Genomic DNA, 142,595 nt, shown 5'->3' on the forward strand with positions numbered 1-142,595 from the left:
GAGGATGGAAGTCTCCATGGAGCAGCCGGGCAAGCAGAGTGGCCAGCGCTAATGACCGAGAGTAAATATAAACAACAGGAGTAAGGGAAGATGCTAACTGAAGAGGAAGCAGGGGAGAATATTTTATTTCTGACAAGTAGTCAGTATTTACTAAATAAAAAGCAAACAGCAGAATAAACAGTTCTTCTTTAAGGCTTTGTTTTGCTACTAAAATGCGTTCGGGGTTATTTTAAGGACACCTGTTGCACGCGAAGTAAAAACACAGAGAAGATAAGACATATTGGTCTTAAAACACCACAGTTTCCTTGGAGCTTACCTTCCTGAAAAGCTCAGATTTCTGTGTTTCTGCTTCAGCACAATCCATACACATTATTTTTCCTGAAGTAAAAATCTGTGTCCTTATGACAGTGAAAACAAGTGATCTGAAAGAACAGGTTCGAGAGCTGAATATTAGGTGACTGCGTCAGTACCAATGGACAGACAACCTGACTGACCATAAAATATTTGGTAGCTGTGTAGCTGCTGTCCGATTTCATTAAAATGGTTCCTTTGCTCATAACAAACATAGCCTTTCTTTAGAAGGCGCAGAACCTGAAGACATGCTAGCCAAGAGAAAAAATGTTCTGCAGTGACGAGACGGACTGTGCCTCCTGCCAAGCTGTTCACTCGTGACTCCTGCACCGGTATGAAGTCCCTCGCTTCCTAATAAAGACAACTAAATTTCACCTATATGCAAATCATGGGAGGAAGAGCCTGGAACTGTTTTAGTGTAAGAAAAGGAAGAATTAACATAAGAAAGTGAGCCTGCTAAAGGTCAGCTTGTGCCAGCTCTCACTATTTCACTAGCCAAGCGAAACAGCCAACTGGCCAAATGAAGAGTTGACCCCGCTTGATAGGGTTTTGGTACAGCTTCCAGCAGTACACCATGGGAGGTGAGTGCAACCTGGAGCTGACTTACTCCTTGTCCATGACATGTGTCCCATGTTTGGCTGTGAGGGTCTGGAGCTTATTTCTCACCATGTTATTAAGAATGCTCTGATTTTGATAACTAAGTTTGGGGACTAAATCCTCCCTTTGAGGGAAAGGCGGAAAGATGTTTGACTAAGGTCTTGTTGAGAAGGTTGTGTTAGTGCTACTTTTACTACACTGTGTTATTGATGACTACATGGCAGTTTGGGACTTCATTTTCATGATTTCAAATCTCTGTAAAGTATTTGCAAAGTTATTTGTATCTGTAATTAGCATTAACTGAATTCTAAACCCTAACCACAGAGGGAAATTTGTTTCTTTGTGACCATTTTTATTCCCCTGGGCTTGCTGCTTTGATTTATCTGAGAACAGCAAAGATGTCCTCAATTCCTACGCTTTGCAAACTGAACAGAACTCATCTGAAGCATGATTCAAAATTATAGATGATTAAGATAGTGAGAGCACACAATAACTTGTCAGACACCTGGTATGAAAAAATTGATCTTGTAAAAGAGAATGACTGTTATCTTGTTGTATAGTAAACAGCTTTAAATGAAAGGCGGATCACGTGCTTTTGGTTTGGCACATTGGTGTTTCATTGCTCAGTTTCCAGTCGCCATTGTGACTGGACATGAGAACATAAAGTGCAATGGAGCACCCTGGACTGAAGCATACTTAGTATGTCATGTATTCAAGAAGCCAAGGGTATTTTTCCTCCTATTATTCTCTGCTACAGTCTGATTGCTCTGAGAGCCTGCTGCTAATTTCCAGGCGTGGTTCATTCATGTCCAGCCTACACTCTTTGTGCTTGTGCCAACCATATATTTTGGATTAAATAGTTCCAAAAACCAGCCCAGAAGCAGGAACTGGAAATCAGGATTGCCTTTGCAATGTGTGGAGCTGTCCTAGGCTAATTCATACCTTTCAAATATAGGTGGACAATATTTGCCCTACGCCAAGTACCAGTACCCATCTAATTATTTAAGAGCTGTTCAATACACCTCAGACTTGCTGCTGCACAGGGATGTATATTACCCGTCTTTACAAATGAATCATTTTAGCTGCTACATTTTCCCCCTACACACTCATTTCCTTGACTCAAATTGCATAAGTAAGTGCACTTTGAATACTTTAAACGAATGAAGAGTGGTATCATGGTGCTGTGCTATCAATAAATCCTATTTTTTGTCTGTCAGGACTGCTGAGGGGAGCGCTCAGTCCCTGCAAGAGCCCAGAGCTGAGTAAGCAGGGGACCAGCCAGCAGGCAAGCAGAGAGGCAGGAGAGCCCCACAGCTCTGGGCCACCTCCTGCCCTCCTCCTGACGGTGAAGTGCCTTTTGCCGGCCCAACCCAACAGCCGTGGCCTTGGGGAGGGTTCCCAGCCCTGCCCGTGTCCTGGGAAGGACCTGACACCGCTCTGCTGCTGGCCACGCCAGGGACAGAGAGAGCAAGGTAGGCACACGTGCTGAAAATTATTAACTGGTCATTAGCAATTGTACTGAGGGAATGGAGAAGTGGAGAGAGACAACCTGGAACTCAGGAGGGAGCTGGAACCTCTCATCTCCAGCAGCTGGTGAAAAAAGCCTCAAGCAAAATCCCATTTTCTAACTGTGGTAGCTGGGGACACGCACAAGCACACGGAGGGTCCCCCAAGCCCACGACTTTGTAGTGAAAACAAACCTGGTGACTGTGGGCATACATTGTCATGTATCTCCCAGAAGCCATGCATTTCTGTTTGGGAAGAAGAGAGAGAGAGGGGAAAGGAAGCGGGATGATTCATAAGTGCTGAACTTTTGAGGAAAGCACAGCTGTTATCCCAGATCGGGGAGACTGCTCTGAGCAGTACTTACCTATGGTGTGCTTTTCCCTTCAGCCTCCTCCACCTCAAAAAAATCAGTCAGTTTTGCTACACACAAAGCAAAACATAAAAGATTTCCCGGAACAAAATTGATGGTTTAAGCAAGAGGAGTCATCAGTGCATTACTATACATGTTACAAAGGGTAAGATCTTGTGTGGAACAGAAGCGGATGAAGAGGTAAGATACTTTGGAAGATGACTCTGTGGTTGATGTAGGAACCTGGTTATTTCATTTTGTGTGATCTCTTCTAGATCTCCCATCTCAGATCAAACCCTGCGTGTTATAGGACTTGTGTTTGGTTTTCCTTGTGAAAAAAGCCCTGCTAAAATCCATTTGTGCAGTTTTACCAGAAGTGGCAAACTGCTGTTTCTTCTGTGATTATGGTTAGCTAAAGGATTGTATACTTGTATCTCCTATAAATCGTACCTTTGTGATGATATGAGGACGTGATTTGTCTGGGACCTGTACATGGAAAAGAACCAGAAAGAATTCTGTGCCTAAGCTACCTTTTCCAAACCATGTTCTAAAATACTGGGGTTTATTATCACCAGGAAAATTGTGCACAGATGAAAGCATTGCGAAAACTCCGCTGACTGGGTGCTGGATGAAGACAACTCTCTCTGCTCTGATATCTTTCAGTTCTGCTGCAGCTTCGACTTCAGGCTCTGTTGTGGCAGCTCTGGTTCATGCAGGAGATGCCAAACACATGTGAATGATGCTACTACAGAGCACGCGTGGGGGCTTTCTCATGGGCTTGTGCACAGCTCAGCTCCTCATCCCTCCTCCTTGCAAAATCCAGGAAAATATACCAGGATTATTCTTCTGTAACTTCGTTTGGTTGTACTGAGCTCTCTGGCTGTATCATCCTGTCTTTAGCACCATTTTCACTTCACTATGGCCGATCGTGGTGGTCTCGGTGACTGTCGCGGGGAGAAAAGCCCGTGTGTGGGGTGAGGTGCTCTGCATGTGTGCTTTCTGTGGGGAGAAAAAAAAAGGAATAAACTTTTTTTCATGTTCTTCGTCAATACAACTAAACAAGCAAGATTAAATTGGAGCAATGGTGGTTCAGACTTAAACAGTAGGAGAAACTTTCAAACAGCAACTATAGTTAAACACCAGGATAGATTGCCGAGGGATGTTTGGAATCTCCATGACTGGAGATTTATAAAAACAGGTTAGACAAACATCCGTCAGGAATGATTTTGGTATAGTTGATCTTGCCTTGGGGTAGGGGGCTGAACTAGATGACCTCTAAAGGTTCCTTTCAGCCCTCTTTCCTATGATTTTATTAAAAATACACGAAATGATTGCATGTAGAATCGAGCGCGTCACCGTGGGAATCGCGGGGGGAATAAAATTACACGTAGAAAAGCAAAGCTCCCGATTTAGTTAAAACGCACCTGCAGACGCCAAGTCGCGGGTTTGTCCCCGCGCAGCCCCGCTGCCCGTGGGGGCGGCCGGGGGGTGACCGGGGCGGCCCGGGGATGTGAGGCCGGCAGCGGCCGGGGCGGAGCGGGGCCGCGGGGGGGGCAGCGGCCGGGGCGGAGCGGGGCCGCCAGCCCGGCCCACCCGCCTTATAGCGCGGGGCGCTGGGCGGCAGCACCGCCCCGAACCCGGCCCTGCCCGCAGCGGCTGCTGCGCCCGTCCTGCCCTGCCCGAGGTGAGCGGGGGGCGCCGAGGTGGGGGGCCCTGGGCTGCTTTCGTCGTGGGTTTTCTCGAGTGAAGAGCGGGACGGGGGCGATGTCGGGAGGGTCCCGGTCGCTCAGCGCCCGGAGTGCGGAGCGGCCGGGGCTGAAACGCCGCCCGGGGGGGAAACCGGGGCGGGTGCGCCTGCTGGGACCTGCGGCGTGCGCTGCTCCGCTCTCCTCTCGGTGCATTCATTTCACTTACGATATTAGGGCTGATTGGCTTCCCCCCTTTCCTTTCCTTTTCTTTTTTTAACGCTTATTTGCGCCTTTTTTTTTTTAACTTAGGAACTGGGGATGTGTCATTGTTACACCCAGAACTGCTTATTGTACAAACCATGAGAAAGACAAAGCATGCTAAATAAGAGCTTTCTCGCACCAGGAAGGAAGAGGTCAAACAGCACTGGTTGCTTAAAGGGATACTTCAAAACTTCTTAGAGAGTCTTGCTAGAGAGTCTGTTGCCGAGGCATAAACAGTTCGCTTTTACAGTCAGCACCTCTGCTCGTTAAATCTGGGGAAAACAACCCTTATTTTGTGTTCTCTTTGCGTGTTGGATGTGTATGCATGTCACTTCTTGCCTTTGTAGAGAAGCCTCTGAGCTTAATCTTTGGATCTGTGCCTCCCTTTGGCTTTTAGGGAGGGGATTTGAAGTTCTTTTCTGACACTCTTTTTTTTCTGGAACTGCAGAGCTACTTCTGAGAAATGTTTGCAAAACCTTCTGTGGTGCCAGATTTGATTCTTGGAGAGCCTGAGAAAATTTTAAGGCTGTTTTGGTGTGAGATTGAGAAGGGGTTTTTTGACTGCTTTTCTCAACTTTCACCTTCTGATTATTGTATTATGTTTGGCAAACATATTTTGTTTCCTTCTGTTGATTATTAATGGAAGATAGCAAGTCCTACGGATGTAGCTGCAGAGGGCTTGCAGTTTCACAAATGCAGCTTAGAATCTTGTTAAATCTAAAGAGACTTAACTAACATGTAGTAAGGGTAATATTTTTTAAAAGTATGCATATATGAAGACTTTCTGTGTTTACAGAAAAAAATTGCGTGTGCCAAAGGAACCATGGGGAAGATGTGACTGTTCTCTGGCAATGAGTATATTCTAACATGCTATGTGGGGGTGTAAAAGGAGAGAAAACACGTCTCTTATGAGTGGCCCTATGCAGGGGCAGAACTGAGGCTGGTGCTCATCCCACAGCCCCATGTGCATCATGACACCCACGTGTGACATCACCGACGGCAGTTGTGCCGCCCATCTGTCCCCCCCGTGTCCTGTGCACCTGGCCACAGGTGCCCCCTCTGCTGCCCTGAGCTTCTGTCGCTGTGGTTTGCCCGTGGTTCTAAACGCTTTGACCAGCATCATCCTCGCCTTTACTTGCGTGCATGTGTGCACAGAACTATTTGCGTACAAGTAATTTGAAAGTAGCCAGATAGGTCAGGTAATGGTGACTTCTGTTTTCTCGTAGGGCTGTTGCTTTTTGAGTAGTGGTGCACTTTGGGTGAATCCAGTGCTCATATACACTTTCACGATGAATATGAATGTATCCACTGCTAGAAAAGTTCCCTTACAGCAAACTGCCAGACGATGTTGGTGTTACACTACATGAAATGTATTTTTTTTGGTGAAATGTGGTGTGGGAGGTTATTTCTAGGCGACAGGACCAGCAGGCAATGGCCAGGGATGTTCTTGGTGCTAGTCCTGGAAGCGGCAGAAGAAATCCCTCACCTGTTTCCATACCATGAGCGATCTGTGGGGTGCAGAAGCAGACGGGACCTGCTGGTTGTGGCTGGGGGGCTTCAGGGTGAAAGCTGTTACTTTTCATCTATATTTGTCTCAAGTTTCCATCTGGAACAATTTTTGGATCACTGCTGGTGGAGTAGACTCAGCAGGGATTAATATTAATTGCCTGAAACTTAGAAGAAAGCAAAACCGAACGAGATTGTAACTGTTCAAGTCTGTGTTGATAAACATTCTGCCTGTTGGTGGCCAGAGTTGATGGTTAATCTGTCCTTCATCTGGAAGGTTTCTGACAGAGACTGAGGAGACGAATTGAGTTTGAAAAGTGCAGAACGCATCAACTTCTGTCTCGGAGCAGGGGAGGGCAGCGAGTCGGTGGGAGCCCCTTCCCTGGGGCTGGGAACAGCGTTCTGCACAGCAGAGGAGCGGCAGTCTTTGAAGAGGAGCAAAGGAATTAAATGGCATGGTTTTGTTTTGTTTTTCTGCACTACAGTTTTTCAAAAACACGCAAACAAAACCCTTGCTTTTTGCAACAGGTTGATGTAGAGAACCAAACAAAAAGAAACAGCTGAAACACTGTGTAGAGAAATGAGCGATGCAGAGCAATGATTTGGGTTTGCTTGCGTCACTCCCCACTGCAGTTCAAATAAAATGAAAAATTGAAAGCATTCGTCGGACTAACTGCTTTCTCTTTTCTCTCAGGGCAGGGGAGAGACGGTTGTTTTGCTTCCTTCTGTCAGTCTAATATTGTGTGTTCCTCCTGCCGAGGCAGCCCCCTGGCCGGATCAGCGATCTCCATTTCCGCTGGTGTCTGCTCGTTCCATCCATCGCTGCGGGTTGGTCGGTCTCTGGGTCTCGCAGGGGGAAACTCAGCGCCTGGGGAAGCAGCCGGAGCCTTGCGCTGCTCTTTCAGTTCTGTAATTTTGTTCCTCTGAGCCGGCCTCTGCTAGCTAGGTAGCGGTTTCAGGGCTTTTCTGTGTGTCTGTTCTCCTTTTCCATGACGTATGTGTGGATATAGCTTGTGTGATATAACCCACGTTCTCAGGAAGAGCACTGAATGAGGCAGTGAATGGTGTTTGTGCAGCTAACAAAGACAGTGCTGCATACATGGCATTGAACTCTCACTGTTGCTGCATTGCTTCTTGCACAGTCTCTCCTTTCTGAGAATAAACAGCTGCCTTTTGGTTTTTGTAAACAGGCACAAGCGAGATCACTTTGGAGGAAGACTTTGCCTTTTTCCCCTCAGGTAGTTACTAAGAAAAAAATACATTAAGGAAGAGAAGATGCAGAGATGGGAACCACTCTTTGTCTGTGTGTGGTACAGGAAGACACTTAGCTTTCATTTCTGTCATTTTTGGGGGCATGTGGAGTGCATTAAAGTGGCGCTTCTGTCGTTTGCTCTCCCCCAGGGAAGCTGTAAAATACCACGCGAGTCACGTTGCATCTTCTCAGGCTTGGCCGTAGGGCTTAGGGGTAGATGTGGTGTGGGCTCTGCCCTGGGAGCCTGACCTGCGCTAATGGACAGAGCTTGTAGACCCTGGAAAACCCCTCCCGCCTCCCTTAAATCACGTTTGCTTTGAGTGGTTCCTCTGCTGCAGTCTCACCCTCTGGTTTCACAGGCGAGCGGATTCTTTATTTGCCATTGGTTTGAGGCTGTTGCACAGCTCCTTTTTTCACTGGGTCGATTTAAAATATAGATAAATAATGAAGTAACCTAAGAAGTCCTTTTAAAATAACGATTGAGTATCTTGGGGCTAATGACACTTGCATTAAGAGGTTGCTGCATTATTAATACGATTTGGAAACTGAATAGTAGTCTAAAGGAAATGAACATTAAATTTTTGACCCATTATCTATGATGTGAGTGTTATGCTCTGCTGGCTAATCTGACACTTGTCTTGAGTTCTGCGTTTCTCCAGGGAAGAGCTGGAGATAGGGTGAAGGTCTTGACAGATGTTTAAATACTAAGGCGTTTCAAGGGCAGCAAATGTGAATTTGGCCTTTGGATTCTTGCCGGGCTGTTGGGTAATAATTCTGTTCGGTGGCCTGTGACCACACGTTTCACCTAGCAACGGGGCCTGGGGAGGGAAACTTGGGGTTGAGCCGCAGCCTCCCCTTTGGAAGGTGATCAGATAGTGGAGTGATAAAAGCACCGAGAAAACAGAATAAACCGTAGTTAAATCCCTGGATGACTTTCCACCGAGAGCGGCGCTGTGGGAAGGGCTCCATTACAGTTTTCTGGAAAAAACATGTAAGTGTGCGTGCACCGTGTTCCTCACCCCGATGGCTCTGTGCCCGATCTGATCACAGACCGCTTTGTGCGGGACGAAGGGAAACGGAGAACCTTGACCTAACCGTTTCTCTTGAATATTAAACGATGCTGCTCTTTTGCCATGCCTCCTGAGCCGCACGTAACTTTGGAAGCGGCAGAGCAGTAAGAGCTAAGGCTGATTCCAGGACGAAAAGCAAGGTCCGTGTTGGTGCTGCTTGGAGTGGGAGCTGCTGAGGTGACGTGCTGGGGACTGGGGTGGGAGGCCAGGCCGGGTCCAGCGCTCGTGGAGCTGCGCTTGAGAGACACAGTGGGACGTGGGCAGCGTGACGGGCGCTGCCTTTTGTGCCCTGGGGCAGCGGGTCTCCCTCTTGCTCAGCCACGTGCCGCGTGCCGCATGTCACATCAGCGGCGTGTGTGTCCCGTGGTGAGGACAGGCTGCCGGTGGGTGTGGAGACACAGCTGCCTGCTGCGATTGCAGCTTTTGGATGACTAACAGTAAATGTGTGTGTGTATATATATATATATATATGTATTTCTGAGAATCGAAGTGTGAGCCTCTGCTTCCAAAAGGGTGTTTGCACAGCTGGCTGTGAGCAGCGAGGTTTGTAGCCAGCCCAGCATCTGATGTTCACCTTGCCTTCCTGGGCTGGTGCGGGCAGGGATGGTGTGTTCTGTGGTGACAGCTCTGCCATGGGCAGTCACACTGCTTTCCTTCAGACAGCTCTGCATCTTAACAGCTTTTCCAGGAATGCTCCTTTTCCCGAGCTTTCAAATTCTTTGCCACTTGCTGTTTAAGAGACTGTCCAGACAAAGAGTAGTCTGTGTCCATTTAATCTCACCTGTCCAGTTGGGGAGGAGTTTTGTTTTTATGTTAATACTCATTTAAAATTTGGTTTGTTTACATTGGGCAGCCAGTCAGGTTGACCAAGGCACGCTAGCGATATGGACTATATTGTTTTATGACCTCCTGCGTTCTCAGTGATTATCGTTTGATGGTGTTCTCTTGGCGAGATGATTTCAGAAGGCCGGTCAAAGGCACTGCTTGTTTTCAGTTAAGTCAGTTACTTGATTAAAGTAAAGCACAGTCGTGGTTGCAACTTCTTGACAATTACTTAAAAGGGTAAATGAAACTGCCAAACAGCAACCTAAAAGAATTTCCTGTTTACAAAACTTACACCTGCTACTGGGGTGTAAAGAAATGGTTTTGATTTTTTCACCCAGCTGAGCAAGGCAGTGCCTGTCGCTGTGGTGGCATGTCCAGACCTGGAGCTCTGCCGACAACAGCCAGGAAAGGCAGAATTTACTCAGCTGTGTGGGCTGTGAGTCTATTTCCTCTAATATTTGGAGAAAAATCTATCAGTGGGGATTATGAAACGTGGCGATAGCCTGTTCATAGAGCCTCTTTGTGATGGAGACTGGTAGGAGGAGTTCTCAAAGTATTTCTAAGTATTTTGCATGGTGAGTGTTTCATTTTACTGGTAGGGGAGAGAGTAAATAGAGTGAATATTTGTATTCGCTTTCTGCTTTATGGTCTTACAAAAAGTGTGTCTGAAAAATGATCTTACGCAAGGCTCAGTCTCTGAATAAACGTGCGGTTTGTCTCCGTGCAGAAAGGCTGCTTTTCCCTGTCCCAGGAACTCTGGCAGAGTCCTAAAAATTCTTCTCACTGATGTTTAAAACGCAGGTTGTAGAGGAGAAAATGCATCTGTACGTGTATCTGTGCAGCTCTACTGCCTTCTGATACATTATTTTTTAAAATTTTAGTTTTACTTTTTCCCAGTACCAGGTTTAAGCGAGAAAGGTCTCTCTCCCTGGGGATGCGAGATGCACTGCGGTGTCTTTTACCTACTGTAGTGGGGACTTGAGGAAGGAAACTCCGTGCTGGAGCCAGGCCAGGCTGCACCTGGCAGAACTGCTGCACGGGCACTGCCGGCAGCATCCCAGGGTCACGGTGTCATCGTGCCGCTGCTGCACTGTCAGTTTTTCACATGCTGACCTTTCCCACCCTTCCAGCCCTCAGGCTTTTCATGTAGATGAACCTCTCTTGAAAATCCTCACAGAGGAATCAAATGAGAAACAAATGTAGTGCAGAGCTGTCTTGGCATTTATCACAGCCCCACAGGGCTTTTTTGCTGAACACTCGCTAGGCTGGTGTAATTGGGATCCTAATCAAATTTGTTAAACATTTTAGTGTGGCTGTGCTGCAGTGCTGCCTCTTCCCTGGCACAGATCCTGAGGATGAACGCTCCCTCTGGTACCCCACCGATGTGGAGCCGCGCAGCCTGGGACCTCCTGCCCACCAAGACCAGGGTGAACCCACCAGATGTGCACACACCTGGTTTCCCAGTGCAGTGACATGACTTGTTCTGGACACGGGGCTTGCTCATGAGGCAGCCAGATGTGCAAGCTTACCTGAGGTTTCTTAGATGTGTAGCACCAGGTTTCAAGCAAAACATTAGTCTAGGTAAAAATAACAAAGGCACTATTATGCATTTCCTTGCATTCGTTTTCTCGCTGATGTGGAATCTCTCTCGGTTGTGGGTCTGTTCCAGCTGCCTGTCGCTCCTGTACAGACCCTTGTGCATGTGTTAAACCCTCCTGGGGATGACTGCATCCCAGTGCTGCGTGCACGGGGCTGCCGCAGCAAAGAGCACCCAGCAGCCCGTTCCTCCTGCCTGCGAGCCTGACTCCTGCCTCCTGCGGGTCCCAGCTCACAGCGTAGCGTGTTGGGCTGCAGATCTTGGATATATGAAACCAATGCATTGAAGGGGCATCTCCATCCTTGGCGTGTCCCGTGGTGTCTGTGTGGGAGCTGTTCCCAGCTGGGCAGCTCACCCTGCGCTCCAGGGGTTTATGGCAGGCAGAAGCCCAGCTTGTTTTTGGGTTTCATCCATACCCCTCGAGACTGCCAGCTGGCTGTCAGTGCCCCCTGGCTTGCCTGCAGCCTGCCTTTAGCAGATCTGGAAAACGTTAACTTCTTAAGGTCATGTAACTGTTAGCACGTGGCCAAACAGGTAAATTCTCCCAAGTAGCAAGTGACAGGACAAGAGGAAATGGCCTCAAGTTGTGCTAGGGGAGGTTTAGATTGGACAATAGGAAAAAATTATTCACGGAAAGGGTTGTCAGGCATTGGAACAGGCTGCCCAGGGAGGTGGTAGAGTCACCATCCCTGGAGGGGTTTAAAAAGCGTTTAGACAAGGTTCTCAGGGACATGGTTTAGTGCTAGAGTTAGGTTAGGTTATGGTTGGACTTAATGATCCTGAAGGTCTCTTCCAACTGAAATGATTCTGTGAATCAAAATAATATTACGTAAAGACACTCACTACCATTGCTGTGTGTAGTGTTTGCTCTGCTTGTGTGTCCCATTCCCTCTGTTTGCAATCGAAGTAGATACAGCTCTTTGGGGTGGTGACTGCTGTAATACAAAGCCAAGTACAATTTTCTATTAAACATGTGCTTCTGTATTGCTTTTTAGTTTTGTACCTGAAGAATATACATGCCTCAAGATTTGTCTGCTTTGTTTTCCAACTATAACAGTTGATTTTTACCTTCCCTGGGAAGCTTACGTTGCCTGTTCCCTTGCTTTGGCGTGTGTTGGCTTTCGAGCATTAATGCAGTAGACATAAATAATAGCGACAGCATCTGTGATTCTGGACAGCTCTGTCCTGTTCCGTGCCCTTCCAGCACATCACTGGAGCCACGGCTCTCGAAATCACAGCATGGTAGATAGTTTTGTTGATGTGTAAATAGGCACGAAATCCAGCCTCGCACACGTGCCTGTGCTGGCGCTGCGGTTTTGCAGGCAGTAAAACACAATACAACTGCTTTTGCCATTTAACTGGCTCTGAACACAGAGGGTGGATGTGCTGAGCAAGAAAGATGAGTCTGTGCGCACACAGTCATTGGGGAAAGCAATCAAACCCCCTGTAGGTCCATTTTCTCGATAGCTGGCTAAGAACGGTGCATTCCCTGCAGTAGACTTGCTGGACTATATTTTGGTATTGTAAGCTATTTCTGCGACTAAAAAGAATTTTTTTCCTGGATGTCTACAATGTATTATCAATGATCTTTTCCAAACTGGAAAACAGGCCAAGGGGATGTGATGGAGTGTTTGTATCATGTGTAGTTTCTGGCGGGTTCAGGGTGTTTTATCGCAGCGGCTCTGGAGGGTGAGCTGTGGGGGCGTGGGGTGTGTGCTTGGGTTGCGTTGCTGTTCACGCAGTCACAGATTTGATTGCACCACGTAGGGACTACCTGTTTGTCAGAGCAGCCCATCGGGTCTGTTTGGAGCAGTCTGCTTTCGGGTCTCGTTCCCCTCCAGGGGTGTGATCCATACTGCAGTGAGCCTGGCTGTGGATTTGAGCAGGGAACCAAGGGTGGCTGTCAGGGCTCGGTCGGGGTTTTGTATCCAAAGGTACGGACATAGCTCGTCCTCACCACGCTGCTGCGAAGGAGGTTGTTATCTCCGCTTTAGAGCTGTGGAAATGAGGACTTTGGGGGCGGTCTCAGGGTCACAAGCACAAGCGTGAGTACGGCATGCTGAGATGTACTGTAAATCGGGTTGAGAAATGTGGTGGAGGGAAGAAGAAAAACAGAAATGCAATCGTTAAATGGGCCAGGGATCTATAAGCATATATATGTATGAATTTCCTCCATTAAAATTGAGGTCTGTCATCCCATCTCCTGTATTAAGTGTGTGTAAAAATGTTCCTTTTGTTTGATTTTAATGGAATGTGCATTTCTACACCTCTGAGTGCTCTGTCAGCACAGGCTGAATATGCGTTTCACCAACCTGTCTTTGCTGGGGCGATGAAGCCAGTCGCTGACCTCTCATGCAGGTGGAATGTCGTTTTTAAATTTTGCTGTTGTAAAAATACCTATTGTAGGTGCAGCTGCTTGTGATGGGACCATTTGTGCTGATGGAGCCTGGGCAGTGGGATGCAGGTGGAAGCTGTGGGACAGGACAAGGGGAGGCTTTAATGGAAATTAAGAGCATCTCTTTGTTGCTCAACAGAAACCACTCTTGTGTCAGATACAGAGGACTTTTTGTTTCCTAAAGTATTTCGGTAAATTGTGTATCTGTTGGTCATTAATTGATATTGATGCAGATTCCTAATGACATCTCAATCACAAACCTTTTGTTTAATTGATTTCTGTGAAATCTAATGGAAATATACTCAGGTTATTGCACTAGGATGCTTTAAAGGAAATGTAGGAGGTGTCAGGCAGTGAGACTGGGAGATGGCCTGAGCATTGGGACAGCCAGAAAATAGAACCAGGCCTGGCAAAAAGGAGTCTGGGTCTGTGGGTGCCTCACGGTACCGATGTGAGGATCAAGTTATTTGTGAGTGGTTCCTGACTGCATCCTGCATCTGCCTCTCGCTATAATGCTGGCAGATGAAGTGGCCTCAGAGCATTATTTTTTTACTTTGCCGACGCTTGCATGCCTCATAAATTTCCATGGTTATAGATCTTTGTAATGTGAACTGTTTTCCTCTATTGAAAATGTTGATTAGGGAGGAAACACAGTGAACTAATTGTTCTGAGTAACACTTGAGCCACATAAATATTTCAGGGGATTTCAGTAGCCTTAAAAGGCTCAAAGTTGCACATGAACAAACTTACCCATAATCGTGGCTGAAGTTTTGTGATATGAGAGGAAGCTGAAGAAGGGAGAACTTTTCATAAGTGCCTAGGGATTTACATATGTATAACTATTCTTTATAATAATGTGACACTGTGTAAGTCCACTTGCCTTGTAGATGAGCCCTAAGATGCTTAGGCACAAGATACATGAGCTATTTCTCATGTTTTGGTATAAATGTTTTCTGCCAAAATGAAATAAATCTTGGAATGAATTCACATGGGCCGTGCCAGCGTGGAAATAATGGCAGAGGAAGAGATTCTGACTTGCAAAAGCACTGAGGGAAGGAAGAGCTGAGTTGCAGAGCTCGAGAGCAAGTGCTGGAAGAGACAGCTTGTTCCCTGTTCAGATGTACATCGTACTTTATCTGGGAAATACGTAAGCTTACTGCAATTGAGTCTGTTCAGAAAGAATAGGGCGAGATGTATTTATTGTTGCCTCTGCTATCCAAGAACAGAGTTCCCAGCCTTGGCTAGTGGAGATGTGATAAAGGAGCAGGAGTCTGGAGCGATCAGTACAATGGTTCTGTGCTGGAAACCATAAAACATTGAACAGATAATACCTGCTTTCTGGCCAAAACCAGCTAGCTTGTGACAAGCTAAATCTTTAGAAATATTTGGTGCTAGTAGGGTTTATTGTGAAAGAAAGAGTAATGGCAGCCATTCAAGTGACCAATCAGGGGGGTGATTTAGAAATACCAAGATGTGTTTTTGCTTTTGTACTTAGAAATTTAAAAGGGGAGGGCTGAACGCCAGAAAGAAGCTTGTAGCTCCTCTTGCTCTCTATCCCATTTATGTCACTTCTGGTGGAAAATTTAAGGTTTGATTTACAAATAAAGCTGCACCCTCCCCTGTGTGCTCCTCTGAGCTAATGCTTCTTTCCCGTTCGGCCCCTTGCATACTATGCCCTTCCCTTTCCTTTGCTTACCTTATTTGCTATGTTCTGTCTTTTGATCTCTCTGCACCTTCTTAATTTCTCTGTAAAAATGACTAGTCCTCACTGTCCACTAAAAGGAGATTTTTTTTTTTTCACATGACAGTTAAGCTGTGGGACTCTTTGCCACAGGATACTATGGGTGCTAAAAGATTATATGAGCTCAGGAAGGGCCTGAAAAAAGGTCACAGGAGGTTATCAAATACAAATATGCAACCTTTAGTTTGTCATTTATTTTAACTGTGCATCCGGGATGCCGGAAAGATGTTAAGGGTGAGCACCACAGAGTACTCACACTTATCTCTGACCTAGGCAGCCACATCTGGCTGCCAGCATCAGACTGAGTAAAGTCGTCTTGATTTTTTTTTTTTTTTTTTCCCCCCCCATTTCACTGCAAAAGTCCTTTTCTGGTCTCCCTTCACACTTCCCTGCCCTTTGATTACAGCCATTCTGGGACATATGAAGACTAATGTGTACCTGGGGAAACCAAGACTTGCTACGGGAGGTGCCGTGCCATGTACTTGGCTCCAGGGAAGAGCGCTTGGAGCAGGGCTTTGGGAGTTGGCGTAAATGCTCCTGCTTCTGCAGCGTGGGTGTTGTTGGCAGTGGTTTTGCAAGCAGCTGGGTAGTGCTGCGACACAGAGTCACTGTGCTGCTACAGAAACACCGGGGTTTGTAGACCGGCAGCCCGTGCAGAAAGCAGTTGGCAGACGGAAAGCAAGGCAAGATGCTGGGTGTTTCAGCCCAGGCTTGTGCCAGCTCAGCATTGCGGTCTTGCCAGCCCGGGAGGGCTGATTGACGGCCTGCCTGCAGCCGTGCCTGGACCTGCTGTTAGCTGCCCCAGCAGCATGTGGGTGGGTGTAAAAGCTCGTCCCCACCGCGGGGGCTCCCACCGTGCCTGGTTGGTGAGAGGCCCTTCTTCCTGCCGTCTCTGCCTTGTTGTGGGCTTTTTGGTTTGTACTGGAGATAACCAAAGCAAAGTGGACAGCATTGCAGGTGGCAGTCATTTAAATACTTGATGACATTAAATATATGTGCCAATAATACATGTGCACAGGAACTTAAGTTACTGGGTAACACTTGCACCTGGTTAGCATGAACTAATTATCACCATCATCTTCATCCTTGCTTGGGAAGAGCTCCTAGAGGAGGATATTTGCCTGGGACCTGTCGTTGCTTGTCCATGAGCTGGAGACAGTTTTCCATTTCTTTTAAACTGTTCTTTAAACAAAAAGAATTAGATAAATGAGATGTTGAAAGCAGGCTGATGGCTTGTGCTGTACGAGAGCGTGAGGGGCCGCGTGCTGGTCCTGGGACAGCTCTGTGCCAGCTCTGGGACTGCTGCCCAGCATCATCCCGAGAAAGTTATCTTCCTGCTGGGTGCTGTTGTCTTCTGCTCCCACTGAAATACTTTTTGACAAGCTGTAGGATGAAATATCATCCTCCTCGCATTACTGTGCACACTCGCCCTTTAGGCCAACCCTGATCAGCACTGTCATCTGTGGCAGCTGGGTACAACCTCCTGGGCTTGCAAGTGAAGGATCCTGGCCACTCTGTTCAGGGCAATTGGGAGCAAGAAGTTTATGCAGCATCAATCATAGCAAATACTTGATTTGCAGCAAGAAAGGATCTTGATTCCTCTTTATTTCTGATCAAATGAGCCACAGGGTACCACCGCGTATTCTTCAGTATAGCCATAAACCCATTGCAAAGTGTACCTAATGTAACTCTCCACTCTGCTCCTTAACCTAGATGCATTTTTAAGTGCATCTGGCAGCTTACATGAAAAGCGGAGAATACTGGACTGTTAGAAGTCCTTGTCTTTGTCACTGTACTGTATAGGCTGCCGATGGCTTTGCTCCAGCCCCATCCCTTTCAGTGGTCTCTGCTGTGCAGGGCTGGTTTGTGCTGCTCAGGCGGCGTTGCTGTCGCACAGCACACTGATCGTGAGAGGAGCAGAAGGGCAGACAGTGTTCAGGTAAAAGGTTCACCCCTGAGACTGCTTGGAAATACCTGTGATTGCTTAAACTCAGCCCTCTTTTAATCCAAATTAATTTGTATGCACAGACAAGCAATAGGGATTTTCCTTGTTTTATCTTGCTTTCTTTATAATTAGGTTTTTATTGGACATGGGGATGATTGGGCAACGTCCTGGTCTCCATTAACTGCCAAATCACTACAGTCTGTGGGCACTTCTCTGCAGCCTCTAACAGTGTAATGTTTATACTGTAATCCTGCGTGTTGGCACGTCACATGCATGTTGCAACTCCTCTGAGTTTCAGTGTTAATTGAAATACCAGTATTAATTGTGGAAAGTTAGTCATGCAAACTAAGCTGGAAGAGGAAGCTTTTTGAACCAGCTGTTTCATAATTGCTTGTGTTTTGCAAGTGCTTAATTCTGTGACGCAGGAGGATCCTGGCGTGCACTGGGGTCCAAGTGCCAGAAGGTGCTTTGGGCAGAAGCTGCAGGTGGGAGCAGCGCTGGGGTCTGGTGCTGGGGGGTGCGCAGGTGCCTCGGAGAGGAGCTGGGAGCTGCTTTAGAAGAACTGGGGGCACCCTTGGAGCCGAGGCCAATCACCCTCAGTTCCTGTCCTTCCCCAGGGCAAAGTATGCAAGGAGCAGAGGGTCCCGGTGCTGTCACTTGTTCAGGAGATGGCAGGAGCTGTTGGGAAAGGGTGCTCTGAACAATCGGTCTCTGCAGTGCCATCAAGCTGCGCTTTTCCTCTTGCTCAGAAGAGCTTGCAGCTGTCAGCAGAGGAGCGGGCGATGCTCAGGGGTTTATCTGCACGGCTTCCTTAGAGAAGGAAAGAAATGCAGCTCTGTAGAATAAATTTGGAAACCAGGACATTTAAGAGAGAGTCGCTTAAAAAAGAGCTCTTGACATTGTTTCTAAATCCAAGGAAAGGCCAGAAACCAAACATTTTCAGACATCCACATTCCTCTTAGAGGCTGAAACGAAAGAGCTGACTTCCAGCAAAACCCAGCTGAAAGCGGCTGCTTTTGGGGTGTGGAAACCCCTCATTCTTTGAGGAGACGCCAGGTTTTCCAGGCACACGCGGCCAGTGCTGTCCTCTTCACAAACCATTGTGATACCTTCTGAAAGCGGCTCCTCCAGACAGTGTCGTGTCCAGGCAAAGGAGCCTGCAAAGGGCTTTTTCTCGTTGCTGGAGCACGCAGAGCAATGTGTCCTGGGATGAGCTCTGTGCCCGCTGGAGTGACTGCAATGTCCCTTGTGTGAAAAAGAAACTGTTCATAGACGGCGAGGTTTCCTGGAGTCTGTCACCCTGCCCTATCCGGTTTGACTTTTTTCCAGGCATTTCCTTTAATTAAAAGTGAGACTAGATTTCCATGCTAGTGTTGTGCCGGTCAGAATGGATAACTTTTCCCAAACTGCTATTTTTAGGGTATTTTTAGAGGTTTGGGGTAGACTTAGAGAGGAATAGAAAAAGAAGAATAGAATAGAAAATAGAAAAAAAAATAGAGAATAATAGAAAAACAATGTATAGATATACAGACAAATGATAGTGACACTTACATAATACCCCCAACCTTATTTAGTTCAAATTATTTTCTTTGTAGCATTTTACGGAGAATTTCAGAAATTTCTCCAGCATGTATTGCACTCTGTGCTTTGTAGGTCACCTGTTACAGGTGATATTTTGGGGTCTCTTTGTGTACATGTTGGCCAATTGTTCTCAAAAAATGTAGTAAATATATATGTATATATATATTGGCCTTGAAATGTTGAATTAGTGTATTGTTTCCATGATGCTTCTGCGATTTATTTTACTTATATTTTAGTTCGGTGTGTGCCTACAGTCTAAAAAAAAGTATTAAAAAATCGTGTTGGTGAAAGAGAAATGATGCATGTTGATATGCGGACAGGCTTAAGGGTAAGGTTGGCATGTGGCTGGAGTTTCCTAAAGAGCCTGATAGTATCACCACCTTGCATCATGTTACCTTTGTCCTGTAAATACTCAAAGGCAAATATTTTACTGGCTCAAGCAGAAGGGCGATACTGTCTGTATTGTCCAGCCTCGTGGCTGGAATCTCGTGCCGCTGGTATTTTGTGGTGGTGATTTGCTGCGGTGGGGTCGGAGGCACAGCGGATGGGATGCTGTGGGCAGCTTGGGCAGGATGTCCCTTAGCCCTGGCTGGGGTCCGTGGGATGTTCTCCTTGCTCTGGGATTTGTGGAGAGGGGTGGCTGGGCTGGAGGGACAGTGGAAAACTGATGGAAACAGGGGTGGTGGGCTGGTGAGACATAAGCAAGCAGGTTTGTTCAGCTGGTCACACAGAGAGGAAGATATTCGCGGCTGGTAGGCAGCTGTCTGAGTCCCAGGGGTGATTCTAGATTTGCAGAGGGTCAGTTCAGAACCCAGGAGAGCATACGATAAGTGTCTTGAAGGCTGCCAGTAACTGCATTTGGAAGGCAAAACTTGTGTGAAGAGGAAGGCTGGGAGGGCTGGGGCATGGGGTTTGGGTTTGGGTGCTTGCTGTGGGCTTCGTGCCGAGCCCTGCCCAGCCCCGGCGCGCCTGGGGACGGCGCTTCTGCTCCATCGCGAGTGCTGCTGGTGGACATGAGTTAAAATCCCCGTATGAACAATGTCAAGACAGTGGCCACACCAGAACAAACCGAAACAGTTGAACTCTACCTTTGTATTTGAGAAGGTTCGGATGAAGTGATCCTCTGCCCTGAGCAAGCTGAGCGGAGGTGCGCAGGAGGCAGGAGCTGCTGTCGTCCCACCGTATGCAGAGCACACGGTAAAACCTGTTAATTCAGTGTCCAGTCCTTTTTCATTGCGTGCGATTTTTTACCATTGTCAGAGAAGCCCAAGAGGCAAGTGGATGTGCTGGTGCACTTGCGGTGATACAACGTACGTGCCAATACAGAATGTTGCTGAGCTGTAGTGTAGCCACAGCTTCCTATTGCTACTCATGTTCATCCCCTCCTCTTCTGAGCTGCACTTGCTGCAGCGGGTGTGAAGTTGAAGGAGCTGCTCCTGGTGGCCTCCAGCTGCCTGCATTTGTGCGTCAGCTCTCACCAAGCTCTGATCACAATTTAGGACTAGTGTAATAGAAATTATGAGAGTTGAGGCCATTCGTGGGTTGTGGGCAGAGAACAAAAAGAGCATTTGTGCAGTGAAATGGCATTGAATGTTCTGCATCACTGTTTTATTTTATGTTTACAGAGCAGAGGGCACAAAAATAACATAAATGGGAACAAAACATACGTTAGCACACTTATAACTCCATTTAGCCTTCTTCGTAAAGACTTTTGTGGTTCACCTATGTGTTAAAGAAAGGAAGGAAAATTCTCCTACCTCTTTACCCATGCTTGAGCAAGGGGACGGGCAGTGCTTTGTGGCTGGCTCCACTGTGTTGCTCTGGATGGATGAATAGCTCTGCATTTTGCCTGTCACCTGACAAGCTGGTTTATATTTAGATTAGGAGAGAAAGTGTTCAGTTCTGAAAGCTGCATTTTCACTTGTGCAAAGGCCAGACCATGTATGCTGAGTTATCAGAATGAGATTTTAGTTGTTTGCTCTTGTTTTTCCTGTGACTTGTTACAGCCCTGGTATGTCAAACATGCATTCCTTGAAAGCAAGGTGCCCAAAGGAGAGGTCTTTTGAAATCTGAGGAGACTTCCTCAGTACCAGCCAGCACGGTAGGTCTCTTGGAGGCGGATGTTTGGAAATTCCCATCCCTTTGGTGTTATCTTGGTCTCAGCTGAATGCTGTGCTGTGACACTGGGCAGGGCATTAGCTTGTAGGTGGCAAACGCCATCCGTAAAGCTGTGGTTTTGTTTTCAGCTGAGTTGTTGCTCTTGAGAGCAGTGTGGAAAGTTCAAGGTGGTACATGAGGGAATACGACTATCCACTTCTACCCTCTTGGCACCCTGAGCAGTTAAACACAAAAGCCTTTGTTCCCTGGTGACTTCATTCTTGAGAGGGCTTTTTAATTTTAGTCCTTAGTTTGAAGAAGAAATAATGGGAATTTGTCACTGACAAGAAGGCTGCATCTCTCAAATGTCATGTGAAGAATCCACTCCATAATTCATGGGCTGGGTAGTGTGGGTGTAGAAAGGAGAGTGCATAACAGATATGAGAGATTTCAGTTCAATTAAACTATTGGCCTTAAAGGCAGCTTTTCTTGCCTTCATGATATTTTCTTGACCTAGATCGCCAGCCTTTTTGCTGACTCATCCAGATAATTTTAGATTTCCTTAAGTACGAGTGTGGTGGGCTATTGGTTATTTTCATGCAGCTTTTCCTCCTTCCACTGCAGATGGAGACTGACACTGTAATACCAGAGCAGCGCTGATTGATTTATCTTCTTTCTGTTACTGCTGCGCATGTGAGCTGTGCATTTGTGTACATAGAAGTTCTGCTGTTTCTTATCAGTCCTCTTTCCATGGATTCTGTGAGTTCTGCTTGTTGTGTGATGAGACACGTGTTGCTGTTGTTGTGCTAAGAAAGGGACTTTCTCCCTCCTCTGCTGTAGGACGTGAATAAGAGCAAACCTGAGGTGGGCTGGGGGCCTGAATGCAAATGTGACCGTTGGCGTCCGAGTTGCTGGAAGGTTGTGGCAGAATTGGAGCTACCAAAGGGGACTGCTGGGACTGCTGCGGGGCTGGAGGGGTCGTCTCCTCGTGGTCAGTCACTGCCTCCCGGCTTTGTGTTCCTGTCCTTGGCAGAGAAAATAAAGGAGAAATAAAATAAATAATAAATAAAATAAAGAGAAAATAAAGCTTGTATGATTTTCTTCTTGCAGTGAAGCTGAAGGTGTTAGGAGCTCTGACAGAGCTGTGCTAATAGCTGAGCAGTAGCAATGAAGTTAGCATCAGCTCTGGAGGTGCAGCCTTTATTTCAGCACTTTTTCTTTCTCGTCGCGTGCGTTTGTGTGCAGATGCAGGAGGCTCCTCTGTGCTGTCTATGGTCAGACCCCACCTGTCTGGGATCTGTGTGGGGCACCCAGTCCCTGGTGCTGGGGCTGAGCTCTGCTTCAGGAGCCACTGCCTGCCAGTGAGGCAGGAACAGCAAATACGTGTTAGCCGTGGAGTAACTTGTTTTCAGTGGAGCTTCCTAGTACAACTTACAAAAGCCGTGAGGTTTAAAAATAAACTTTAAAAAAAATGAACTCGTGGGAGCTTTTGGTGCAACTGTGTCCGTGTGTACGTCTGCAGGAAGTGAGTCATATTCTTACAAAATCATCAGCTGAAGAATTTGTGGCTTTTATGACAATTCTCATTTTGGACTAAGTCCGATCCCTTCTCTCTCTAGGTTTTTCTCAGGCGTCAGGAATGTCTTCTGAGCCCGCTCCCTCCGCCTCGCAGCAGTCCTCCTCTCCACCCTCACCCGGTTCTCTCCATCTGCCTGAGAACCGCAGGGCCAGAGACCGCTCCCCGTCGCCCATGAGAGGCTACCTCATCCCCAGCCCGCTGCCCACCCGGCGGACCAGGACGTTTTCAGCGTGAGTACTGGGAAGCCTGCATTTCACGGACACAACCAAGCGGTTGCCTTTGGGCAGAATGGTCAGCCCTCTGCCGAGGTGAAGAGAGTCAGCTGCATCTGGAAGAGGCTTTGGTGTTTTACCTTTATCTCTCCTCCAATAAATTCTGATGCCACTGGACTTTTAGTCCAAATTGGTTGTAGTTTTTCAATGCTCCGTTTGTGTAAAGGATGATCAAAGTATTTTCCACTCTTTAAGATCTAAGTTTTACAGGCAGGAGAAAATACACTGAGATGTTTCAAAACAGAGTTCCGTGTCTGAAGCTTTGCTTCGCTTCAGACACCGGGTTATGGCTCTCAGGACCGGTTCCTGCTCATGTTTCTTCATCAGCTCCAGCTCCTCCTTCAGCATGATCTCTTTTCTAACCACCCTGAAGCACTGGAGCAGATCTCACCGTGGGTTTTAGTTCTGCCATCAGCCAGGTTATATTTTAGGGATGGCTCATGACCCTGTCACTTTTAGGGAGGCTTTTTCCCTTTCCCTATTCAACCTTCATGTCTCCATTTTAGGATTGCCTAGGTAGACCTGTAAAAGAATATGTCGTTTTTCAAGGTGTGAACCCTGATCTCTCTGTTTCTCTAAGATTATATGAGGTTTTTCATAAAATGAGACGAGGTTTGTTGCTGTTCGAGAGTTATCTGAGGTAGTGATCCTACAGCAGAGCTGGCTTTCCTGTGACCCCGTGGTGCCATGCAGGCTCCTGGGAGTCCCCTGCCCCACGGGGACTCCTCGCAGCGCAGCAGCAGAGCATGGTCTTGCAAGGTTTGGCCATTGCAAAAACGTCCCGGTGCCTGTGATGGGTCTCCCAGTGAGGTGCTGGCCTGCAGAAGGCAAGGTGGGCTGCGTTGTTAATCTCAGTGGCCTTTGAATTGGTATCTGAGGGTACGTCACGAAGCTGCGGCCAATCCATTGCTGGGGGTGTTCAGCCTGGAGAGCAGGAGGCTGAGGGGAGACCTCCTCACTGTCTACAACTACTTGAAAGGGGGTTGTAGCATGGAGGGGGTTGGTCTCTTCTCCCAGGTAACAAGAGATAGGACGAGAGGAAATGGCCTCAAGTTGCACCAGGGGAGGTTTAGATTGGATATTAGCAAAAAGTTCTTCCTGGAAAGGGTTGTCGGGCATTGGAACAGGCTGCCCAGGGCAGTGGTGGAGTCACCATCCCTGGAGGGGTTTAAAAGACGTGTAGATGAGGTTCTTAGGGACATGGTTTAGTGCCAGTGTTGGGTTAATGGTTGGACTTGATGATATTGAGGCTCTCTTCCAACCAAAATGATTCTATGAACTGACTTGGTAATTTGGATTGCCCTTGAAAAGGAATTCCAGGCCAGCTTTCCTCAGAGCACTGTTAATAACGAACTTTTGTAATTCTTCTCGGCTGTTAATCCTAGCCTGGTTCTTACAAAACTGAAGAATTTGTTATTTGGCTTCCACAGTTCATTACTCATTAATTAGTGTAGGAATCTTGCTGTTGTATTTGTTTGCCCTCAAAAATCAAAACAGCTCTAAATTTTTATTATTTTTTTAGTGTAGTCTTCAAACAAGGGAAGCTCTAGGTGAGTTCTGGGCCCACCGTTGTATAGAAAAGATGAATGTGACAGGCTGTGGCTTATTACTCAGTAGGATTGTTTAATTTTGGTTCATTGCAAGTGTGGGGCTTTATCTCCTTGAAAGATGCAGCTGAACTTTAATGGTTTATTTAGGGCAGTGAGTACATTTCTGCGTAACAAGCACTTGTGGGGTCAGGTGTGTCAACAGCTTTATAGGGCTAGAAAAAAAGGGATTTAATGAAGATTTCTTCTTTCTTTAGCACTTTCAGCTGTCTTTCTTTAGTGTTAGTCTGACTCAAGGAGCAGAGCTATTACCACATTTTTTTAGTGATTTTATTTGGACTTCAGTAAACTTTTAACATTTGGGAAAGTGATGTCATAATTGCCATGATGCATGTAACCAAATGGCAACACGATCACTTACCGAGTTTGAGGAATTGCTCCAAAATCCTCTTCTAGCACAGAAGCAACCTGCTGAATAGCCATGGCATTAGAAGGTCCTGATCTAGTAATGCCTCTGTGTAAACCCTGTTAAGATGTTGAAAACCTGCTGGGTCAGTGGGAGGTGAAATATTGGCTTCACTGGATCCTAGTCTGGCAGGATAACAATAAGCATGCATGCAGAAGGAATGTGTGTGTGTATATATACACACATGTATACACATTTATACCTGTCTATGCACTGCATTCTCTTGATACTACATGCACACATTTACTGTTAAATTTCTGAAAGCGCATACAACACCTTGGTGCACTCCTGAACTCACGGAAGGTTTAAGATGCTTACGTTTAGTAGAGCGTCTAACAGAAAATTTGGCAGGGTGATACAGCAGATGGATTCAAGATGGCAACTGATGGATTATAATGCTAGCAAACATCTTCATTATCTTTACCTCCCCTAAGAGGGCTACAGGCAAAACACATGCGGTGTATGAAACTGAGTAGTAAGCAGTTGCTCACTGGGAGTAAGCGTTTGGACCATTGTGCCCGTTTGCTGAATGTGCTCTGGCTGACACACCTGGTGGCATCCGTGCTCAGCAATGAACCGTTCTTCTTGTGCGCTCTTTTGCAGAACTGTGAGAGCATCGGAGGGTCCCATCTACAAAGGCGTCTGTAAATGCTTCTGTCGCTCCAAAGGCCATGGCTTCATTACCCCTGCGGATGGGGGACCCGACATCTTCGTACACATCTCTGAGTAAGTCGTCTGGGTGGCCAAGGAAGGCTGGAACTTTGGTTTGCCTTAATTACTGAATGCTTTTGACGTTTCACATGCAGGGATAGTTTATAATCTGCCACCCTTACTTCAGCAAAGAGGAGTTATGCAGATGTTACTGGCAGCGGTAGATTATGCTGTTCTTTTCCTGTATTACTATAAATCTGTTAAGTTAAAAACGAGAAGATCCCGTCAAATCTCTCAGACTAAGCTGTGCCATTTCACCCAGACCCAGAAACTTGCATTTACCTGAAGCCAGTCATCTATGCAGTATACAGTTTTAAAGATTTATCAGTGAAAATTCACTACTTTTACTTTGCACTGCTTGTACCATTGTTAAACAAAAGGTTAATTACCTTTACTGTTAAGAAAAGTCATACTTTATTACTTCCTTGAATTTATCTAGCTTCAGTTTTGAGCACTTTATAGCTAAAGCTTTCTCTGTTAAAGGGTTCGTTAGTACCTCTACTTTTTACCTTGAACACACTGAGAACCATCACCTCTGAATCTACTTCTTGATAAACCAAACAGATTAAGCTTTTTTCAAGTCTTGCACTGAGAATTTTTTTCTCTGGTCTCAAAGTCTTTCCAGTCTCTTTTCTAAGTGTGCTGTCGAATTTAAATATCATTTTAAAACAGTACACAGTACACATACTTTCAGTATATGGAGATAAAATCTCCTCCAGATTCCTGCTCCGTTTCCCTTTCTGTACATCCCATAATCGCATTAGCCCTCTTGTCCCTGGTCTTTTGCTGAGTTGCTTATCTGCTCTGCCCTCCGCATCCTCTGCAGGGCCAGCGTTGGGCGCAGTCCCAGACCCAGCCTGGCACCCCGGCACAGTTTGCGTTCCTTGCTGTGGGACTTCACCTTTGTTTGCAGCGCAGCACATCTGATTGCAGTGGGTCCCGCCTGCCGCGGGATCCAGCTCACGCTCCGTGCTGCGCTGTCTTGGTTATTTATTGCTTGGCTAATCTGCGGGGTTTAACAGACAGTTATGGATTTGAGATGTTGACCGGCCTGGGGGCTGAAACTGATCTCTGAGAGTGTGTATTAAGATTGCTCAATGTTTATTTTCCAATAACCTCTTTTACATCTATCACCGGCTTTTAGTCCGCCTGTTGTTTACAATATTAAAGCTGTGTAATCTTTATTTGTTGTTTGGAGTGGTTATCCAGTGATAAGTCAACACAAGCCTTACCAGAATTATTCATGTTGCCCCAGCTGTCTTTCCTGCTTTTGTGTATATAGCACATGTCCTTGGAGAAAGGAGCACACTGGTTGTCTTCCAGTTTTCTGAAATGTTACTGCATGATGGGTGTTGGCAAGTGAAAGCTTTTTAGGAGTTGTGGGTGCAAATGTGCTGAGTGGTCTGTCTTAGGTCTTCAACCCAAGAAAATGTTACTTAATATCTTCTTTTTCTTTCATCTAATACCAATGCACAACTTCTCCGTATTTCCTGAATAACTTAAAAATAACATTTCTTATATCACAATTAAAAAATGTAACTGTGAACATCTAGTCTGACCTATACAGTTACTGATCAACAAGGGTTTAGTTAAAACAGCCCTCTCATAGAAACATGAATTCTCAGCCTTCTAATGAGTTACTTCTAAAGAACTGTCTATTTTCAGCCCTGTTTTTTCTCTACATTTTCTCTTCCAATTAGTTCAGTAATATTTTCTTCAGTTATGCCCAGTTAACCCTTTTAAAACCCGAGAGATGACCTCCTCTGCTGGAGGTACACCTGTGCCTTTCTGGCAGATCCTTTATCCAACTCACTCTTAGCAATTTGAGTGCTGGGGTTCCACTGCTTCCCTGGGCAATCTCTTCCTGTAAGTAACAGACCTGGCTCTTAATTGTTTCTGATATTTAACTGACATCTCCCTTGCTTTCAATATAGCCCTCCACTCCTCCTTCCCCCTCCACAGCAGGTAAATGATGCCTTTTCTCTTAAAGCCTGTCATGTATGTGTTCAAAGACTGTTTTCCTTTCTCTTTCAGAAACATTTTAGCAAGCTTAGTTCATATTAATTTTGTAGGACTGAAGGATGTGCTTTATGCAACTTTTCTAGACTCAGTTCTGCTCCTTTGAAGCCAACAGGATTTTTTTTTTTTCCTATGGAACCAGGACCGGGCCACTGTTTTAAATGTTTCTTGCGTAGGTACTATCTCAGAACTTAAATTCAAAAATAGCTGATGTTTCTCCCTCAGCCTGTTAGTAAAAAGTGCTAGTATTGAAGTGCTGAAGGTTTCGGCACGTTGTGTTCTTTAATTACTCTGTGTGCATTTGAACTGTTGAAAACAGCTTTTACTGCTAGAGGATGATGGTATCACTGTCTTAATTCTGCTGCAAGGCAGTAATGGAAAGACAAATTAATAATGCCTATCATTTCAGTTTATTTCACCGTGAATTTGAAACATTGCTCTTTATTAATGGGAATTGCTTATTGCAGCAGCATTCTGTAACCATCACTGTGGCTCAGGGGACTCCAATGACTCTGGTTTGCGTTGTGTGAGTTTTGAGATGTTGCTTGTGTTTATCACGCGATTCTTTCCTACCTATTTTACTCAGTCAAACCTGAATGTGAGAGAGACATCAATCTGTTCACTGTCTTGGTGCCGTATAGGGATCCACATGCGAAATGAAGGGGATTGTTTCTCCTGAATCAGTTTTGCCTCGAGGCTTGGATTGCAGGAACACGGATGAAATGGTTCCCCAGTTTGGATTCAGTGAGATAGATTGTTCCTCTGTGTTCATCACTGAGCTGTGATGATCTGTGGAGGTTTGGAGCATTGGGACCAGCTGCCTATCTTGCAGATTAATATGATTTTAAACATAAAAATTTGAGGAATTAATTTTCTCTTCCCTAAGCTTTGGGGAGCTGTAAGGTTACACTTCAATGAAAATGTCTTCTGTAGAATGGGATGTCTGTTTCCCATAGCTTTCCATTTATTTTTGTAAGATAATACACTTAGCATGTGTTTCTATTTCCATAAGTGAGCATTAGCCTAAAAATAAGGTCAAATATATGTGGAATTCAAAAACTTCTTCATTTGGAATCTGCAAAATTTTAAATTTCAGTATCTGTGTAAGAGTTTAAGGTGAATCTGTGCATGGGGACATATTTTATGAGGGGAACTTGCAGCAAAACTGTGTTGCTGTGAAGCTGGACTTGTCAGATGTGGGTAGTGATACAGTATAAGAAATACCAGTTTGAAATGCACATTTTAAAGGTGTCTTTGTCTGTTTCAATGAGTGGCTCTGAAGACTGCAGAGAAGATTTCATAGAATCATAGAATGTCCTGAGTCGGAAGGGACCCACAAGGGTCATCAAGTCCAACTCCTGTCCCTGCGCAGGACAACTGATTTGGTTTGGGTTTTGGTAGCACCTGTGTGGAGCCAGTTCTCCTTTTTAACTGATTAGGTACAAATGTACAAGAAGGTACGGTTAACCAGGGCAGCCTGGAGTTCTCTGGAAACGCTGACACTGGTGGGTGGTCACATCTCCTTTTGAGCTGTCCTGACACGGCAGGTAGGGCCGTGGTGGCAGCTCTGGTGACAGTCACCGTGGGTGATGGCAGTGCCTTCTTGGGTCGGTCTGTGGGTGAAGCATCTGTGGCTGAAACCCTGAACCGCGACAGCGTTGCCACTGGAGACGGGCAGATTGGAGCCCTCTCACGCTCCGACCAAGTGGACGCTCCTGCTGGGAGACACGAGCCCAGCGCGGCAAGGACGTTGTCACACCCCTGCCAGCAGCCGAAGGTGACAGCCACGGGCTCACCGCTGTGTTCTGCACAGTGAGTCCTGCCTCCTCGTCTTTACAGCAAATGCTGCTTCTCAAGTGGGTGTGAACAATTGTGTTATATAGCTCATTGAATGTGGTGAGATTTTGTTTTTCTCAGTTTAATACTTTGCCCTTCTCCCAAACAGAAAACAAAATGTGCTTGCTAGTGGCAAGTGTAAAACCCTAGCTGGCAAGCGTGGAGATGGAGGAGTTGCTGAGATGCTAATTCCAGATAATAGCTCTGGAAAGCTGGAAGCAAAGGCAAATTCATTTGTCTGGAGTGAAATTTTTAAAAAGCCCCTAATTACTTTTTTTAGTAGTGACATGTACTGTTAGCGCTTTCATTTCCAGCAGCCTGTATCATGATCCACTCTCACCAAATTGATCATGTTAGTGTAGCATCAGCGCTGGGAGCTGTATCCTCGATATCTTACATCCTCTGCTGTTGTTCATAGTGGGAGTAAGTCAGCACTTACAAATAGGAGCTGGTTTGGAGTTACTGAGATGTGATGGCTCCGGTGGGTTTGGTTTCACTCTCCTGCCACTCTTCCTGCAGAGCTGGCAGGTTTCTGGGGAGAAGACGGGGGATCTCTGAGGGGTGAGGTCCCCCACCTTGTGCTGGGGGCGTTCTCATCAGCTTGCCTTGCAAAAGGGTCCGTGGGGGGAGATGGGCTGTAGGTGCCTGTAGTGGCAAAGCAAGCGCTGTGCTTTAGAGCACTGCGTAAGAATCCCACTCTTCTGCTTTCCCAGTGTGTTTGGGAGTGGGCACATGATGGAAACTCTCTGAGCTTTTGCGTTTGATCGGGATTTGGCCCAAAGCCTGCATAGCTGCAAGGGCAAGGCAAGGAGGTCGTTCGCTGGAGAGCGGTGACGAATGAATGACCACACTCTTCTTTTTTTAAAGATTTGATTTTGCAAAAGCAGCTAATTTAATGGAACAGAAAGAACGTGTGCAGTGCTTGTGGGTTTTCTGCAGTTTGCTTGTACTTGGCTCTGAAGGGGAAAATGCTGCATTGCAGAGGCCTCCGGGCTGCCCGTCAGGCTTGTTCCCGACCCTGTGCTCAGCGATGGCTTTGGAGAACTGATGCTGTGCTCCCCCTGGATGTCGACACGCGGCACCCTTGGGTCCCTGGAGAGATCCTGAGTTTGCTGTGCTTTGCTTGTGTGTTGTGTTGTGATCTTGGGGGAGGATGCTTATAGTGCCTGTGCCTCAGGGGTGCTGAGCAGAACAGAAGTGGTCTCTCAGTGAGCCCCCGGGTGGGATACGGTCTCATTCTGCTGTTGCATCCCAGTTTTTGGCCCTGCTGGAGATGTACTGTCGGCCACATCTTCCTGCAGGGAGGAACCCAGCTGCATCCCGCTGTGCTGAGGAGCTGGCTCTGAGCTTTTCATGTCCATGGAGAGATCATCTTTTCACGCTCCTTTCTTTCTCCTGATTTTCTGCCGGATCACTATGTTTACTGCAAAGCATTAATGCCACATCTCTTCTTCTGGCTATTCTGTGATGCTGTTCTGGTGGACTGTAACAATATGGTTGGAAATTAGCTCATAATTCTAAACAAACTGAGCTGAATCTGAGCTGAGAGAAAGAACCTTTCCGGCCTCTCTGCCTTTTCTGTGAACCAGCAGCAGAAGAGTTTCTGCTGTCCACAACTGACTGCTCTGAAGCCAAATCTGAGCGTTCTTATTTCCTTCAAAATACTTTAAACACTTGATGAGTTACCTGCTTTGGGCTGCACACTTCCTTCCTGATGTGCTCCCTTTCTGGTGCCTTGCTGCATCTGTTAAGTGTCTGAAATACGTAGATTATCCGGGGTAGAGAGGAGGAGAGGCAGCAGAACACTAGATCTTACTCGAGGGGGGTTGGAAGTGAATAGAACACAAATAGCCTTTTCGTAAGGGTTCCTCACAAGCCCCAGTTGGCTCAGAAGGCTCACATGTCACAGTGGTGCATGCAGGAGAGCCAGCTTGCTGCAGTCATGATTGTATTGTAGCAAAATCTGCCCAGAATCTTCACCTAAATGATATAAACTGTAACAGGTTAAAGGCAAGACTTACACTCTACCTGCATATCTACAGTGGGCATTGTAGATGACTGTGGCCACCTGGGGATGGAGGTTCTTTGTGGTTTGTGAGCACAGGACACAACTGGCTGGGCTTCAGTTTCCAGATGCAGACGGTAGGTGTTATTGTGACAGGATCCAGACTGGATGCTTGCACGAACATGCATCTTCCGTACCTCTGACTGAGTCCACATAGGCATCCTTAGGAAGCTCCGCTCTGGTGACCACTGGTGTCTTCCTCATGGTGCGTGGTGTGCTGCCTGGTGTCGAACTAGCTGCTGAAAATAGAGATAGAGCCATAGAGTTCATTACTCTGTCATGTTCTGCTGTTTAATAAAAATAGGGGTGTCCTGGGAGGTGTGTCGAGGTGTTAAATGAGCTTTAAGGAGCCCACAAGATACTACAGCCCGTTGATCCATTGCAGGCTTGTTGACCAGCAAGGCTCCGAATTCACTGCAAATTCTTGTTCAAAAATGTTTCCATGTGACTTAATCTGTGTCCCATGGGGTTTAACTAGAGTCCTGGTATATGAATAGCAGCTGTGAGAAGGAAGAACTACAACATTCCTTATTTAGGTAATTTCCTAATAACCTCCCAGTTCCCTAAAAATAGTACAGGATAAAATGCTCCACTGTACCAGACTGGTGCTGAGCTGGGAAATGGGAGTTGCTGGATAGTCTAAAGCTCACTCTATTGTGTCTCACTCTGACACTAACGTCAGGAGAGCATTCCCTATTTTTAGCTGAATTTGTTGAAGTGTCTTAAAGTTCCTGGATATATAGATACCCATGATACTGAATAGAACATGCATGCCAATCTCTTAAATAGCAGTGAAAATCTCTACCTTCCTCTAGATCAACATTTAATATATAGTTAGGGTAAAAGTAAAGAATACAGATCTAAAAATATTTAATCAATATATTACGTCAAAAAGCCCATGTTTAACTTCCTCTACCAAATTATCCAGGTAACTTGTATATCGAGTGGCTGTGGTAGGCTGAATCTGTTCCAAGATCTCCGTTCCCTTGCTCTGATCTTTCCCAGTTCATTCCTCTCCTTAGGCAATTGTTTCCTGCTGGAAGATCTTTCTGCAGCTTTGTGTTGAGCTCCGCCTCCAGTGCCACACCATCTCATCACCTTTCCAATGCCATTATATTGTTCTTTCTTGACACCACCAGCAGTGCCGCACAATCTGGATGTTGTTTGTTCCTGCTTCTAAGCATCACGTAGTGATAACAGTGCCGGAGTAAGTCTGCATCTGTCCCAGAGCAGCATTTGGTGGGCAAACACCATGCTGGGAGCACTGTTCACAAACAGGTTTACTCCAGCTGCAAACTAAGACCTTTGTCCTCTCACTTTTCATGTGCACTCGGGGCAATGGGTTAATAATCTCATAATCAGTAGGCACCAAGAGTAACTGGTAGTCAGAAAGCTGCAGGAAAGAAAAGAATATTTGATCTGTGGCAGAAACATTGGAAGGCCAGAAGCAGAAAATGGAATTTGACCCGTTTGCGCGGCCACCACCTTTCCAGACAGCCGTGCAAAGAACAGGCCTGGTCTTGATGAACTAAGGTCACCTCAGCCATCAAGGGAAGAAATAAGACAAACTAGGGATGAGAAGAAGCTGTATTGGGGTTGAATGAGGTTTTTATCACGAGCTTCAGTCTCTTGTAGTCTTAGTTTGGATAAGGAAAGAAACCAAGAAGGAATCTGACACTGTCAGCATAGTGCTCGGTCCTGTAAGAAATGCTTTCTGGGGGAGAAAAGTGCCTTTCTGGGTGTGCGCATTTGAGGGCTGATGTGATCTGCGTAGAAGAAGGAACAGGAGTAATTAACCTCATGATTCAAGCATAAGAAATTTGCATTAGCAAATGGTTTTTTTTGCTTTTTTTCCTGCGCAGAGCAGGGGCTGTAGACAGTAACTACTCCAACCAGTTGTCTAACGGGTGCTGAGGGCTGCCGTGGCTCTTGGTGACAGCTGAGAGTGTGTCCTCCAGCCTGGGGCAGACCCTTTGCATTTTCTCTCCTTGACTGCAGCCTGCCGTTCATTAGTCATATCGTGTCTGTGTGTGCAACGATTCACTTGTTCTTAATTTCTTGAAAAGCCAGGACCGCTTTGGTCACCAGTACACCTACAACTCCTTTCTTACCAGAACACATCCTGCTATATATTAATATTTAAACTTAAACCAAACTCACCCCAACAAAACTCCTGTCTTTTTTAACACTCAAGCTGTCCTTCCTCACTTGAATTTGAGTATTCAAGTGATAACTACTTTATCTCTGTTCTTCAGGAGCTTAAAACACTGCCTTGGTGTATTGGCATGTCTCTGGTGCTTCAGGAGATGGTGCGAAGCCACTTTCCTTGTGCATTAATCATACCTGCTGATATCTTTTGCAGATTTCAAATGTTTATTTTGCTAACTGCATCTCATCCTGTTTTACAGGAGCTTTTAAAGAACATGTAGGGTTCCTGTTCATTAAAAAAACCTTTCAGGCAAGCATGAGATCCCTTCCTGGGCAGGGCATCCGTTTCGTTTCATGCCTGCAAAGCGGTGCCTGAGCTCACCGCTCGCTGCGCGTGTTGCTCTGCTGTGCAGGAACCAGAGGCGATACCTGCGTGCTGGAGTGGGCAGCTGGGATGGCAAGAGGAGATGCTGCTTTAGTTCCAGCAGCTGAAACACCGTCCACAGCTGGTCCCAGTGCTCAGGGCCACATGAAGAAACGTTTCATTATGACTTGTTCCAGTGGCTCAGCTGTACCTGGAGACTTTCTGCTTCGGCTTGTATTGTCCATGTTCGTTACATCTGAGCTCCTGCTCTCTGTGTTTTGCGAGTCCCATATTCCTTTGCACAGATGGAATGTCTGTGCTGTATTGCCTTCCACTGAAAGATGCTACCTTGCTCAGGTGGGACTGACATCCTGCGTGGGTTGTGTTGTGAGTTACTGCTCATGGCAACGTGGTTTTAGCTCAATAGCAACATTTTTTTTAGCAACAAGGGGTTTGAGTGAGAAAGACTGTCACTTTTTTACATGACATTCCTGTTTTCACTCATGCTTTGACCCTCTCATGTCTCTTCTTGGGGCTTCGTGTCCACTTGTCAGGCGCTGAGACAGCACAAGTAGCATCTTCTCACCCTTGCTTGAAATCCTGTTTCAAAGTCAGGGTAAGCTGCACAGAATTTGCTGGCAAATTCTTTTGGCAGTAAAAAAGGCAAATTAATCTCTGCTCCAGAAAGGGCAGCAAGTGTTGGGTGTGCAACCCCTTCACACCTAAAGAAATCTTAAATCTGTTAGAAATGGGGAAGGTGGGGTGTAAATGAAGGGGACAGTCACAGCCAGAATCTGGATGTGGAGGCTTGAATATTCTGCCTAGTGTGGTGCAGGGCTGGGCTGACAGGTTGGCGTGGAGACTTTGGAGGTAAATAAAGGTCAGTTGGATCAGCCTGCATGGGGAGGAAAGGGCTGTCAGGTCTGATGAAGGAGGCTTTATCTTGACTTTTCTGTAAATGCTTTTCCTACCTTCAGTTTACCTTTTCCCAGACACTGCTCTGAAGAGTTCAGCTTAGGACGTGCCTTCTTGGGTCTGAGTGCCGCGGTTGGAGGCAGCTCTGGAGTGGGGGTTAACCCAGGGAAATAAGGTCTGAAGGACATATGTTTGAAGTCACAGGATTTGGGAACGCCTTTAACTCGTCGTAGCAGGTTTTAGATCCATATTTAGATACAGGAGCGTTTTCAGTATCATGTTGATACCATCAGTTAGCGAACAATGGACTTTTCTTCCAGATTTCCCGTGGGAGAAGTTATAATTTCTGGGTCAGTTTTAGCTTCCCTTGTACACGCCTGCTCACCCCGTTCTCATCCCTGAGCCCAGGCTGCTCCTGCCCAGCCACAGCCCCATGCGCCCGCTCCCGGAGCAGCAGCTGCCGTGCACAGGTCAGGGGGGAGCAGAAGCTGAGACAGCCCTTAGAGGGGGGCGAGGCTGTGCAGGAGGGGGGGCTGAAGCAGTTTTGCAGAACTGGGGGGAGAGGCAAAATCTGATGTGAAGTTGCAACCGGCAGTAAAGACCAGCGTGTTTAACTCCTGTTGGTCCTGCCGGTCTTTCCTGCAATAGAAAAGCCGTAGCAATGATGGTTCGCAAGACAAGAGGGGATATGAAGGGCACTGCTAAAATCTTAGGTCCCTGCAATAACAGAAACATTTGTGGGGTAAAATTCCTGGGTGGTGCGAGTATGGTCTCAGTATGTTCTCAGTGAAGCTAAGTAACAAACCCAATGTTCTTTATCTGTTCACAAATACAAATGCTGCTGAGAAACACTGAAAAAAACCTCAAACAACAAGAAGTCTAGAACCTAGGTTGGCAGAAAAGGGGAACTTGAGCGCGGGATTGAGTAGTTATATTTAAAGAAAAGTGAACTAGCATCCTTTCTGCTGCCAGGCAGTCATGGCAATGCAGGTTGGAAGGCATCTCTGCCTGTTTTCGTGGCACGTGCTGGGATTTTTATTAAACTTTCCTCCTGAACACAGCAGTAGAAGCAAGGAAGGCTGTTACCCTTTGCTGTTCTCTGTTTCATCAGTACCTAGTTGTGGACAGGAGGTGATGGCGCTTTTGCCATTCCCCACTGTTTCCAGGTAAGGACTCGCAGGCAGTAACAAACTTCATCGTGCTGGGAGGGGCTGGGCGGGAGCGGCTCTTGGAAATCTTCTGGCGGTGTGTGTGGTGTAATGCGTCAGGGTCACAGAACTCTCTTTTTTCACAGCAAGTAATTTTAAAAGGTTCAACACTGTGTCATACTTGGGCTCTTTTTTTTTTGGGGGGCTCTTTTCCATACCTCGGGTGAACTATGTTATGGTGGAGTAACCTAAAAGTAAGATCAATGACTGACGTGGTACAATTCTTTTTTTTTTTAAAAAAAAAAAAAAAAAAGGCGGGGGAAAAAAGCTTCAGAAGCTTGAGAGGAGGGAGCGGGGGGAGGGAAGGTGGGAAATCCACTTCCTATAGTTTAAAAACGCAACCCCCCCAAAAGAAGCACTGGAGAGTGTCAGCCCTGCCCTCTAGTGCTGCCAGAGAGTGTTGCCCAAGACCAGGCTCAACTGGGTATTTTTTAAGGCATATTAGAGTGTGGGGGTTTTGTGTTTATTTTTGTGTGTTAGTTTGGTTTTTTTAGGGGGGTGGGGATGTTTATAGTGTTTTCATAGGATTTTTCTGCAAGACAACCAAAATCAACCTCAAGCTTTGGTGGATCATGGGCTCTATAAAAAGAACCCAAAGTATCTTGAGCAGCCAAGATAATCATTATGATAAAAATGTAAACAAAAGGGTAAGAGCAATGCAAAAGGGTAAGAGTTTTTATGTCATTTATGATTAACTGCAGCTTCCTCTCCGCAGTATCGAGGGCGAGTACGTTCCTGTGGCGGGCGACGAGGTCACCTACAAGATGTGCACCATCCCTCCGAAGAACGAGAAGCTGCAGGCGGTGGAGGTGGTGATCACCCACCTGGCTCCGGGGACCAAGCACGAGACCTGGTCGGGGCACGTGGTCAGTTCCTGAGGTGTCCCCGCGGTGCCACCTGCGCCGTCACTGCTCAACAACCGCCTGCAGGGACCTGTCCTAAGAGTATTTTATGTGTTGTGCGGGGAGGAAGTACTGCATTGTCAATAAAGCAGAAGCAGGCTGAAATTACCATTTTTACAGCTGGCCTGAAAGGAGAAAAAAAAAAAAAAAAGGCAATTCAAATGCTAATGAAAAAAAAACTAGCGTAACGTGTTTACCAAAACCGTATTTTAAAGAGACCTTGTTTGTGTGCTTGGTGAAGCGGGGGGAAGGTTTGGTTTTTCTTTTATCTTGTGAACTGATTCCAGTAGCTGCCCAGGGGAGCTGGGAAGAGGTTGGAGGAGGGCGAGAGAGCTCTCCTAGCGCAGACAGCCGTGGCAGCCGCACGGCGCCCAGGCCCCGAGCTGCTCCCTGGAGCTGCTCTTCTGCAAGGGCTGGAGCACGTTATTGCTGATAACAGCGCCCGGATGCCGCGGCTTGCGAGAGAGCGGCTCGCTGCTGCCGTTTGTTTTCCTCGTGGAACGAAGTTCACAAACGGAGCAGCAGCCGCGGGGTGGAGAATCTCCATCTGGTGCTCACGCTCCGCTGGCTGCGCTGGGCGCCCTCCGTGTGCATGGTTTGCTAACGGCGTGTCTGCATATGGGTGGAGCATTGTGGTTTTAAAGCCTCAGTTGTTTGTGAATTTACTTAGGTGCCTTGATGGTTGATTAGCAACAGATTTTATAGGCCAGTATTAAAATAAGAAAAAAAAAAAAAAGGAAAACAACCCAAAATTAAAGAAAAAAAAAGCCTCAAGGTAAGTGGTAGAAAGCTGTAAAGTAGTAGATACTTCATAGCCTCTGACTGTGTCTGAATTTAGACAAAGCTGAAGCTTACCTTCTTGATTGCATATAGCTGAATGTCTGCCGTGGTGTTCCACTGGGCAGGCAGCGTAACTGTACTTCCGAAATGCACGTTTTATGCTGTTCAGATGAGCGTGTATAAAATACTGTGCGAGTTACTTAATAGGCTCAGCTGCCCGATTCTGCAGCTGTTTCCCTGGACAACTTGCTTGGTAGCATGTGATATGGCCACCCGTGCCCTGACTCTGCAAGATTTCTTGTAGCTGTAGTGTAACTGAATTAGTTCTGTACCTGTTTGCCTTTCACATTTTTTTTTTTTTAATGAAGCGGTCTTTTTTCCTCTGTTATGTTCCTAACAGTGGATTTTTATTGACTTTGCAAATAAAAAAAAATAAGGCATGATATGCTTCTGTTAATTGTGTGAAACAGTAGAACTTCAGTTGCCTATTTGCAGATTAAACAACAGGCACTCACTGTCATGATGTGTCTTAAGACATGGGGAAAGCACAGGTGGATAGAGGTCAGTAACAGCTGCCGTGGCTCGTTTTACCTGTATTACACTGTACTGCATGAGAATGACCAGCCTGTAGCCAGGTTTTGGTTTTTTATCAACTGTAAGGCTTAGTAGTGGTGGATTTAACACACTCCAGCTTCTTGGAGTATCACATGCTGCTTCCTTTGCAAGATGTGCGACCATTATAATGCCTTAATATTTGTCTTCAGTCTGAACTCTGGTGTTGGTGATGATTAGCATTGGAGAAGAATGCAGCCGCCTGAACATGCACACCTGTATGATGGGATTTTAAAGTTTGGGTTTTTTTTAAAGCATTGTAATATCAACTCACTGGCATTACCAGAACAATTAGGCAGCAATGTAGCAAGTTTTTTAGCTGCTTAATAGGTTAATGTATAGTATTACTACTAATGATTAATATTTAATATCAGTTGTTATTTATATGAACATAGAGGAGGAACAGAGAGGCATAGCATAGCCTGGTGATTTCAGCTGAAACCCAGGGAAGGCCAGAACGCTTCAGAAGGGGTTCCTGAGACAGAGCAGCCCGTGTTCGAAACTGCTGCAGCGAAGCTTTAGCCCGGCATCGGGGAGCAGGACCACGCGGGGCTGCTGGAAGCAGGAGGGATCGTACCAGCTCACACTGTGAGATGGCAGCAAGGCACCGGGCACTGTCGGTTGCTTTGCTGTCCCTTTTCTCCCCTCAGAGACAGACTGTTTGCTTCTCAATTGTTGGTATGTGAGGCAGAAGACAAACCTCAGCTGTTGGCGACGGCTGTGCAGGACCAGAAAGCTTTTAAAGGCTGAACATACCCAGGTACGTGCAAAGAGCTGGTTGTATTTGAGGCTGAAAACACATCAGGGTTTGGTCCTGCACAGGATGTTTTGCACAGGTAACTTTCTGCAAATACAGGAAACAATTGTGCATTAAGTAACCAAATAATCAGATATTTCACACACACGTGCAGCCAAAGCAGCAGCTATTAAAATCTGCCCATCTTTACAGAGCCTTCCTGTGCTGCAGGTGGTCCTGCTCCAGTTTGCTCCCATTACAATGGTTGAGGCTGAATTACTCTATGGAAGTTGGCACATGAGGAGGGTGTTACAAGATAGTTCTGATGCATCACAGCTACCCCGCCTTTTTTTTCTAAGCCCTTTTGGGGAGTTTGGTTTGTACACAAAGGTTGCATTCTCCCCTTTTTTACTGCATAAGTATCACAAAGTTGGAATTGGAAAGATTCAAGTCAATATTTTTTTTGTAAAGACAGGCAGCATATAACAGATCTGCTTTACATATTTTATTTGCCAAAATGACAAATTGAAATAGTAATTTTTCAAGATAAAAATAAGCTGTTCATACACAACATTACTTTCCTAATGCCAGATAAGAAAAGTAATATTAACTGTTACACTGATTATTGTGCTTCAACTTGAATTTTAATCAAAATGTTTTTCTTAGTACTAAAAATCTCATCTACCCTTAATGCCTTAACAGGAAAATCAGAAATGTAATTTTGCTACTATGCTCAAGTTGTTTTAACTGATTTTTTTCAATGATTTTTTAGATTTAGAAACAGTATGCAAAAAGTCTAGGTACCATGAACCGTCCTGTGCATTGGCATTACAGCGGTGCTGAGGTCACTTGAGCAGCTGTTGGTCCAGCCTTCCCAGGGGTGCTGGACTCAATGCACCTTCTGGAACATGTGTGAGGTCAGGGACTGCTGGCTCTGTTCTACCTTCCCACACCCAGGAAGAAATAAAACCTGCCTCTTTTACTCATCTTCCAGTTTTAAACAAGAAAAGTCCAACTGTCTTCCAATTCATGTCTCTATAGCATAAGGTAGTATTTTAAGAAAACCTCTAAAATGTTCATCTTTTCAATAGCAGCTTCCCATCTGTAATGACTGATCAATTATGGAAAACAATACAGAATGAAGGAAGAAGTTTTGAGTTAAGGTGTCTTAACCATTTCGTAAGTATGAATTCCCTAAGTATTTTATTTAAAAAATAGCTCTTCACAGATTCTTCTTGTATCCTGGGGCGATGTGACGCTGTGGCCTTCTGTCCTGGAGTCTGTGAAAATTTCATAGTCATTCCCTCCCTGAAAACAGAGAGGAAAAAAGCAGAAGAGGATTTAATGTTATTTAGCTTAACCTAGAGTCAAAGCCTTGGGGTGGAAAAGGGACACACAAAGGAAATTCTGAAGAGAAGGGAGATAACACAGTCATGTCTCAGATGTCTTCCAGTAAGCTAAACACTTGCAAACTACCATTTGGAGATTTTGCATAATGTGTTTGTAGCACACCTGTGCTGCAGCTGCTGCTGAACACCACAAATGCTTGTGAGAGATGTCTTGACCTGCATGTCAGCATTGGAAATGAGACAGCAGAGCTCTCAGTATAGGCTTAGCTATGTTTTCAGTGTGGTACAGCAATCCAGTATTGACTTTTCAAAATTTAAAGCTTGTATTTTTCATATAAAACTTGGCGGGTTTACATTTATAAAACTATAAAGTTCTTTGTCACTTACAGTATTTTCAGAAGGCTCTGAATCCGCCTCCAGAGCTGTTTAGCTCGCTCCAATGACTAGGGACAGGGATTCTATATAATTTCAGTTTCTCAGTGTGGAGACAGAGGGCTTGGCAAAGGAACAGTATTAAATTCAATGGAAAATAAATACATTTAATAATCACCAGCCAACAATAAGCATCTGTCTACAATAACCAAACGGAACAATGAGTTCTATATAGCCGTGTCACCTAGGTTATTAACATAATTACAGAAGTTCAATTTATAAATATATTCCAGTATTCAGTCTGTCAAGAACACTGTGTTCACTTCAGAGAATAGAGAAAAATCTGTGCTCAGGGCTATCTCCCGGCATTATGCTGACCAGTATTGCACAGCCAGTTAAACACTGACACATGTTCACATTTATATTCTGACTTCAATTTTTGTCAGGCACAAGGCAATTGGTTAGAACCCACAGTGCTCGTGGTTTAAAACAGAAATTCTGAAATGTATATACAAACCAATATACTCACTGGCATAGTCTTATCTCCAAAGAAATAAATAGTCTTGTACCCATCGTTGGCAACGATCCCTAAGCAGTACCTCTTATCCCAGCCGTCTGGGAACACATCGAAGCTTATCTGGCCTCCTAGGAAAGACGTGAACCAAGGAAACTTTGTTTTAGTGTAACAATACATTTCTGAGGGGAGAGTAAGTGTGTAAAAACTAAACTGGGTAAGATTTTTGGTCAAGGGAGCTTTGCAGAAGTCACAGAAATGTTATGAGACCCTGGAGTTAAGTCTTACAAATACAGAAAGTGGTTTATGGGGTATTAGTTATTACAGTTGTGGTTTACAGATTATTATTTACCCATTAAACAAATATAAAAGGCTTTGTATATTCCCAAACACCGCTCTCTAAAAACACTCAACCTTTTTAAAAAAAGTTACATTTAATCTCTTTATTCTAAGAAAGAAACTACATAAATGAATACAGCTGTTGGTGTATGTACAGCCATGAAGTCTTAGTCAAAATATTTTCTAAAACTTTCAGAATAGAAAAAGGAGGAAATCAGCCTTTTTAACACAGCCTAACAGGACAACTGTTCCAGTTCCAAATCCTTGGACTTTACCAATATGTAACAACATGATTCCCAGTTGAAGCGGGTGTCAAAAAGGTATTTACAACATGCTTTAGCTATATTGAAGTTCATTTCTGCCTTTGTGTTTCAATACCACAGCGCTAATGGCCACCACACTTTCTTATAATTCTGAAAAATAATAATGTGGTAATATACTGGGAGGGAGGAGAAAAAAAGGCATGGAAAATTAATTCCTTCTGATTATTTTTTAAACTTGCGCTTGCTTTTGGATTCTTCTTTCCTTCCTCCCACACAATGCAGCTACACAACTGAAGAACCAAGGGCTACTGGAACAGTACTGACATAGTATTTCTGATCAAAATTGATTCGCGGCAACAACTCTGACTAATCGGAAGCATATAATATGTTTCAAAATGAGCAGAATCAGTCACACAACTGACATTAAATGACAACGAACTGATGACAAGCCATGAAGTTCTCTTTGTTGATGGATTTCAATTAAAATGTACCAAATGAAAGCCTAAGAGGAAAAAGAGGCTTAGTCTTGCATGCAGTGCCTGCAACCACCCCCAGAGAAACAACTGTCACATAAATGAGATAGGATATGTCATGCCCATAAGAGGATATGATTTAAGAGAAATTTAAATGACATTATTTTAAAATGGAATTTTATAAATGTGATACCTATAGAAAATGTGAGGCCTTTTCCCGCAAATTCTCTTTGTAAATCAGCTACAAATTTCTCTCTTATATGTTCCTTCTGTTTAAAAAAAAAAACAAGAACAAACCAACAAACGAAAACCAAACATCAGTTACACACTGTGTTAATTCATCAATAAAAAGATAACCCCCCAAAAATACCACATGGAAAGGATTAAAATGAAAAAAATTGCACAAAGTATAAAAGCTTTTTAAAAATCATAACCTGGCCATAACTGCCTTTTCCAGAAGAGCTGGATAGGTTTCAAGAGTTGAAACTCACTTTATCAAGTTCATAGAACTCAATTCGTTCTTCCTGGCTGCAGCTTCTTCCAATGGGGGACACATTTAACATCCCGTTTCGGAACTCAATAAAAGTGCCCCTGAAAAAGAATTGATGAATGAGACACAGAATAGATGAAAAATTGCTCAAAATGCTGAATATCACAAAGAACTTTCATTTAATTCCGAAGACAATGGGAACCAGATGTCTCCTTCAGCCTCTCACCGTACACATAAAGAACAATGTGCAGGAACCAATACCTCTGGCATCAAGGAGTCTTTTGGACTTTTATTTGAATCTGGCAACATCATCATCCTTACTGACTTGTCCAAGTATGTTTGGTTTAAAAAGTGTTACTGGAGCATCCTGTCAACCCCGTTCTCAGACCCCAACAGGCTAATGTGTCAGGTTTGGGGTGAAGCAGCAACATTTAGAGCAATCTTGGCCGTGTTTCCAGCCAGGCTCACATGTGGTATGTATTAATGTCTTGAGCAGCTGCAGCCTCACATGTCACACAGCACTGATCTCCCTGCATGCTTCTCATCTCTGGAAAACATTATGCTGCTGAATTCCAAACATGTCAAGGAAATACTCCTACTTCAAAACTGAACTTCCTTCCCTCTTAAATAAAAATGCTCAATCAGTATTTCAAATGCTGTGCTCTGGTTGGGACCTTGTCTTTGTACGCATGGATTGAGCTCTGTTTCATGTATGCACTGTTCCTAAACCAGAAATTATTCATTTTGTGCTGAGCAGCCTGCTTTACATACTGATGCTCAACTCTAGCACAAAGAATATAGTGACACTGAGACGCATGTACGCACATACCTTTTCTTTGGTAGTTTAATCTTCGCAATATAACTCAGGCAGTAGTTAATTAGATCTTGAAGTATGTCCTCACCCAGGTGACCCTGAATGTTCTAACAAAATAAATACCATTCAACCAAGGGTCCAGAACTTGAGATTCTAAAAACAAGTCACGTGGAAAACACAGATAGTGCATAATCAGGCATGGTCAACACCACAAAGACATGTGCCTTCAGTAACTAACTCTTGGTGCACACATGGTACCAACTAACAGCTCTCATTTCTTTTCTTTTTTTTTTAACTGTATTACCAAACTGTCATTGAATATGCTCCCTGCTAGTACCTGCTTCAGAAGGAAACAGTGTGGGCCCAATAGAGCAGACCTAAACAAAAAAGTTGCAGTTAACGTCTACTGTAGCCAAGAAATGGAGATGGTTACTGGAGTAAGCTGGAAACCACTACTCAAGTCAGCAATTTCAGCCAGGTTCTCTTTAAAAGAGAATTTAAATTACAATTAAAAAATTAAACTTTTTAATCTCCATTACTTATGTTGAACTGATGAAGGGTATCTAGAATCAGTTGTACATTTATATTATTTATCTTCTAGCTTATGCAACATACCAGAATGCGCACTCTGAATTAACACTAAAAAGCAGCTACCAGAGATCTACGAGACACTTCCTGAACCCTAAGGCCCAATAGCCATCAGGTATGAAACACCGTATCCCATAGGACCTCCAGCAGGAGAGGGCTTGGCCACGTTTGCTATGGATAAGCTGAGGGAAAGGCTGTTCCAGGATTTTCACTACTCTTACTCAATCAGACACTCCAGGCTCCAATAGCTTTTGGTTTTGAGAACACTCCAAAGAATAAAGCTTAAGGTGAAGTTTGTCATTACATGAATCAGAGCACCAGGATGATCTGTTACAGAAGTAACACATGAAAATAGCAGCAATTCTGGCCTTAGAAAGGTGATTATAGAGGACTGCACTGTGGCAACAAAGCTAAACCTTGTTTAGAAAATTCCTCTTTACTGGAAATTTCACACTTACCTGCTTGCTCAAGAATTTCCCATCTTTGTATGCTACAAGACCATTTTCTGGAAAAACGTAGTCAAATTTTTCAACCACTGTAACCAAACAAAAAGACAGTGACTTTTAATTTCCCCCGTATGTTTAATGCAGAGTTGTATTATGCATAAGTTAACATACAGTAAACATTAGATCATAAAGCATGAAAGATTCAGCAGCATAACATCGAGCACAAGATCAAAACCACTCCCATTTCTCTCCAAGACTAACACACACCTCAAATCACACAGAAGTCTTTCAGTTAAGTTACCTGTATTTTTTGCTTAAAGGCTCTTCCTCTCCTGCAAATACATCTCTGCATTAAATATAAGGAATTGACTGAACACCTTAAATATTACAAAAACCTGGCACACAGCCTGGCTAGAGAGCAAATCAAATACTACTATTACAGGTTTGTTTTATCAGTGTCACTAATCTACAGCAAACGTCCAAGAGTTGTGAGAATCCTACTCCAATGCAAGATGATACAGCACTCTGGAGAGCGCTTGTAAGCCACACCAATTCTGAATTATCTCAGCATTACTGAAGGCTTCAGCTATGTAAAGAGCATTAAAGAGTCTTTTGTGCAGAAAAGGAAATGCCTCTCAAAGGACTAAAGCAAGAGTTCATCTCTGCATCGTAACCCCACAGTTAATGCAATCAGACCCTTCAGGGATGAGCTCGACAACTGGAGCAGCCGACACGTGCATATGTTACCTACATAACTCCATTTTAAAAAGACGTTAAAACGCTTTCCTAAGGTACAGTCAGGATTTCACAACTAGTAATCAGTAATGAGACACCGAGATATCTGTATAATGCGAACACAGGCTGCGGTTTCTAAATGCCTGTAAACAGCTTTTCACAGATTGAGCGCAACACAACCAAACCAGGAAACAGGTCAACGGCAAGGAAGGACAATGGACAGGGAGGGATTAACCTACACGCAACCACCGCAGCTTCCCCGTGAGCAGCTGATGCAGGGGGCTGCCCAGCCGCTGTCCCTGCCGTCCTTACCGTCCTCGCCCAGCTGCTCCTTGATCTTCTCAAAATCCGACCCACCCACGACCCCAACCTTCACCTTCTGCCGCAGCCGCTGCAGGAACGCGGCCATGTCCGCTGTGATCTTCTGCGTTCCGAAAGAAAAGAATCAGACCGTCAGCATCCTTACCATGAGACCAGCACCTCTAGCTCGCAATAATATTTAAAAACCAGCCGTATTGTGCGGAACTGTAAAAAAAAGGAGGATTTTTTTGCCTTTAACGGCAAAGCCAAGGCGCGCACCGAGCAGCACGGAGCAGCCCCCGATGTGCCTACACATCCTGAAACACACCCAGCGGCCCTCAAGCAAAACCGCGCCCGTTCGGTGCCGAAACGCTCTCCGCGCCCGAGCCGCGGCTGCCGGCACGAACCGACCGCTCGGGGCCGGCAATGCCGGGCGGGCACGCCCCGGCCCCGCCGCCCCGGGACTGGCCTGTCGCGGCGCGGTGAGGGTGCCGTCCACGTCGAACAGGCAAAGCGCGCCGGGCCGCGCCGCCATGGCCCCGCCGGGAACGCAGCCGGACGGGGGCCGCGCGCCCGCCGCGGGGCACGCCGGGAAGCGGGACGTGCCGGCCCCTCCCGCCGCGCGGCGGTTGGACGTGGCGGCGCAGCCATGGCGGCGGTAAGCGGGGCGGGCGGCGGCTCCGGGCGGGGAGGCTGTGCCGCGGGAGCCGGGACATGGCGACCCGCCGGGGGACGGGCCGTCCCTTCCACGGTGAGCGGTGCCGCCCGTGGGGCGCCGGCAGCGCGGCTGGGCCGCCAGCGGCCGCCTCAGCGTGGAGAGGGGCAGTCCGCGCGCGGCGCCTGACGGCCGAGTAACGGCCGTGGGGGTCACGCGCGGCGCCCACCGGCCGGTAACGGCCCGGGAGGGTCAGGCCGCTCCCCGCGGGAGCCGGAGCCGGGCTCGGGGCTGGGAGGGCGCCGGAGGAAGCGGCGCGTTCGTTCCTCTGCCGGCGCGGGGGCCGCAGTGGCGGCGTCCCCGGGCCCGAGTCGGTGGGCGCCGGCGCCCGCTGGGCTGCGCGGCCCGGTACAGGCGCGGCCGGCAGCGCGGGCGTGGGGCAGCGCAGCCGTTCCCTTTCTCCTCTCCCGGGCTCTGCACGTTCCTGATGTCCAGTCCCTCTCGGTGTTTCGCTCTCCTCCCTGGTATAGTGCTCCGTCGTCTTTTTTGTTTCCCTGAAACAGTTTTTTAAGTGGTTGTGTAAAGTTTCGCTATTTGACCGGCTGGCAGGCCCACGTTCTCTTACCCCCCTCCTTAGAAGCCACCTGTAGAGCTGGTGTGTTCACCTGGAGGTTGCTCAGAAAAAGAGGGCAGCATGGGGTGCCGTAGGGTTACACAGCTGACTGGCATCATGGTGTCATCAGAAGTATTTTCCCTCCTCATCTGTGGGGAGGGCTGCAAGCCAGTCCTCTAACATAGAACTAGTCTTAAGTATAAGGTTACAGCGAGCTGGGATGGGCAGGCTTACGCTGTCTTCAGGTGCCTAAGGAGCAGACGCTGAGCTGAATGCGATTAGGTTATGAAGACTCAAATGATGACCTGTGGGAATATTTCTTTGTAGGCCAGGCTCTGCAGGATTAGGACTAAAGTCTGCATGCCACCTTCTTTTGGGAGATGTCCACAAAACAAGCTCTGGACGAGGTCATGGAAAAAGGACGATGCTCGCCCACCATGTTTTTTTGGTACATGGGAGCGTTTGCAGTCACAAAACTGGCAAATTAATGCTGTTAATAATTATCTTGGGAGACAGCGAGTGCCGTGTGTGTGTTTGTGCCATTCGGACCCTGCTGCTGCAGTCCGCCCAAAGGCTGCGGATGAGAAGACAGAAGAGTTCAAACTGGTCTACAGGTTCCCGGGGATCAAGTACTGCAGGGTGCTCTCCAGGCTGAAGCTGTTGCAGACTGCCACCACTGCCCTCACGCTGCCGCCCATCTGCTACCTCTACCTGCACGACCAGGTTTCTCAGAATATCCTCTTTTATACAACTGGCCTTGCGCTCTTTGCTGGTGCAATGTTGTATGGTATGAGCTACTTTTTCAGGCGTATTATTGGATTAATCTACTTAAATGAGACTGGCTGTACTGTCAAAGTGGCCCACTTGACGTTTTGGGGAAGACGGAATGACATTTGCTGTCCCATAGAGACAGTGATGACTTTGGATGAAATTGGAGATAGCAAAGGCGAGCTCCTTCACCAGTTCAAACGGTATAATAGTAAAGAAGTTTTATATTTTACGATCAAGTTTGGCCAGATTATAGACAGACAGAAGTTTACTCAAATATTTGGAGACCTTGAGTGACACAGCAGCTAATTTCCAGTGATTTTCCTTGTTGGTTGCTCATTGTGCTTATTCTTTAGTGAAGTTTAATTCATTTACCAAACTGACATAGTACATACTTCTGCCACTTTCCTGCACAAAGCCTGCTGGTGAGTGCATGCAGTGTGTAAGTAGAAACGGTAAAGAACGATCTGCTGGATTCAGTGTCTTTGCAGCTTGTTAAAGGTGTGAGCAGCCTCTCGTCCCTGTCAGATGCAGTGATGTACATGGTGCGTTGTCACCAGCAGTTCTGGGTCTAAACTGCCCTACTCGGAAGGTCAGCTGGCCTCCTGGGTGGTTTTGGAACAGGAAAAACTCTGGAAGTGAAATGCAGTAACTCTGCCAGTGCATCCTCACTTTAAATTCATTGCTGCTTTTAGCAAATTTTAGGTTGGCCAGGAAGCTGACTCTTGAAATTAGAACTTGTTTCATGCATACATATGACCAATAATGCTGGATGTCAGAGATCACACTCGTGCATTAATGGAATGGAGGTAACTGGGAAGAGCGGTCTGTAGTGCTGAGTAAGGTGTGGGGGCTCTCCTGGCAGGGTCCTCCAGGATGTGAACATAACTGGGCAAAACAAGGGTGCACGTTGCAAGACACATTGACGGTTCAGCTGTAAGGGTAAGTCAGAGACTGGGCCAGCATTTCAGGAGCCTCTCCTAGAAATTGCCTCAACTACGGTGCTGTGAATGACAGGGACAATCTGTGATCCTTCGTTCAGTTTGGATCTTATTGCTCATCAGTTTGGAATTACTTGTCCTTCTTTGCATATATTAATATTTGGTTTGTATGTACGAATGCCATTTAATTAATGCTGTAACATTTGAGTTGCAAAAACTTCAGTAAATGTTACCAAAATTCTCTTAAACTGTGTGAATTAAGCAGTCTTCTGTGAAGATTACCTTATAGCCTGGGAAAGAAGTCATCTCTGTCCCTTGATGTGTGTACTAATTTGGGCATATTCTAACATCAAAAGTTCTGTTGCCAAATACTCTTTCCACTCCGTACTCCATCTGGGTTTACCTAAAATGAAAAAAAGGTAAGGCACCTAAAAGCTCTGGTGAATTAAGGCTGAAAATGTGTACTTTGTATTCTGTTGAACTTGGAGGGTTGATCACCTCAGCATCTGTGTCTGTGAGGGACAGTGGTCTTGTTTTGTGGTGTTAGTACGATTCCTCTTTTTCCAAACCCAAAACCTCAGCAGGATGAGGTGCAGGATTTAAACCCAAGAAAGAATGAAACCTGATCACTTGTAACAGCTAAAACTTTTTTTTGAATTGTCAGAAGCAAGTTAACTCTTTGCACTGCTCTTCTAGCTGTTATTTCATTTGAAACAATGGCAAAGCAACTGACCCTCACCAACAGAGAAACTTGGTGTGTTCTTTTCTCTGTTTCTTCCTCATGCGTATTGAAACCTCTGTCTCTTGGTGGATCTGCAGATGCAGGTAAGGAAAACTGCCATTTAAGTGCATGGATAACCCTGATTTACTGTTTATTCATGTTGAACTTTTCCTGATGGGGGCTGATAGCGTGTGGTACAGCAATAGCAAAAGGAAAAGAGAAATGTTCCTTGGCTTAAATGCTAAGGCAGCAAAATCCAGTGCACTCTATGCATACAGCATGTTTTCTGTAGGCTTGTCTTCATAAGAATATATTTAACATGCACTAATGATTCCATTTAGGTCTGTATTAGGTGTAAAGTAAGAAGTCCAGGGAAGTTCAATTATAAATATTTTATTTAAGAATACAGATTACACATGAGATGTCATTTTTTATGAATCTGTGTACAGTTACTAGTTACACCATGAAGTGTAGTTAAGTATTTGTTTAAACATTTATTTGGCACTGTCCACAGTATGCTGTAAACAATATTAACTTTATATGCTTCAGCTGCACTGCTTTCTATGTATTCTCTAACATGACTTCATCAACATGTTGTACACAATTATACAGTTACTGAGTGTCAGTAAAAATTATAAAAACACCTAGAGTATTCATAATAAAAGTGAAGATGTGGTAAGACTTCGAATTACTGGACCTTTGCTTCTGTAAAAGTGTACGAGACTTGCTAGAGACACTTACTACAACTACTGCACTGATATGTTGAACAAACTAATTCCCAAAATGCTGCCAAATACAGTTCTCAGTTTGACTTTCCTCTTGCTGACAACATGCTTACAAGGACAGCGATGACAATGAGGTTTTGTTGAACACCAATTCACCAGTCCCTCCCCCGGATTTCTACAACCTCTATTCAAAACCCTGCTCAAGTTCTGACCAGCTGGTACCAGAATTCTGGTTTCTGCAGAGAGGTTTACAGAAATCCCATAATTTTTAATCTAGCAGAAGTGAGAGTACTTGAGCAGCACTCAAAAAAAAAAAAAAAAAAGGGAAAACCATGATTAACACTTCTCAAAGCAGGTAAGAAATGTTTCACATGTTGGTAGCTGTATTAACCCTGTAAATCTTTTAACTGCTCTGTTTCTTATTATGTACTTTAATATTGTGCTCAGATCCTGATAGGGCAACTGCAAGGTCCATTGTGGTCCCTAGTTTTTTGGTGCACAACAGGAAGTTAAACTTAGCAAAATCCAGATGCTTGCTAGCCAACAAAAAGAAAAAAATAAAAGGCACCAGACCTAGTTCAGGTCAGCCTTAAGCAAACAGCAAAGAGAACATAGTAAAGAGACATCCAAAACAATTCTCTGAAGAGAAACAAATTAACAAACTGACACTTTCTGGTCCTGTGGCTTTCTGGATCTCTGAAGTATCAATGACTTCCAAGTCACTATCAGAACAAAAATAGAATTTGCATTATAAATGTGCAATCAGGACTAGGCCTTCACTGTAGTGGCTCTGATGTCAGGTTATGGCTAAGGTCAAGCAATTCTACTGTAGTTTTACAAAATACCTCAAGTATTCAGGTGGAACTTGTAATAGATAAATTAATGGCTATTGTGTGTTATGGGCAAACACATACCATTCTCTAAGCTTTGTCAAATTACATACTTCAGGGTATAGCTTTTCTCTGTACAAGTCTGACTGTAAGAGAAGTCAAAAGTTTTAAAATCCAAGATGAGGAAAAATTTTGAAGTATTTCAGTTCCACTCAGAGCGCTGCACGTGGCTGAGTGCGTAGTGCCTCTGACGCTGTATGTGTAGGCTCGTGGTATGGCAGATGTCTGTATTCCGCGGAATAAAGCTGGAAATTATTCTGTAAAATCCTGTACTTGGCAGTGGTGGAAAGCAGAGCTTTCCCTGAAACACCTATTTTATTCCAGCTACCATTAGAGAATGGCACATTCGGTATGGCCGGCATGAGGCTGGAAGCGTTATGCCATACGTGTTGATGGTTCTGCTACTGGGATCACCTGTGAAAAGAGATTTCATGGGTCACACTTAAACTGAATGGTCAGGGCCATGAATGTAGAGAGGACTCTGCAACCAGTACGACCCAAGCCAGAAGCCAGAGGGCCACAGTGTGGGACAGCTGCATGTGCCTGCTGGTGACCAGTACCAATGCTCTGCCTGGGGCCAATTTGTGTGGATTACAGACAGAACACAAACCTTAGGTGATGACTTTACACTTATCCTGTAAGTAGAGAAGACATGAATTAAAGCAAACTAATTTCATAATCAGCTGTTCAGTGCGAGGGAACTGCTTTTTACTTGAAGTTTGCCAAGATGTCACTGAAAATGTTCAGAAAGAGGTGTGCATGATGGTCCTTGAAGATCAGCGTTGGACGAAAACGAATCGATCTGTCGCCACAGCCTCCCAGCACAACACCTAAACGAGAATAGAAGAGTTGCTGTAGTCATTCCCATCTTCACCAAACACCCAGAAAATGCAGGTCTCGGGATGAGGTTCACCTCACTGTGGAGGGCCCAAACCGCTGCTGACCGCCCAGTGACCCAGCACATAGCCGCAAAAGGGGCCTCGAGCTTCCCGAACATGGGAACACTGCGGGTGCCTGCAGCTGTGCTGTGAAACACCCGGAATGGTGGGATGAACCCCAACATCAGAGGAACGACTCCATCCAGCACAGAGCTCAAACAGCCACTCTGCTGGTGAAGTACCTCATCCCAGAACAAGACACAGTACATTTCTTTGCAATTTTGGTTTTAAACCACTTTGGTTTTAACTACAAAAAGTTAAAATACCTCAGTGCTGGCCAACTTCTTCCTGCAGTACTTTAAATGCATAGTATTTTTTTATCCCCAAATCAATTAGTTCTTTGAAACATTTGTGGACAACACAAATCTGTACCATTGAGCTGAGCTTACCTTGCCTCTAAGCATAGCCTTGGTTTACCATGCAACAAACCACTCGCCTTCTGTCCCTGCTGGCTTAGTTTCCAGGAACAAAAAATATCAATGTCTTTTATGTTCTAAAATTTTGGTTTCGCAATAGTTTAGATGCATCAAACCTGCTTCTTTCAAAACATGAGTAACAGCAAAAACCAGTAGCAGCAAACCCAGGGCCCACAGACGGTTAAATTCAAAGAGAATGTTAGGCTTCACATCCTGAGGTTTCCTCCTGACACCTGGGCTTGTCTGCAGCTGGGTAAGAGCAGAAGAGGTGGTGCAAGAGGGATGGTGGTGTAGATTTGTGCCCATTTTAGGCAATTACTTATATTACATTATTAGGTGTTCCATAAAATCTGTAGTTTTTCTTCCTATGTTTTCCTGAGTGACAGTTACATTAACTTTCTTCTAATTTTCCTGACCTGTCCCCAGAAGTAAGCCATGCCTAGGTGCACCTAAGGTCACTGCAGATGAATATGGAAGTGATGTCACAAAACCTCATGCCCTACATAGGTCTCTTCCAGTAACATTAGACCTAAAGAGAAAGGTAAATGTACACACCATGCAATGGACTGGTCTAATGTATTTGAAAATACAAGTATTTCCAGAAAAGTCTAAATACAGCTTTGGTCATAATTTCACTTCTGTCCTCTGATATTGTAATACACATACACAGTTCGAAAAAGGAACATTTAAAGCATTACATATACTGTTTGTCATTTGAGGCTAATCCACACAAACTTTCTTACCTTTGTTTCTGGCTATTGTAATTAACTTGTTTCTAGTTGCATCATTTGGAGTGTCAAACGAACAGAACGTTCCTCTTCCTCTGACTCTGCTGATAAGGTGGGGGTACCGAGCCTGCAAGGAGAGGGGAGGGAGCTGCTGTGACCGAGGGCTGCTGCTCAGGAGCTCTGCTGTGCCAGGTTCTGCCGCACACAGACCCTCCTGCCTGCTCCGTGCCGGTCACAACCTTGTGTCCTCTTCAGCCCTTTCTGATGAGGCTGAACAGCCAGAGCGCGCAGAGCCTGGCAGCAGGCAGGTCCTCTCCTCACAAAGCAGGTAAACCTCTGAGCAGGAAGTGAGAATGAACCTGCACCCCTGAGCTGGGTCAAGTAGAATGTTACTTGGAGCTTCCTGAAGCAAGTGTACAACACCTTGCATCTGAAATGTGCTCCAGGAAAACCTGAGCAGAAATAATCTGGAATGGGGCTAGAAACCAGCTATTTCTTATGCTGCACTAAGATGCTAGTATGATTTGCTTCACTCACTTAGTTGCAATCCTCATCTTTTATAAGAATAACCTTTTTGGATAGCACTAGTTGTATTGTGGCCCTCCCAAGTATGAAGATTTTAATTTTTTGTGTTCTCCTGCTTGCTATGCTGTGGAGAGAGCAGAGATGGTATTTGGGCTTATTTTCCGGTACCAGCGCACGAAGTGCTGTTTGAGAGGTGAGCATCTGCAAGTCTACCCTTAACTGTCTGGCCGATCTTCCATCTCATATGGGGCTCCACAGTTGAAGCTGTAAAGGAACTGCCCTTAGTCAAGGCAGGGAGAGCTACAATTGTGTTAACAGCCCAATGGAATTGTAATAAAATATAAAGGCACTTTCCTTTAAAAATAACTTTTGAGACAATGAAATGCTAGCTGCTTGTGGTAACAGAGGCTTCTAGAAAAATGATTTAACTAGCTGCAGTTCATACCTTCAGATACTTTGGGGGTAATGCTTCATTTTGGAGTAAGCTATATAAAACAAGCATCCTTATGTCACTAAAAGAAAGTTGACTTCCATTCAAAATGAGAGACAGTTATTCAAGCTTGCATCAAAGTACCTAAACCAGCAAGTTACGATTATGGTCTAGTTCCCAGTTGGAGCTCCTCAGTTCAAGCGTTTACACTGGATTAGGTCAGGTCCTAACTGATCAGCAAATTTCTCCTTTAATCCCTCCAGGTGTTTACCTGTAAATCCAGCAGCCCAGTCAGCAGTGCTTTCCCAGCGTGGGTTGCATTGTTTAGAAGATCTTCTCTTTTAATAACCTTAATGACTTCAGCAAGCATAAGGTTCTTGGATGGATCTCCAAGCCAGGTATTAAAAATCCGATAGGGCTTGGGAAAGGGTGGAGAGAGAGTTGTGGAACAGGTTAACAGGCAAATCACTATAATAAAGAAAAGCAGGCCATCAAACTGGTAGTGCAAACATCTGGTGTATGAAAAAGCGTGCACTAATCTCACCAACCCCCCTTTTTTTGTTGTTGTATGAACAAAATACAGCTGCCCCGCTGAGCACAGACAAAGGACAATTACTTGATGCTACAAATTCAGTGCATTCTGTCTTGCTGCTATGACATCTCATTGAAACAGTTATAGAGACATGGAAGTCAGCATCATCTATGTGGGTTTTAAATTCAAGCTTTATGTTCTCCCCCCTCATTTTTAAAAATAATATTACATCTAAAATGCCATTAATGCAAAGAAGAAATCTTGCTGAAAATCTGTAATGCTGACATACAAGCTCTAAAGATACCACATGGCCCTACGGAAAACAGTATCAGTTTGTGACTGGGTTTTGTACCAAAGGTCAGTTCATGAGACTAAACTCAGTTCTCCACTCCCTCCCACCACCTTTATGACCTTTGTGACTGACAGCAACTGGAGTAAATGTGAAGAAGTGACAACAACTTTTGTGTAAGCACAAACAAGTATCTGTGAACTCGCAGCTCTGTCTCGCTGAGCACGCGTTACTGAAGGAAAGTTTGTCTCTTCCGTGGACATTGCAGTTACTCATGAACGGGCCACCACCTAGCACAGAGTCCAAGTTTCATTGGAAATCTTACAGCATTTGGCCTGAACTCCTCTTTGTGGAAAAATCCTCCTGTCATCATCTTCTTACTGAAGGTCAACACATCTGCTGGGTCGTCCAGGCCCCAGTGTTCGTGTGCCCAGAATTTTCCAGTGCAGCCACCTCCCGTCTGCACCTCATCCACCAGGAATGCACAGCCATGCTGCCGAGAGATGCAAGGAGCAGGGAATGGGAGTCCGCATTTCCAAAACGAAAACACCTCCCTTAGTGCGCAGACAAATACAAGCCAATTACATGCAGTGTCCATCCTCTCTCTCCCTTCACCGCTCCCGATCTCCCCTCCTCAATCCCCACACCACTGCCACTCACTGGGCATTGGATTTCACAATTAAAAATTCAGCTATATTTTTCAGAAAGGCACTAGAAACATATTTTCCTCCTAAATTCACGAAGTACATGTTTTTATACAATCTCTGCTTTTTTTGTGTAGTCTTGAGAATTTTTAGAGGATACTTGAAAGCAGCTGGGAGGAGTCTGGGTGGCATTTTCAAAGCCTCTGAGGGAAGCAGAACATCATTTCTAGTTTTGTTTAAGAAAGAAATCTCTGCCTCTAATCTAAGTTGGGCATTTGTGGCACAAAGGCAATACCAGCAGCACGATCTGTCCCATCTAAGGGCCTAAAACGATCCTTGGAAGAGCTGCCTTTTCAGAGGTGTCTGCTGGAAGAGCTACTCATTTTAGCTGGCAACATGGGGGTTTTTTATGCAAAGGGCTATTGTTGAAACTTTGGGACGCAAAGCTCAAGCTATATCATGATATTGTAATTAAAACAATTGGTAAGTACTTTTGGCAGTGTCTTGTTTTAGACAAGGCAAATCTTTTAATTTCACCTTATTTATCACCCTTGCTTGAGCAGCGGTTAACAATGGGAAAAGCTGTTTTTTCTCACGGCAGAACAAAATTTTCCAAATGTCACCTATGCTCTATAAGCACACAAATGTTTTGAGGGTGAAAAAAACATGGAGTAGTTCTTATTGAGGGTTGTCACTTCCAAACCAGTAACTTCACATTCAAATTATCAAGACATATGTCCTCCTCATTGTTTCATTGGAACATCAGCACTTATGATTGGACTCAATTTGTTTTTCAGCTCTTTTTGCACTTAACAACAAGTATGTCAACAAAAAATGACCTTTTACCAAACTTGCCTCTTCTGAAATTGTTTGAACTCCCTCAACAAATTTGCATTATCTTTAAAAGAGCACTACTGTGTAATCCCTAGTTAATGAATCCGAGTAACTTCTCTCTCACTTAGATGTGAGGAGAACGTTTACTGGACTGAGGAAACCACCAGGTGTGCATCAATTGCTGTTCAGACAAGGGTTGCTGGTATCTGAATACGTGTCCGTAACTCCCTCCATGCAGCTCTCGCAGTGCCAGGGCAGGGAGAGGCCTCTGGAGACACCAACAAGTATTTACGTGGTCAACACAGAGTAAACAGTGAAATATTTGAGTACCTTTCTGGCGATGTCTCGTAGCTTTCTGAAGAAGTCATCTGAAGCATGATTGTCCCCACCCTCTGACTGTATTGGTTCTACAATTATTCCAGCCACAATCTTCTTCTTTTTCCTGTACTTCACAATCAGATCTTCCACCTGTAAATCAAACATTGATGGTACATTCTCTTTTCAGACATTGATGAATTTCCTCCCAGAAAGATTAAATCTCAACAAGAGAACTTCAACTTTTCATAGACATTCCTGGCTATAAAGGTGTCAGGAAGCATAAGGAATTAACAAGTAGTTCCTCCAGGATTTAACACTGCCTTCTTGTTCCTGAATAATGCTGAAGTTTAAATCATATCCTAAACACACTGTACCTAGTTGCACATTTATCTACAATGGTGTGAAAGCTGTAGCAAATTTCAGTTGAAAGTATGGTGGAAACCACTGTCACTTGCTATGCTACTGCTGTCATTCCAACTAACAAATACAGATTTCATGTCAGAAAACAAAATTCAGCTCATGCATTAAAGGAGGCAATCTCGTAAGTTTACTTTTTCTAATCACCCACTTCAGATACTTTAATCAGATGAAATAGTGCAGAAATCCTGCTGCTGATAAGGAGCTTACAGAGAAGTTTTAATTAACCTTGTAGTGCCAGTTGCTGCAATTAGTCATGTCATTTGGTCTTGAAATCTCTCTTGCAGCTTTCAGAGCTTTGTGCCACACGGCTACCGCAGAAAAACTGAAAGACCTAAACTATTTTTACAGGTTCTCTTTGCAGACCATTAAACACGCTATGCTCCTCTCAGTCCAGGTCCCTTTGCAAGACCTGGCAGACAAGTTCACTGTGATATAACCAGTTTCCGCATATGAAATCTTACTCTGGTGTGATTCGTGTAGCCCTCTAATTCACAGCAACTGGCTGTTCTGGAGGGCAGGGACAAACTTCTGACTGTAAACAACCATGAATGCTGTTTTAATCACATGCTGTTCCAATCCCTGAAAACATTCTTCTAGTGAAGAGTGGCTAATCCTACCAACGCTATTCATTATTTCAAATCAAAACCAACAGAAAGCTGCCAATGAATTTTTCACCTCCTCTAAACAACGGGCTTCTTCCTGTTGATTCTCTTTCACGAAGTCTTCCAGAGGATACTTCAGCCTTGGAAATGGAGCAATAGGCCAGTCCAGTGAGGGAATGTCCAATTTGTGAATTGCTTTAGAGTGGGTTGTGGCTAAGCAACCTAAACCCAGAAAACCAAAAATTAAAATAATACCTGACACAAGGAATAATACAGGAAAAAAGCTACCAAGAGGTGAAAAATTGCCTGACACCAGGACTGTAGAATTCTCTTAATTGCTCTACATTTTTACTTTATTTTCTGAAATCCTGGGTAATTTGATTTAGCCAAGCTCAAGTGGATCACTCTAGCTTTTAAGCCTGGGTTTCCACACAGACTGTTCCAGAAGAACAGGAGAACCTCTGTAATCTGGACATGTTGCTCAGACAAGGTGGGTTTCACCTGTCCTAAGACAACTGGTTGCAAAGCTCAGACTTACAGCACTCTTGGGTAACACTTTTAGAACAGGGACTGAGCTGATGTAAAATGGTAAAAATGAGTTACATCTCATTTGTATATTGTGGTAATTTTACCCCAGGAGTTAGACCTTTTCTAGTATAGACAGGAAACCTTGCATTCAGAATGAAAATAAGGAACCTTCTGAAAAGAAATATTCAAAAAATATAAAATTAATTCCCACTGTCACTCAAATACTCTATTTCAGTAGTGGTGGGGCTTCCATGGCAAACCTTCAATAAACCTACAGCTTCTGCACTGGTCTAAGGAAAAAAGCACTTTTCAGAAGGTACAGTGCGATGACAGCTCAGTGCGCGGCGGAGAAGGCGGGGGGAAGGACGGGGGAGATGCTGCGGTGCTTCGCTTACCCAAGGTCCGTCCGTGGAAGCTGCCCATGAAGGAGAGCATGGCGTAGTCAGGGCAGCCGGGGGGCTGCAAGCAGAGCAGACGGGGGGTCAGCGGGGCCTGGTCCTGCCGCCCCCCAGCCCAGACAGACCCACGGCCGGATCCAAGCGGCTGCCCCTCACAGCACGCTGATCAACCCTCTTCAACCATCAGGCACCGCAAATGGCTATACTGACCCATTTAAACAAATACATCTGTCATCCCCTAAAAACTGCCTGACTTCCTAAAATGCATCACTAATACTAATGAATACTTGGCAATTTATACTGTATTGTAAAAGGGAACAAAAAATGCTTCTATAAATACATCAGCAACAAAAAGAGGGCTAAGGAGAATCTCCACCCTCTGGTGGATGCAACCCCATGCAACGCTACCAGTCTTCCCTCATAAACCCAAGGCAATGGTACATCTGCAGAAAGAACAATTGTTACCTGGTTAATCATGCAAGATTCCAGTTCCTCTTTAGTGACATTATTATGGCCCCTTTCCTTCTTCTGAAAACAAAACAAAAATAAACTAAAAAGAAAAATCAACAGGTAGTTTTCCTCTAGTTGTAACCGATGCATTTATGGTTGAACCACAAATGAGTACTGCTAGTATTCCAAACTAGAGCTAATGAAGACACTGACTGTGGCTCTTAGATACTGATTGCAATCTGCGTTTTCTTTACTTCCTTTTCTTCATAATTTCCAAAGTTGTGTCAATATAAAGTGAAAGCTTAGATGAAGACTTTTTAATAAAGATTTTATACTAAGTTGAATATAAATAACATCATGAACAAGACAACCTCCAAGCCTTTTCTTTACAGTAACTGTTCTGATGAGGAATAAATGCTCGTTTCTACATCTAAACGTACAAAAACCCACCCACTTAATGTTTTACTCACTCTGTACCACATAAATATTGCTTTAAAGGCATTTTCATTAGAGCAGGATCCACAAGCCATGGTGATCACCTGTGGCAGGCCCTTAGGAGCCACCTGTCAATGAAAAGAGAAGATTACTCCCAAATATTAAGCAGAAACGTAGTGCAAAGTGATAATACTACTGATCAGTCCTTAACATCAGGAGCTTCAGTTAATGGGAGACCAACCGTGCCTGTGATGGGGAAAGCACCAGTTTCAACTGCGGCTGAGAGGGCTCCACTCAGTTTCAGTCCCAAGGATCTCCAAATTTAAATCAAGACAAACAGAAACCACTTATTCCCCTTCTCTCTTATGACAGCAGGGTGAACAGAACTTAGAGAAAATGTGTTTTCTCTTCTTGAATCCAGAATGCAAGAGGCAGTGTCTGCGCAGAGCAGGCGTGTCACCTGTTCACATAGCTGTCAAGTCAGGGACAAAAGTTCCATCTCATCACTCGCAGTGGGAAGGCAGGTGGACAAACAGCCAACCTGTCACGTTCCCTGTTAAAATCCACAACATCCCTGGATATGCCCGTGTCCCTCAACACAGAACATGGCAACTCATCACTGCTATCTCAGACTTACTGATAACAAAGATTCCTTCAGTCTTTCTGCAAAGTTCTCTGGAGGTAAAATCCCTAGGGCAGGTCTGTTGATAAAAGTGCTCTACAAAGACAAAGGAAGAGAAATTATTAGGTTTTACTGTCACATTAAAAATATCATGTTGATATCAAGGCGGTTACATTTCATTCTAGTTACAAATACCAGCCAGAAATTTGTAGTCATGGCACAAGGAGTTTTAAAACCAGGGATAATATTCATGTCTTAGAATATGATCCTCTGTCACATCCTTGCAGGACACCTTAGAAAAGGTGCATGCTAACTGATACTGACATTTCCTCTTCAATACTGACATTTTAGTTGCTCAATCTCAATCTTCCTTATGCACAGGAAATGCACTTTAAAATCTTAATTACTTGCCTTCAATTTGAGCAGCTAAATCTGAATTCAATTAGGATAGTGGCACTTTCTTCCTTACTGAGCTTCAAGACAGACCATTTTGGAATGCTGTGGTTCTAAACATCCTCCAGTTACTATTGCAATGGGATCTGGGGGAACAAGGCAAAGGTACGCCTATAGGACAGGGGCGACATCTGAGAAAGGTAACACCCATGGAAGGATCAGCAACACAACACGACAATAAAACGGATTCCTGCCAACACGTGTGCACACGGGCGTCTGTCCTGGACTCTTCTGGTACGGACAGCACTGGGCAGTGCGGGGAGGAGATCGGCTGCAGCTGCCCAGCTCGTTATCACCTCACTGCTCAGCAACACCTGTTTCATCGACTCAAAAACATGGTCTGTGATACATCCAGACACGCTGGTGAAACTCCTTTTCAAATATGTACTGTTTTCATGAAGTTTGCTGATTTGCAGGTAAATATTTCCTGTTCTAGCGCCTTCACTTTGCACAGTCACCCTTCTCAGTGCCTCAGCCTTAATTACACATACATTCTTGATTGTGCATCACAACAGCAGGTTTCTGGCTTCCCAGATTTCTCCTTTCCATTTCCTGATTGAGGTCTGACATGGACCAGGAGCCACCATGCTGAAAGTCTCTGTGGATGCAGCGTCATCTCTCCTAACACGGAGGTACTGATTTGGGTATAAAGAAAAACTTTTTCACTGAGGGAACAGCGAAGCAGTGAACGGGTTGCCCAAAGAGGTTGTGCAGACTCTCTCCTTGGAGGTTTTCAAGACCCCAGATAAAGCCCTGAGCCTGGTCAGATCTCACAGCCGACCCTCTTTGAACAGCAGACCACCCGAGGCCCCTTCCAACGTGAACTGTCCTACTGGTCCTACCAACCTGCCGCACTGGGGTTCACATCTGTGAGAGGTAATCTCAGTGTCACTGAAGAGCAGCTGAGCCTGCTGCCCACACAGCTGTTTCTAAAGAGCAGCTCTAGAAAAAAAAAACCTCTCGGTCTCCCCAGTCCCCTAATAGAGGTGAATTTGTCATGTTTGTGCAATTCCTTTAAATTAAGTGTCATGGATTAAAATGGATTCACCACTGCTCTCAGTCTTTGTAGGTAATCTTATTCAATTCACAATGTGCTACTTTTTATTTTACATTAAATTTGTTCAGAAAAGGACAAGTTCAATATTTGTCAACTTCAAAGCAGCATTATTTCCCCTTGGTTTTGTTTGTTCTTTTTGTTGTAACAAGCCACCATTAAATTAAAGGCTGAGCTTCAATGACTTAGGTCTTTATTGGTCTCCAGAGGGGACAGATTGCCTTCCCCCTAAACATTCATATTTTTAGTGCAACCCAAGCTTGCACATTTATCAGCAACCTTCAATTTTTTTTCTCAACACAGGCACTCATTCATTCAGATGTGCAGACCACAGTAAGAGGCGTGAGTTGTCACACTGCACCTGTAAGAACACGCCATCAGAATTCTTAGGGAAAACCCAATATCACACAAGATATCACAGAGTACGAGCTGCGACTTCTTAACTTGTAGAAGTGTGTTACTTCCAAAATAATGCTTGTTTCAAGAGACTCAAGCTTAAAAAAAAAACCTAAGCAAGTATGTTACTGACAGATTAACACAAAGTTTTTGTTTAGTACTTATAAGAAATCGTACTTGAATTTTAATCTCAGTTTAGAAGTAAATTTTCATATAAAGTTAGAGGTACAAGACCATAGATTTGTTGTGAATTTGATTATGGGCTGTCACAGTCAGTTGACAATGTATGCCATTAAGGAGAAAAGTGCATTTTTCTTTTGTTTTTAATGAGATGCTCAGTACTGAGAAAAAACAGAAGATTGACATCAAGCTGCTGTGGTCTCAAATGAACAGATGCAATTCTGTTCTTTATAGCTGGCTATAAATCCCGAGTGCACAGTCAGGCACAGACAAACAGGTTTAGTGCCACCCACTGCATTAGTGCAGGTTTCAGAAATCGGAACAGGGCATCAACAGCATCTTTTATACGCATATGCGGGAAAGATGCATCCTGGTTGCACCATTCATGCTGGACTTTGGAGGCAGTTCCTTTTACTTTTACTAGCTGGCAGCCTCCCAACTGCCCTTTTCCAGGGGACAAATTAGCACCTGCCACCAGACAACAGGGGTTTTTTTGGTGTTTTTTTTGTTAGTGTTACGGTTTTGTTGCTGTTGTTTTAATCTGGCTTTGCCTACTGCTGCATTATAATGAGGGTGTTGTTATCTCAGAAATAATTTTTACGAGTAAATTTAAGTATTTAGAAAAAACAGTTGTTTAGTCAACTTGGTACTTATGAGATGGGAACCAACCACTATCCACCCCAACCCTCAAAAAAAAAACCCCAACCCAACCCACCCACGGCCTTCCAGATTTAGGGCACCATCTTCATATTTAAAATACTATACTATCTCTCAAGGACTTGTGGTTGCTTTCGGGCTCAAAAATCTTCACTCAAGAACATTGCTAAAATGATTAACTGCAAACACTATGCTATGATTTAAACCTGGCTGCAAACATCTCAAGTGCTTGCATCATCCAAACGTTTACTTCTTGTAAAGCTTCACAGAAGTTTTGGTGTCGTCTTAAACACTATCGAGCTCTTTTCATCTCGTGAGAAATAAAGAAAGCAGATCCCACCGTGCTTTAAGTATGAGTCATTAAGCATTCATTATCAGTTTAAGAAAAAATTAGATAGAATGCCACGAGGAGGGAGAAGACTCTTTCAGGTACTTAATCTTTCAATTCACTTACCAAGTTCTGTGGCTGCTGTAGAAGCTTTATCAGAGAGGGATGGCTGTAACCTAATTAAAAAGAACAAAGAGAGAAAACAGTTATTTCTATCTGATTTCAATAAACTAACGTAAAGAGTAACCTAGAGAATAACCTTATTCTGATGCTTAACTGTTTCTGTAACCTGTATGTTTTAACTATTTCTAATAGAACTTCTTTCAAAGTAGGGCAAACCTCTCCTTTTACAAAATATTCCTATCTGGAACTTTGGAACAAATGTGGTGTCAGGCAATAGCAAAATGTATTTTAGTACTGAAAGGTAAAAATTGGACACAAAAGAGAAATGAACATGAATGGGTCTTTTGCCTGATACAGCCTGATTGCAATATCATAGTATCTACCAAGTACTGTGGGCCTCACATTATTAAACGTTTACTTGCTCTCCTTCCTGGGTTTCTCACGTATATTTGGTTTCTCTGCAGCACAATGTGCAGACCTCTCCTCTCCCTCAATTCAGAGCAGGAATCCCTTGCTGCCAGGGCAGCCCCCACGCCCGTGCTCCCGTGCAGCGGTGCTGCAGAGGCGGTTCCAGTTTCCCTGCCCAACTTTTCCCCCCGCACTGTGCTTTTTTTTTAGCTGATAAGATTTTTCCTCATTGTAAAATCAACTTAGAAACACATATTCTTCTTTGGCAGCTGACTATAAGAAACAGACAAGCAAAAATACACATCTTTACAGATTTCTCAAAGAAAGCTAATTTGGCAATTGTAATTTCAGTGCGTTATAATATAGTAACAAAACATCAGCACGGGCTTTTTGTCGCTCAGCAGACACAGGGTAACCTCGCCAGCACAGCAGCCATGGGTTCTCGCTGCTGATGTGTGTGATGGGCGCACGTTAGAGCAGACCCAGCATGATTAAGCCCTGGGACTCCAGCAGAATGTCGGCAACGGCTTGAGAGCGCTCCTTGACATCTGTCACAGCTGGACGGCATTCAGCACCGCTGCCTCTGCAACGCCAGCTGAACCGTTTATCACCGCTGCACCCTCTCTGCACAAGATGCTGCCAGATTTATTTTGAGTTGTGCATATCCTGGCCTCCACATTATCCAGGCTCTCACTTATAGATACACCCACGTTTATTTGCACATGTGAAGATGTATATTCCACCCCTGCATGACCATTAACAGGCCTACCAGAAGGAAGAGGCTGTCACAGAAACAGCCGTACACTTGGAATGAGGGACTAATAAGCACCCAGATCTCTCACCTGCCACAACCCCTTAGTTATTCCAAGACATTTGTCAGGAAATGTCTCCTTCTCAGTCATAGATTTACATACCTCAGCTGTGCATCACCATAAAAACACCTGTTCGATAAACTTCTGTCTCGTATTAAAGGAGAGTCTGCACTTTTCACCTTCTCTCATGACCAGTTATTTTTTTCCTTCCGATTTTCCTTAGACAAACTTTTAGTTGGAAAAAGATGCAACAATTAGTCCTTTTTACTCAGAACCATCAAGATACTAAGGATGCTTCAGGTTTAACACAACAAAGGGGCTTATTTTATACCTATTGACATTTTGGGATAACTTGCTTGCTTACAGGTAAAACAATATATTTGATGTAAAAAAAAAAAAAATCTTCACCAAAGGAGCCCAGAAAATTTCATTTTAAGCCTGATTACTAATGTATGAAATGCCAAAGCCAGAGATTAACATCATCTTTTATATTCCCTAGTAGAAACAGTTGGAAACCTCATCTTCCCTACTGCTCAAGAAGTCAGACCACTCTAATTTTATTACAAAAGCTTATCATGCCTCCCAACTCCTCATTCTTGCTGAATTACAATAGCCCTGATTATCCTGTCTGAGCGATGAAGCATTAGGCTACTGCATTAACAAATCAATTATAAATTCAGTTTTGAACATTTTAGTTCAAAACAAGGAAATAGCCAGACTGTTTTAACTGCACGTCATGCTGCAAAGAATCTGTTAAAATTATTATGAAGATAATACAACTGGTTATTTGGGACACAGACAACTAAATCTGCATTGCGTCTGCTGTCACGGGAAGAATTGTCGGGCGAGAGGGACTGCGAGCTGAAAGCTGTGCCACGGGGAGCTGGAGCAACTTCGGGAGGATCTATTGTTTCAGACATCTACAAACTGAACCTCACAGAAGCTTGGTATAAAGAGCTACCATTGCTTAGGAAGCCAAACCATTGGCTCTGGTATTGCTTGTAAAAACGTGTAATTCTGTTGCTGGTGTTAAGACGTGTGGAGAACGCAGAGATTTTTGCATCTTCTCTTGTATAACAGATTCCAGGCTTCCATTACCCATAACTTATCCCTTCCCACCTGCACAAGATGTCTCTCCCTTATTCCTCAGGCCGAGTCCCTGCTCTTCCTCCCAACGCTGCTGTTCTGCTGGCACACCCTCAAACAGGACCCGGTGAAATGAGAGAGCCCTGAAAGCCCAACTCCTCCCGAAAGAGCAGGTCTGCGTGCAGGAAGATGCTGAACTGGTACGTGCGTTCACAGTCACAGAACTAACACCAGCAAGAACTAAATGGTTAAATAAGCATGGTAGACAAAGTCAAAAAGCTCCAGGCTGAGACAGCAAACAGACAGTAACTTGTTTCACTGACACGACCAATGCAAGGGTTTGTAGCTTTACAAATCAAATACATTCCTTCAAGAAATGCCAGAGCTGGCTTTTCAGAGAGGGCACCCGCTTCATCACTCCCGCTGTGTGTCTAGATCGATGCGACAGAAAGTACATGTCCTCCGGGCTCAGGAATGTGCCTGTCAGCAAAGGCAACAAAAACTGGAGCTGCTAAAGTAACAAGATGGAGAAAGCCAAAGGAACCCATTTGAACTGAGCAGCAGGCAGCTGCCAGTAATGCCAAACTACACCTCTCCGTGCTCCCAAACAAACACAGACCTTCCCAGCACTGAAAAACAGATTGTTCCGTTTGCTGTTCCAGGGTGTTTGCTAGTAAACACATCGATAGAATCTCCTCTTGCATTTGGCTCCATGGGGTTTCTAACTATTAGGCAGATCAGATGCAGGTTTAAAGGGGTATGTTGTGCTACAACTTCCCAAAATTCACGTGGTAAAAATCTGCTTTAATTTGTATTTTTCAGCAAGAAGCAGCCCAGAACATCTGTACCTAGGGGTTTTTTATACTTTAATTCTTGTCTCTCCACACAAGCACTTATTACCTCTCAACCACTGCTGATAAATATATTCCAGTGTAGCAGATCATTATTAAATCTTGGGGAGTCCTGACAGATTCATAAAAGGTTTTATTTGATTTACTTGCAGAGAGATAAGCGCAGATGACTAGCAAGCAGCTTGTGATCTTGTTTTGGTGTCCCAGTCTAGAACCTAACACTGTCACCAAAAGGGACATGATTAGCAACCTCTGCAGCTTCAGATACTCAGTCTTGTCATTCAGCACAACTTAAAAAAAAATTAATGCTGTGTGTTCAGTTAGATTCAGGTCACCCTGTAGGTATTAAATTTCCTTTTACTTCTTGTTGCTACACAACACAGAGCCATTCTCTGAGCAGGCGTATGGAGCACTGCACTACAGTTCCTTTGTGACTGAAGAACACAGCCTCTAGGACAAAAAAGCCCAGCTTATTCTCATCAAGGCATTTCCACACATGAGGGAGGAACCAGATGGCTTAGCTGAGGATCAGCTATAGGAACCAGAGTCTTATGTCTATGTCAACAGTTTCAGTCAACCAGAGAAGAAAAAGGCAGAAGCCCCTGCTATTACACCCCACGACTAGTGTATGTATCTCAAGAGAGTTCATAGATCTCAGTTCAGTTATGGTCACATATGACATTATGAGTACATCTATTAATAACAGTGCTACACATAGGAAGAATCAGGGTTTTAGACAATTTTAACCAAACCAGGCATTATTACAGATGGTTCCAAAAAACTAAGTGATCTCTTAGACCAGCTGGAACTGATTGCATGTTCAATTGAAATGTTTAAGGGTTCTGTTAACTATCTTACAGGCAATTTATTCATATGCTTTTGAAATTCACTCTCATGGAGCTGAGCAGCTAAGAGCTGCATTCTGATTTCCAGGGCTTGGGAAGAGCAGTCTGGGAACAAATGTCCACAGACAGCACAGTGTTAGCAGGAATTGCAGTTTTGCTGCCTGTGCTGCACCTAGGCTGCAAGCAGAGGTTCCAAGTGTCTCAACATCTAGCATAAAGCAGCATAAAGCTTCTTTTCTCCTATACTTAATTCACTTGTAAGTTCCATTATATTACCAGCAGGAGCTGACAAGAAGACTCTGCATTGCATTCCTGAGAATTACCTGTCAGCATCCAGAATGTTTGTTTCAAGTAGCTTTCCCACTCCAGATTGCATTTTATTTCATGAATATTTGCTTTGATAAAAGTTTTGTTGTCACTGGGAGGGAAGGAATTGAGCTAAAAGTGTCAAAATCCTATTTTAAATCACAGGATTTAAGAAAAACAAATTCACACAACAAGCTAAATAGCCTGGAAAAATTATTTCAAAGATGTGACCCATGAACTTTGTTTACTTAATTTTTCTCTCCTTTCAAACCCTGAAACTCACCACTGCCCCATGCCTTAATATGTGATAGGATGTTAGAGTGAATGTATCAAGCAGCTTCACCTTTGGTTTGAAGTAACAGATCATGTAATCTCATTGTATTTTCCAGCCAAGAGTGTTAGGAAGAGTTGGCTACAGTTCATATTTGTGGCTGGCATCCATTCAGGCAACCTCCTTTTACAGGTTTTCCATCATTAGAAAGCTACAAGGAGCTAACAAATATGTCCAAACCGCAACAGGAGATGCTGTCCCAGAACCTACAAAGAGGAGCAAACCTTTGGCACACATGTGGCCATCAACAGCAGCTGGAGAAGAAATGAGAAAGGCCAAATGAAACAGGTGGCCATCCAAGAACCAGTATCTTACTCTGATTCTGGTCATAACACAGATACTGTTATCAGACAGCTGCAGCATATGTTAACTGTCATTTAGACAACAGGACAAAAATGCAGAAAAAAACCCCCACAAGATTAGCCATAAACTCCTTTAGCTTACCATTATGATAAGAAAAGTCAGAAAAAGCTATGTGGCATTTTGGATGCATAAACACTGAAGTTGTTCAGCTGTTAACAGATAGCTGAACACATTTTAAAAAAAAATTCTCCTCATTAAGAAACTATTTCCCCAGTAATACTTACATATTTTATACACAAAAACTATATTAAAAGAGGTACACTTGCACCATCAAGCACTGGAAGGCCAGAAAGCCTTAGTGCACTGTCTGTACAACCTTGATTTCACTCATTTGGAGTAAGCACTGACTCTCCTTTAACTACATGATCACATGCTAGTTTCTCCAAATCAGCAACTCTTGTGTGAAGAATGGGAGGTCTTGAACACTAAATGCACATCCTCTCCTAGAAACCTAAAATCCAGTCCTGTTTCAATTAGATGAGCATTGGCACACAAGCACTGTGCTCCTTTGTCTCCCCCGCCCTGTTTCCACATCAGTGGTGACAAAGTTATCTCAGGGCAGCCTCTACAAGATAAAAAATATCTAGAATCTTCAACAAATGTTGAAGAGTTCTGGAATAATTACACATGTATTGAGGTGCTACACAAGAGCAAAAATATTACTTGTCTGCAAAGAAGACTGGGATAACTGAAAACCCATTGCAGTCACAAGGTCTTAAGATATCAAAAACTTGGCAACGACCTGAACATCACTAAATTCTGCTTCCCAACGAGGAGGCCCGTAGGGATGATTTTGAGTCATCGCTGTTTCTATACATAGCACAACTTCTACCTTTTAAATTATACCAGCACTTTTGCTCTTTTTGCTTCTGCAGAAATGTAGTTTTAAGCAACGGAGAGGAACTATGGATGAGGAACAAACAAACTGAACACCTACTGAAACCAATATTCCTTGTCATTGAGGCCTACCTCTCTGCCTTGCTTCTTTTCTTCCTTGAAATGATTAAGAAAAAAAAAATTTTTTTAAAAATCATCAATTGATGTTCCTGAGCACTTGACAAGTCGATTGTTTGGTGCCTCAGCCCAGCTGAGCTGCCACCTTTGCTTTCACTCAGCACCAATGTTCAGTGTTTGGTCTTGTTTCATCCTACTGAAGCCCTCATGGCCAACTAATTTTTTCAGTTATTTTGAGATAGAAATGTTAACTAAAGCACATCAATTTATGTTAAAATGTTTAAGTCACGTTTGTTGACATTTAAAACAGTTAACACACTGTTACAGAATCGCAAAGCGCACAAATCCAAACAAACAAAGACAACCTAAACTGTGCAACTTGCATATTCAAACTAAGATTAATACTAGGTACCACGATGTTCTTCAAGTGAGCTGCAAGTATTGCATTGGTAGTTTCTTCAGCTATTAGAACCCACCAGTCCATAATATGCAGGAGTGAGGTGCACCCTGATTGCAACAAGGCATACGTTATGTCAGCTTTGGGGTTTTTCAGTTAATCAACCAACTTCTCTGGTAGTGGTTGAGACAAGAAAACAATAGATCGAGGACAAAGCAAAAAAAAAAATTGGTACAACTGTCTCCTACCTATTGGGATGGATGAAATCTGAGAATAGAGATCCAGCATGCGATTGCCATCTACATCTACTAGGTAGTTCCCTCGGCTCTCTTCGTAATTGCAAAAAAAGTGTACAGCTTCTGCGTTCTTAAAGGAAAAAACAAGTAATACTTTAAAAAGTAGCAGTGTGTAGGAAGATGCAACTAATGGCTATAGAGCAAAATCCGATAAAAACATCTAAAGATAAAATGCAAAGACACATTATATTCATTGCATGGGAATTAACTGTAGAGCTGTTTTCATAAAGAGCAGCTGTTAAAAGAGCAAGTATGCACTTTTACTACAGAAATGAAGCACAGACTTCGAGGAATTGCTCGTCTTGGGAAGGCAACAGGCACTTATGTTGACATATTTTTAAGCTCAAATGTACCTGTTTTCACTGGCCACTTCATAACAATTCAGAAGGCACATAGAGCATTTCAAGAAAAGTCACGGATCCTAGCAAAATAAATCTGCAGTATTCAAAATACACTACAAAAGATTTTATTCAAATGCACATATATCCCATACAGAATACACTAGGCATGCAAACCTACAGTTGGTGTTCCACCTTTTTTTTTGTATGGAATTAAACATACAAAACAGGATTTTAAAACAAGTTCTGAAATCACAGTATTAACATTCCTGAAAGTCAGAAAACTTGACCCATTACCTGAATTCCATTCAGCTGCTTCATTAATTCCTGTAGAAAAAACAAACATCGAAGAGTCTCAGGAATGTAATTAACAAATACTGAAGAAGAACGTATGTTTATTTTTATGACCACATAAATAATGTGCAAAACTTGCAGCCCTGTGTGCTCACCAGGCAACATAAACTCTCATAGTCTGTCTTGCAACCACGACAGTCAAAACTATTAACTGTGGCACGCAGAGCTACACGGGCTGCATACACAATTTAACTGTGAATCTCCAAAAAGAGAAAGCTGCCTCTTCTATATTCATCAACTGAACTAAGAAAACAAGAGAGAAATCAGAAAATAAGAGAAGCCAGAGGTACACAGAAAGGATTCTGGCACACTGGTTCTAGAAAGACAGCTTCTTTTTTTTTAGGAAAAAAAAAACCCCACACAACAAACAAACCACAAAATCCCCACAACACCACACACAAAATCAAACCAAACAAACCCCACCACACATAAATACTGGCTCTGCCAGAGTAAAGCCATGTCCAGCAAATTGAAAATCTTGCTTCCTTTCAAAACCAAAGCATTATTTCACATAATAAAAAGCCAGCTAAGTATCTGTTTCAGCAGGAGCACAAGCAATCAAGTCTGATGAGATGTTTCATCAAACTGATGTTTTTTTGCTTTCAGCTACTTCAGCTTTCAGCTACGGGAAGTTGGCAGCTGAGATTCAGATCTCTCAGTGGGGCATTTCATTCGTGAGCTCTTAATTCTCAGCATCTTGATAAAAGTGGGCCTAGGCTGTTGTGAATTGATGTTTATTCATATCGGATTTAAGGTTCAGAATGAAATTCATGTTCTAGCAAGTTAAACACAGCTAAAGAAAAAAAAATACAAGCCATTAGACTTTGGAAACTTACTCTAGATCGTGGTCCCGGAACTTCTGTCTTCATTAGAGGTCCATCATAATCAAAATCCACATCAATTTTAGCTGCAGCTTGACTGATATATCTGTGTCCTGTAAGAAATAACGAAAGCCTGAGCGCAGACCGTGTTTTCTGTGCTCTCCTCTCAGAATAAATATACGTACCTTACCTGACTGAGAACACTTGACAGATAAGACCGATTACATTGCACTGTCTGAAGTGACCTAATGCCTCATCTTTGACCAGTGTTAAAATAAAACTAGTAACAGTGAGGTGGCTTTAAAAAAAAAAAAAAAAAAGTGAAATGACAAGCCAACCCTAGAGAAACAGAGGCAGATCCTGCTGTGAAGAACAGGACTAAGAGCAGACCCGTTTCCATTGTTGTTGTTGCTCTGCCCATTACACCCTGAACAAGCCTTTGTCGTGAATCCCCCCCTCCCAAGCAGAGCCGACTTCATTCGCTGTCAGCAATAACCCAAAAGCCTGATGGAGTCCACAGGTAAAAAACACCGTGACGTTCTGCAATAGCTCACAGGACACCGTTTGGGAAAGATCTGTGTCCCAAAGGTAAAGGCTGTGTTCAAAATAAATTCAAAATCTGAAGTGAATCCAGTGTCTTGCATTGCAGCTCTGACATGTGGGTCAAAAATAGTGAGGGTTTATCCTCTCATCCTGCCTCTGACCTTGCTGTTCTTTATCCACCTGTATAGTTGAGGAGTCATAATAAACTCAACATCTTAATTAAAACAAAAGGCAAAAATCTCCCATGCTTCATCAGCAACAGGCTCTGCTCCTATTTCTGAAGTAACCATTTGAAAATCAGGGTTTAGGCACAGTTGATACAGCAGAGACAGTTCTGGGAAGCATATATATTACAAATATGTAGATATTCCATGAGGGGATTACAGGGTAATATGGGAATTGTACATTGGCAACAAAGCAAGTTGAGCAAAGCAACTGAAGAGCTCTACCAAGGTGACCAGCAAGAGCTTGCTCTGTACACTGTGGTTAAGTGTTGACCTAAACTAAAATTCTTAACAATTACATTTTTTGTCATGAAGCATCTGCAAACCTTCACCCGGTGTGCCAGCATCCACAAATTAACCTTAATAAGCTTCATTTAGGAGCATCACACTTGTACCATATCAGCACCCGAAAGATGAGGGCAGAACTTCAGTCTGTGACAGGCATTTTAAGTTGGTGCAATCTGGAAAACCCAAACTGAAGATCCTTCACTCCCCTTCTCATCAGTGAGACGCCGAGCTGAAATTTTACCTGAAAAATCACAGCCCTGTGAAAGCATCTCTATCTGAGCACTTAAAGTCACTGCTCATTTTGGGAAAACATCATCTGCAAAGGTGATTATTCTCCTCAGCTTTAATTCCAAGCGTTATATCTGAGATGCGTCAGTGCCCTCTGCAAAGCTATTAATAGGTTTTGTTACAGCAACACCACTTCATTTTTGTGTCATTCATGTAAATTGGGGGCCGCGTGACAACTGCTCTGCTGGGGGAAAAAAAAAAAAAAAAGCTACTGCATATAAAAGCTCACAAGCTACACAATTCGTAGCCAATAAAGATGCAGATTTACTAGACATACTGTGAAGTCTAAAAGGGGAAAAGAGACCAAAAGAATCCTGTTGTGCACCCTTCTCCTTCCCCACAGAGATGGCAGCAATCCCCAGCAGCAGCTTGCGTGGGGACACCGCCAGCCTTCGTCTTTTCGACTGAGTTCCCATAAAAATGCACTTGCTTGGACAGTGATTAAAGACATCCTCTCCTGTTAACAACCAAGCCGCCCCTGCAAACATGCCAGACGCCTGATCGCCAGCACTGAAACCCAGACCCACCGTCACCTGGACATCACCTGTGAGACCTGCAGAACATTTCCCTCTCCCACCTCCCTAAAGGACGATCTGTGAAATATTTTAACAGATGAGGCTTCCAAATCAAATACAAATTTAATTAGTGCTCTAAGAAAGGTCTGTTGTGGATATCACAAAGGGCACAGTCTCCCTATGAAAACACTTATTTACAGAGCTGTACGACAGGGAATTCATTTGGAGAACATTCTACTGTTTTCCTAACTTGTTTAACACAAGTCAAGAGGAGGTTGCTTCCATCAGCCAGGCTGTGTAACAAAGATCATCAGCATCTTTTTGCTCCTGTTTATTCCTCAGCCTCTTCTGCACAGGTATGTTGAACCAGATATTTGCTAAGGGCACACATGAGCCATTAACAACCGGCACTTTGCTGTGGGTGCTGCAGTAATTCACACTGGCATAGCTCGTGTCTATCAACAGGGTTTCATACACAGCACAGATTGGTCAAGTGAAACTAAACCATACAGCTCTTGCCACAAGAAGAGCTGCTTTAAAGATCATTTTAATCAAGTTAGTAATGTTGGTCAATTTGTGAGGCATTATATTTTTAAACAGCAGCTTCAGGAGCAGATCATCCAAACCACCATCGTTTTCAATAAGTTTCTGAACCAGAGCCATCTAAAAAACAAGCAACACAAGTGACTGGTTTCCCTTCATTTGCTTGTTATCTCTTGAAGCATGCTACACATCATCAGGCTCTACAAGCAAACGATTTCTAGGTTGATTCACTGATACAAATTTAATTTCATATATCTGTTTTCAGGAGCCCACAGAGTATCTCATTTTATTAGCACCAGTACAACGGCAGCTATATCAATTTATTGGTAGTTACACTTGCCAAGGAGTCATTCGACCTCCCAGCTCAGGCAAACACTATGGTTTGAATTTGAAGTAACAGTTTGCCACAAATAAAATGAAAATGCCCTGTGTTGCCAGATCGAAGATTTTGAAAAGTGCTTTTTTTTCTTCCTCTTAGTTAGAGATTGAAGAATACTGGCTAGAATAAAACCTTCAAAAAAAATCAAAACCTCAACATTCAAACAGAGCCTTTGACAGCAAAAATAGAGTTAATCCTCAAACTTTTTCTTTTTTTTAATGAAGCTTTTCTCCCTTTGAGAGTATAACATAAATGAGTGGCACAAACTCACAGAGTTTCTAGCAAGGTCAACAGATTTATTCCAAATAGCCCACTCCACTGCCCATCAGAGATGCATATTTGTTCACAGGGCTCGTTAAAAATAAATAAAACGACTCAGATTTTAAGAAACAAACCTGTGGTGCTGCCCTTGCTCCCAAGGCCCCGCACAGGGAGCACGGCTCTCGAGGGGCTCGCCCTCCGGAAAAGGCTTTTCCGAGCACTGGGACACGGTGTGACGGACACCCGGACACCTGCAGCAGTACCCGGGTTGTTCTGCCTTGAGGAGGATTTTAGCCCCGAGACCCTGCTCTGTCTCTTATTTCCCCGCAACCCAGTGTCAGTATCGCGTCGTCCTAATGGTGCAAATAGAAGTAAATCAGATCACTCACTGTCGTGTTTCATCCCCGGTGAACTGCAGCGTGCTCGGCTCAGCTGGCTTTTCTGTCTTGAAGGTACTCAATGTACTTTACAACTTAGCCCAAATTACTCCCATTTGACTTTTTAATATCAGCTTCCCCTGCAACAGTAACCCTGAAGTCACCCCCTAACACGGGCTACTCCAATTTGATACTTAATGAGTTCAAGACCTTCAGGTCTGGTTTCGAACTTTGCCTCTCCAAAACACAGCAGAGATGGGACAGATTAAAACTGGCATTTATCCTATGTCCAAGCAAAGTATTTTCAAGAATTAAAAATCCCTGGTGGCTGGTCCTCCAGTGAACTAACAGCATTGCCTTTGTAAGAAAAGATCTGGAACACAGAAAATGCCACAAAGGTCAAGTGAGACCTGCACTTCCCCAAATGGGGGAGCCGAAAGTCTCCAACAGATCTCCACAGTGTGCACAGTTATCATGACTTTGTCAGTGATGGACTGACAGCATATGCACGCGATAACCTGCCACTTGATCCTGATGTACCTGCACTGCTCTAACTCCTCCACGCAGACAGCCAATGGTTGTGGGGCTTTTCTGTTTTAAAATTTATTCAAAACAAAAGGTGGAAGCTCAACAAAAATATATTATGGGCCTAAACATTCTCACATATTTTTTAAAATATAATTTTAGGTTACTGTTCTTAAATTCATATTACACTATAACTTGTATGTAAATCTGTACCTAGATGTATGTAAATCAATCCACTGTTGAGGTCTATGATCAGACTGCAATAGAAAAAGGGTTTCTTATGCTATATTAGCTTAAGAACATGACCGAATAACGTGACCTCAGCGTGTAGAGTTAATGGGCTACAGCAGAGTGTTTGCCTCTGAAGCAGCATTAGGAAAGCTCTTAAATTACATTTAGCTAATATGACAGTAAACAAAGCCCCCGGTAAACAAAGCTCTCTCTTCACATCACGCCAAAAGTCAAAAACCAAACACATGTACTATTAATGAACCTAATTACCAGAGAGCACATTGGCTGCACTATTTGCAGAGAATTTTCTACCCATTCTGTTTAAAGAGGGTGGGTGCAATAAGTTAAAATCTACTTTTCTGGCTTCGTGCAGACTTTTCAAAGCTCTATGCAACACACCATCTCTCTAACACTTGAGTAACATCAGCAAATTATCACGCCCTTCCTTTTCGTCTAACGGGATGCCACCATTTGCCGGCGGACAGAAGAGCTTGTTTTCCAACCTCTCTTTTCTGTGCTCCCCTCAGAACTCACCAGGTGTCTCACTCAGCGATTTTTAACACAGTACCAAATTGCTATAGCAACACGATTAATACAAGTGCACCCTCGTACCACGTTGTGATGTTGGCAGTCACAGAGAGCACCACTGCCAGCAGGTCTGTGTGCTACGGAGTGATCTCTGCCAACGAGAGCCAGGTTCAACATAGGCCTGCAGAGAACCCCCTGACATGTTTGACCAAAAGTAACACTCAAATAATCACAGTTCCTGAGCATACAACAACTGAATATCACCTGGGAGAAACTCCAGCGGAGGCACTGAACTTACATCAGTGTAATTAAGAGAAGGAACTACCCCAAGAAAAAAAACAAACAAAAAGAAGATAGGTGAAAACAAAGGCTGGCACACCAGATCTCCTGAGTGTTTTGCTCTGGCAGCGCAGGGAGCGCTCCCCATGTGCCACCGCATCGCTGCCCCGTGCCGTGCAGAACCACAATCTCTGTGCTCACCTGCAGCCTCCACTCCACGGTGTCTATCAAACCACCCTCCAGACAGAATTGTTAGAGTGTGGAGGCCCTGACAGCCACAAGTAGGAGGACTGCGATTTCCCCAAGTCCTCTTTTAGGTGTTGCAAGAAGAATCTGTTACTAGCAGATCTTGAAAGGGAATGGCAAAAGGCCAGGCTAGCAAGAGATGTTTGGAAAATGAACACTGCTATCGCATAATATTGTGAAAACTGAGATTGCTATTTACAGAGTGCTTACGCTGTAAGATCAGAAGCTCTTCCACATGAGACTGTGTTTCAGTACTCCCACATACACACTGGAGATTTTATCGGAACAGGATTCTCCAAAGACAAAATCCAAAACCAAACAGGCCATACAGAAGTGGAAACTCCTGTAAAAAAGAGTAAGAACAGTTCCCCCTCCCCATCATAGCTTTATCCCACATCATCTCTTCAGCAGAGTTACAGGAGCATCCAACCACTAATTTTCATGTCGATCTTGTGATCCGAATAAATCATAACATCCTCCGTCATTTGCAGCACGACCTCTGTCAGCCAGGAATGTCGCAGGCTAAAACTCTGTGATACAGCTCCTTCTGGTGAGGGGTTCTCCTCTTGCTCCAACTGTTCTCACCTCTGGACACGCGCACAAAGTGTTCAGTCCCAATGGCCACGGGTCTGTCAGACAACCCACAGCCAAGGCCCTCTACGCTTTGCTTCAATATTTTAGCAGGCTTTTCCTGAAAGCAAAGATGGATTGATGGAGCCCAGGGTTGCTTTCCTTTCTTACTGAAGATCTACACCCCCTCACTGCACTGGTGAGAAAGGAAGAGGGAGTTACAGTGCGTCTGCCCTCAAGTTTCTCGCACAACTGCAATGTATTTGTGTTTGGGAGCAGCACAGAAGTGTGCAAGACACGTAGAAGGACAGGGAGCACCAAGTGATACTGAGGTGACAGATTAGCCCACAGGCCTGACAACTAACGAAGGTCTGGCTGCTGCAAGGACTTTCCGTTGTCCACGATCGACCAAACGATCCCTCTCTTGTGCAGGGAACCAGTGCGTCACTCCCATCAATAGAAGCGCATCCTGGCCTGATACTTTCCCCATAGTTACAAGACCAGGCTTTGTGTTCTTTACCCAAAGGTCAGTTGCTCTCCAAAGTGTATTATTTAAAAGGAAATCAATAATGTTTAAGTTTCTGAGCCAAGGGAAGGGTTCTGTGTTTGCCTGGCCATGGCAGAAGGAGCACAGTGGCACTGCAGAAGAAGGGCTGGGGGAGAGAAGAAACATTAATATTTACACAGTCACAGATGGCCATTCAGCCATACTGTATTCAGTATAAGAGCACATGAAATGGATGCTAGATCTTACATTCTACACTGCTTTGTCCAACAAAAATTTAGTTTTTCTATTTCGCAAAGATTGCAGGCTTAACATACACACACACATGCTGAATTACAAGCTGGGGCCAAGCAAGAACTTGTCGTTATGCACTTAGGAGAAAGTAGCTTGATGCTGCGTGGTAGGTTATTTCACACTAGAGCTAACTACAGGCAGAAACACGCCCCAGCGAGATCCCCCTCTTCGTGTCAGTCACACAAAACCTCCTCATGAGAGAAGACAGGCAGGGTCACACTACGCAGCACAAAGACAAAAAAGGCTGATTTTGCTGGATGGTTGTTTTATCTCTGCACCACACAGCATCAGAAAGCAGCTCTGGAAGAGCAGAGTTCCAAGGGCTGACAAGCTTTGTTTCAGTCAGCATGTTCACAGTGCAAATTATTAACTAAGTTGTTGTTTGCAGAAAAACAAAAACAAACAAAAAAAACCACACAGCAAAAAAATCCCAGCACCTTTGTGGGCCACTTTTGGACTACAACTGCATCATTATCTAAGATGCAGAACATATTCTTCGAGTTTTGCAACATTCAACACCACCAGACAAATCCCAGCAGTGTTCACACTGGAATTTGCTCCACCAGCATAAAGTGGACACTTACCAAACACAAACCAAGAAAATATTAAAAGAAAAACCTTACCAAATAGAAGCAGCCTGGAGTTTTGCTGCAGGCAACAAGTCAGTTGTCGACTAAGCAACATCGATGCCATTTTATCTTTACTCAAAAATACTCAATCTTGAGAGATGTCTTTCTGGCTGGTGTTCTGAAAAAAAAGAAAAGCAAACATTTATTCGTGTCCCTATGGATGTAGCCACCACTACTGTGCCATTCATTTCCATTTCCCCATCACTAATTTCAACGCAAAGAAATGGAAAGCACTTTGCTGGATTACTGCTGATGTTCAGAGCAGTCTCAGGATTGAGACCTAAGTCTGATGTTAGGTCTTGTTGAGGCAAGATTCTAGGCTAAATCTGAATCTCCCAGTCTTGGCGGGGCCAGGGACTAAAGATCATTATCTATTTTCCCTTGCTCTTCTTCTCTACTTTCTCTATGTATGTGGACTATGTTGAACTTTTAAAAAATTGTTTCCAGTCCATCCCTCAAGCCAATCTGTTATTTTGATTCAATCTAAGTTCATGAGAAAAATCTCATCTAATACAAAAAGACACTAATGTTTCAGAAATTTAATTTGTGTATTGTCTTTAGCCAAAATACTATTTACTTTCCTTCATGCTTGAGCTTTTTCAAAATTGGCAAAAGAAAACAAAAAACTCCTTGCCTATAGAGATGTATTAAGTCACAGATTCGTTAATACTCAGGTACAAAGGAAATTCCTGCGCCTTCTCAGACAATCGACACAGCACTTGGTTTCACTTAGTTTGCTCTGAGTTTAATTTAATATTCAAGGTATTTTGAAACCTGCCAAGGAGAGCAAACACTTGCACAACACTTGTGCACACGATGGAAGAAGCTGGATTAGCTTTGTAAAGTTCTGGGCCAGAAGGCTAGAGGGAACTAGTTAATTTTACAAGAGTAGCTTCACTTATAATATTCATTTAATTCATTTATTAATTTTTCAGTCTCAGCTTCTTTCTTTAGTTGTGCTAACTTTTGCAGAAGCAACGCGCAAAGAAATATCACAATACCAAAAAATTTCTTATCTCATGACTGTCCTCTCGGAAAACCCAAATGCAAGCGTAGGTCAGTGAGGCTGCCACTGTGGAAAGAGCTGTCAAGGGTGAATCAGCCCAGCATCTCACAACGATTAACCACCTCGACTCACGTCCTCCGCTCAGACCTATTTATCCGGCCTGATCTTCTGCAATCTGCAATTCCCTCCTTAACTTTGCTTTGCAAAGTGCCACTTTTTAAATGTCTCAAGGAGCCTGTTAAAGCTAACGTGAACTTACAAATGGAGCAGCGCAAACATATCTAAGTCAGAAGGCTAAAACAACCCACCGAGGTTTTCTTTGTCATTCTAGTCTCCTTCAGTCATCTCCCAGGGATGTTTTGCTACAAACTGAACAATCTACCTTCCCCAGAATGATGAGATGCCTCTTCACATACAAATCAAACAAACTTTCCAACCACATCACCAGCATCCAGTGGTACCTACTCTTCCTTCCCTAGGCAAACCACTCCTGTCTTTGCTCCCGGAAAATGTTATTTTATCTTTTACTGTTTATCCTAAGTCCTTTAATGGTTAAAATACAATATTCATGAGAGGCTCAAAAATATATTTGGAAATGGTATTGGCTTTCTGAAATACTCATGAAGTACAGCAAGAGGTTTAAAAATAAAGTAGCTTAGCCCTAATTTTCCTTGACAGTTGTTATATAAAAAGTTTAACCATTTTCTAGTCCAGAGTCAGAATTAACGAGAGAATATCCCATTTGAGTATAACTAAACCCAACTTCTTTTCTGTCTCCATTACGCACACAGATTCTCACAGCAGATCAGCTGATGGGATGGGTATATGTGTTTAAGCACGTGTTACTTGGTTATCATAACAACCACCTGAACGTTGCCTCCATAACCCACGTCTGGACCATCTCCCCAGCCCGGCTTGCTCCAGCACGGCGAGCAGCAGCAGCACGGTTTGCCAGCCGGCAGCAATCACCCTGGTGCACAAAAACCATCCACCGACTTCAGCTCTCAGACTGTACAGAGGATGTGAAGGACAACGTTTGGATTAGATCTGTGACTACATGCTCCCTACCTCACATCTCAGAAAAGTGAGACCCTTAAAGAAAAAAGTCTTCTCTAAATAATTTTTCCTCTAATGGCAGCTGAGCCAGAGAAGGCCATCGTTACAGATGACTGTATAAAACAGCTATTCTGAAGTGAATTTTCAATACGTTAATAATGCAGATATTTTTGCAAATATATATGGACATATTTTTGTATGTAACTTTGCATTACATAAACACATGCAGTGGTAAACGCAGTTCAAGTCACATTTTTCTAGTAAGAAAAATTACTTTCAAAGAGGAAGCTTAGTACAGTTTATTGAGCACATGAAACATAAGGATACGTGGATTTTTTAAATGCACACAATGTGAAATTGGATGTATTTTTTTTTAACAGCAGCTCTTAAAATTCTGTACTGAGTGATTATTTCTGACAGGCAAAATTAGTCACTAGAAATAACAACAACCATTCAGCAGCAGTAGCCTATTGTGAACAAATAAACACATGTTGTTTCTGTGAGCTAACAAGATAATGTTTCTAAGGGGCAACACCTAGAAAAATTAAAAAAAATTAAGAGAGGGACCCCAACATTCATGGGAGTTTGATCCAGATAAAAGAGCGAAAATATATGAACTAGGAGTTTGTATAACATGCTTGCTTGCTTGCTAGCAGAGAAGCTAATGCAGCATGACATCCCTGCTCCAGACTGCAGCTTGAAAAACCTGCCCCGACAGCATCCTCGGGAGATGCACAGGGAAGAGACTCTGCAAGTCACCGGGAAGTCAGCGCTGCAGATTTGCGTCTCCTTCTTGCAACTCATGCCAAAGACACAGAAGCCTGTTTGAAATTCACGGGGGCACATTCATCTGCCCCTTAGCTGCTCCAAAACCCATTTAACCAGGAACAATTAAGTGGTTTAGAAACAGCAGCGCAAGCTGCACACTGCAATTACTCCTTCATGACCTGTATTTGGGGAGCAGGGAGGAAAAGGCAAATTCTTTTTTTTTTTTTTTTTTTTTTTGCTATTTTCCTTTTCTATGACGCACAGCAGGGAGGGTACTGTGGTGCTATGTGTTAATTGCTGTGAAATTTAAAACATCTCAGGCTATTCCCTCGGTCAGGGGCCCACGGGCAGCACCAGCATTATGCCTAAAAGCAAAACCCCTCTTTCCACACCACAGCCCGCTCTGCATCCTGCAGGTGAGCTGGTGGGCATGGTTTGCAAGGAGGGTATTTCCTGAAGAGCTGAGAAGTCTCTGCAGTTCAGAGCTCAGCACGATCTGACGCTGCATCTTCTGCACCTGTTATTTCAACAGTGGAAGAAACTGCAAACTCAAAGACCAAGTCAGCTACGGTTTCTGAGACTAAAAAAAAAGAACAATGTTGAAAAGCCTGGCAGTACTCAGGTAGCTGTGCTGGAAGTGGGAAAATAGTGCAACGCTGATTTTCCCTTGGAATTAAAAGTTAATTTCCTTGGCTTCACCAGAGAGTGAATCCAACTACCGTTACAAAGACCAACAATGTGATAAAGCATTAGTGGTCCAGTTCTTTGCGTTGTTTATCTTCCATGAGCTCTTGTTTCTCCTTTTCCAACCTCCACAATGCTCCTACAGCTGCACATCAGTGCTCTTCAACCAGCTTTTCTGGAAGAGAATCAGGCTGGAATATACGAGAGGCAAGCTGGAAAGAGTTTGGATAATGGGGCCAGGACATGGGCAGCGAGAAGAGGGAGGCACAGACTCCACCACATAAGCAGTGACTGCCGTGTGGTAAACCAGATGAGATGAGCAGGCCTGAAGGAGGGGAAAGACAGAAAGGCAACGAACACCAGAGCTGGATGGGACTGCAGCTTCCGAGCAGGACAGGGACAGGCGTTCCAGCCTCATTCCTGCGCCCCAAGCCCCGTCACCTCTTACTCTGCAACAGCGTGACAAGCTGGAAGGAAAGATTTTAACCAGTCCTTCTATATTCTGCACCCCATAAACTCCTGAAAATCCCTCATTACTCACTTTTTATCATTTTCACCAACTTCTGGCAGATAGTATATTCTGTGTCTGGGGCCTGCAAAAGAGAGTTGAAGGACCCTGTCTTAAAAACATAATAAAAATCCAAGGTAGTTTATTAAAGAGGGGCAAGTCTCCTGGTTTCCAGTGTTCATGAACAAGCATCTTTCAGGACTTAAGTGATGCAGCTCAAGTATTTTACTTCTAAAAACAGCTCAAAGAGATCCCAGGGCCTGGAATATCCCCAAAATTTCACAAAGAAATACAAATATGGGTGAGGTAAAAGACAGTTGAGTCTCTTATCCATTAAACATAATCATGCCCTTCCTTAGTCTGCATTTGAGGAAGAATGGGGCAACCTAATGGCATTGCAGTACCTACATAAAAATATTCAATGTATACAGCATCTGCAGTTTGGAAATGCCCTGCGATCACTCAGTACCAGCCCACCCTCCTCTGGGGAGACAGGGACTGTCCACATCCAACACAGCAAAGCAGGAAAACAAAGAATGACTTCACCAGTTGTTATTGACCTGGCGCAGGGTGACATTAGAAATCCCACTTACTGCTTTAGCCACTCGAATGTAGTAAACAACTAAGTAAATAAATAAGTAAGCCTGCCGGGATGTTGACTTATTTAACTGCAATTCACTTGGTCCCAGAAGCAGAGTTAAGAGTTCAATACAGACTATGCAGTTATGAAAGCCTGAGTGCACACACTGGAATACAACAGGTGCTTCTAGTTCAACAGGTTTGATTTTTGTGTTTTTTTTTTTTTTTTCAAAGGTGCATTTCTGAAAGAAATTTGAATTAGCTTACAACAGTATTTGCAAGAGAAGTTTGTTAGCGTAACATGAAGAATTTCTAGTGATAGCTAGACTACAGCTATCTCAGATCATCACAGGAATAGGAAAGTCCTGTTAAGAGGCAGCTGCAAGAAAATTTACATCTAGTTTTCATATTAGGCCGGCATTAGATTTTCCATCCAGCATCTACACAAATGCAGCACAAACCAGAGCTGAAACCCTCAGCTTCCAGAGAAACAGTACCAAGCAGCATCCTCGTAGCGGGCACAGAGAAGAGAATCCAGCTGCTCCTCAACCTGCTCAAGCAAAGGCCACAGCCCCGCACTCCAAAGCCAGGGTGGCCACAGGCACCCACATCAGGCAGCAGCTGAAAAACGCAGCGCAGAGAGCGGCTGTCACCAACAACACGAGTTTGTCCTTGGAGAGGAGCCCACCAAGGCACTTCCCACCAAACACCGACAGCAAAACGAGCAACAGCCATCTGCACATGGAAACGTCTATCTGCCTCCAAAATGGGGTTTGCCAGAAAATGCTCCACAAGCTGACAGTTGCTTTTGCCGTTTATGCCTCTAATAACCTTAACAACTTTGCGTAGAACAGGATGTAATTGGAAACTCCATAATTGTACTTAAGTTGTCAAGGTCACGGTTGTCATAGTTACAAGGAAAGCTCAAGTGTCCGTTATTCATGGTTGCTTATTTATTTATTAACACCAACAGGACCAAACACTCCCCACTATTGCTCAGAAGAACAGAAATGGGGGGACCGGTTTTGTCTTTCAGGTCTTGACAAAACAGTAAATATCGCACAGGACAGCATAAGCTGTCCCTAATAAACCAGCTCTTTGCCCAGCTCCCTGACCTCACTCCACATTCATCGGGCATTCAGGTCAGGCTGCTTGAAAATTGCACAAGAGACCAAAGGAAGACTAAACGCATGAGGAAAACCCTCACATCTATAGCTTGGAAGGACTGTACAGTGTCCATCGCAACACAGCAATACCCACCAGCCTAATGAGACCAACAATCAGAGCTGAATCAGCAGTGAAGCCAGAACAGAAACCTTCACTCTTTCCGCCAAGTTTCAAAACTCATCTCCACGCACAAGTGTCACTACACCCATGTGTCCAGGTTCTCCTTACATGTCATCTCAGCAGGGTTTGGTGGTTGGATATGAATACATCTCTTTTTGTATTCTTCCTGCCCTTGTTTCTGTTTTCCCTCTCTCCAACAAATATTGGACCAAGAAAAGTCTCCTGGTCCATAATCCAATGGATAAGAACAAGTGGGAATGTTGCGATTATGGCATCCTAGGATTCAGGCGACCCACGGAACTTTTGAGCAGCTCATTTTTGATTCAAGAACTATTGGAACAGCTAAGCTGAGATGAGATGTGCCTACAGCTTCCCTGTGAAAGAAATACATCATCTCGGGAAAAGAAAAAATGGGGTCTAAAAAGCATCTATTAGAAATAGGGCAAGCTCCAGATCCACAGCTAAAAATACCTACATAAATGGCATATCCGTATATAAATGTTAGTAAAAACCAAGCACAACTAAACTAATGTTACTTGAAAAAAATTATATTTTTTTAGTTTGTCATTCCTTGACAGTTCCCACCGAAAAAGTTGCTCTTTGATATTTCAGTGAACTTTACTAGTGAGCTATCCACAAGAACCCCTCTTCGAGCTTGTATATTTAAAATCCTTTCTTTTAAATGCAAATGGCAACAACATATCCAATTCACGACTGTTAATTTCCACACATTTCCCAAACCAAAACAGCCCAGCTCTCAATGGGTTAAACAGCTGAAACGATGACACTGCCACGCTTTTCACATTAGTTGCTCCACAATCATTCTGTAGCTTCGGAAAAATTACAGTATTGCAAAATACCCTCCAGTGGAGCTTCCTCCAAGGAAATTTAGTTCTATTCCTTGTGAGATTTTATTCCTCAGCATCCTACTACTGCCTCCTCAGAGGTCATGAAAACAGACAAATAGGAACAAATAAAATGTACCGTAAAAGCACAATTTATTCTTCTGCTTCCGGAAGTCACAAAATAGCTCCAAACCTGCACCAAACCAAGGGAAACATCTTAAACGGGAGCAAGCGCTCTGGTTTCTCAAGGTGACCCCCACTTCAGCTGAAAACACAGAACAGCAGATGCATGCAGAAGATTTCTTTTACAAAGGATCCAGCAAACAACCCGGGGAACAGCTAACCGTGCATCTGCATGACAGGGACGTTTTAACACCACAGACACCTGCACACACATGGAGACGCGTGCAGGTCCGAGCAGAACGGGGAGCGCAGCGCTCGCGGGCTGGGCCAGGTCTGCGCTGATCCCGGTTGCACACGGCAAAGGCACTTACAGGGCTCGGCTGTTTGCTGCCTGGTGCTGGTCGGAAACGCTGCTGTCTCCTCCGCTTCAGAGCAGGCTGCTGCCGGCTGCCTCGGTGAGAAATGCCATTGCTGCCAGCTCCTGCAGCCGGGGACAGGAGCGCCCGCAGGAACCCCTGCTGTCCCCCTGCAGCTCAGCCGGAGGATGCCCCAGTTAACGGAACCAGCTCCTGCGAGCTGCACCCAGCACAGGGTAACACCCAACTCGCCTCAAACCCAGATCATCGCTCTGCGCGTTGCTGCTCCGGCACCTCTGGCACGTGGTGCAGCCCGTCAGCTCGGACCCCGGGGAGTCCCAGTTCACCTGAATGCCTTCTCGGTACGTTTCTGAAAAACTCCTGGGACGCAGAGCCAGGCTCTATTAATGTTTGAAACAACCTTTCATTTTTCAAGAATCATAGAAGCTGAAGAACAGGTTTTGTCCTTAAAACCCTTCATTTTACTCAGGTTTGCATGTATGATTCTATGATTCTATATCCTGAGGGTGACACCCAGGCACACAGCTGTCACAAAACAACCTTGGTTCGGTTCAGTTCCTTCAAGTCGTGCACAGGCAGCACAACAGAGCCCAACGCCACCTCCCGCCGCACACGGCTTGAGATGGGAATGGGAGAGACACGGATGTGCACGGGGAACAACAGCCGTGGCTCGGCCACAGCATCCTTCAGACCTGCGGACGCAGGGGGAGTGAATGCGAGGTGCCATCGCCGAGGCAGGGGTGCCATCGCCAGGTTGCCATGGTGCTGGGGGGCAAGAGTGAAGATGCGCCAGAGCGCAGGAAAAGGCTGAGTCGCTTCAGATTTAAAACCCTGTGACAGCATTTCGGCCGAGCCACTGCACAGTTGCTGTGGCAACCGGCGAGTGAAGGAAAAAAAAAAAAAAAAAAAAATCACAGAGAAAATCTGTAATTACTACAAGCAAGATGGTGACTTACCCACTTTGGTAATCAGGGTATTAAAATGACTTGAGCTGAGGAGGGGGTGCTCCGTGCCCCCCAACAGGCGAGGCTGCCCTGCGGCAGGGAGTCCAGGGCTGGATCCCAGCTGTGGGGTCCCAGCTGTTAGATTCCAGCTGTGGGACCTGCGTTAGCCCTGTCTCCCGCAGGCTCCAGCTGAGGGGTGCGACATTTGGGCAGGATGCTCTCCTGAGCACAGGGTTTGAGGCCGGCTGGGGGGCTGCAACCCACATGCTGCAAGGAGGGAGAGGAGGGAGGAGCCTGGTCCTTGGAGAACCAGAGGCTCGGCACAAGTACAGCGCGGCGTAAGGAAGGGCCTAGGACAGAGGGAAGGACAGACATGGAAGCAAGTGACAAAGGTAGAAGATGCAATGCTTACAGAAAGCAGGTAAGGTCCCTGGCAATTTAGTGACTCCAGTTTGTGCTGCTATTACAGCACCACGTTTCCTTCTTCCACCTTCTCTCAGCAGTATTTATTGGCTTGGGGTGGATGTTGTGATGATTACTGTGCTAATACAAGAATGATGAGGGACAGAAAGTCGTTCCAGCACACCGAGCACACTCTGCAGTGTCTCTCCACTGTAACAATATCCTGGCACAGATAATTTACACGCCAACAGAGGCGATGCCTGCATCCACACGGTCCTTTGATATCGGAGCATAAAGTCACCACGTTGCTCTCCAGAGCTCTTCTACACACAGTGGACAACTGATCACCATCCAGACAAAGGGCTAATGAAAACATCGCTAATGCCAGGAAGGGAAGGAAACCAGACGTGCTAACCTTGTTTCGGTTCCCTTCTTCACCCAAGGCTGTGTCCTGGGCTCGCACGTGAGTACTCGCAGCTGCCAAGGAAGGAGCCCGGACTGCAGTTGTTCGTAAGAGAGATCCTGTACTACTCCTAAGTAACAAGTTGCTGATTTGATCCAAATTAAAGACTGAAGCTGATCCCTCACCTTCATAATTTAAAATCTGTTATTAATTACATACACAGACTGTAAATGACATATTTAAATGGGCCTGTACTGGATGCCAGAGAGTAAAACAATTGCTGGCTCTAAACTGAACCTGTGAACTAGCTAATCTACCACAGAAAGTGCAATAATCCTCTTCAGACAGATGGTTAGTGCAGGGACACATCACAAATTAGACAGGCAAGGAGTGAGAAAAGTTGTAGGTATTTACACTCACCACATATTAAACATTGGATTCAAAGGCAATGATTTGTATCAGCAATTTATTACTACAGTTATTCAGTGAATAATCAGGATCACAGATTCTAAGGGTGCGGTCCGGGAGACTGAAGTATGGCAAAGGAATTCTTGTGCCCCTGCTGAGTGCTACCTCACATGACATGAGGCTAAACTCAAAATTATCTTGGATGAAAAGTACTTCTTATTGTGAAGTGCCAGCAGAGGCACTAACAACTTAGATGTTGACATCACCTGGAGACTCCAGTCAGCATCACGCCCATCATGCTACGCCAGGTCGTGTCCAACTGCTTGGAAACTCATCCTCCAGAGAGAAAGTAATTCAGCAGTAGGCTGATATTTTTTGTCAACCCTTGCGTCAAGCAGCCCAACACTGCAGAGCCGCTTCCCAGGCAGGGCATAAGTTCTTGCTGGTACGTGCGGCTGCTTCCACCCCGTCGCTTGCAGCACAGCCCCTCGGTACCCACAGCTCCCCTGCCTGCGGGCTGGGTGCACAAAGGGGTGACAATGACTCCTCTAAGTCCTGCTGCAGGGCAAAGAACACGGGAGTCCTCGCCATTCTCACGTCGGTGATCTGAAGCAACTATAACTGCTAAACACTTGTTTAAGATGTATTAAAATGTGCCGTTCACAAAACTGTAGATTGTAACAAGCCATGGACCTCCATTTGATTTAATCAAGAGAACACTGGTTGAACAGTCTGTCATTGGAAAGGACATCACCGACCCCTCACGACAAGTATGCAATCTGCACAGATACACGATTTTCCAAGGAAGACTCATTACACAATCTTTCACTGTTAGAAAATAATCTCCTGCTTTAGCAGAATCAAAAGCATGTCTTTCCACTGTTAGGTATATTTTTATGTGTAAATACTGCATACACCCGTCTGAAATACATTACAATGATACTAAGCAAAATAAGGATCAGATTCTGGTCAGACTGGCCCACAAGACCAAGCAAAAGCGCGAGGTTGGTATAAAGAATATTTGTCTTTATGGAAAATATTAGAAGGTTTAACTGCGTTATCAGCTGCTGGATTTCACTGCAAATGATGGTAAATTCCTCCAGAAGCAACTCTATAGCTCTCCTTAATCCCTGCCTCACACTCTAGAAAGCAACTGCTACAATTTGCTTGCAAAAACAAAGCACTTCAAACGAAACAGAGCTTCAGTACTTGAGAAAAATTCAGTGTCCAGAAATAGTAGCTTTAGGGTAGAGACAAGATGTTAAAATCATAAACATCACATATGCCTGCAAGAAATGGGAATATTAGTATCACAATGTTAGTAATCAATTATTATCAGAGGGCAAGGCATGCCAGGATACTCAGCACCAAGTCCTACTCCTCCTTCAAAAAACAGATTGCCACAAGGCTAAAAAGCACGGTCTCAGGACCCAAAACCTGCATGAGGTACTGTGAGCAGTAAGTAATTACTAGGTTCGCTTTAAAATATATTAAAAAAAAAAAATCTTTCAATACAGTTGGAAGAAATCATAAAGTAAGACAACATAAATGTTGACTCCAAGTACGAAAATGCGAACAAATTATTTGCAGACAGGAGGATAAGAATTTTATTTGGAGTAAAATCATTATAACGAAGAGCAAACCAGAAAATACAGGGAAAAGCTGGGATTGCTTAGCTTTGCAGGAACCCCAGCACACTGCAGCTTTTCCAACCTGTGCCTAGTCAGCAGACCGCTTCCTACCCTAGCACATTCTGTAACGTTACTAAGCATACAGACGCAGTTTTTCTCCTTTGAAAGAAATAAAAAACCTCATGAATTGAGTGGAATTCACCGCAAACAACATCACTAACATCCAGGTATTTCTACTATTCAAAACTCCTATTATTGCCTGTTTATTCACGCAATAGGTTAAAGAACAGCAGTTGGGCAGTTTTCAAAACAGTTTAGTGAACACAGATATGTACACAGTGTTAATCAATAGACTCTGTTGCTAAATTCCGTTGTATGTTTTGAAAATTATTTTTGGGCTCCAGATGGACAAGAAACCAGTGCCAACCTGATTCAGAATCATACATATTTCTCAAACGGTCCCTCTGACTTCACTGGGCCCATTCACAGAACTGAAGTTGTGAATGAGCCAAAGCACACTGTTGAATTAAAAACAAGGTAGAAAAACTGGTAACTGGAAGACACACTGAAGGTTATCAAAATCTGAAAGTCACCCACTGGGGAAAAAAACCAACACTTGGCTACTGCATAAACTGTTCTTATTTACTCCTTATTTATTGCCTATTTGACAAAAATAACGAAGCTGCTGCGTTACAACATTTCACACAAGTACTGAACACCTGGACACAAATTTGAGGAGGTAAATTAGACTTTACTAAGTGTGTTAATGGCTAAGCTCACTGGTAAAGTCTTGTCAAGGTACATTTATACTGCACCCTCTACTCTCATAATAACACTGACACCCACGTGAGAGACTGAGCACTATTTTGTTTTGTTTTTTCAGTCTAGTACATACGAGCTACGAATCAAATGAATGTGAAGAGTCTGTATGTCATGTTTAGGTAATTAAAAAGTGTTGGCCAGTTTTGGGAAGGCTGCTAGTACTGGGCAAATCTTTGGCAGCTCCACCAAGTTACTCCAGGATGAACGCAGTCAGTATGGAGTAAGGAGCTAGTAGTTCGGTTAAACAGCTTATTTATTTAACAAAAATCCGTTAAGGGAAATATTTCTCTTTCTAAGGATGGCTCAGGAAAGCAAGCAGCACGGGCACAATGGGACAGCGAGCACTTCCCTGCAGAGCTGCCCTCCATCCTCCTTCAGGGGTGCTTGACCTTGCCCTGTCCAGAGGCCCTAAGAACACTGTCGCAGCTCAGAAAAAAAGGCATTTTTTTCTTCTCCTTCATAAAATCAGAGTTTCACCGAATGGATGCAACTGTAGGATTTATTAGTAATTGAATAATTCCTTATAGAAGTTACTAAGTCTTTGTTAGCCTTTAGAAGCACTGTATCAGTTTTATCGCAAGCAGCCCCTCTTCCCATTTTGCTGTTAACTAGTCACAGTGGCAGAAAGAGATAACCAGAGCTTGAAGTTTCACAGCAGGTGAGAAGAATGTGGCTCAAGCCTGCCAAGATTGCTCAGCAGCCAGAGCAGAGATCAGTTATGCAAGGCTGCATATGGATTTTGACCAGATGTAACGAACGGTCCCTTTCTCCTCCCTTTTCCTTTCAGAACAATGAAATTGGCCCATGAGCTGTTTCCCGTAGTTTATCAGATCACTCTGGAACATGATTTTCTCTGCGTATTTTCTGCACAGAAAATATGCTTTATGCAAGTGTTGCATGCAGAAATGATGATGTATGGTGTCACACAACCAACCCTGGGCTTGACGAAGGTAGCAGCATCTTCTCAGCATCTTTTCTGTAGAACTCCCCTTTCCTCTAGCTCTCCTGTCAATGCATGGCTCAATCTCCCATTCACACCAAAGAGATTCCCGGTTTGGAGAACAGACATCACCAAACCCTGCACAACATCCAGTGTAGTCACAAGTTCAGCTCAAAGAAACTGAGGTACGCCAGGGAAAGGAAACAACCAAGCAATGTGAGGAACGAAGGGTCCAACCAGAGCAGCCACCACAGTTGACTCGTTGTTGAAATATCAACTACCGACGAACCCATGTTCATCATCAGGCCTATCGTTTTGACCAAAGTAAGTCCCAACTACACCAAAATCCACAGATAAGCAAAAGCACAAACTCTGAACTCATTTATGATCATGTAATGGTCCAACTTTTATGAATTAATTAACACCAGGAATCTTACAGGTTGCATCAGAAGAGGTATTTTCCAATTCCTTCTTGGCCAAGTAAAAATAAAGATTACTGATGAGAATTTAAGCAAGTAGACACTGATCTCCTGCTGCTGCTAAAAGGCACTTCAAAAAGAAGTGGTATTTTGGATTTCACAATTGGAGGGAAAAAAAAGCACAAGATTTGTTAGCTATAGTTACTGCAATGCACAGACAGTTGCTGGGATCACAAAAGTTCTTCCCCATCAAAGGCCCCAAAACACCATGAATCCAGCCCCAGCACTGCTTGTCATTATCTCCATTTGCCTCTGCTCCCACCTTCAGTAACACAAGCTGGCTCTTTTTATGTTTTTCTTCAGCTGCTTTTTACAACAGCCAAGGCAGAAGCATCACCTTACACCAGCCCCTTACAATACCCACTGCCCAAACCATGGAACGAATGGAAAATTTTCACCCCATAACTCCGTTACCTGGTAAAACGGCACTGCAAACGAGGTGCGAGCTCACCTGAGCCAAGCTCGTCCTCCGCTTTCCTCCCTCCACCAGCTCAGACTGCGAAATCCTATTTCCCGCTCCAGGCAGCTGCATTGCAGCGATGGCCGTGGAGCGAATTACAAGGTTTGCTTTAGACTAGAGCCAGGATGAGAGAACATTGAGGTGGATGGCAGTGTGTACATCGAGGTAAAACACCCCTCGTTTCGCTGTCGGGGACCATCACTGTCAGTACACCCAGGAACAAGCTTCACCTGAACGCTGGAATTGCTGAGGATGGGGCAGCCCCAGCACCGGTTCTGCTCTGCCCTGCTGCAAGGAGGCGTCTTGTGCCAGAAATCTGTCCTGTCGTGCCAGAGCAGTTTGTTTTGGTTTCTAAACAGCTTTTTAACCTGCCATATTCTCTAATTCCCACTGAGGCAATAATTTACATCATCAGATTCATACAGTGAGCTGTTAAAAATGCTTCAATACAAACTTACCCCTCCATCCTGCTCCCTGTGTCCTAATTTTTTTGGTGTACGTGGCAACAGTAGTATTAAGCAAGTACCTGACAAAAAATGTGTCATTCATGCTGGATGCAGAAAGAGACGTGACAGAGAAGAACAGGATGGCTGGTTCCCATCATTTGGTGTCTAACATGAAGCAAGTCTGACAGACAGATTTGGAGGAAACATAACACAAACAGAAAATATGACTGCTAGTGAGTTACACCAAGCTTATTTAAAATACTTAATTTTTATGTTATTTACATTACTTATTCACATGTTTGTATTATTTCCAGACCAATTTAAAACATACAAGTTGATTTCACTTGTGTTAACTGTCAAGGGATGCTGCCAAGAACCTTCACAAGCTCCATCCTTTGCTAAAAGAGGAAGACAAAATTGGCACGCTGCTGTGATGTTCAAAGTCTTTAATCATGATTGAGCTTGATGTTATACAAATACAAATGAGGGATATTATTATTTCCTCTCCCTGCAAACTGCTATTTTTTTCCTCCTGTTTTCCTCAGTGGCTTCTGCAAGGCTGTATTCTGGCATTACTTCATTCAGAAACGAAAAGTGCTGGACGGGCAAGAGGTGACATCTCTTGCGAAAAAAATCTGTTGTTCATTTGCTGGGTAGGAAGGAGGAAGAGGAAGGGCTGATTAATACCAGATTGCAGGCAGGAAAGCTAGCGTTAAATCATCCAGCACTAGGGTACGGATTTCCACAAAGAGCTTGCTGCCTTGTGCTTTGCCTGGTATGAGGCTTACAGATGGAAGATGGATGCTTTAAAATGGAGCCAAACATCAAAAATAGGACATCAGGAAACATCATCACTAATTTATGTCTTCTCCCAACACCCACTGTTTTGTTCTGTGAGAGGTTAGAAGGGGAAGGGGAAAAAAACCCACCCTTCAATAAAAACAAAACCAATCAAACAACAAAACCCCCCAAACAACAAAACAAACAAACAAAGCCCAACAAAAACCACCAAAAAAACAACTAACCAAAAAAACCCAACCAACCAGAAAGAAAACCTTGTGCTGAAAATCCACACACTTCGGTAACACTCTTTCCTCAGTTTGTTGTATCCCAAACAGGTTGAGGCTAAATTAGAGACTACTAGTATATTTCAGCAAGTGCCAGGTAAGAATTTCTCACAGAGTGATTACTCTGATTTATCCAGCCAATTTCCTGCTCCAGATCTAGCTAGGAATTTATTAAAAAAAAACCCCAAACCAAAAGTACTTGAACCGCGTCAGGTTTCAAACTCAAGGCATTTTGATTTTGAGGACATCGCTAAAAAATTCCTACGTAAAATAGAATTATATATGGGTATGACAGTTGCAAAGCAACGTATTTTCACTTGTAAAATTAAAACTGAACTTTGCTTGGGGATGGCAAGGAAAATTCCATCCAGAAGAAGGAATATTTTTAAGTGTTCGAGATGAGGAAAACTGGACACAGGTTTAGAAGTTGTTTTACTCTCAGAATTACAGCTGCGCAGCTGAAACAGTAGTTTGCCCCTTCATCTTGTCACCTGGAATGTCCTTAAAACATACCGACTTTTTACATTAAATCTTCGGCAAGCTGCATTACTCTAAACTGTCCCCAGAAACACCATCAGAATTAGATTTTAATTTTTAAACTACTGTTTTTCACAAGAGTCACAAGAAGATAAACAATTCTTAGAGAGCTCCGTTCCCTGCCAATGCCAAGTTGTATTTCAGTGAAATAATAAAATCTAAATGGGAAACTCACCAAGTCTGAACCTTGATTGCCTTCAAAGTGCCTTCTGCCTTGCCGCAGAAAGAGTTATACAGTGCGCTGCCTTTCAGCCAGGGGCCAAAATAAGAGTTTGGTACAGTATAGTATACACAAATGCTTTTTTTCTGCATTAAAACTGAGAGATATTTACTAAAATAATTGCAGTAGACAACATAAAGGGTTATCATTCAGGTCCGAATAAGCAAGTTCACATTCCCGGCCCTTCTCTTCAAGCTGGCAGCGTCCACTTACGAAAGGCAGTACTTTTAGTTGAGTGGTTTTAGTGCTTTCTCACATCAACCAGCACAATGCAGCTTTCTCACTTTTTACAAAGTAAGTTCATCACTAGGGCAGACCTGCGTCCTTGACACTGCAGGTGCGATGGTTTCACAAGTGCAGCTCCATAAGTGGCTGCCACGCACCTTCACAGAGGCAGCCAGCGAGAGCAGCCGCTACCTGGTGCACTAAAATAATTAAATGACCACCCAGCCCGAGCTAGAACATGTGCTCACTTCCTCAATGGAATTTACAGGGTATTCCAAAAAGATGGACCCAATTTGAAATCACTGTATCTCTACCACCCACAAATGAAACTCTTACCACTTGAAAGGGTGGGACATAGAGGTTCAAATGATGACCGCTAGATGACTTTGTGTGTGTGTGTGTAATTGTAACAGGTTGCCATCATGAAATATAGGCTTTGAAACTGGGTCCATCTTTTTGAAACACCTGTACAACTGCAGAAGCTGTCTCGCACAAAACGAAAAATACTCCAAATCCACAAACTAGGATGGAAGAAAATAAGATTCATGCTGCAAAAAATGGGATTTATTTTCAAAAGAAAATCATACTCTCTGAAAATGTTCTCTCTGTTGTACCTCTGCTGGACAGCAGAAGAGACAACCTACTTTTTCCATACAACCAAAACTGGAACACATAATCAAGACTCCCACCTGATTCTTTGATGAATTTCTAGTATCTGGCCAACTAAGAGGTGGGAAATGAACAGTAAAATATTTTGCAAAAGGAAAGACAAACAATTTAATACAAGGACACAGTACAAAACCCTACTACCACGGATCAGAAGAGAGTATGAAAGCCACAGAAACAGTTCATGACAACACTATCTGTTTTATACACTTTGCACACTTTGGAAAAGCCCCAGAATACTGCTAATTTTGCACAAACAACATATGGCTAAGAAAATTCCACGTCCTCTGTTTTCCTGGCCCATAGCCATCATTTCAGGAAACAGGCCTGTGATCTGATACAACAGATCACAAAATTCAGAACGGAGGGGACAGAGATGTATGGCTTTCAAGCCACAGGGCAGCAGCTGGGAGAATTATCTGCTTTAAGTTGGTAGCAGCTCCGACCCCTGAGGCAACCTCTTCTGTTCATAAAGAAAAGGAATTTGAAAGCAGATCAGTCTGGACAATGACAAGAGTGTTTTCAGCCTCCTGTAAGATAAATCTGTTATGTAAGGTTTAAAGTATATCCATCCTTCTGTATTGATAATTATCTGCAGTGCTCCTGATGTGTCATTTTGCATTACTTACCTCCACTTTCAGAGCTTCCTACACATCAGTACTAGCTGCTCTCCTGATGGAATCCAACTATTTTCTATTACTCTTTCAAATGGGTTAAGATGCCTCACTATTTGATTCAGGCTTATCGTTATGCCTGAAAAAACTCTTAAGAGCTTATAAAGAACTGTAAAATAAGAGTAGGTGCTACTGGAAAAGCCCACTTGAACAAAAATGGTACACACAGATCGACAATTTGCAACATACAAGGAGGAATCAAATGGTCTTCGAAAACAATGAAGAAGAGAAATGTCTTACGTGAAATCTGAGACTTGTTCCCTTCTTCTCCCTGCTCCCTCCCACAAAGCCAAAGCCAAGAGCAAAGGAGATTCGTCCAAGTTCAAAGAGTCATCATTTGAGTAAAAGTTTCTGGAATACAGTCAATACAGTAAGATTTTAAGGTACAACAGGATGGATTGATTGTTTCTTTGAAAAAAACGAGTGTTCTACTGTCCATTCAGTATGCACATGTACCACTGCTAAACAGACCTTTTTTCTGAGACATATCCACAAGCAGTTTCCATTTGGATATGAAAGGAAGTGAATCTTAATTTGTACTTGAAACAGCTAAAAATTTTTAAAAGTGTTTCTGGAACGGAACCTCGATCCTAGAAGTCATAAAACAGGGCTGGGAAGCCAAGAACCAGATCCAAGTTGTCTTAGATCTGCTGTGACACCTTCCTAACTCTGTGAATCCTGATGTTATAATCACTGCAAGTACAAAGTTAAGCAGTACTAGAGGTTTTAATATATGTCATGAGGTAACTTAAGCTACTTTAATTTGGACCCTGTGCTCGAAGCACAAACCACGAGGAATTCCGCAGCCAAAGTGACACCTTGGAGGGCAGGAGTCACTTGTCACACACCCGTCGGGGCTGAGATCTGTGCGGCTGCACCTAAACACACTGGCAGCTATTGCTGGACTGCTGACAAATACATACACGGCTTTGCACAAGCTGTCCTGAAGCTGCACCATTAAAACACCACACAAACAAGACGGGGCAAGGGGAATCACCCGGAGACCTCTAAGCTGCTGGCAGGTGCAGCACAAACTGTTTTGGATGTATGTATATATATGTGGCCTGTGAGCATCTTAATTCCTGTCTGTTCCTGAAAGAATCCAGATCAGGACATTTTCCTTTTCAAATGACAGCACAGCTGCCAGCAGGACACCTACTGATTGCTCGGTGTTCATTTGCATGCTGTGCTTGCTTACTGCCTCCTGGGCAAAAATATCCAATTTTATCCACTTATTTCAGTTTTCTTTGTATCTGAATGCACAAGACACCCACTGTACTGTGTGCCTCCAAGCCCGCTATTCCCCAGAAGACCGAAGGGCTGGGCTTTGGAGAAAGCAGTCCTGGTGCATTATTTCCCCGTGCATTTTACAAGTGGTCAGCTTGTCTAATAACACCATGTGCTTACAGACTCAGGTCTCCATTACCTGGGCCTGTCCACAGCCTTTTGCCCTTTGTTCAAGAAGTATAACACCGTGTAATGGCAGAGCACTGGCTGACTGCAGACATAGAAGACCTGAACACCAATCCTGAGCTCAAGAGACTACCCAGCAGCTACCTGCAGTAACAGCTTACTTTCCCTGGGTCAGTCCCAGTTTCCCCACCTGTACAGCCACACCAGTGATGTTTATCTCATTTGCAAAGTGCTTTAAATGCTAAGGATGAGAAATACTATGACATCCAGACATTAACCTTCTTTGCTTACGCTGTGCTTTAATACTGTGAGCTACAATCCAGCATTTGAATCATTGACTTCCAAGTCTGCAAATGTAACTTCAATCAGAAAAGACAAACTGACCCCAGACACAATTTGCCCGATGCTCACATTACTCAAATACACAGAAAGACTAATTACAGTAAAAAAAACCAAACAACAATGCAACAAGAGCTGCAAAAAATGTCCTCAATTCAATTTATAACACAATAATCAGACTATAAGAATATTCAATAGGGAATTTCCTTACTGCAGAGCTTCCTGAAGGTAACCCTACTAGTGCCCTCCTTTTGCACCAGTTGGCTTTCATCTTTCACTGAATTCCTTGCCTCAAATTATAGGAGCAAAGACTCTTTTTAAGAGCCCACACCTGTGAGCCATGCCTTTGAACTGCAGGGCAAAATCCAATTTTTGTAGGCCTGAACATTCATTACTGATTACAAAATTACTTGGAAGTCTCCTACTTTAGTTCAGTTTCTTGGCATATCATTCCCTTTACTATATTGTATAAACATAGAAGGAGAATCAGAGGCAAAAGCAAAGCTCTGGTTAAACAGGCACACACTACTTTAAAGCACAAATGAAGGTAAGTGAAGCCAGGGAGGTCGCAAGGCAAAGCCTTGGGCTTTGTACCATAACCATTAGCTGGAGAACAGGAAACTGAAAAGAATTGGTGAATCTCAGCTGAAGTGCAGCAGCCGGCCTCCATAAACACCAGTACTGAAGATTTCCACTCAACTGCCCGCAACATATTAAGGAGACCCAATATGCAAAGTCAACCGTGTTTTCCCCACGGTATGCATACATTTTCTCAGGAGTTTTGTGCCCTTGCACTCCTGGCTTTCCCCAGGTGTGTGTCAGGGCGCACCTGCTGTGTGGGACGCGAAGCCCGCGGGCCGCGCAGCTGCAAGGGGCGCAGAGCAGCGCACTCGCCGCCCCTAATGCGGCGAAACTCCCGGATAACAACAAATTCTGCTCCTCAGCATCGTCCCCCGAAAGCACCGGCAACGGCTGCGCCCTGCCTGGCAACTGCAAGGCCCAGAACCACGCTCAGGCCTGACTAAAAAACCAAAAAAGGGTTCCCCGAGGATGCCAACACCCCCACAGCCGAGAGGAACACGAACACCCCCGCTGCGGCACACGCAGCCCCCACGTACGCGCCGGCCCCGCGGGAGCCGAGCGGAGAGGGGCCACGGCCGCTCCCCCGGGCAGCCCCAGCGCCACCCCCTCATGCGGGGGGCGGCCACGGAGGAAGGCACCCCGCCGCGGGAAGGGCACCGCAGCGGCGGCCAGGGCAGCCCGCGCTCCCGCCCCACCGTCCGCCGAGCGGCAGCGCGACGCGGGGCCACCCGGCAGGAGGGCACCGCCGCCTGCAGGGCCGGAGGCGGGGGGAGAAGGGCAGCCTGCGGGCTCCGGGCCCAGCGGGGAGCCCCGCTCGCCGGGCAGGAGCGGATGAGGGGGAGCGCCGGAGAGCTCACGCAGGCCCCTCGCCCCGACCGGCCGCGGCGCCGCGCGGTTCCGCCGCTCACCGGGAGTTGCGGGGCTGCGGTTCCGCCGCTCACCAGGACGTGCGGGGCTGCGTCTCCCGCGGCCGCCGGGCTGGGCAGGCGCCACCACAGGCCCCGCGCTCGCTGCCCGCGCGGCCCCGCCGCCGCTCTCCGCCCGGCTCCGCGCGCCGCAGCCAATCCGCGCCGCCGCTCTCCGCCCGGCTCCGCGCGCCGCAGCCAATCCGCGCCGCCGCCCGCAGCCCCGCACCCGGCCCGGCCAATGGGGACTCGCGGCGCGGGCTCACCCCCGGCGGCGCGGGGAGGGGCGGGGCCGCGAGGTGGGTGCGCGGGGGAGCGGACCCGGGGCCCGGAGCCGCGGACCGGCCGCGCTGCAGGAGCCGCGGGACACACGGTCTCTCCGAGCACGGTTTGTTAAGGACGGACCCTTCCAAACCTTGCTGCCGGACCCGAGCCGTGAGCGCTGCACAGCGCGCTCCCTTGGAGCACCCACCAGGCTGGGTGCCCACCGCACCTGGCAGAGATAACAGGGAAGAGAAAACAAAATCCTGTTGCTGGCACATAATTTCCTCTTGAAAAAGGAGCTGCCAGCCCCTCTCTGGGCTGCTCTGCTCTGGTCAGCTCTGTAGGCCATGGTGCAGCTGAGAGAAGGGCAGGGGAGCCCATTCGTTAATCGTAGGGGGAAGCTGGGTCTCCATTGCTACAGCTTCACAAAGACCCACTGTCCTTCCATTAATTCCTAATATTTACCTGCAGTCACTTGGGACATACTTAATTTAGCAAACACAGTAACAGGGAAAGTCATCTGGACATGTAACTCCGATTAGAAACTCAAGTTAAAACTCGTATTGATGTCGAACTCCAAATTTAAAATCCAAGTCTTCACTAATACCGTAGGCAGCAGTGGTCTGAAGCAGGTAGATGCGATGCACAGGGTAGTGACATGCAGATGGCACAGGAATCCTACGCAGCACCACATGTCCCTACCACTGACACTGCCAGAGTCCAGAAATTACCTCAGTGGCAGAGCTGATGTACCAGTAAGTTTATAGCCAGGATTCAATCCTTTCTGAAGAGATCTTCTTATCCTGGGTAGAACTCTTAAATCTGTCACAGTTTATTACAATAAGAAAGATTTAATGGTCCAATATCACAACAAAGGCAGCAGTTTAGCCACGAAGAAAACCTTTGCAGCAGGAAGGACAATGAAGCACTAGAACAGATTACTGGGAGAAACACAAGATCTCCATCATGAGAGGCTTTAATAAGAACCAAGACAAACACTCATCAGGATTCTCAGATGAGTATGATTCTACTTTGAGAGGAAAACAGAGCAGATAATTTCCTGGTGTCCCTTCTGATCAATCTACAGTGTAAACCTACTACCAATATCCCATCGCAGGAACTGAGCTGGGCCATTACAGAGCAGTAAACTGTACTTTTCTCATGGTATCTGCTGTCCAGCTCACTGTTGACTTTCTTGCCTAACTCGTTATATATATTTCTCCTCATCTTTGCCGCAGGAGTTAGTTACTTTTTAATTATTATTGATTAGCCTCTTGCTTGTCACTATCTGATTCACTATCAAATATACCCAGCATTCAAAGGGAAAAGCAGCATTGCCTGAGGAATGGAGAGATGGTCGACTGGACAAGTTCCCAAGGGATTACACGGTACAGTCACTTGTGCTAGCACCAAACTGCACTCGAAGACTGGAAAGACATTTTGGGATCATATATTCCCACGATAAACTCTCTTCTTCCTTTTCCAAATAACTTCTTTATAGTTGGTGCTAGTGTATTATTTTGACTGCCTGACCAGCTCAAGTCCTAGGAGTATAAACATAAAATGAGATTCTTGTTCTTCCAGAGTTGTTATTAGCGATAAGAAACTGGAGAGAACAAAATCCATGGAATAAAGAGAATTTTTACAATTTGCTGTCATTATCTCTATTACAAAAGAAAATCCCTCATACAAAGGAAGTGGGAGCTTAGAGAACACACTCACCTTGCCCAAGGATCTCGGGGTGTTCCTTTGCGTCTCCTCTTCCCGACACTCCTGGGTGGCTCAGGCCAGCAGTCTGTGAACACCCACACGGATATGCAGATACATGGAACTTCATTTGGGTGCTGGCATTGTTAGAAAACTGCATATGCCATCTGCTGGAAGAAATCCGCTGGCCCAACACACCTGACCACTCCAGAGGCATTGTTTTTCAAGATGAACCTTTGCCCTTGGTTAATGCACCAACTTTCAGCACAGACACACAGAAAATCAGGGTCAGGATGAGTGAAACAAGAGCAGGATGAAGTCTGTAATAAAATACAAGCCTTTGGACCTGTGTCACATGCCAGAGTGTATGACAGCCTGGCAGCAAAAGCAGCTCATTTTCAAATCCTACTGCTTGACTTGAACCTCCAAAGAGTTCTTTTGTCTTCTTCCATTGTTTTGTTTCAGCTGTGCACATCACGCTGTGGTTGCTGGGTCAGTCTGGTGTAACTCTCTGGGTAACAGCACATTAATCAATAATCTATACTTTGTCCTATGAAAGCCACTGCAGAATCTTCTCTTCAGAGGGTAGAGGAAAGTGAAGAAGGGATAAGATTTGTAACTAGACACTGAAGAATCTGAAAAGAAACAGCTTATTTTGAGTAGCTGTGGTCAGGCCTCATTTAGGACTAGACCCTCCCTTAATTCTCTGGTGAAAACAAAAAAGGGTAGGAGCTCGTGGTGTATGTCCAAGTTAATGAGAACAGTCGAGTCAATGACTAGGCAATCTCCTGAGATTTATCTGCTATAAAACTTTGAGACCCAATTCAAGTCCTGATCCTTACCACGCAGAAAAAGTTATGTCCACTTCTTAGAATGTTTCTTGAAGATCCAGACCTGCTGGAGGCAGCCTCCCAAAGCTACCATTAAAAAGTAGGTAATTCAACATCACTTTTTTTTCAAGATTATCTCCACAGTAACCTTATCTCTAATACACACATCTGCAAGTCTAGGTGAGAAATACAGAACTACCTATTCAACCTAAACTGTTACTCCAAAATACAATATTGTTAAAACAGAAAGGCACAGGATGTGTAACAAATTGTAAAATGTTTTGACTCAAAATGTTGTAGAGCAGATGGAGCTACACACGTGGTCTGTGAATAGCCACCTACACATGAGAACACATAGAGGTAATAAATATACATAATGCATCCCATCAAGTTATTACCTTGAACAACTTTTCTTTCTACTGCAAAATAGCACACAGAAGTTCACTTTTGTGAACAAAAGTTTACAACAAAGCAGCTCTCCAAGTTTGACATCAACAAAGACTGAAAAGAACTAAAGTGATCAGCTTGCAGTGCTCGTTCAAATGCCACATAAAGTTCAAGTTGTTCTTTTGACCAATATCTACAGTTATGTCATCCATGTTCCTCTTAAGACAAAAGCAGGACAGGGATGCCTGCCATCTTCATCTGAAGTGTGGGAACTGAGAAAGGACACGTGTTGTTTCAGCATACACCAGTGACAGAAGTGAAGATCGGTTAGTTTCAAACAAGATGCCTCTGGGAATATCATGTGTCCATCCCTGACCACACTTCCCAAGAAATCCGTGAAACTCCTCCACCAGAAACACCTGCACTGCAGGAGTCCCACAGGTTCCCCCGACCTCCTCCACGTTCCTCTCTCCCCAAAACGATCCATCTGGCTCATCAACTGGATGATGCCAACCAGATTTGGCTGCGTTCCCAAGTGCAGAACGGTTTCATTCAGCGGAGGGGGAAGTGTTTTCCAGATGAAATCTTTCCAACCTCAGCTCCACAGAAGAGTAGAAACATTAATACATCTTAGATTAAGCACCTACCTTCTCTTCCTTCCCCTTCAGAAACAAAGGGCTTGCAGGAATGGGCAATACCGACCAGAAACATCTGCTGCTTCTCTTTTTTCCCCTACTGGCTATGAGGTGGTCAAAAAGCAGTGTATGAACAGGCCAGCAGAGTTCTTCAGGATTTTACAATGCAATATGCAAACTCTCCCATGAGCTCACAAGTCCAAGACGAGCCTGAGGTTTAATCACTTGACTTTTCCATAAGTTGTATGAATTGAAAGCTTCGTGCAATTTACACTGGACTGTTGTATACATATTAACATCTTCTCCCCCTCACTATCATATTTTATCTCCTTTCCATCTGGCTAAAAATCATGGCAAATTGTGTATGACACACAGAAAAAAAATCCAGGTATAAGACAGGACTGCCAAGAAAAAAAAATAAATCTAAGAACATTACCTATTACAATTTTTCAAAACCTAGATACATCATGACCGGAGCACGCTATTTTAAAAATCATGCTCTATTAGGAAAAAGTCCTACATTTAAAAGATCTACAGCATCTTTCTATCTGGATGAGTTTCTGCTGATAATTCCACATACTCTCAGAAGTCCCGTGTAAGTAAACATCTTCTTGAACTGCATGTGCTATTTCACGCCGCTTCGGATTAATTCTTGCTAAAGTCTTCAAAAAATTACTACTTAAATAAACAGCTAGATTCAAAACCAGTTGTTTCCAGTTACTCTACTGAAATTAATAACATTACAAAACAAACAAAAGAACACTAGTTTGAGAATCTTTGGATTAAAGTACAGCTTTGTATCTTTGAAGTTCAAATGAGGGGTCTAAGAGAGAAGTTCTGTATTAATCTAGGCAGATAGATGCTAACATAATGTAATATTTACTTTGACTACACTCACAGGAAAAGGCCATCGTCATCTAACAACCTTTCATGTCATTAAAGAACTCAAAAAATATGTCTTCGTACACATATGCAGGTTATCAAATAACTGCCCTAAGACAACTGAACTAAACCACACGTACAACAGACTTTTGAGAAGTCAGCCAGATGCTTCTAATGTAACATCTGCACAGTCCCACGAGTCCACAACAGCTTCGTCACCCAAACCTCATAATGCTAAAGAATCCAGCAGGCACAAGAATGTCTGTGACAGCGTACATACAGCAAGTGATATAAACATCCCAGCACACATAAAATTCATAAAATGTATAGACACGTTTTTGCTTTCATTAATAACACAGGAGAGATTTGATGAATATGTTGCACTTTAATCTGAAAACAAAGACAGTGAAGGCACCATTTGCACGGGCAAGACATTCTCGGTCACCTCCTTCTCCCCAGCCTCACACATGCACATTGAGGGTAAGATCCCAGACATTTCAAGAGCAGTAGCATATCCATCACTTCACATGGTATCTTGGATTCTTCTTTCAGCTCGGACAGTAGCCCTAAACTTGTATAATTTAGATAGGACAAACTGAAACTTAAGGACTAAGTTTTGTAAACAGATTGCTGAAAGAAGAATCCATGAAAGGCAAGTAGGTCTTGCCCAGAACACTCTTTCACAAATGGTCATAAACATAAATAACACAGAACTAGGATGAGACTAAGAATATTGTCCATGTTCAGAGAAGGAAAAGGAAAACGCATGACATCTGCAAATCAGCCACATGGAAAAGGTTAAAATAGCTCCTCGTCAGACTCCAAAACCTAAGTCATCAATCCCGAAGAACAAGCCACTGTGTCACTGCTGCTGTTTGGCATCCAGCATGTACGGCAAAGACCAATATTAAACAGTTTTGTAAAAGAAACATCAAAGAAACTATGTCCCAAGCACCCAAACCAAAACCTACTGAAGTAAAGCAAATCTGCGCAGTGATACTTTGTGAGAACACAGTTCCACCAGGAAAATGCTTTTCTTGGGATGAAAATCCATTTTTAACAAAATCTTCTATTTCCTCATGTCCCTGTCATGTGAGCTGTTCAGCAACGATCCTCCACAATTCCTATAGGAGTGGAAATAAATACATACAGGTACTTTCTCAGATCAGTAGGTTGCAATTATGAAAAAGTTCAACATGCCCACTTGAAGGTAAGTTTTAAGACACGCTCTATACCTCCATCTACAGATAGCGTCCATCTGCAGATGGATACTAAATCCATCTGTGCAATCTCCTAGAACAATCGCCAAATGATCTTTGATACAGAGGAATAGAATTGACTTTTGCATTCCTGTAGCATGATAAAAAAAAAAATCAGTATCATTCAAATAATTTGTTTTAAAATAATTTCACTGGACTGCGTGACCTTCTGCAGTATTGTGACTGACAATCTTACTCTTTTTCTTAACCTGTGTTAAGAAAGCTTTCAATAATGCTAGTAAAAATATAACTGAAAAAATACTCAATTTACTGAGGAATCAAGGTCTCACAAATGCGTGTGTTATACAAATACACACACACTTCTCTATCCATTGGACAATGAAGATGAAAACCAGACTTTATTTCTGTAGAATAAATTAGCATACGCTTTGTTTGCTATACAAAAGATTAGTAAGCAGACTATCACATACCCTTCACCACGACATCTTGAATTGTGGCAATGTATTTCATGATAAATAAAAAATCTAGGTGTTTTAACAATGCATATATTTCCAAGACCAGTAGCCTTCCACAAAAAGGCTAGGGAATGAGTTTACACATTTAGGTATAATCCAGGTTACATTTAAATACTTGTAAAACTTATTTTAAAATTATGCAATTTTTATGCCTCAAATTATCAGCATTAAGTAGAATAAATCAATCTCACGAAGTAATTGTGGCCCTCATAACATTACTACACATATATACTGCAGAAGCCCCAGTAATAGTTTGTTGACTACAGGAACATCTTTTCTTGGTAAGAGATTTGCAATGCAGTACAAAATTTACAAGTTCTCTAAAAAGATCTGTTAGATTGCATTGTTCTACAAGCTAGCGAGCTATTAGCCACTCTGAGTAATATTCGTAAGAGCAGACAACTGAAAAACAAAAATAAAGAAAACCATAAGTGCCTGGGAGGTAATAACTACAAAAATTATATCTGACATATTTCTGAATAACAGAAGTTTACAGCTAATTGACTTCTTCACAGATATTAGAGCATTATTTCCTGAACTCTGAACTGGGAAAGTAATTACTAAAACTATGAAATGAAAGCTCTTTTACGTGCAAATAAATGAGAAGAGATACTGGTCCTGTTTTCTAGTCAATCACAAAAATTGTATTTTTCAAAGTAGTGGAGATTGCTTCTCAACCTTGGAGGAAGTGACGCAGCCTGAGCCACCACGCTGCTGGTGACAGAAAAGGGTGTGTTATGTCAATCTAGGGTAGATTCAGTAAGCACAAACAAGAATAATTTTAAACCAACAAAAAGCTAAATGGCAGCACATGAAAAGTTCATGTTTATTCTCCTGTTCTTACTTCATGTTAAGCAAACAGCTGAGAACTAATTTGAGATGATTAGCCCAACACATTACATTTATTTTAATGAATGCCACTTACCAACTGCTCAATTCGTTCATAAACGAGAAACTGGCAGAAATCAAGCTTGATGGGCTCCACAGCATATTTCATTTTTCCATCTTGGAGGTTCTCCAAATCATTGAGAGTATTTCTAAAATGATTGTAGGCTTCACATGTAACATCCATATGTCTTAAAGTGAAGTTCAGCCTAGCAAGAGAAGATTTAATTGATAATGTCTTTCCTGTACTGGCATCTTAAATAGCTACGTAACCTTCCTCAGCTAAAGGAAAATGTGGGTCTTCTTGGTGTAATTAACTAACTTTGACAGCCAAAAAAAGTAACTCCCCCACTATTCCTGAAAAGCAGACATGACTTATGTTAGTGTCAATACCCAATAATTCCGAGATGAAAGTTTCCATTGATTTTTAAGGCCCTCTGCCACAACAGAATCATTGGTTTGGCTTCCTGTATACCCTAATTCTATGCCTCTTTCTTCCATTCTGTGACCTCAGAAATAAATGGCAAATGTTGCCAGGCATTATAGAATACATCAGTTTAGCCACCTATCTATAGAGGTTATCTGCTCCAAGACAAAAGGTAGGACAACAAAAGCTGAACTCTTGTGGAATTCAAATTCTGAAGTGATAAAAATTAAGCATGTACAAAAACAAATGTTTGTCCTGAGCATATACTGCAGACTGCAATCAACTAATACAATGAAAATCAGAAGCCGACCTTTGATCAAATCAGATGTTTCTTCCAAATAAATAAAGCGTGTAAAGATTTTAGTGCTTTTAAGTTCTTGGTAATACTTACCTCTTTTCTAATGCTATGTAAACTGTGCAAGAATTTCTCAAGTTGTGTGTGATCCTATACAGTGTTCTGAACAAGGCATCTGTCAGGTCATCGTCATAGAACACTGAAAAGAGCAAGATTAAGAACATAAAATATGTATGTTTGAGTGTATGATCTACTTAAGTGTTGGTTATGAAACAACAACAAGACTTAGTCTGATTATTCTAATCAAACAAGTCACTATTTTAACTAAATCCCGAAGTAAATTTTTAAGGGCAACAACTGACCCTGTAACAGAATCCACTGCTGCTATTTATGTCAGGCTTTCTTTAAAATTTCTCTCTTATCAATGGGAATCACTTCTGTCATCAGACATCTTAAAAAACTTTAACAAGATTTCTCTCAGCCTGGAAATATCTTACTGCAAAGTTAAAAAAAGACAGGCTATCATAATGTATAGGCCTCATTTCTTACAAAAATACAAAAAGGGCAGTAACTAATATACCATTATGACCATATCTCCTTGGAAAGCAGTCTTGTAGCACCCTGCAATGTCATATCTAAAACCAAGCCTCATTTATTTATATATCAAAAAACAATGGCTTTCCTATACAGATAAACTAGCCTGTCATTTTCAGTCTTTCACTAAAGCAAGAAAAAGAGCAGAAAAAAACCCAGAGATATCCAAAGGCATAGACTCTATAGGCAAGTGCAGCATCTGAAACTGGTTTTCACATTGTAAAATATATTAGTCTAACCACCTATTTTTCATTATTTGCTCAGAGTTTATCTGATGCAAGACAAAGGACAAAAAACTCTTCTGAAAGTCAAATTCATCACTTGCTTTTGGTTATGTTCTTTGAGTAATTTATTTAGCCACAAATAATTACCACACCAAATGAAAGAAAAAGCTAGTAGTTTTCACCATCTGTTCTCCTATTGCTAATTTAGAATGTAAATACAATTGTTTACAAAAAAATACAACCAGGAACACTTTGACATGAACGTTTTGACAAGTTAGGTAAGGATCTGACCTATTAGATATCAAAAGCAAACTAGGTATGTTTAAAGCATTACTCATAATGCTCAAGTGTTTGATTTAAATGCTTACTCTTTATATTTACCTACCATCAGCTGCCATTATCACAGTACAGTGGTCATGCAAATCAGCAATCTCTTCTTCAGACCAGCTATATGGAACTTCAGGATCTGTAACAAAGAATATGGCTCTGCTGTCCATGATTAAATGTCTTGAATGATTGATAGATGGAAAAAAGTAACTTCTTAACTCCTGCGGTCAGCTGCTCCTCTGTGAATGGAGCACCCCACCGAGGGAAATCAAAACCTCGCTCTATTCAGCCTCTGGATTTCTCTGCAGTCCTTTGCTTTCTCTGCATTATCTCCGATTCTCCCAAGGCTGACTTGCACGAGTAAGTATGTCTGTAGGTAAGTAAGTTTGACTTTAGAATTTACAAACAATTACTATCCTGTAGCAAGACCACAGATTTAACTAGATGAAAACAAACACTGCTGTCAATTAAAAAACCAAATGCATCCTTGTGTGAGTTTTGATTAAGCTTCCTACTTCACCATGCTTTTAAAAATTCAGACTTTGTTAAAATATAGGAACTTTATCTGAAAGTCTAAAAAACATAAAGCCTTTTCAACTGGTGGTATAAAATATTTTCATTAATCAGATTTTTTTTGAGGTCCAAGAGAGGCTTTGGAATGCAAAAAGGATGTTTCCACTTCCTTAAACAGACGTTCTATTTTTTTAGAAGCATCACGTCAAATCCAACTGATGCTATAAAAATCTATAAAGTAGGCTCCATATAACCGAGTGCTACAATTTTGTGCTGACCTTGTAACCACTGAAGTTTTAGTGATCTGCTTTACTATCATTAATTGCACTTTAAATGTTACTCAGGCTAGTTGCCTTTATTTTGCTAAAAGCAGAAGAATATTTAAAATGTAACACATTCACCACTCCACTTGGAACAAGTATTTATACATCTTCAAATCATCACCTGCCCTCCCCACCACCTTTTATAGTTTTGTATTTGTGCAGCCACAGGCCACAGGATACCCTCACATCAACATCTGGATTACAGCAGCTCAAATCCATGTCACTGGGCCTGGATTCCACAATCACCACATAACAGACACGTCTCGTTCGCATCTCTGGACTTTGAGCACAGTAAAGGACAGCCACCACTTGACTATTCTCAACCTGTCAGTGAACCCTTCCGTACTCATTCACAGGGCAATCATCCACCCACAGACAATCGTGTACTTTCAACTATTTTTCCAGAGGCGTGTGTGCTGGAAAGCTTTATTCATAAACCACAGAATAAGCATTTCTTGATGGCTCTGAAGGGAAAAAAAACCAAAACAGAACACCAAACCCTATTTGAAAGGACCCTTTACAACCACCTACCAGTGCAGAATTCATCTTTCAGCCAGTCCAGTTCTTTTACTTTAACTTCCCCTCCTGTGGGTGAAGAAAGATCACATCAGTCACAAGCAGCCTTTCAGGCAGTACCTAAGCAAAAGTAAAGAGTCAAAATCTGTACTGAGACAAGTGACGAGGATATATTAATTATGAGGACGTAAGAAACAAGTAAAGTTGAACATCAAATTGTTTACTGTACAAAACCAGTTACTCACCAGAGAACAGGATGAACTTAAGGGTCAGAAAGACAACCTATGTTCTCTTTTACATGTCCCACCTGCAAAATACTTCTCTGTTTTTCAGAGTTCTATCTCTGTAATTTACACTCTTTTTATGTGATCCTTGGCACGTGGATATCTGTGATCCTCCCAAGTACCTCTGTGAAACTCACACAGCGACTGCGTAGGAACTACAGCTGGTCCTAACGGCTGACTTTCTCAAAAGCTGTCCCATTATGGACCACAGAGAGATGTCTTGCATCTTTCTTTTTAAATGCATTGCTTTAAACTAAGACAAAAATTTAATTTTACTTGTGAATATGCCAGGTAGTCAATGACTGTGCTGTTTAATCCCACAGTAGTTCATATACGGGCAACTGCACCAACAATGACTGTGCAGCACTTACTTCCCGGCTCCATCAGGTCTTTGTTTAATGCAACATTTTGGTCACACATGGCCAGGAGATCTTCACCAACATCTGAAAAAAAGTGATAATGATATTCAAAATAAGAATATTTGCGTGGGCCATGCATGCAACTCACCCCTCAGATTAATAACCAAAATTTCTCTTAAGCTGAAGAGATCAAGGGAAATTCAGAGCAGCTCTATCCACTGATGACTGCTTCCCTAGTACCCTTCTTGCTTTCGTCTTTCTGTACTAAGCTCTGCGTCACCCTTGAAGAAAGAAGTTAGATCGCTATACTACCTATTTTGAGCTAGGCACACCATCTTGAGTTCACAGCTTAAAAATAGTACTGCTTTTTCAATCTGTTCAGAACATTCTTGTTATTTTTCAATAAACAACACAACTTCATACACATTAAAAAAAATCATTAACTAAAACTGAACAGATGGGGATCAAAATCCCAGGATGAAAGCACTGCTTCATGAAGTTTCATGAAAATATTTAACTGAAAACGGCTGCCTTACCTGTGCAATAAACTCTCTTGGCAACTGTTCCCATGATAATGCTTGTAATGCCAGTGCCGCCTCCGAGCTCTAGCACTGAGCAACACCTGAATGTGTCCCGTTGAAACAGAATGTAATCAGCAAGAAGAAAGGCTGCACGCCACACCTGTGGATAAGGGAAGCAGTTAAAACTGAGCAAATTCTGATGCACAATCTACAGCAAGACGCTACAAAGCAGAATACGTACTTGCTTACCAACATCTTCTAAGGGTGTTGCCATAGTATGTTCTGTGGAAATGAAAATAGAATAATTATCTCCAAACGTTGTTCAAATCAGGTTCCATAGTGGCAAATTTGAACATCAAGTCATGCTTCCTTTTCAAATACAGAACTAAACACTCTTCATTCTATATAATAATGCTAGATAATGCCAAAACTCCCACTCTAACTAAGGAACACCAAGTCTCCCATGGTATACTACTGCTCAAATCACTTCTGGAGAAAAATGGTAAATTAAAAAAAAATTAACAATATCACAGTATTATGTTCATTTTGTTATTTCCTTTCGCTTAACAACTGCTGCTACATTTCTAAAGAAAATCTACCTTTCTTTTGTTTTCCACAAACGTATTTATTCCATTTCTCCTTGACTGTAAGCCTACTGTTTACCTATTTTAACAACATCCCTGCAAGTGCCGCCTTGTTCTTCATCTTCAAAAGCATCTTCTTTCCCTTTCATCAGAATTACAGGATACACTCGATCCCTCAAAAGATTCTCTGCTTCTAAATCAGAGGCACTTCGAGGTCTTCTGATCACTTCCAAGTCTCCGTCATCATCCAGCAGAGCTTCTACTCCTTCAATATTTCGCACTCTCTCTTTTTTTAGATTATTGCCATCCTTGTCACACAGTACATCTCCACTTCCATATGGGTGCTCCCTTTCTGTTGTAGCTTCTCTCACATCTTTCTCAGATGACGAATCTGTGTTCCAAAGGAGTTTGAAATACGACAGGAATACTGTAAGAACACAGAGTGGGGAGAGAAGTTAAACAGCAGGTAAGGACAGAGTCTATGCGTAGCTTCCACTTGCATGAAATTTTGGTATGCATTATCACGTATTAAAAATCTAGAGGATTAAAAATCATACAGGTAATTTCAAATATAGTTCAATTTGCTACGAAGAAATATTTCTGTTATTAAGTTCTGTCAGTAGAAATAAATGAAGCACTTTCAGTTTACTGGCTGACTCGGCACCTACTTAGTCACAATCTCTTCCTAAAGACTGAGCAGGAAGTGATTCTCACTGGAATAAAATGTAATAATTAACATTAACCATTCAAAGCAGGATTCATATATTGCAAATACATGAATATGCTTAAAGTATAACTCCATCAGTGTAAACATACATTACCTGGTTGTCCAACTGTGTTCAATCGCACCATGAGATGTCTTTTGTTTGGACAGTGTAAGTGAACATCAGACAGTACAGTGTCACTTTTAAACGTGGCGTTATCCATCTCCTCCTCTGGTACATCTACCACGATGTGCTGCTGAGAGGAACATCTACAGTACCCAAACAGTCCCGCACAAAGTCCTGTCACAGTGTGATATGATAACTCTTCAATGAACAGGCATCAAGTAACAGTTTTGCTCAGCAAGATACCCTCATGACATCGTTTCTGAGACCTCAGGCAAGATGTGATCATGCAAGCTCCACCACGCTCCAATAGGGCAGCCAGTTGTGCATCAGGATATTCAACCTAAAACCAAACACAAACAGTGACATCCTGACATGGTTTGAACATTGCTTCAGCAATATTTTACAAGATAAAAATCAGATTACAATGTCCAATAAAGCTGCAATGCTCCAATGCTCTTTTACAATGCTCCAAAGAATCATCAAATATATAATTGGTAGTAGCTTACACACATCATGTATTTTAGGAAGAGCTACTGATTAGCTTGTGTCAAAAACAATCACCCTGAAATAAAGGTGTTATCATGGAAGCACAGACACAATGCTAAGGCAAGGTCTCCAAAGGAACAGAAGGCCTTGTGTGCGCAACTTCACCACTTTAAGGGATCTTGTTCTTCATAGAAATCTCTCAGAACTGGACACAATTACTGAACATATTATCATAAGTTAGTCCCCGAAATTTTGCAAAAGCAGTATTTGCCCTTTCTGGAGAAAATTCAGCTCCTTTTATATGCCTCCACTAATTGGGCAGTTAATGCCTCCTGCCTTTGGTGCTCGTTATTCTTCCCCAGAAAAAAAAAAACAAAACCTGAAATCATCCTCATTGCCTTATGTCCAAGGCTGAGTTTTATCTCTGCCTTAAGGCATAAATTAATTAATTATCTTTTGTGAACGGAAAAATAAAGAGGACATATTTTCCTATGCTCCACAAAACTGGATGTTTTGTGATGGGTATATGAAACATTGATGAACCATGTCTCTGAAAACAAAATTTATGTCTTTAAAAACTGAAATGACAAGCTTAGATCACACACACCATCACCAAGTGTTACATGAATGATGTATTTAACAAAGACACCCAGCTCCCACCAGCTATGAGCACCCCAGTGCCCCTTATGTAAAAACTGTTGATGCCATTTCCTGTGTTGGCATTAACATATTGGAAGATTATGCTAATTTTTGTATTACCTGCTTGGGCTTGAACATATAGGCTTCAAGTCATATAGGCAGCCTTCATAACTTTAGTTCATAGAACCATAGAACAGTTTGGACTGAAGGGACCTCCAAAGCTGACCGTGCCATGAGCAGGGCCATCTGCACCAGCCATGGTCGCTCAGAGCCCCGTCCAGCCTGGCCTGGGATGTGTCCAGGGATGGCGCATCCACCACCTCTCTGGGCAACTTTTGCAAAACCCAACCCGGCCTCCGAACGTGCCCTGTGCCAGAAATCCGCGCACAAAACGCGCCCGGAGTTGAGGCCAAGCCCCAAACGCGGCTTCTCCACCGCCTGCGGAGCGGCCCGGCCAGGGCAGCGCTACCGGGAAGCGCCGGACACGCTCCCGCGGCCCGGACACGGTCCCGCGGCCCGGACACGGCTCCGCGGCCCGGACACGGCTCCGCGGCCCGGGCTCAGCCCGAAGCCCCGAGTCTCGGCCGCCCGGCGCAGCGCCCGCCGCCATAGCCCAGAAGCCGCCGCCAGCGGTTCCCAAACCGAGCCCCTCTCCCCTTGCCCGGGGCCGGCGGCGGGACGGGCGGACCCGCGGGGCAGGGAATGGCTGCGGGCGCGGAGCACGAAGACGCCACAGCGACCGCGCCTCCCCCACAGCCCCCACCTGCCGCCGCACGCCGCCGCACGCCGCCACTCGGGAGGCGACGGCTCCTTCCGGCGCGCAGCTGACGCGCCGCCCCCGCCCCGGCAGCGCCCGCCGGCCCCCGGCGCTGCCCGCGGGTCCGGCCGGACCAGGGTTCGAATCCGGGCGGAGCGGGGTTCGGATCCGGGCGGACCGCGGTTCGAATCCGGGCGGAGCGGGGTTCGGATCCGGGCGGAGCGGGGTTCGGTTCGGCGCGGAGCGGGGTGCTCACCCTGGCAGGCGGCCCGGTCCGCGGGGTCCCCCCAGGCCCCGGTGCGCTGCTGCGCTGATCCCTGCCCGCCGCTGGGAGCCGCCGCTCGCTCGGGCAGAGCCTGAACAACGATCGTGCCCGTGTGCTGCAAATGATGCCGCTCGTGGAGGTCCTTCTTTGTTTCAGGATTACCCAGCACTAAACCTGCGTATAAATCTGGGGAGTCGGTAAAAGGAAACCCCAGCAGCCAAGGTCAGTCTTGCCGGTAAATACCCCCAAGCAGCTGCCCAGAGCTCGAGCCCACGGTTCTCAGCGCCATTCTGACATTCCCTGCGTTCAGCGTTACTTCGTGTGTAATTCCACGCAAACCCTCCAAGCTTCAAAACAAAAACTGAAGAAAACACCATGGAGGCAAGTGGCCATTTCTCCCTCAGCCCAAATAATGTCAGGACTCTGCTACCACCGTGAGACGAGATGAAGCAATAGCAGGACCTGCTCGCTTACTTTGGGGATAGGGGCTTTAGCTGCTTAGTTCTGCGAAGTTTCTAACTAGGTATTGTGAACCAGGTGAAATAAACAGAAGACTGAGCTGGGTGCTGGGCACGGACATCATACCAGAGGGCGGTGCGAAACTTTAATCATACAAATCTCCTGGCCGGGCGCGCAGCCCGCGGGCTGCCGGCGTGTGTGGGCGCAGGTGCACCCGGACCGTGTCTCTGCAATCCCGCCGGGGTGCAAAATCATCGACACTGATGCCCTCCAAACTCCCATTCTGTTCTAGTTAAGTTCATCTGCAGAGGCTGTTGGAGTTGTTGGTATCTTTCAGCAGGAGGATCCGGTTCAAAAGCGGCATTTACATATTAATTACTTGTTGCATGAAACTAACACCAAGTGCTACAAATGATACTTGTATTTTTTTTGAGTGGATGCTTGTAGGGGAGGAAAAATTAAAGAATTAATGCTGGTAAAAAACCTTGGAATGTAATGTATAGTCTGTATTTATTTCTAGATATCTGTTTTTCATCATCTGCATCTTTCTGTAAAACTTAAGAATTATTAAGAGAATGAACTAATCTTTCCCTATTTTTACAGTCTGGAGTGTTGAGCGGTAATGAAATGGAAAACACAGTGAGCCATTCAGATCTTGTATTGGAGTTTCTGTGGGGAATTCTGTTGGATGAACATCTGACAAAAATGCTTTGGAGATTTGTTTTCCTTTATCTGGCTCCCGTGAAAGAGCAGAATATTATTTTCCTTCCTATGGTGATAAGCTGCCACATAAATTATTACTGCAGTCTCTCTGCTGGCATATTCCCCACTGCTATAAAGTGCTAACGACATGCAGACAAAGCAGATTATATTTGTCACAAAATCTTACCAGTTTGCAACAAGAGACACTTACTGGTATGCAGACCAAGTATTACGGGAGGAGTAGCTAAACAGCGAGGTGTTTCACTACGCTACATGGGATCTTTATACACAAGGGTATATTATATAAAAAATGGAGCTGCTACCATTTCTTTTATGAAAAATGCAGTCAGGTCTTACAGGAGCGCGTGTGGCTGCAGACGTCATAATGGGGGTGATAACTTCATGACACGTTTAGGGACAATCTAGCTCTGGAGATGCGGTTTCCGTATGACACACAAGAGGGCCTTGGCAGCAAATTCCTGAGATCTGCCTCTTTTTCAAAGACTTTAGGATGCACCTCAGTTACGTTCCCTGTCTTCCGTATAGCCATGTGAGCTAGGAATTTGCTCAAAGCAAGCAACCCAAGAGTATCCCGTAGTCACATCACACCATTAATTAGGAGACTTAAAAGACTTCTTCCCATATGATTTTTGCCCAATCCTTTCATGGCCTAAAGGATATTGCTAGGACAATTCCTTACAGTGTGCCTTCTAAAAATTCCAGCACTGCTGCAGGAGGCTCAGAGGAGAAGAAAACGATACAGACATCCCTGAAAAATATGTATCACAGGAAAAATCTAATTCCTTAGGAACAGGCAAGAGAACAGAGCTGATTGTAAGAAAACAGGAATAACCAGATGAATTAATACACCACCACATATTTGGTCTTGTACTGGGCAGTAGTATATCCCTGACAGCTCATTATATCTTTCCAGTATGTACTGTACTGTCCCTTTCATAATATGTCTATCAGACAGAAGCACGTTTTGTAAAAACAAAAAAAAAAACCCAAAAAACAAACAAACAAACAAACAAACCAAACGGAAGGCTGACAGGAAGAAAAAAGGTATCAGCCTTCATAATTTCAACCTACTGTACTGGGGCTGTTGAAAGGAGATATGTTGAACTAGTTTTCACTTCGTCTTGTTTACTGGTATCCAAAGTATTTGAGACAAGTTCCTTGAGCCATCAGGCAGCATGGAGAAATGTCAGGCCACACAGCAAATAAAAGAACTATTGGTTTAGATGATAAAACAGTGAAGAATTTTGCTCTGCTCTCCAACCATGTATGGCACCTCAGTGTTGGTCACCAGGTTGAAAATTCCTAAATAACTGCTTGAAGTTGAAAAGTGCATGAGAAGATTAACTGAAAAATAAAAAGGGCAACTGCAGCTGTCAGCTTTTTTGTCTCCACACTTCCTGAGTATCCGTTGCTCCTTCCCAGGGGAAGCTAAGAATCATACTGCCTCACCAGCAAGAAAACTGAATTACTAAGCACTAAAATTAGCAGCACAAAGCTAAAATCCACAGTGATTTCTTTTTTCATTAGCTATTTTGTGGCTGTTTATCAGATACATTCACACTCTTTGACTACAGCATTTTTCTCCATGGGCTTATTCAGAACAATAATTTGCATGCCTTTGACATCAGCCCATCGCAACTTCTCACGTCCAACACAAGTTGATTTGCACAGAATTTTTACTGAGAGAGGCATGTATGTAATGTCTCAGGTGATTCTTAGAACAATGTCAATCAAGTGACTGTGATTGCAAACACAAAAAAACCTTTAGTCAGGGGAAAAGAAGCAAAATTAAGGTAAATGCAAAGCTCTCTTTCAATCCCAAGCACATCAAATGCACGAAATACAAAAGCCACGCTGATTCTTCAGCAGCAATCAGGGATCATGAATTGTCTTTTAAATCAGTATCTTGAAACTAGATTACAGTGAAGAACTGCAGAAAAGTATTTTATAATTATGCACTCTATACTAAATGCTCTCTTAAAATTTTAGCAAAGACTTTAACATTGATCGGTGCTCCAGAAAGTAAGAGAAAGTGCCATCCATCCATTCTGCTAGGCACTACTTTTCATTGCTTTTTCAAGCATGTCAGCCTAACAAGGCAGTGAATCAACCTCAGGCATTTTTCAGCCTTAGACCTGCAGTGTATGAAAAAGAGGAAGGTAAAGACTTTACCTCACATACCAGACAGCTCTACGGAGGTTAAACTACTTGTTTTAAATGATCAATTGGGCCAATTTCATCCATTGACTGAGTCCCAAGAAGTCTGTGCTAGAGATAAACTGGGCCTATTGAAGACAGAGTAATAATTAGATAATACAGCAGTTTATTACAGGCTGTTCACATTATCATCAGGGATCATTTAATCTCAATTTAGATTCTCATTAGACCTGCTTTTCTCAGCCATCTTGCACTTCTCACCCCCCTCTCATTGCATCTCCACTGCATTTCCCTGCACACACTGTGGCAGACACCCTCTTTGGAGCTAGCTGGGCTAGCCAAAAAATGCTGCTGTTCCTGTTGCTTAATACCATCCACTTTCTCGTCTACTGGTATTAAGACTGTAAGAGTGTCCCGTAATCCCCTTGAAACAGCGTCATACACACAAGGTCACCTTCATCATCTGCTTCAGGTGGGCAGTATTTCACTTACTCTGTAACAAATCATAACTGCAATGGAAATGGGACACTTTTATTAAACTAAGCACTTTAGCATCACCATTGACCTTGATACTATGAATTTTTTTTTTGCATCACATCCACCTCATTCATTTCTTCTCTGATCTGTTTTAGAGGCAGGCTGTTAATATCACTTTTGTTCACAGTTCTCATCCATAGACTGAGCGCTTGGGGCTTTATTATCTTAACAAAAATACCTGGATAAATAGTGTCTGGATAGCGCCCAAGAAGGGACATTTCTGTGTTGTGACATTACCTATCTCTTTTTCCCCCACTACATCTGCACCACTGGATCCTGTGGAAGAAGCAGGAGACCACAGCCTTTCAGAGACGAAACGGACGTGTTCAGCTGGGAATCACACAGGCTGGACAAACCACAACGGAAAGACAGACCCTGCCTGGGTAGAGATGGAGAACGGAGGCTGGCCGGGTGTCAGAGCCGATGGGGAGATATGCCTGGGGACCTAGAAAAGGCTGTTGCAATGCAGGAGACCACTTCGAGACAGCATGGCAAGGCAAAGGGAGACGGCCTGCCCTGGGAAAGTCTCAGTGGGCAGGATAGAAAATAAGTCCCGCATTTTAACATGTTTTCTTTATTTTGAAAGCCGCTTTGCTCCTTTTTTTTTTTTTTTCTTGATATGTCTTAGAGACCAAAGTTAACGCATCCTGCAAATCAGGGTGCTGAGACACAAGAGGCAATTTCTTTTGAGCTCTTTTTTCCCACATGCTTCCTCAGCAGTGGAAAATCTTTCTGTTCTGGGTGGATTGGTCCCTCGCCATTTTTCCTGCGCTGCCTTTGCGGTGTGCCCTCTTTTTCCTAGTCTTCCTGAACAGTATTTCTCCTTGTCAGGCCTGTCACTTTCAGTATTTGAGCTTATCAGCCTCTGTTCTACCTGCTCAGTACACTCTGATAAGCTATACATCTTCTTCTGCTTGACACACTACATAAATACTTGCTTGATTAAGATTTAGTAACACAAACTTCCTTTTTTTACTTTGTGTTTCCTACAGCAATTTCCAGTAAATCAGATTATGCTTCTCAGTTTTATTCAGTTCTTTGTATGTAGCCATGTCAGAATTCAAACCAGTGCTCCATAAATCAATTTCCAGAGCACACAACTTCCAAGAGAAGAGAAATGAGACCAGCTGTTCCTTTTTACTTTCAATACTTGTTTCTTTTTTTTTTTTTTTTTATGGCATCTTTCTTGTGTATCTGAGGGATGTGAGGCTAAGGCTACTTTTGGGGGGTATATTTAAATAAAATATTTGAGTGGGATGCCCTATGGTGAAACACAGTGCCATTATCACTGGGGATTGCCAAGTGGATGACTTGAAGGCCTTATTACTGAGAAAAGTGACACATCAGAACAGCCCTGATCTTTGGGTGTTTTACAGTGATGGCGATCAAGCCCAGAAGAAAATGTCAAGAAATCTTATATTCAATACAACAACGAGGTCATTTTCAGATGTCATTGGGTAGGATTAGAAGTAGAATGCCTAAACCAGGAGCTTTTCTTTCACATCCTTGAGCTAATACTTTGTACATTCAGAGCACTGGATTAACTGTCTTGCATACTTTACAGCTACCACTCCCTATTCAAAGAAAATCTAAATTAAGAAAAAAAAAATTGGCTCTAGACAGAAACTTTCAAAAGGATGACATGTGACTAATCTCTTTATTGAGTGTTTTGTACTGCCTTTCAAGCAGAAAAGTATTTGGAAAATCTTAACTACAAAGCTTATGGGAACCAGCCTCTTGAGATCCTTCTTCAGACCAGTTTTTGCTCATGATATCGCCCAGCATGAGCATGGATAATCAAAGCTTTCCCACACTCTATATTCGACACAGTGAAAATAGCGATACCTGGGACTTACAGTTCGCCCCAGTCCAAAGGAGTAAGCCTGGGTTTCACGTGATGAAATACAGAAACAGACAAATACGTGAAGAAAGAATGCCAAGGGAGCTTATTCAGCATGTCTTGAACCTTCCTTATATATTGCTTATAGCTTGTATGAAAGCCAAACCCTCTAAGGACAACAAAATACTAAGTTTTGGTACACACAGTCTGAGCAACTGCCTGAGACCCCATGGGGCACACCATAAGCTGGTAGGTAATGTTCTTAGCTGATTCAGTATGGAGTTTACAGGACTCACTGGTATATTTTTCCTTTTTTGCACCAAAACACAATCCTATATCGTATGCAGCAGCAGTACTAGCCTATTATAAACCATAATTTTGCCAAATAATCTTAAAGCCCAGAATGGCTCTGCCAGAAATGTGCCCATATCCAATGTACACGCCAGAGTGACATCAATAGGATTTTTTCTTTGGGAAACCACTGTGATGTAAAGTAACATGGCACAACACTAAAGAAGAAGGTTTTGAGCCGCATTCTGTGGCAGCATTTGATCAGTGACTACAGATGGCCTACAGTAGTATTTTCTGTTGTTTCTGTGATTCCAGTAGGAAGGTTTGATATAACCAAGTAGGACAGTTAGTTTCTGACAGTATGGTATTAGATTTTGCCTATAAAGATTAACATTTTTCAATAGAACTGTGATTTCTTTTAGTGGCATGAGCTTGAGTAGAGGATGACAGGAGCTATAGCTCCAGCAGATACATACAAGCCAAACTTAAATTCTAGTTTGTTAAATATTGCAGTCGAACACTTGCCCAAAGAATTTCCCAGTGCTCCGATACTTACCAAATGCTGGCACCTGCTGATGGTTACACAGCTTGCAGAAAATCCTCGTCTAGTGGGGTCTGTTTCTAATGGGACGAGCAGCCACTGCACAGTTTCATTTCCCAGCATTTTCCCTCTCTATATATGGTTAAGCATTAGAACCTGAACTTTGTAAAGAGAAGCAGATACTTGATTTGTGCCATTCAAAAATGCTGCTTTTAATACTCCACAAATAGTCATCTCCTTTTCTGTATTAGAAAGCCAGATAATTATATCTCTTCGTTTTTTCCAGAGCATGTTCTAGCAATCTTTATCTAAAAGCAATCACTTTATTAAAATGAGTCTTTCTAGGTGTCCTTGGCAGTGTACTTGCTGAGTGACCTTGGAGAAAAGCCACTCACATATCACAGTGGAACTAAACCTGAGACTAAAACATTTGCACTTAACAACATGAAAAAGATTATAGACCATCCAAATGAACACACTCTCCATGGATTCTTTAATATTTATGCAAGCATCACTGTAAAGATATTATTATTCTAACTACATTTAGAAATGTGTGGTGCTGTGTATGTGTAGACATAAGATTCTTCCCTGGTAAATGGTGAGCGAAAAGATAGATCCTACTACAGATTTTTTGTTGCTGTAATTTGCTAGAATAAAATCGCTAGAATTTGTTGCAGTAAGGTCACAGAATATAATCTATCCAGTTGGCTCAAAAGGAGGTATCCCTCCTACTATAACCTCAACAACTAGTTCTCCATCAAAACAATTTACAAGAAGACATAAAAAAAAAAAAAATGTTGGCTCTGCTGGGTACTTGAGGCATGTCCCTCCTGTAATTCCCCTTTCAATTCTGTATGACATATCTACACTCCATGGGTTTCTTTGGCAGATCAGGTAATACGGAGCAAGAGTCAGGACATTGTGATATATGCCCTGTATTCTCTCATCAGAGATAAATTGTGACTGGTCAGTCATCCTTTAAATTCACTGCAGGTTGTGGCTGTTCAGAAAATGGACGTGAACTGCATGATGAAAAAATTAAATCTGAGAAGGAATGGTCCATCCTCAGATCAACCAGCCAAAAGCTACTAATTTCAAAGGGCAGCAAATCTGAAAATGGTAATATTGCACAATGACTTTCTGCTTTTCTTTTTTGAACCACAGGGGAAGTAATTGTGGTAACTTTTTAATAGCTTAAAATGACAACAAATTTCAGAATCCCATTAGCTTTACTGGAATGCTGAATGGTAAACTGGTTTTCTGTTTAATTCTTCAGTCAATGAAGGAGTAAAAATGAGATATTTCCCAGGAGAATTCGGTGAATGACATCAGGTGCGTTGATAGTACTTGTTTCTGTGGCAGCGATTAATTACAGTCATCGGTGCACATTCTTGTTGGCTGGCTTTTACTTTCATGCACGTTCTGGGTAAACATTGTGGGAATCCCTCCTTTCCTCAGTTAACATGTAAGTTACTTATAGTAATGCAATCACCTCTTTCACAAATACAAACACAGCAGGGAAGTGAAATAAAATAAACATTGGTGAAAACTGAGGAATTTATCTTGCAACAAGAGTCTTTTTTAAAAAGAAAGGTTTTGATGAACATTGTATAAAGTATATGTGCTTACTGAACTCGCGTGGATAGTTTACATAGTTTGAAAAGACGAACACTGGACCTATGTATGAGAGGAATTGCTTTTTCAAATCCAGACAGAAGTTGAGTCCAGACTGAGTGTGGATGTTTTGCTGATAGCGTGTTTGTAATAGGATTAATGACACGCTGTTTCCTACTCCAGGCGCTGATATTCAGTGACTGACCACAAAGTGCCAAGTCGCTTTCTCTGGCTTTCACTCACTCCTTTCCAGCGTTGGCACAATTAGTGTAGTACTTCCACAGCAACTTTACCTCAAGGATTTCATTTGGACTTAGCTCTCAGGCATTAAAGATAACCGGGCTGAGGCCTTTGCTGCAGAAGGAGCTGTACTACAGATGCATGTTGCCCGGTAAGCGCCCCAGGAATTCCACAATGTCCTCAGAATCCTTCAGCACCCATGCAATCTTGCAGGCAGAAAGGGTAGGGTAAAGGTTACTTACACAAGCTCTGCTCAAGAGGGAAGACTGCTAATTTTGCTGCATCCCACTCTGTGGACTAATAATTGACTGCAACTTTAGAAGCATTTTATGAATTATCTGATATTCTGGGCAGCAGACTGGTGTAAACAGGTCTAACCGACACCTAGTCTGTCTGTGCCAAGTGAATTTCTCATTCTTCACAAAGATATGTCTAGATTAAAATTTTAAATTTTAAAATTAAATTCCCACAATGTTTACCCAGAAAGTGCATGAAAGTAAAAGCCAGCCAACAAGAATGTGCACCGATGACTGTAATTAATCGCTGCCACAGAAACAAGTACTATCAACGCACCTGATGTCATTCACCGAATTCTCCTGGGAAATATCTCATTTTTACTCCTTCATTGACTGAAGAATTAAACAGAAAACCAGTTTACCATTCAGCATTCCAGTAAAGCTAATGGGATTCTGAAATTTGTTGTCATTTTAAGCTATTAAAAAGTTACCACAATTACTTCCCCTGAGGTTCAAAAAAGAAAAGCAGAAAGTCATTGCGCAATATTACAATTTTTTATGCTGAAAATCCTGGTGTAACTTTCGGAGTCTTGTGTTCTTTTTAGAGACCTCAGTAAATAGGAAATTAAATCTCTGGAGAAGCTAATCTGTACTACTGGCATTTCCTTTAATTATGAACCTTTTCTAATGAATACATTAATATGTTTTGATGAACTCTACTTTTTTAGTTTTCTAACTTTGTAGGAATTATTTTTTCCTCAGCATGAGAATGAATGCCTAAATAGATTATGCTGATGTGGAAATTAAACCTCCATGTAGAGCTGATTTATTCTTGACATAATTTTTCTGCCATCACAGCCTGGTCACAAAAGGATCAGGGACTAGCAGGCTCTAAATTCTGTTTACTGTTAAATTAATCTAGACAGATACATATCTTGATGGCTAAACCAAATTATTTAATTATGTTTCTAAAAATAAGCACATGTTCAGAACTTTGTGGGCCCCAACATTAGGACAAGAACTCTCCAAGACACAGATCATTGCTGGTAAGCATTTTGTATGATACCTGCTTACCAGCTTGGACCCAACTGGGTTAAATGTTCCTGCAGTTTTACGCCCTTTGGTTTCCCTTGGTTTTAAATGGTAGATGACAACGGCTGATCATTGCAGTGGTGTGATGGTTTAGATGTATGAATCCCTCTGGTTCAAGATTTACGAGAAGAGAGATGATAAAACGTCTGCTCAATACATGGTGTTTGTGAGGTTAAGTGAAACTTTCAAGTAACTCTGCAAATATAGTTGGAAAAAACAGAGAAACCTTCGGTCCCAGTTAAGGCTCATGTGCCCTAAAGCTCGCTGTTTTTTTTCTTAACTGCATCAGTTAGTCCAACAAAAGATTTCACCTTGCTTCATAAACCTTGTATGGCTTCTATCATGCGACCATCACAATTATTAATACAAGGTAACAGCTGCTTAGTTCGTAGAACTACACAGGGACTTTCACATATCACAAATAGAACTTGGAGATGTAAGAAAGAGATGGCAAAAGCTCAAAATAATGCTATAGCTGCTTAACAGTGTATTCCTGAATGGAAAGACTGTTATAACCCCAGCAATATACACCTTTCAGTACTTTTACAAAGCAATATGTGGTCTGCAGTGCTGATGATTACTGTGTTTAAATAAACACTCTCCCTCAAGGATTATTTTCCTTTTAACTGACCCTACTGCTGAGACCCTGCTGGTTTACAATAGCTTGTTGCCATGGATGGGTAATGATGTCACACATTCTACCTTGTGTCCATGCTAGAAAATAAATGAGGTGGTTTTTTTTAATGACTAGTAGTTACTTAGTAATTCCCTGGAAGGCCTGAAGAGAATTATGAATAAGTAAACAAGATGCCCTACTGACCCTGCAGTGTGTCCATATGCCAGTGAAGTGACGTAGCAAAACTCCACAGTAAATGCTCCGCAGATGTAAAAATAACGTTGTGTTACTGCAATTATCTTGTTACCCAACAGATTTCAGTGGGCTGAAAATCAGGAGGGGAGGTAAGGTGCGGCCTGGGGGCTCGCACATGGACACGTGTGTCCTTGGAAAGTACAGAACTGCTCGTGGTTCGGGGGTTTCGGGCAGGGGGTGCATGCCCGGGTGCCCCCGCCGCCAGCGGCGCTGGGACAGGAGGGCGATCCCACGCGGGGCGCGCACGTCAGAGCATCAGCAGCAACCACCGCGCTGCTGCCTTCGCTCACACCGCCTCGCCAACTAGGTTAGATCCGTCCTTTTGAAGCCAGCATCTGGAAGGCAAAGAACAAGGGGAAATCTCTGGTAAACACAGACGGCAACAGCAAGGCTGTAAGAACACCAGCGCCGCCACAGCTCCCTCCCGTCCGCACCACAGCGGGCTTGGAACAAGGAAGCTTTTGCCCTGAGGTGGGACCACCGCGGAGTTCCGAAGCTGCCCGCGTTGTCCGACGGGGCGGAGCGAGCCCAGCGGCGGCGCTGGCGGGGGCAGCCGGGCGGAGCGGGCCGGGCCGGGCCGGGGGTTCCCGCCGGCGGGCGGGGCGGGGCGCGAGCGGCCCGTGTGGAGACGCGTCGGGCGCGGGCGGGGGCGGCTGCGGGCGGGGCGGCGGCATGAGGGCGAGCCTGGGCCTCCTGTCCCTCCTGCTGGCCCTGGTGGGAGTTTCCAGCTTCGTCTTCCTCGTGGTGGCCATCGCGACCGACTTCTGGTACATCATCGACGCCTCCAAGCTGGAGACGTCGGGGAACGGCACGGACGCGCTGAGCTCGCACTCGGGGCTGTGGCGGACCTGCCGCGGTGAGTGGCCGGGGCGGGCGGGGTGGCACGGCTGCGGGGGAGCCCCGGCGGGCTGCGGGACCTGCCGCTCCCCCCTCCCTTGGGCCGCTCCCCCCTCCCTTGGGCCGCACCCTTGGGCCGCTCCCCCGTCCCTTGGGCCGCTCCCCCATCCGTTGGGCCGCTGCCCCATGCCTTGAGCCGCTCCCCCATCCCTTGGGCCGCTCCCCGCTCCCTTGGGCCGCTCCCCGCTCCCTTGGGCCGCTCCCCCATCCCTTGGGCCGCTCCCCGCTCCCTTGAGCCGCTCCCCGCTCCCTTGGGCCGCTCCCCCATCCCTTGGGCCGCTCCCCGCTCCCTTGGGCCGCTCCCCCATCCCTTGGGCCGCTCCCCGCTCCCTTGGGCCGCTCCCCCATGCCTTGGGCCGCTCCCCCATCCCTTGGGCCGCTCCCCGCTCCCTTGAGCCGCTCCCCCATCCCTTGGGCCGCTCCCTGCTCCCTTGGGCCCCCCCTCGCCCATCGGCAGCTCTTGGTCGAATATCCCCTGTGTTACTTGACGAGGAATCGTGCGGATAGCGAGTTTTCTGCCGCTGTAAGCGAACTATATGTCAGCTTTTAATTTAAACTAATTTAATAAACCTTAACCATTTGGGAGGAAAGAGATGTCTTTTCCTTTTGCACCGGGGGAATTAAAGGGCAAAAGTTTTGGGTTCATGCCATTAAAATGATAATAATATAAATAACATTAAACAATATATAGCTTATATACATAAACAAGTAATATAAATATAAATATGATTACTTTGAAATGTATATCTATACATAATATAAATACAAATAAAATTAGCTTTATCTCATGCTAACTAAAGGTAAGTGACTAAAGATTCACCAAGTTCACCAAGTAATTGCACTGCGCTCGATCTCACTTGGTGTTTCACTGTTAGGATTTTAATGAAAGACCCATAAACCCTATGTGGATAATATGGGATTTTCCCCATTTAGTTTAATTTGTATGCCAGGCGTATTACCTTTGGTCCTGATTCCACCATTAAAAACAAGTTGTAAGTAACGTAACTGTTTTTAAAGCAGGTAATACTCTTAGGAATTATATGTACATTAAGAAAAAAAAGAGGATCTATCCCAATAACACATTATAGCTTAAATTTTCTCATTGCCTTTTCCCTTCTCTATCAGTGAGGAGCAAATGTTACCCTCTGATAAACCCCTTCTGGCATGAGAATGCAAACATCACCGATTCACACAGACAGCTTTTATGTGAGTAACTTTTATTTATTTCTATACTTCATCCACCCTTCCCTCCCTCCTTTGCCATTTACAAGGTCCCGTTTCTCATTCAGAGGGGGAGCTCTTTGAGACGGTGTTTTGACTCTGCTTCTGTAGGACATCTGCCACTGCATGTGGTCTTTAAATGGGACTACTGTTGACATCACCACCTATTTGATGTCAAGTTCAGCTAATTTCTTCCACGGGAGCAAGTTATTTCTGCCTGGAATGGCTCAGGAATTGATAAAAATGAATTGATAAAAATAAAAGGCAAGAATGTCTTAAAATGGTACTCTTTCCCTCAAAACCAGCCATTTCCCTGAGTGATCCTTCAGGGAGACTTAGAGTGGTTTTGGTCCCCTGGTGCAGTATTTCATGATATGGCTAAAAGTGGAGCAAACATGGCAAAGTGAGCCTGAGGTACTGATGCTAATGTAGCCATGTTGCACCAGTAACTGGGAAGTTAAAGAAGGAATAAGATCCCAGTGGGTCACTGAAACAGATGTACAAACAAATCAACAGGTTTGAGACTACAGCACGGGTTGTTTCTGTGCTTTCAAGTCGAAAAGTGCCATTTCTTTAATCTTCCGTACTTAAGACAGAGGCCTTAGCTGATTGGTATTGTTGAAAGCTGGGAGAATTGGTGAAAACGATGTCTGCTGGATCACTTAATCCCTTAAGAGTTCAAAGTTAATCGAACCTAACCAGACTGATCAAGTTTTAAATGTGGGCACCTCAAGTTTTATGTTAGGGATAGTCTAAAATTTTAGGACAAAACTACTAGCATTTCTAAAGTTGTGTTCGCATTTGCGAAAGATACAGCTGTAATTTTTCTCACGTCAGGAGATTTTAGAATACAGCTCTTCAATGAAAGCTGAATTCTGCAAAAACAAAAGCAGACACTATACAGACCTCTTTTTGTTATAAAATGATATTGTCTTGGAAACAAAGGACAGCTCTTTCGTAGTCATGAAGAGTAAAAAAATAATGAATATGAGTAAAAATTGGATTCATACCTATGTGTACACACTCTTCAGAGCCTCGGGGAAATTTTTTATCTCTTGCTGTCATATCAAGTACTATTTTTAGGCTCCTGGAGAAGGACTTAGATGTGCGAAGATACTTGCAGATTTTATTATAAGCAGATGTAGTCTGCCTAAAAAATATGGGATAAGAAATCAAAGATACTTTTATTGAAAGAACCTACTAGGTTTGATTAGGGTGCCCTACAGAGTGAAATTTTTCATATTTTAGATGCTCAGCTTCAATGCTTCATTGCTGTTTCAGTGCGGTGAGGCTACAGACCCACAGCAATAGCAGCTGAACATAGGAAATGCCATGTCAGTTCTTCTTAACTTCTAGGAATATAGATATATCTAAGTGACATGCTGGGTTTGTTAAGTACTGATACTAGCTTCTACGGCAGACTTACACTTCTTTCTTAAGTATTTCCTGACTGTGTTCACTGAATCGTATTTAGGCAGAGCAGAGCAAACCTTCATCTACAACGCAATTTCACTGGAATTTTAGAGGACAATTCTGGGATCATGGATACTAGTGTAGTTAGTAATTTCTTTATGGGTTGCTGTATGGGGCAAACAGGCTAATTGCACAGTTTGAATTTTTTTCCCTGTGTGCAGGTGTCCGTGTGAGGCACATTCACATGGAATTAATCTCATTCTGTCTAGCTCTACACCCATATTTCTCACTGTTTGATTGGCAGAGTGAATTTCAGGACCTCTGGCAACGTCAAGCGTGTTTCTTGCCCATTATTCCTAAAAAGATTTGGAAGAGCTGTCTCCTAATGCAGACACTTAACTAACATCAGTAATCCCATCCACTGTTCTTCAGAGCTCACATACTCTTCCTGGCAGGTCTCAACTAGACACAAGTTCCAAAAAGGTGGAAGAAAGTCTGTACGTGAGTGCAAAGAGCTGGGTCTAAGTGGGAACAGGAGTGCAGGTCACTGCCATAAGACAAACCCTTCATTAGAGAATGAAAAACCTTCACATTCTTTCCCTCCACGTTTCTAATCTCTCTCCTATTCATCCCCAGCAGTTTCATTTTAGTCTTATTGTGTACCTCAGATAGAGCTCCTGGCAAACTAAAAAAAATTGAGTGTACAAGTTAAAGTTCTGTGCTGCCAGCAGTATTACTCAGGCAATCAACCTAGGTCTTGTTAAACCTGGGAGTATGATTTATTTTCACATCACAGGTGTGATCTTTAGCAATTTCTCTAATGGATTAGACACAAGCATGCCTTCTCCTGTACATTAAGCTACCATTTCTTTTCTTAACCATTCCCTCCAGCTGAACATATAATGTATACCCTCTATCTCCCTTAAACCCTCAATGTAAAAAATATTTTCCTACTACAGATTGCGTTACAGCATGGTTATATTTTTGTTTAAAACATCAGCCACTGTCTAAAGAAAGATACCACTAGACTATCTACCACTAGCTGTTCTGAAATTTCTGCATTAAAAAAAATCTTTTTATTGGAGATGTACAGTTTCCTCTGTCCCACACAGGATTAAAATGAAAGTGTTACTTTTCACAGTTTAGACAGTTATTAGGGTCTTTTGCTGACCATGAGTGTTAAAGATAGTCTGCTGAAAGTCATGTTTAAAACTGAAATCTGTCAGCAAAGGCAGCCCAGATATTTTGTCCTGCCGTGTGTTCTCCTGTGCCAGCTGTGAGAGACAAGCAGAAAGAGCAACTGTTTTTCATGATGAACTGAATCCGTCTCTCACTGTCTGGTAGAAGAAGGATGTTGCTCTGACTTCAAAGGAAGCTGCATCAGGAGGTCTGAGCAGCTTTGCCATTTTCCAGTAGAAGAAACATAACATTCAAAATCACATTAAAATGCTGAAGATCACATGCAGAGAGAGGGAGTTGGTGCATAGAAGGAATGGCAGTATTTAATCTACAGAAAAAATTTCCCCAAGAGTTGCAGTTTTGTGTAATAATTTATTTTAAAAAAATAAAATCAAAAGCCCCAAGAAACCCCCAATAAGTTACATTAGGGAAAGGTTACTCTTGGGCATTTTTGTAATATAAATATTTTTTGTTTACCAAAGTCTGTATTGTTAATAATTAGTAAATGTCAGTATACATTTGGCTAAAGACAGCACCAGGGTAATCCCTGCAAAATGAATAATTTTGTAAATACTTCTAGTGGAAATCAATTTGTACTCTGGACTTTGTTCAAGTACTTCAGACAGATGAGCCGCAAAAGAAGAAAGGAGTGTGTTTACAGGATACTAATGTATCCTGTCAAAACTCTTCTATGAGTTTGACTTTTTGGAAACTCAAGTACCCTGTTCTTGTGTGTCTCAGTTATGGCTGGATAGTCACCCCTGCTCGATAACACAAAAATTACTTCTATCTACATTCTTCTGATCCTGGAAAGCTGTGACTAAGGTTTTTTCAAAGCCTGGTGAAATTTTCAAAGTGTGGAGATTTTTTTACTGTGACTTCCCCCCCTCCTCTTATAGTTTAAAACCAAATTGCCACGGAACTTTTTTTTTTTTTTCTTTTGGCACATCAAATCAACGTCTATAGTGTAGTATTTGACCAAAATGTAAGAGGCCATTTTGGTCCAAAGATGCAAACGGGTGCAAAATTACAAAACAGACAATTTGTCTTGAATCTTAGCTTGCTATAAAACCAAGACTGGAGTGTGCAGCTGCCCATGCACAACTGCTTGGATTATTCTCCCCAGAGTATTTATGCTTTTTCTTTTTCAGACGTCACTGCAGCAGGAACCATGAGGTGCAGAGAAGTTAGTGGTTCCTGCAGGGAAGTCAGTGCTTGCTGCAGGGAAACGATCTTTGCAGTAGGAGCAGTTACTGATACCTTAGTTGGTTTAATGTATCAGCTGCCTTGGTCTCTTCCTCAACAAAATTAGTTTAATAGCACAGTTCAACTAGACGGGATTTCCTGACAGCATGTGGACCCTGTAACAGTCACTAACCAGCTGCTTTCACACTTCTCACTGCTCTTTATGGGCCTGCTTCATTTTTACTGGGTTGCATGTTTATACTCCTGCTCCTAATCCCAGAATGTCGTATTCTTTGGCTGCCATTGCAGTTTTCCTGGGGGTTTATTGTTCTTCACAATTTTTCCCTTATGATTTAAGTTATCAGAAGGAAACAGCTAGAGCTGGAATATCAGGCAAGAGCCAGTTCAGAGGCCAAGCGAAATAAGCGCCAAATGATGTACGTAGAAATTCTAACCTAATTGTTATGGTAGGTGTATACCTAAACGGATCTGCTTTGTTTCTGGACAGCAGTGCAGTGTCCTTCAAAGAAGTTCCAGTGAAGATTTACTTCGGTACTTAGAGCAGATATTACAATAAATCTATGCAGAAATCTGAGATAACTTTAGCATCACTGCAGCTGAGACCTAATTAACAACAACTTCTGATGAATGTTCTCATTTTCAAATTCAGTGGTATCGTAGCAATAGAATGTGAACCGCAGCGTGTCACTTAACATTAATTGTTTTACCCATTCCTGGTATTGAAGGTGTTGTCAGTGCCCACTTGTATCGAGTCTCTGCAACTTGTCTGTCAGTTTAGCTCAGACCCTTGTTGCATGAGAAGAGCACAAAGCCAGAATGCGGACCCTAACCCTCTGAGCAATCCTCTACCATAATTTTTTCTCTACGGAACAGGAGAGAATCCAGGTCTTCGTGTCCCTGGGGTTTCAGTCCCACATTTAGCCACACACAGCAGGTCTTTTCTGTTGCTTGTTGTTGGTCTAAGTTGTCTCCTCCCCTCCTTCCTTGCAAGCAGGTCAGGCTTTCTCAGCGCACTGTTTCTCCCTGCCTTTGCCAAGTCTTCCCAGAGCAGCCCTGCTGGTTTTAGCTACTGCCAGCATTCTGTTTCAGCTACAAGCTTTGGTCTTCCTAACTGGCTATTTCATCATTGCTGGGGAAGATAAACAGGTCCTTAATTAAGCTCTTCTGAGCTGCTGCCATTTGGAGTATTTCTGATGAGGTGACTATAGCAGCTTTCTAGTGACTATTTGCTGTTACAAGCTGTGCAAACAAATTCAAAGTTAGTTTGAAACAGCAAAGCTCCAGCGTGTTAACAGGAGGTGGTTAACAAAACTGCCAGGTCTGTAGCTGGTACTTTTGACACTGTTCCGTTTTTCTAGTTTATTCCACAGACTTCTCTTACAAACAACTCAGCAACAACTGTGTTGGGTGGTAAATTAGAAATGTCTGCCAAATTCACAGACCTGGACACACACTGTCGGCGTCATTCTTACAGATGTTTGGTCAGACCTCTAGTAAAACTGCTTTAGCTAGCTAATGTAAAACTTCATTAACTCAGACCAAGCAATTAAAGTATTTTCGCTACAAAAAAAAATGAGGGTTTTTTTAAAATGTTCATCAGTTTGTTTCAGTATTTTCAAGCTTAAACTATTGAATCTTTCGGGTTGGACTGCAGAGAACTCTGGCGTTGAGAAACAGATGTGGGAAACTGAGTTCCGTTTTACAGGGAAGTGCACATACCTCTTGTGCAAGATGCTTAGGTTGTTGGTGTGGTTTTTTTTCAATTCTAAATTAATTTTATCAAAATGAAGCCAGTTATTTGTATAGTACATAATGAATAAATATGTTTTTCAACACAACCTAAAACCACTAAAATGACTGCAAATTTTATGTTTTAACTTCTTTCACAGATTATTATGGGAGACAGAAACACAGTAAAGATATTTTAAGTCATGTCCATCTATAAACTAATTCTGTCCCTCTAATCAGGAATATAATGGCATAATATCATATGCCAGACAGCATGAATTCAGACTCCTGAGTGGTTTCCATGGCAGCATTTTAGAATAAGTTTCCCAGGCAGTTGCAGAGTTCATAGAAGGACAAATGGGTATTAGGTATTTAACTAAAACACTAGAGGTGATAAAAGTGCTGTTTAAACAAATACATTCCATTAAATATTTGATTTTTAAAAAGCTGCGGGTGATGAATAAGAAATGTGATCCCAGCTGTGTGTAGGAAAAGTAAAGCTCTGTCACAGTGGGATTTTGGGTTTCAGCTGAGATATCCCTAAAACTTGTATTTTCACTGAAGAAGGCATAAAAATCAGAGTTAGTCCAATGTTACAGGAAAGTGTCACAGATCAGTAGTGTGATCTATGACACTCCCCAGCAGAATGCTCTGGTATGGATTTGTTTTCCCTTTGCTTCAAAAGAAAAGGTTACATTCAGAGCCTTTTCTTCTTCACCTGCACTTCTCCTGGCTAAGGTTATAGTTGTAGCTGCAGTAGCTGAAATCACACCATGAAAAGGAAAGTCAAAGAGACAGCAACTGTTAGTGCCACTGTCCCGAGGTACAGTTTGTTAGCAGCAACTTTGACTAGTGAGGGACACCTAGAAAAAGCCCAGTGATGAGCTTCTTTATGTTTCTTCCCTCCCAGCAAAGCCAGGTCTGAGGACAGAGTTGCACCATTCTTACATTTAAAATGTTAATTGCATCAGATTTTATCCCCCCAAGGCCTTTTCACCTCTTATACGCAAGACTAAATCTAAGAGGACACGTGGATGTCAGAATGGTGGGGAATCAAAATCAGGGTTAATACCCTCAGGAAGCACAAATGGGGTAGAAGCCAAGCCTGTTCATCCTGCCTCCCTAGAATATGAGAACTAAATAGTGTGCCAAATCGCTGCTCTGCCACATCACATCCCTGACAACCACTTCAACTATATAAAGCTCTTGACCCAAGTTCCATGGCTGTTTCTCCTCTTGGTATTCAACTAAGATGTGCAAACGGTTTTGACAAAGTGGTTTATACACAATAAGATGAAGATTGGTATGACCATTAACATCTGAGAATTGCTGTAGGTTTGGGTTTCTTAGCCAGCAACAGCAGCTGTGGCCAGTTTTGCTGAAGGAAAGTCCAGGGAGTATCCTCAGATTTAGAAGCAAGGAGAGAAAGTGCTCCATTCAGTGCAGAATGCTGCATTCATGTGTTCCGAGCATCAGCTGATCCTGATCTGGGGATACGTGGGACTAGATATGAGAATATAATACCTGCGTAAATAAATTGAAAAGGAAGAACAACAGGGTCACCTCCTAAAACTTTGTCATTTGCCACATTTTTATTTGTCAGCATGTTCTGTACTACACAAAACAAATAATTATGTCTTGAAACCACATTCCAATCAAGTAAACAAATCAAGAGTGACTGCCTTCATCCCATCCAGGCTCTTCCCAACCTTTCAAGGTTCTAGAACTGAACAGAGACACATACATGATTGTGTCTTATCTTTGTAATGATACTGAAGAGGATAAGCTGGATCCTTAGCTGCGGCAGGTGGAGTACATCCACCCCCGTGGGCAGTTGCAGTGCCCTCAAAAAATTGATCATCTAATCACACACAAACTGTGATCTCTTAGCTGACTCCTTTTCTTTGGGAACCAGCTAATGGTGTATTGTTCTTCTTCTGTTAAATTAAATGAGACAATACGCCCAGAGCCCTGGATTTTAAGTTTTTCTGTCTTAGTAACTCTGCACTCTGGTATGAAATAGATGGATACTGGAAGCTGGAATTACTTTTTTTTGTTGTTGTTATTATTCTATAAAAGGTTGGGTTGAACATTTTGGATAGATTGCATAAGAGGGAACAAACAGTGGATGTGAAAAATTACATAGCAACCTTCTGTTTACACAGCTATTAAATGTTACAGGGATCAATAAAGACTAATGTAAAACATTTAGCATGGGAGGAAGCAACCAGGATGGGTTAATGTACTTAGGGAAGCTGCTGTAGAAATCAATGACAGACAGAGATTCAGAGCTGGATGGGGAAATTTACCTCTAGTTGGTGGTCAGCTGCAACAAAGGAAAAGGTCAACAGTTTGCTACAGCAGCTCAGCAGAGCACATGTGACAGAAAAGAAAGCATTTAACCAAAGCATCTGCTGGATCTCACCACCAAACAGAACATTGCCACACACTGTGATCTGTGTGATTCGGATAACCAGCGCTACTTTTTATTAAGGTGGTCAGTGACTACCTAATACGCAACGCACCACTTGTTATCCAGCTAGGCTTAATATCTGAGAACAGTTTAATTGCTTAAATATATCTATGTAGACATATCCTTTGTATTTGTGGTCTCTGCTTGAAACACAGGCTGTGATCCTGTGAAGGGCTTGCTCTGTATGTTCCATTTTTCTGCATACCATACCTTTGTCCTGCCGACTTAAACCGAAAAGCCAAGAGATTGTCCAGCTCCTTGTTTGTGCAGCACAGAATAAGGCTTTGATCCTGATCAGGGACTCTGCACTCAATAATTATTAGAACATCCAATGACACTATAATAAAATATTAAAATATTAACATTCTTAATTTTTCTTCAGACATGCATGGAACATTTGTCATCTTGATGCCCCTCAGCCTGATATTGATGATTTTTGGAGGAATGACCGGATTCATCAGTATTCTTGCCAGGGCCTACCTACTGCTTCTAATGACAGGACTACTTTTTCTTTTTGGAGGTATTGTATCAAACTCCTGCCTTAACTCTTTTAAATAATAAGAGATTATATCTGGGAAACATCACCTTGTCTTCCAGGGGAAAAAAATAAACAAGATTTTGCTTTCAGGATAATGATGGTGTTCATTCCTTTGGTGTCTGTTCAGCTCCTGGTGGGATTCTGGAATAGAAAGCTGCCACTTAGAGTCAGGAAAGGCAAATAATCGCACTCAACCATACCTCCTTGTGGAGTGAATCACACTTTGAACACAGGTTTGCTGTGCCCATTAACACAATAGATTTAATACTTTGTCAGCACAGTGCCCAAATTCTTTACAGATGGGGCAATGGAGTAATGGAGAAGGGACTTTGGAATTAGTAAAGCATAGGGTTTGATAGCCTTGCACAAGTCTTACAGCTATTTAGAAAACTGACATTTTTTCAAAGGCATTTGCATTTAGTTCCTGAAAAGGGTCTTGCTGGGCATGCCTGGGTTAGCTTCACTGCTAGTTTTGAACTCGAGTAGTGTCCTCAAACTGTGGGTGACAAAAGGAAACCCCAAAGAGTTATTTTAGTTGGAGTGTGACATTTCAATTGGAAGGTTGTAAAATTCTTTTACTTTTTGTTTTCTATGATTTTTTCTGTAACCAAAACCTCTGTGTTTTAGAAAATCATTTATGAATTAAAACTAAAACCATTCTGTCGAAGTAGTAAAACTGCATTTAAATCCATCTCCGTTTTCTTCTCCAAATAGATTTTCGGTACTGTTTCACAATGTAACTTGAAACAGAAGTTTCCCTCAACAGAAGAGGGTTTATTATTTGCCCCCATCACCTGATCATACAGTCCTGTTTCTAAGAAGAGAATGCTAAGAGATAGCTGGAAGCAAATGCTGCTGTCTCAAAGTCTTCACTGACCTTTTTAGTCTGAAATGCTCTTACAAAGACCAACCATCCCTCATCATGCTTTTCTTTTGGAAAACAAAGAAACAAACCAAAAAAAAAACCCCAAACTTTGATTTACTTAGAACATCAGAAAGCTGCATTCACTAAAAAGGCTTAGGCTATTTGAAAACTACTCCAAATAGCAGGTGAAAGATGAAAAGCTGTGAAGCGCGAAGCATGATTATCCTGGTGAGGAGTGGAGTACTGTGCCTTTTGAAGACACTTGGAGTTGCAAAGGTGGAAAGGAAACACAAAGACAGTGTTAGGAGAGGGGTGCTGGAATATGTTGTGAAGATACAACTAGTTCTGTTTCCCAGGACAGCGGGATCAGGCTGCAGAGTGTTCTTTGGTGTGAGACCGGCCCCTGCTCCCGCTCAGACGCTACCGTTCAGCTGTTTCAGCTGCATTGAGGCTTGATGCGTATCATGGGCATGGATAGTTTTATAGGATATTCCGGTTCATGAAGTTCGGTATTGATTAGATAGTTCTGTCTCAGAAGATATCAACATTTTTTGATGCAATTCCAGAAGTGTGAGTTCTTTGGAAAATACCAGAACTGATATGTTCCACATCCCAGGATATCCTATATGCTTCCTGTTGTTTTGAAATGCCACCACATTTACGAGGTATCACAGAACTCAGCGTACCTTGTTGAAAATGTCAACAAATCAGTCATTTCCATTTCTGCTGACAAAACGTATAAAGTCATTTTTCCCTCCTTGCAGAGGACTTAGAATAAGGCACAGGCATCATAGCATGATTATTCATGAGTATGGATTTTGACTGTTGGATAACCCAATACTCTTCTGTCTTGGCTTGCCTCTACTCAAATTTGTCTCTCTGGCAAAAATGCAGACTCATCTAGACTTACGCTGTGATTTATCGAAAAGCCAGGTGAAAATTTTCCTCCCTCAGAAATCAGAGAGGACACTGTCTTGTCCTACAAGTGTTCCAGTACCTACTTACCCTGGGCTATAGTCCTTTAATCCAGGACCTTTCTGTCACATCTTTCCTGCCACTGATTCAGTAAAGTTATGACTTTGATCAGTATATGTCCTTTGAGTGACAGGGATGCCAGGCCCAGGATGTAGCATGTGCTCTTGCTAGATATGCCATTCCCTAAATTTGCTGGCTTCTGTACAGTCCTTTCATTCTGAAAACATCTGGATTCTGTTTGAGTGACAGTATTGATTTATTTTTAGTCTACACCAAGGATGCCTTTGGCTCAATTATTTGGAAGTGATGAATAGTCATGACTCCACAAGACTTGGTGGGAGGTGATGGTAAAGACCAATACATTTACATTGAACACTTAAAACTTACGATAAAGTTAGAAAACAGCCTAAATTCAGGTCACTGACCTGAAATGCAAGAACCTCTGTCTCCATGGGCTTTCTTGCATAGAGGTAAACAACTGTATGTGGTGACAGCAATGAGAAATCAGGATGCATTGTAAGAGAGTATTGAAAACAGAGATGGACATGCATTAGGTATCTGTAGAAGGCATGAGTAGATTTTTGTTGTGGGAGGCTTGCTGTTACACATTTTGATTCAGTATTTAACAGTGAGAAAACATTAAACTCAATGGACAGAAAGAACCCTCTTTATTTCACTGGCACTCTTCCCTAAAAAGTAGCCTCAACTAGACTTTAAAGATAAAGAGAGGCTAACTGGTAATCTGTCCTGGGTGGATAGGAAGGAGTGGCAAAGAAGGCCTAAAAGATATCCAATTATATGTTTTTCTTTCCCAGCTCTTGTTACACTTACTGGGATCAGTGTCTATATTGCATATTCAGCTGCTGCCTTTGAAGAAGCTGTCTGCCTCCTGAGGAGTAAAGATCTCCTGGTAGAAGTGGACATCAGGTTTGGCTGGTCGCTGGCCCTAGTCTGGATCTCCTTTGTTGCAGAAGTGCTCACCGGGGCTGTGTTTCTCCTGGCAGCAAGAGTTGTGGGTCTGAAACGGCGACGTGAACAGGCGTTATGAACAACAGGTATCATTGCAACAACAGAACCCTGCAGAGCCTAGAAATGTAGATTGCTTGGTCCATCTGGTCACTGGGAGCAATAAAAGTGGCAAGGCTGTGACTGAGTATCTTGTCAGCTGCTGTAAACCCTTTTCGTCACAGTTAGCTGTAAACCACAAAGATTGTGATAAATCAGTAGAACATTTCAAGTGCTGTCAATAAGGAAGCCCTTGTGATTTTAGAAGAAAGTACATTGCAGTGTTAGTGTTTCAGAATAATTGCATCTGGCAGCTCACAAGACATCTCCATTCATTGCTTAGAACAGAGCAGAGCAGATTTCTTGCTTTCTTTTCTCCTTCCTGCTGTCCCAGCAAAGTGCCTCAGAGTACCTTGCATGCACAGTCTACTTCACACTTCATTTCTCCTCTGAGACTCGTAAAAATCGTGCCTAGGGTTCTGGTCACGTTGGCAGTCTCTGCCAGCAGAGCTGCTCTGAGGTGACTGTTTGGTGGTGGGTGGTGTGACCTTCCTGCTGCCTTTGGGGACACACAGGCGGGTATGATGTCTATGCACCTGTATCCTGGGAGAGAGTGTGAGATGTAAATATCCTCGGTTCATATTGCATACTTAACATGAGTTTGTTGCACAAAGTAAAATCGAAGATAAAGTTCCAGAATAGAAAGAATTGCAGAATATTTGGAGAACTGTAGTGATAATCTCCAGAAGCAGGGCATGGCCAGGACATCTAGTGAGGTGAATATTTATCTTTACTCTGGTGGACATCTTCCATATTTATAGGATCTTTCTTTTCCCTTATGTCTCCCCAAAGAGGCCATCTTCTCTCCTGTACTGCAATCACACTATTTCTTTGTGACAACACACAGAAATGGGATGATTTGAGAAACCAGAGAGCCTCAGAAGCCTAATCCATGTCAGTGGTGTGTGATGTCTAAGGAGAGACACAGCATCAAGTTATCTTCCCTAAAATCATTGCCAATAGGGTGAAAACAAATAAATTAGTTGCTTTCTAAAAATGGACTTTGATGCTGTGATAAAATGAGATAATATAAGGCCTAGATACTGTGAATGACTTGATATTAGTTATCTGGCAGACAGTAGTGACTATGATGGTGAAGTTCAAGTGCAGTGCAATGGTGACTGTACTGCAAGAGACAGATACAGCTGCATTTCCAGATGTTTTGACTACTATAGCCAGCCCCAATCTGCCAGATGCTCAGGCTACATACTTACCTCTTTCAGCTTGTTACTAGCTGCTTTTTCAGTTCTGTAACACAGAAGATGTATTTGATGCATTTCCCAGTTTTTACTTAGCAATTTTGATGATGCTTCCTTTTCATGAAATTTGTTTATGTGCTTTGTGCTAGAACACGTTTAACTTGTGCTAAAAACCGCTGAGTGAAACTGAACACATAGGATACCTGAATTTCTTCTTAGGTGCCAAGCAATATAGTTTTTCTTTATTATTTTTTCCTCTGGGTTTAAGAGAAAATTTTCTTCAGTGCCCATTGAGGTTAATGAAGAAATTTTCCCCTGACTGCTATGGCTTTGAATAAAGACTTGAATGTGTTAACAGCTCCACTGCTTTTCTATTAAATCATATATTTCTGGAGGACTTCAGCATATCACAGTTCAAGACTGTGACTCAGGAGCTGTGTCACCCAGGGACACTGTGTCATTGGGCAAGTCCCTTGTGCTTCCTCCAGTAGCACAAATGGCATCATCTACCTACCTCTGTTAAATAGCAGAACAATTTTATCTTTGTGTCTTGTGTTTGAGATTGCACATTTACTCTTACTAAGCTCAGTTCTCATCTTAGTCCCACAGTACCAATTACTTTACAAAAAATAGTGGCAGGGAGCTTCCCAGAGCTTACAGTCTTTGGAGATATAAGGAAACATATTATTACTACCATGCTGTGAATGGAAAACTGAGGCAAGAAAAATGCCCAAGGTCACATGAAACCAGAGTTTCTGAATCTCAGTCTAAGACATTAGCTGTCAAGCCTTGCTTGTTATCAGAATGAAATAAGGCTGGAAATCCTGAATAGCCTGAGCTGTAGTAATTCTGTGAATAGCCAGTATGATTTTGTAATCCTCACTTGCTCCCACATTGGTTTTCATGTATTTTCTGTGTTGCCTTATGTTGGGACTGTGTAATTGAGTCATTTTACAAGGGAAAGCATACCAAATAAGCTCTGTAAGAAGAATAAGAAAAAAGTCCTTTGTAGCCAAAATTCCATGTGATTAAGTGAGTTATGTAAAATGTGATATTTCTATGTTTTGGTGCTCACGAAGCTATTTGTAGTACAATTTGTATGGTGTTACTCAGACATTACTGTAAGCTGTAACAGTAAAATATCATCTGAGTTATTTTTTGAATATTTATTATGGAAGTTATTTTACAGTGGTTTTGAATGTTGTAAAATCAAATAAAATGACATCTCAGAGCTGGGAATTATTTACAAAGACATGGAAGAACTAAGATATGTATTTTTCTTTAACTTTTTCTGCAGATCTATTCTACAGTTTATATGATGCTTTTGAAGTGCCTGTGTCACATGTGGTAGGTATTTATATGGTACTTATGCAGCTACAATAGAAAATACTCAAGTGATCAAGTCTAATTAGAAAGCAAATGAATCTGTTATTGAATTAGAGCAATTCTCATTTCCATGTCTTTCCTAAATTTCTCATTCTGGCTTCCTGCAATATCTGGCACAATGATAATAAAGAGTATCTTCTGCTCCTTAATATTTGTAGAACTCCTGAATTTCTCTGAAATTCTTTCTGAATACAAAGAAAAAAAGATGGTTTGGAATAGTCAAACAAGCCTTGAACATTTTGAAGAATTGTGCTAGAAAGAGAAAACATTCTGGAAAGGACTTGATGTAATTTGATACAAGTGACCTTATCAGCTTCTTCCTCTTACTGAAACAAATGTTTATTTAATACCCATTTTTTTGCTATATTTTCCCAAAAATGCATTACTGAGATGAGGACAATGACTGTTCCTATTACTTTCTGGTGAATTGCAAACTCCTAGGTAATTCTTCACATTTAAAGTGGAGACAAGCAGATGTACTGAGCAGAGTGGCGCTGTTTGGGCAGGCAGAGTGCGCAGAGCTACTGCCCAATACTGGTCACTAATGGAAAGGCCTCCAATTTTATCACGTTTTGCATTGTTCTGCAACTGAAATCAAATGGTCTCAACTATTTGAAACTGAAAAACAAAATCTGAAGAAAACTGAGCCTACTTCATAAATACAAGAATGCTTATTTCTAGTTCATTTTGTAAATTCCTTACAGCGAAGCAGTTCACAGTTAGCCAAGATATATCAGTAAGAAACACAAGTCCTTTGGCCTCCTGACTGTTATTTTTATATTGACAGACTACATTTCCCCAGCTCAGGACCAAAAAGGTTAGAATTAATGTTCTAGCTTTGTACTAGAGGGTCACACTGTCCCCAGAACTGGCATAACCATGCTCAAGAGAGACTCCCCTGTGCCTCAGTACTCCCAGTTTGTTTGCTAAGCAGACACAGTTGTTAGCCCAGAAATTGCAAGCTCACAAAAACTCAGTGAGATGTTCTGGGAGGCCAGACAAAACTACCCTGGGGGCCAGGTTCAACCCACAGAGTTTTAGCCATCCCTGGTTTAGGTTACAGGACCTTAACTACTAATTGCATTCTAGTTAGGTGACAAAAAATTAGATCTTTTACTAAAACATTATATTGCTGTTCTACTGTAATAGCTTTCTCCTATGTTTTACATATCAGCATTAA

The 142,595-nt window shown here is 43.5% G+C and overlaps 6 protein-coding genes across 13 annotated transcripts; 3 read left to right on the top strand and 3 right to left on the bottom strand.

Annotated features, from left to right (window-relative positions):
* Positions 1-4,432: 4,432 nt before the first annotated feature.
* CARHSP1 (calcium regulated heat stable protein 1) lies at positions 4,433-37,947 on the top strand. Its single transcript, XM_065644873.1, has 4 exons — positions 4,433-4,487; positions 22,381-22,570; positions 25,229-25,351; positions 36,607-37,947. The coding sequence occupies exons 2-4, from the start codon at positions 22,401-22,403 to the stop codon at positions 36,767-36,769; spliced, it is 456 nt and encodes a 151-aa protein (XP_065500945.1). The 5' UTR covers positions 4,433-4,487; positions 22,381-22,400; the 3' UTR covers positions 36,770-37,947.
* Positions 37,948-39,458: 1,511 nt separating this feature from the next.
* PMM2 (phosphomannomutase 2) lies at positions 39,459-46,168 on the bottom strand. The gene is made up of 8 exons (XM_065645026.1): positions 46,074-46,168; positions 45,617-45,728; positions 44,582-44,658; positions 43,551-43,642; positions 42,723-42,822; positions 42,425-42,500; positions 41,172-41,287; positions 39,459-40,229 (listed from the first exon to the last, which is right to left on the bottom strand). The coding sequence occupies exons 1-8, from the start codon at positions 46,137-46,139 to the stop codon at positions 40,125-40,127; spliced, it is 744 nt and encodes a 247-aa protein (XP_065501098.1). The 5' UTR covers positions 46,140-46,168; the 3' UTR covers positions 39,459-40,124.
* A 43-nt stretch (positions 46,169-46,211) lies between these two features.
* TMEM186 (transmembrane protein 186) lies at positions 46,212-49,695 on the top strand. Of its 2 annotated transcripts, none has more exons than XM_065645024.1 (2): positions 46,212-46,262; positions 47,200-49,695. In XM_065645024.1, the coding sequence occupies exons 1-2, from the start codon at positions 46,254-46,256 to the stop codon at positions 47,935-47,937; spliced, it is 747 nt and encodes a 248-aa protein (XP_065501096.1). In that variant the 5' UTR covers positions 46,212-46,253; the 3' UTR covers positions 47,938-49,695. The 2 variants fall into 2 exon arrangements, with proteins under 2 accessions (XP_065501096.1, XP_065501097.1); XM_065645025.1 differs by having other exon boundaries at positions 46,247-46,262; positions 47,205-49,695.
* Positions 49,696-51,625: 1,930 nt separating this feature from the next.
* Positions 51,626-78,668, bottom strand: ABAT (4-aminobutyrate aminotransferase). 5 transcript variants are annotated; one of them, XM_065644681.1, is made up of 15 exons: positions 78,599-78,668; positions 71,395-71,492; positions 70,502-70,531; positions 69,819-69,936; positions 63,221-63,270; positions 60,042-60,122; positions 59,440-59,532; positions 58,985-59,047; positions 58,517-58,580; positions 57,667-57,815; positions 56,584-56,682; positions 55,101-55,268; positions 54,226-54,372; positions 53,015-53,126; positions 51,626-51,747 (listed from the first exon to the last, which is right to left on the bottom strand). In XM_065644681.1, the coding sequence occupies exons 1-15, from the start codon at positions 78,666-78,668 to the stop codon at positions 51,626-51,628; spliced, it is 1,464 nt and encodes a 487-aa protein (XP_065500753.1). The 5 variants fall into 5 exon arrangements, with proteins under 5 accessions (XP_065500753.1, XP_065500752.1, XP_065500756.1 ...); XM_065644680.1 differs by having other exon boundaries at positions 56,584-56,721; XM_065644684.1 differs by lacking the exon at positions 71,395-71,492 and having other exon boundaries at positions 56,584-56,721; positions 69,819-69,899.
* A 25,821-nt stretch (positions 78,669-104,489) lies between these two features.
* On the bottom strand, positions 104,490-115,067 carry METTL22 (methyltransferase 22, Kin17 lysine). 3 transcript variants are annotated; one of them, XM_065644488.1, is made up of 11 exons: positions 114,661-115,067; positions 112,514-112,862; positions 111,772-112,119; positions 111,350-111,390; positions 111,124-111,268; positions 110,600-110,671; positions 109,960-110,013; positions 108,651-108,731; positions 107,544-107,646; positions 106,766-106,934; positions 104,490-105,229 (listed from the first exon to the last, which is right to left on the bottom strand). In XM_065644488.1, the coding sequence occupies exons 2-11, from the start codon at positions 112,617-112,619 to the stop codon at positions 105,194-105,196; spliced, it is 1,155 nt and encodes a 384-aa protein (XP_065500560.1). In that variant the 5' UTR covers positions 112,620-112,862; positions 114,661-115,067; the 3' UTR covers positions 104,490-105,193. The 3 variants fall into 3 exon arrangements, with proteins under 3 accessions (XP_065500560.1, XP_065500559.1, XP_065500561.1); XM_065644487.1 differs by lacking the exon at positions 114,661-115,067 and adding an exon at positions 114,411-114,474; XM_065644489.1 differs by lacking the exon at positions 114,661-115,067 and adding an exon at positions 113,768-114,009.
* Positions 115,068-125,942: 10,875 nt separating this feature from the next.
* TMEM114 (transmembrane protein 114) lies at positions 125,943-138,813 on the top strand. Its single transcript, XM_065645059.1, has 4 exons — positions 125,943-126,126; positions 127,293-127,373; positions 135,770-135,907; positions 138,581-138,813. The coding sequence occupies exons 1-4, from the start codon at positions 125,943-125,945 to the stop codon at positions 138,811-138,813; spliced, it is 636 nt and encodes a 211-aa protein (XP_065501131.1).
* Positions 138,814-142,595: the final 3,782 nt, after the last annotated feature.

Source organism: Caloenas nicobarica, chromosome 14 (assembly GCF_036013445.1).
Source record: "Caloenas nicobarica isolate bCalNic1 chromosome 14, bCalNic1.hap1, whole genome shotgun sequence".
In the NCBI taxonomy this organism is placed as follows: domain Eukaryota; kingdom Metazoa; phylum Chordata; class Aves; order Columbiformes; family Columbidae; genus Caloenas; species Caloenas nicobarica.

Excerpts from the sequence above, each read along its gene's own strand:
- CARHSP1 (XM_065644873.1), top strand. The coding sequence starts at position 22,401 with ATGTCTTCTGAGCCCGCTCCCTCCGCCTCGCAGCAGTCCTCCTCTCCA. Across the intron at positions 22,571-25,228 it reads CGGACCAGGACGTTTTCAGC|AACTGTGAGAGCATCGGAGG; the intron begins GTGAGTACTGGG and ends GCTCTTTTGCAG. Across the intron at positions 25,352-36,606 it reads ATCTTCGTACACATCTCTGA|TATCGAGGGCGAGTACGTTC; the intron begins GTAAGTCGTCTG and ends TCCTCTCCGCAG.
- PMM2 (XM_065645026.1), bottom strand. The coding sequence starts at position 46,139 with ATGGCGGCGCGGCCCGGCGCGCTTTGCCTGTTCGACGTGGACGGCACC. Across the intron at positions 45,729-46,073 it reads CCCTCACCGCGCCGCGACAG|AAGATCACAGCGGACATGGC; the intron begins GCCAGTCCCGGG and ends TTCGGAACGCAG. Across the intron at positions 42,501-42,722 it reads AGTTCTATGAACTTGATAAA|AAGGAACATATAAGAGAGAA; the intron begins GTGAGTTTCAAC and ends TTTTTTAAACAG.
- TMEM114 (XM_065645059.1), top strand. The coding sequence starts at position 125,943 with ATGAGGGCGAGCCTGGGCCTCCTGTCCCTCCTGCTGGCCCTGGTGGGA. Across the intron at positions 126,127-127,292 it reads GCTGTGGCGGACCTGCCGCG|TGAGGAGCAAATGTTACCCT; the intron begins GTGAGTGGCCGG and ends CTTCTCTATCAG. Across the intron at positions 127,374-135,769 it reads TTCACACAGACAGCTTTTAT|ACATGCATGGAACATTTGTC; the intron begins GTGAGTAACTTT and ends ATTTTTCTTCAG.
- METTL22 (XM_065644488.1), bottom strand. The coding sequence starts at position 112,619 with ATGGATAACGCCACGTTTAAAAGTGACACTGTACTGTCTGATGTTCAC. Across the intron at positions 110,014-110,599 it reads AGACCTGATGGAGCCGGGAA|GAGGGGAAGTTAAAGTAAAA; the intron begins GTAAGTGCTGCA and ends CTTCACCCACAG. Across the intron at positions 108,732-109,959 it reads GAAAGATGAATTCTGCACTG|ATCCTGAAGTTCCATATAGC; the intron begins GTAGGTGGTTGT and ends TCTTTGTTACAG.
- ABAT (XM_065644680.1), bottom strand. The coding sequence starts at position 78,668 with ATGGCATCGATGTTGCTTAGTCGACAACTGACTTGTTGCCTGCAGCAA. Across the intron at positions 69,937-70,501 it reads AGCAGCTGAATGGAATTCAG|AACGCAGAAGCTGTACACTT; the intron begins GTAATGGGTCAA and ends TTTTCCTTTAAG. Across the intron at positions 54,373-55,100 it reads AGGAGTTCAGGCCAAATGCT|CCCTATCGGATTTTTAATAC; the intron begins GTAAGATTTCCA and ends CCCTTTCCCAAG.